This window comes from Cornus florida, unplaced genomic scaffold (genome assembly GCF_030987335.1).
Source record: "Cornus florida cultivar Cherokee Brave unplaced genomic scaffold, ASM3098733v1 CherokeeBrave_3.0.0_Hap2_Chr01, whole genome shotgun sequence".
NCBI classification, from domain to species: Eukaryota; Viridiplantae; Streptophyta; class Magnoliopsida; order Cornales; family Cornaceae; genus Cornus; species Cornus florida.
Window position 1 is genome coordinate 102,909,628 of NW_026775571.1, and position 144,179 is coordinate 103,053,806.

The window sequence follows — 144,179 nt, forward strand, 5'->3', positions numbered from 1 at the left end:
AAATAATTCAATGCAATTAAAAGAATTTTTTTTTTTTTTAAAAAATACCGAGACTATCCTTTTAAAAATCAGGGGTATTACATAACCTTCATCCTCCTTATATACGAAATGCAAACCATCTAATGTAGCTTTAAGAAACAACTTAGACTGTCACAACCTAATTCCCACACTTCCCGGAACGTGATATAAAATCATTGCCTCGTTCTAAGAAGAACTCCATCCGATTCCTGAACCCCTGAAGAGTTCATTTATCTACCTCCTTTAAAGGTAACCCAAAAGGTTAACTATCTACACCAACCCTATAAGTATCGTTCACTATTTTATTAGCGAACAACATCACCCTCGCGCGATCCTTTATTGACAAGATTCAATACCCTCTTTCTGGGGTATGCTACACTTTTCTCCACTAGAATCCTCTTGGGACTCCTATTCCCCGTTTGTCTCCTTTATGAGAACAACTGCAATCGTGTTGGTCCCTTTATGCGGTGACCTCAAACACACTCCTAAATTCTTCATTGGCCTATACCTCTAAAAGTAATGCCAACCGGAACTAAACCTTTGATCCCGAGTTCTGCTTCTGATAAAGAACTTGATAACATACTCCTTTACTCCTTTGGGTCTGTATCGCTGTTGCTGCGGACCCCATCCTCCTTCTAGTGTCAACCATTCTATACTTATAGAATATAATTGACATCAGCTGCTCCTCCTAACGAACCGTAAAAGAGTACAATGAATCCTAACATAGCTTTAAGTTTTAAGAGACGCAACGCGGAAGACTTCTAACGAAAGACACTCCTATGGACACTAGAACCTGGAGTGCTCTGATACCAACTGTGATACCCCTCGCTTCTAGAACCACGGGTGATCAAGTCCGGGCACAAATCCAAAGGATACCAGACAATCAATATGTAAACAAGCAGGAATAAAACGGAATTAAGAATAAAATAATGATATGCTGAAAAGAATTCTAATTGTAAAACCTCCAAAAATAAAAGCTTTAATATAAATTAACTTTCCAATCCGTACAACTCGGGAATCCAACTAGTGGACCCCTAATAATCTCAACTGATAAAACTTTACAGAATAAAATCCAAAACTAAAACCAGAAAGAAAAATCCTATTTAGTCGGAAAAGTGAATGACTGTATCTGCATCACCACGAACAAGCTCTAAACCTGTTATAGACGATCACCTGAAAAATAAGGGTGGGTCAGGCCCACATGCAAGTTCCATGCCACTACAATCCATACATAAACCCGATACGCAGATACATCCTAGATACCTCAACAATAACTAAGATAGTCCATATAGATATAAGTACACACTATAGGACGTTCACCAGCCCACATAATCCGTCTCAACCCGAGTAGAACAACCAAGGAAACATCATCAGGCCTGGTTATCAATCCTAGGCGATATACGCACCCTAACCATGATCAGGAGACTCAAGCTCGTATCACGGCACTTAAGTATATATTTAAATCTCTTCCTAATACAAAAAAGTAAAGCAATCATCCATTATGTCATTCAACTATTTTAGTTGACAGGACATGCATCCATGTAGGAGTTAACTGTTTGAGTTAATCCATTCCATATGTATGAAAGGGGTAGGACTTAGTTTTTTTTTTTATCTAATCCATCCCTAATATGTCACCGTCCCATACCGGTACATATAATACAAATGATTCATCAATGATGCACACATGTTTGAACATCAAATCCATCCGGAAACCAATACAATAGAAATCAGATATTGATAAGATCCTATCATGCATCCGGTATATGTTTATAATCATAGATCCTCCTTTTAAAATTGTTAAAATAAGAATCAACAATTTAAACCATCCATTTCCATGTAATTGACAGAACCAAAATTAAGACAGTTCAGCAATTATCCTCCATAACATAATATAATGAATATCAGAATTTTAAACTGCACATTATACTAGAATTCCAAATCAACACATTCATACTAGTTCGTTTTAAATGTTAAAATGATGTCTAGCATTTACATCCTCCCAAATCCTTTACGGCATGCAAATTTATAATTAAATCTCATGGCATCTATGTAATTCCCCATTATAAATTCTGTGTCAGATATAATGACACTCCAAATTTTAAGTACATCATATGAAACTTCAAAAGTATTTTATACCAATTTCATTTAATTTGCTAACACGAAACTAGCAACTAACCTTCCACTACTCCCGACAATATACAACTTATTAGATACGAGTACATGACGTCATAACCAACATTCCTGGAACTGAACTATGCTAAATATATCATTGATATAAATTCTAACAATAATTACAATGACAGTCCAAATTAAGTTGTCAAAACAACTTAGCAAAACAAGCATTCCTCCTTCCTTGACAGTAGACCTATTATAGGCTTATGTTTTATGACATGCATTTAGGATTAGCACCTTAGCATAAACCAACTGTTTGAAAGCTTTATCAAGTTAATTTTAATCATTTAAAACCCCCCATCATTTTCCATTAATTACCTTTAAGCCCCTGAACTTCAGAAAAATTACAGAAAACACCCGTAGGGGTTTTTTTTCCCATAGGAGCCGGCTCCCCTTTATTAGAGCCGGCTCTCCCTCATGGAGAGCCGGCTCTCTCTTCATGGGAGCCGGCTCCCACCATTTAGGAGCCGGCTCTCACCCCTGAGAGCCCCTCTCTGCTTCACTGCTTCACTGCTTCGTCTTTGCTTCCAGCAGAAGTTCCAACTGTTTGTCCTAAGTTTCTTAAGGATTTTTAAAGGTTCAATTTAAGCCCTAATACTCCTATAAACTCCCTTGATTCTACTGCCAATTGTTCTATAAAAATCCAAACAATTACAGGGCAGTTTATGCAGAAACACCCATGGTTCCAATTTCAAAAACGCAGAACTAATTACAGAAATACTCTAACCTTCATATAATCCATTTTAAAAGTTTAATTAACTTCCTAACCATCCTAGAAACTCTTTACATTCCATTCCAAATTAATTTACAGAGGTTTAACTCCAGCTCACAACAGTTTATACAAACGAAGCAACTTCAGTTACAGAACGTGAAACAGAGTTACACAGATTACAATTTAGTTTGTCATGCATACATATCTGTTTTAAAGTTTACTTAACTTCTTAACCATCCTAGCAACTCCTCACATTCCATTATGAATTAATTTACAAGAGTTTAACACATAATCCTCACCGTTTATGCAAAGAAACAAGCTTCAGTTATTTCAAAGGTTCCTCAATTACAGTCCGGCAAACATGCATCAATTATTAGTTTTAAAACTTTAATTAATCCCCTGGAGACTATTTAGAATGCACAGAACACAAGTTTACAGGAAGGAGATAGAATGAAACTTGCCTATGAGATTTTTAATTAAAACCTCTACGCCGTCTCTACGTTTCAGAACTCCCCAGATTGTTTTCCTCCTTTGATAAACCTTCTATTCCTCTGTTGCTTCTTGACTTACCCACGAGCAACTCCTCTGCTCGTCCTCTATCCTTCCTCCATTAGCCTCACAGATTCTCTCAAGAACCCTCTCTGTTTTCCTCTCAAAATACTATTCCGTGAATAGGGTTTTGTTTTTGTTTCTCCAACCCTAGCAGACCATACAGTTTTATATATATAGGCTATTATTTAACCTATGTTTAATTCAATTAAATTTACAAGTCGGCTACACCATGAATAAATGAAACCCTAACTCAAATTAAAATAACCCTAAAATATAAACCATATAAGCCATAAACAAGACACGTCAGTTAAAACCAATTAAATTAAAATAAATAAATAATTAATTTAAAACACCAATTCAATTAAACAATTAATTAAAAACCAATAAACAATTAAAATAAATCAATTAATCTAAAACAAATAATTCACACTTAATCAATTAAACAAACCAATTCACTATATAACAATTAAGAAAACAAAACACATAAGTCACATAATTAAAATTAAAAAAAATGCAATAAAAATCAAAATTAAATCTCCATTTTATCCTTTTGAAAACTAGGGGTATTATGCAAAATGAAATCCCCATTTTATCCCTTTTGAAAACTAGGGGTATTACTTTAAGTTCAGTGGGAGTCATTTTGTTTTTCTTGTCCTATATGTTGATGATATTTTGCAAAGTAGCAATGACATTCATGTGATACATGATATTAAGAATTTTATATAAAGTTTTGACATGAAGGACATGGGTATGCAAAGTATGTCATTGGCTTTAGAATCCACATAGATCATGCTACTGAAATATTTGGATTTTCTTCAAAAGGCTTATATTAATTAAGTATATGAAAAATTTTAACGGTGACCAAGCGTAGTAAGCCCATTGACATAGAGTTCATTTTCAAGCATGAGAAAGTTAAGGTTTAAGTGATTTTAAGATTTTTCCCATATTGTTACAGAAAGATTGTTACATGTCCTCTCACTAAAGGTCTTCAGCCAAAGATAATAAAGTATTTATAAAGCACGTGATTCGGATAGGTGTTCGAGAGTCATTATGTTATGATGTCTTGTATTTCTTTTATATATGCTACATTGCAGTTAGTTTCTTTACGCCTTGTGATGACAGTTATTTTTCCTCCAGTTTACGCCTTATGGTGACAGTTATTTGCATCCAAAATAAAGTTATGATGCATAATTATTATTATCTTGATATATATGGTTTATGTACGTGCCATGATGTTTGCCTGGAGTGATATTTCACTCATGAGGTTGTTTGGGTTAGATGTGAGATTGGCACCACATCAATAAATCCAAAATAATTATTAAAGGTTGTCTGAGAGTGATAATTCACTCATACGGTTGTTTGAGCTAGATATGAGATTGACACCATATCAGTAAATCCAAATATAAGATTTGTCTGGGAGTGGTATTTCACTCATGAGGTTGTTTGGATTAGATGCGAGATTGACACCACATTGGTAAATCCAAACATAAATATTAAATTTTGCCTGTGGGAGTTTTTTCACACTCCATGAGGATAGCTTGGGCTAGATATGGGATTAGCTCCATATCTGTAAACCTTCACACTGAACAGAAGGTTGGCGGTTTGTTGTAATATGTTCAGGTGACATACCGCGATGGTATGAAGTAGGATGGATAGCTTGGGCTAGATATGGGATTGGCTCCATATCGGTAAACCCTCACACTGAACAGAAGGTTGGCGGTTTGCTGTAATATGTTTAGGTGACATACCGCGATGATATGAAGCAGGACGGATAGTGAGGTGTGCGTTTAGATCCCATGCAGTTTGCACATCTCATGAAATACAGTAAAACCACTATATTTGCTTGAATCCTAGATGGAATCAGTTTTGAGACCATGGAACTGTTTAGACTAATATATTACTTGTCTACGCATTCACAATCCACTATTGAGGAAATTTATGGAGGAGAGTGTTCTAAAGTTTTCAATTCATCAATTTCGATAATTGTGTTTTCTAAATAAAAATGAGTGGCCACTCGACTTTTATAAAGTGTTGTTGCAATCCATAGTGTCATTTTATAAAACTTAGGGTGCATGGACCAAGTGAGAGATTGTTGGAATTTTTATATATATATTTAAATAATAAAAATTATTTTATGGTCCTATGCACTACGCTTTCTAAAATAGGATTGCAATGTGATTATTGATACTTGATGGATTAGGTTGTACTTTCCAATTTGGTAGTCTAATTGGGAATATAGTTTTATACCGTTGGATTGTGGTTTTCCAACTTATTTGGTGTGATTTAATTCTAACCATTAATATCTAAGTTTTCATGATAGGAAGGGAAACTTAGGTATACTTGTTTGTAGAGAAGCCGTCCCCCCTGTTGTTGTTATAAATAAGGGTTTTAAACCAATCGTATCGACAACTTTCAGAAGGGGGTAAAGCGCTCTAATTTTTCAGATATCTTTAATTCTCAAAGGTATTACAAGATTTAATCATCAATCAGGTATGATATTAAAACCTCTCTTTAATTTATGATCAATTTTGATTTCTACATTTATTTATTTTTTAAACCCAACAATTGATATCAGAGCTAGGTTAGGGTTTGTAAAAATCAAAATATGTAATTAATTGTAATATACTTGATTTCTACATGAAATATTGAAATAAACCCAACATAACTACCTTGGATTCATTATTTTTGACATTAGACCCGCGGGCGTGTAATAGAAAGAAGAAGTAATTTGTTGTCTTTCCCAAAGCATCATACATTTGTTAATCATGGACAAAATACTATGCCAAAAAAATTAAAAATTAAAACAGGTTTGTTTTTCAGCTTCAGTCTTCTCCCCCTCATCAAATCATGCACTTGGCTGTTTCAGCATTTTGAGAGTTTAAAGATGTTTCACATCTTCAACCGGTCATGCCTTCCTCATCTGTTCCTTCTCTTTCTCTTATTTGGCAGCCTCCAGCTTTCGGTAGTATTAAATGCAATATGGATGCAGCTTTCATTTCCCACAAAGGTTGGGCAGGCGGTGGTCTTGTGTTTCGTGATCACAGTGGTGCTGTTTTGCGTGTGGTTGTGCTTAATGTCTTGAGAGTGATTCTCTAATTCTTTGTGATGCTGTGAGGAAGTTGCGTCCTTGTCCTGCTGCCATTTTTGCTTTGGTTTTGATATTCAACAGCTTTTGGATGCTTTTTCTTGGATTCATGAAGCTAACACGCTGGCTCATGCTATTGCTAAAGTTTCATATGCGAATTTGGCGGGCAGCCTTGTCTTTCATGGCTTGCCTAGTTTTTTGGTTTAAGTGTTTGCCGCGCAACAGAGATTATGTTATTTCTTTCTCTGATTGTGTCTTTGGCTTGTATGTTTGCATTGTTAAAATATATATATATATATATAAAAATTGGCCTCTTTATTATCTCCATCACTTTCTATGTGTACGTCTCGTTTTGGATAAGGATTTGGTGTACTTTATTTATATGCTCAGCTCATTGAAATTTTTGTACACTGCATCTTCATTCACCTGTGTTTTTAAATAAACTCCACTGTCCCACACATTCTTCTTTATTATTGTTTGTCGTGTAAGAAAAAAATGCTCCCAACAAAATTTCCTCACATGTACTCGAGCCCTCAATTATTTTACTTGTATATTATATATTATATAGTGGATCAAAATATTGTATACATTTAGAGCTAATTTGTTTGGACGTAAATTATATATATATTTTATATTTGGTTGTCCTAAAATATTTATGAAATAAAAAATTAAAATTTAACAAAAATAATTTATTTATTAATTTTCGACAAGTTATTTTACATGTCTCGTCAGATGGACTCGATCTCAACCATCTGACTCGATCTCAACCTCGACGTAGACTTTTGCCAAACACTAACAAAGTAAAAATAAAAAAATATTTTACCTAAAATAAAAAATATATATTTTTTAAAAAGAATATTTTACGTCGAAACAAATGGAACCTATTCAAATTTCAAAAATAGAAAAAAGAAAATATGTTTGATTAAAAAAATAATAAATAATAATAATAATATAATAATAATAGGATTAGACTACACCAGCCGTACCCTACACCACACATTAATTAGGACTCCAACTTATCCTCCAAATATATATTTTTGTATTTAAATAAATTATCATAATTATAAATGAAAATGGACCTGGTTACTTATTGAAGTTAAATGTTTATTTACTTAGGCCCCACTTGAATTTTTTTTTTTTTTAAAATAAAATGATAAAAATTCTCTTAAAATAGTATATGATGACAATTTGAAATAATTGTAGCGTGAGTGGTTTTTGAAATTAGTTATGTCATTTAATTTATTAATAAAAGTAAAGTGTAAGCGGAGGAGAAAAATAGAATTATTATCATACCCTAATTCCAAATTAGTAAAAGAAGCAATAAGACTGATGAATTTAAATAATTTTTTGTGAATCCAATGGATCATATGTAAGAAAAGGTTGAGAAAATCCCCTTCCCTAAATTTTCAACAAAAAAAGGACAAGATTAACCAATTGGTATTGAATTATTGGACATTCATGGTTTCAAAATCAGTAAAAGAATCAATAAGACAGACCTTAATTTAATTAATTTTCTATTGATCAAATGGATCATATATGTTAGATAAGGTAGAGACAATCCTCTTGCCTAATTTTTCAAAAATAGGGACAACTGGACAAGAACCAATCAGTTTTGAATAATTGGACATTCATGGTTTTAAAATCAGTAAAAAAAACAATAAGACTCGTGAATTTAACTAATTATCTGTGAATCAAATGGATCATATGTTAAATAAGGTAGAGAAAATCATTTTACCTGATTTTTCAACAAAAAAGACAATAACCAATCAGTATTATTGAATAATTGGATATTCATGGTTTCAAAATCAATATATATATCACTATATATATATATATATTAGTTTCATATGGGATTCACTGACTGTGGATTTAATTACCACTTTATATCTTCCAAACCAAATAATCAGTAACCTTAATTTATAATTTCATTATATTATTATGAAACTTTGGGCTATGTCACTTTCTTTATTTATTTTTTCTGTTGTGGGTAAAAAGAAAGTTTGGGTTATGTCATGAAGTCCATGTCCTTAGCAGAATGATGATCGACTTTTATATTGAAATGAAGAATAATAATTTGTGGGCTAATGATGATGAAGCAAGAGGTGAAAATATGGGACAAATTAAGGGTTTTAATTTTTCTTTCTTCCATGTTAGTAGCAGGGGTAGACTCAGAAACATAAGAAGGGGTGGCATTTGTAAATTTTTTAATAATTATCAACCGGTCAATGGTCCAGTGATACAAAATTCCTACTTTTTAAATGAAAGTTAGGGTTTAAGTCTCAGCATATATAAGTGCGTAAGTGCAACTAAAAAAAAAAATTAATAATTTCAGTCAGAACAAGTGTGATTTTATAGATATGCATATCAAAATCCTAAAAATATTAGGGTATAATAGTAAAAAAAAAAATAAAAATAAAAAATTCTACAATAGATTCGTGCCTTATCAGTAGCATAGTTATGTTATGGAGGACTTTTCTGAATTTAGTCAAAGCCATGAGGTCAAGGGCGCGGATGTAGGGTGAGCTTACAAAAAAAAAAAAAAATTTACTATACTAATTCTAGCCCAACGAAAAAAAATATATATTAATAGTATTAGCCCAACTAAAAAATAAAAATATTAATAGTATTAGTCCACCCCAAAATTAGCTTAGCCAATCAAACTTAAGTCAATTCAGCCACCATACTAAAATAAAGGCCCAAGCCAAATAAGCCTAGGGCCGGCCTGGCCCAAGGTGACAAAGGCGGTTTATCTAGGGTCTCAAAATTTATAGGCCCATGGATGATGGGCCACAAGAAAAAAAAATAAAAAAATTAAATAAAAATAAATAAAAAAAACGGAGTATATTTTTAGGGCAAATCATTTCAACCTCCCCAATCGCCTCCTTCTCTATTCTCGTTCTCAACTCTGAACTTGCCTTTTCTGTCTCTCTCTCCAGTTAACATGACTGATATTTTGTAAATTGATTAAATTAAATATGATATTTAAAATTACATGGGTGTTATTGTTATAAAAAAAATCGTTGACGTGCATTTGAGTGACATTGACCAAAATTTCAGGGATGTCATTGCAATTTACCCAAATATATATATATATATATATATTTTAGCTGTGTAAGTTGAGCCTTTCATAGGCTTCTAAAACGTTAAAACTGAAAAAGCAAAGACAAAGAATCAAACCAATGAGAATAGCTTAGGGCCTGTTTGGGGGATGCTCCATCTTGTTCTATGCCCTTCCCTACAGTGCAAATGGACACTATTGAGGACACTAACTTGTTTGGTATGGGCTGTATTGTGTCCAACAGTGCTAGAACAATTTCTGTTTTTGGGCTAATTTTCGGAACAAAAAAATCATGTTCCAAAGTGTTCCCAAATTTCAGCCGGCCCACTATTGACTGTAGAAAGGAGAACAACAGCCCAAAGTGCAGGAATTCTGAGAACACATATTTAAGAATCGGTGGAACATTGCCCTAATTGTGAACTTGCCTCCATCTCTATTCTCGTTCTCAACTGTGAACTTGCCCTAATTTCTGAAAAAACACTCTGACTTGCCTTCTCTCTCTCTGCAACTGCAAGCTACAAAATCTACAAGAATCAGAAGTTCGAAACCTACCTCCATCTCTATTCTTGTTCTCAATTCTGAAGTTGCCCCCTCTCTCTCTGCAATTGCAAACTACAAAATCTAGCAGATCTGTGACCTTGCCCCCCTCTCTTTCTTTCAAGAACTATCTCAGCTCTGTGTTTTCTGGCGAACCCCACCTCTAAGTTTTCCGGCGAACCCAAAGCTTCGGCGTGTAGATCTGTCACTCCGGCTTGCTCTTGTGCGCTCTCGTCTGCCATTTCCGACGAATCCCACATCTGGATTTTATTTACTGAATTTTTGTTTGATCCAAATTCTTGAATCTCTTGCAATTTTTTCACCTGTTATATATATATATATATATATATATATATATAATCTAAAATTTTAAAAAAATTGTTAGATAATATAATATATGACTTATTATTATATAATATAATATATGATAAAATTTGTTTTTCTATATATATATATATATATATATCAAAATAGCTTGAATCCTCATTTTTTATATTTGTCTATCTGAAATTTAAAAAATTTAAATTTAAATGGAGAAAGAAAATAATTGTGACTTATTATTAGATAATATAATATATGATTAAATTTGTTTTTTTATTTTTAGTAAAAAGGTACTGAAGAAGCAAATTTTTTATTTACAGGTTTTTATTGGTAATTTTTTAATAAAAAAACCCAACACTCGTACTAATTTCATGCAATGAAATTTATTGGTAATATTTACAAGTTTTTATTGATAATTTTTTAACAAAGGAAACCCAACAATTTTTTTTGATAACTTATAGTTTTGGAATTTGTCACTTAAAAAAATATATATATATTTTATGATTTGTTTATTCTTCCAAACATGTTTTGTTCTTCTATTTCTTAAAACAATATACATTACCAAACATGTTTTACCATGTTTTTGTTCCAAAATTCTCAAAGCAAATTTGGAACACCAAACATGTTTTGTTCTCATTTCAGAACATCACACTATAAAATACTTATTCTATTTTAAATTAGAGCAGTATATTACATCACACTACACTTTCCAAACCGGCCCTTAAGCTTGGGCAAAAGAAGCCCTCTCTCTCAACCGTCACCTCCTGACTGATTTTGTAGATCTGGTATAGATATATGATATACTACTCTGCAAGCAAGTCATTGTAGAGAGAGAAACATATCTGGAGCGCAAAATTGTACAACTGCGAACCAAGTATTACAGTATATATTTATAACTGACCGTATATGATATAAGTACTATCACATATATACTATAGGAAGGTTCTCATGCGATTTAAAATAATAAAATTTTTAACTAATCAAAAATTAATTAGTCAATTACACTCTATTACCTTATCAGACTTAACTAAGTTAATAATGTTAACTTTAATAGTCAATTTACCATAGTTTGAGTAAATCTAAATTTTGAGACCTTTTATTATTTCCGTGGCATGATTAAGCAAAATCGGCTTTCTATTTGAGATTTCATTATTAGAGGTTTTGCTTATCCACGAACCCTAAAAAATTTGTATCCTTTGAAACCTAAAAAAAAAGTTATTTACGAAGTGTGGAATAATGGGTCGAAGAAAAAAATTAAGAGAGCAAAAAAATAAAAAATAAATAAAGAGCAACAGTCAAGCCATCAAAGCGAAAAAAAATTAAGAGAACAAAAAAATAAAAAATAAATAAATCAAAGTGCTAAAAGAAAAGAGAGAGAGAAAGAGTTTCTTGGATCATAGTGGTGAAGATGGTGGCTGGATAGAAAAGATTAAAGAGGAGAGAGATTGAATAAAGGTATTAGCTAATTATGGTAAATTTACTATTAAAGTTAATATTATTAACTATGATTAAGTATAATAAGGTAATAAAGTGTAATTGACTAATTGAGTTTTGGTCAGTTGAAAAGTTCTGTGTTTTGGACTGCATGAAAGTCTTCATATATATATATATGTGTGTGTGTGTGTTTATTTGTAACTTTGTATTTAGAGAGATGGGTAAAACTTAAAAGGAATGGTCCATTTAGTTGTTGACAACCAAAATTAGGATTTCACTCAGTTATTAAATGTGCTTTAATTAAATTAAAAGGGGTGCAACACTCATTAAGGCTCAATTTGGTATAGGAAATGAGGAAAAAGAAAAGAAAGAAAATGGAAGAAAATAAAAAGATTTGTTTGGTATAAAATATTGGATGGAAAGGGAAAGGAATGGAAGGGTTTGGAAAGAAAGACTATAGCATAAATAGTAATTTTTGTTATCCTCTCAAAAATGAAAGAAAAGGGTAGGAAAGCTACTATTTTTAATGAAATTTTGTTAATACCAAATTTGTCCTTATATTTATAAGAAAAAAATTCTATGCAAAAAGGTATGATTGTAAATTTATTATATTAATTTCCTTCTCTCTTTTTTCCCAAACATGATTATTATCATTTTCTTTCTTTTATTTTATTAATCAACCAAACACAAGTCACAACGAGTAATTAATATTATCTTCTCATTTCCTTTCTTTTCTTTTCCCTCCTAACTAATGTTATTAATTTTTTTCTTTTCCATTATACCAAACATACCCTAAGTCAAACTAGGGTTTAATTGGGTTTTTTATTTATTTATTATTTATTATTTATTTTTATTTTTTGCCCTTTACTTTTCGAGAAGAAAAAAAACTAGAATTTAATATTCAACAAATTCTTTTGGTTAATTTGCTACATCTTAAGAAACTTAAATGGGTATATCTTTGATCAAATAAAATTACCAGATCTCTCTACTACACTCTACAGCCAATAAAAACCCAGTTAGGGTTCACAAAGGTTCGTGCACAAAGTTACACACATAAACATAGTACTATATAATCAAGTACATTTACATCAAGGGAATATCGATTTTCTTGAATGTCTTTAATGCACATTTTTCAAATAGAAGAAAAATAAAGAAAAAGATTGTTTAAATAAATATGGTTATCAATTATTCACCACTCTTTTTCTTCTCTATTTGAATCAAAAAAATTAATTTATATGTGTGTATATATATATAAACATAGTAATAATATATATATATATATATATATCTATTTTTTGGTGAAAAATAACATAGTAATAATATGTTATAGCAAGGATTGCAACACACTATTTTTTTTTTTATTATTTATTAGATTTGAAAATTTAAAAGTAAGATTAAAAATTTTGAACTTGCCCCCTAACTGCCATTTCCCCACCACCAGTTTCATTTCCCTCCATCAGTCACCGATTGCTCCTTAACATACGAGAAGAATGATGACGGGTGAAATTTACCCAAAAAAAATAACACAGTAATCGAGAAGAGAGAGAGGGAGTGTCGACGGCTTAGTGTCGACAACTTGGTATTAAAATGAACAAAAAAAAAAAAAAGAGTTAAAGAGATTAGGGTAGAGAAAGAAACTTAATAATAAGGTTAGTTTCGTCAATTAATAGGATTGATATTTTATAAATTAATTGAATTTAATATGACATTTGAAGGATTGTCATTGTTAAAAAAATTATTGTCACATATTTGAGTGGTATTGATCGAAATTTTAAGGGTGTTATTGTAATTTATCCAAATATTTTTATCTTTTTAGCTGTGACAGTTGAGCCTTTCACAGAGCTTCTGAAGCACTGAAAAAGCAACGGCAGAGAATCAAACCAATGAATACTGGCTGGCAGTGCAAATGTTGATTGCTAGCCTCTGACGTGGCTAATTACACTAATTTGCTGGTAAAAGTTGACCGTATGGTGATAGCTATTTGTTATTTTATTAATTTTTGCAGTCAAGATCCATTGTGTTTTTATTAACAAAAAGGCAACAAACAAACAGGTGAAGCTTTGGACCCACTTTGGGCTAGCAACCAGCCTGTTAACTGTGGCGGTCTAGCAAAATGTGCTGGGCCACCATTAGCTAGCACCACACCTTCTCCTACTATCGCAATACTAACTCATTTGCTAGCAAAAAATCTATCCATACCGGTTGCTCTTAGCTTGGTCAAAATAAGCCCTCCCTCTAAAGTCTAAACCGTCACCTCCTGACTGATTTTGTAGATCTGGTATAGATATATGATATATCTATGCAAGCAAGTCATTGTAGAGAGAGAAACATATCTGGAGCACAAAATTGTACAACAGCGAACCAAGACTGAATATTACAGTATAGAACTATAACTGACCGTATATGATATACGGAGTATCATATATCTATATATATATATATGTATGCATATTTGTAACTTTGTATTTAGAGAGATGGGTAAAAAGGAATGGATCATTTAGTTGTTGACAACCAAAATTAGGATTTCACTCGGTTATTAAATGTGTTTTAATTAAATTAAAAGGGGTCCAACACCCATTAAGTCAAACTAGGTTTTAATTAGGTTTTTTTTATAAAAAAACTAGAATTTAATATTCAACAAATTCTTTTGGTTAATTTGCTACGGTACATCTTAAGAAACTTAAATGGGTATATCTTTGATCAAATAAAATTACCAGATATCTCACCTACACTCCACAGGCAATGAAAACCCAGTTAGGGTTCACAAAGGTTCGTACACACAGTATAAGTATGTGTATATCTTTCACTGACACAATGACACATGTAAAGTAGATTTCAGAAGATTTTATATCACAGTGAAAGATTTCTTCAAATCCAGAGTGGCGCGCAGGGATATATTTTGGGAGTTGCACCATAGCCCTCTCATTATTCATTAGGTTATTGGATAGGACCACATTAAAGTAGTCTCGCCTCCATCTCTTTTCTCGTTCTCAACTCTGAACTTACCCCCCCCCTCTCTCTCTCTCTCTCTCTCTCTCTCTCTCTCTGGAACTGCAAACTAGAAAATCTACAAGAATCAGAAGTTCAAAACCCATATATTTGAATTTATATATCTGTCTGCAAGAATCAAAAGTTGAAAACCTATTACCTATATCAAAACCCATATAGGCATGTCATTTCAGATTGTTTAAAAAATCAAAACTCATATCTTTCAGTTTCCATTGCCCACCGTTCCAGTTCGGGTTCGCAAGCTTCAGCCGCTGTCTCTCAACTCGCAAGCTTGCCCCCCCTCTCTCTCTGCAACTGCTAACTTGTATGTATGGGTTTTGTTTTAATTTTTTTTTTTTTTTTTTTCTAAATTAACTAATCAAGATCTGTAATTCTTGTTTTGCAAACTAAATCCTATTTGGTGAAATTTTTTATGATCTTTATATATATATATATATATTATATATATATATATTTACAATATAAAGTAACAAAATTTGCATTGTGTTTTGAGGTAATCACCGTAATCTACATTTTATTTCAGCAAAACAATTTTTTTTTTCTTCTAGAAATTCTGGTTCTGTTTTTTTTTTTTTTTGTCAATTATGTCTACAAGAAAGAATCTGGGCATGAAAAGAGAAAAAAAAAAAACGAATCTGAATTGTATTAGAAATCTGCACTGAAACAATTTTTATCAACATGCCAAGCTTTTAGAAGATGAAAATCTTTTCAGAACTAAAAAAAAATCATAACAAGAACTTTGACAAGCAAAAGTACTTAATATAGGGTAAAGCTCTAAAGTTAATTCTTGAAAATTAAAATAGTTACAAAAAGCATGCTTTTGAGTGAATTCCATAGTGTTGGAGGGTGCTTGCCATGAACTGCCTCCCACTCTGCTTCCACTAGTAGATTCTCAAATAGGATTAGTAAATTGGTCAAAAGAAATAAATTGTTGCTGAGTGGTGAATTGTTCATAAATGAATTGGTAATTTTTTTTATTAATTACCCAAATAGGATTTTCTATGCCTTAATCAGTCAATTGTCTAAAGAAACATTGTTAATTAACAAAAATGGAATTAAACAACACTTGATTTTGGTTGATATATTTTGATTTAGTCCACCCCATTGAGAAATCCTGGATCCCCGCCCTTGATAATACTAATAATGTTTTGTTTATGTGTAATGCACGAAGGATATCTATATTTTTATTTTGCAAATTTTGGTTTTTGATTTTCTTTTGTTATTAGAATGCAGAATATCATGATATTGATTTGTTAATTTTGAAAATTATTCTAAAAATTATTCTTAAACTGATGTATTGTACTTTGTTATTGGATCAATTTAACATCTGAGCCGAGTATAACATTTGCTAATCATACTTGTTCGTAATCACACCTCCCTCTGTAGATAGGTGTCTAACATTTTGACTGAAAGCATAGTTGGGTTGGGATGATATATATAGTACTTAGATGGTGGTATTTTAATTGTTATGATTGAGATTGTGAAACCTCTTTCTTCTCACAACTCAAGTATTTTCATATTTTAAGGTTAGCGTCAGGCCTTAACATTTAGTGAAACATGCCTCCTCAGTTATCAGGTAACAAACTCTTTACTTTTTCTAAAATCTTAATCGGCATTTTTAGCTATTGGTTAGCTTTATTTATTCATGTTTTACATAATGAATTTTTTTTTTCCCTACATATGTATATATAATATTGTTATGATGTGATGCTTGAACATTAATGAAAATTAAAAACTTGGATGTTTAGTTTTTAATTTCAGAATATATGTTTTACAAGTTTATTAATGCTTTTAAAATTTTTGTCTTTTGTCCTGATAATATAGGTCTCTTTTTTAAAAGAAGATAGTTGATTGGAAATGGGTGGAGTAGGGAAAAAGGAAATAGGTATGTTTCTTTTGCCGAGCCGTTAGTTTTAAAATGACCAATTATGATAGGAAGTCACTCTTCAGTTTATCTTAATCAAAAGTATTTCTATGCAACAGGATTACGTAAATGCGCTCCTCAATTGATACAAGTTTTGTCACATCTGCTCAACTGTGTACATATTTCTATCCTGATAAATGTTCATGTGGATAATATCCTAATGAATGTTCATATGGATGATGACGATTCTGAGGCTGAACTTCAGAAGAAGATATCTTCAGTCGAGCAGATGTGCCGTAGTTGTATCCATCAAAGCAATTCGTTTCTCCTCAGACTCTTTCGCAATGGCGTTGCCCCTTTCACACGTCTCCCGATTGTGAAAACGTATCTTGCACTGTTTGAACTTGCGACTCAAGTCTCAAATCATCCTATAGAACATTCATGGCAGTTTTTGTTATACTCGGAATCATCTGGTGACACCCACGTAATCCTTGAATTGCGGGTTTCCAAAGCTCTACGTAATTACTTGACATGAGGATAAATATGCTCATTTAGGATTTTTATCATCTAGATGATGATTCTATGACTATGTCTAGTGATGACGACTGAAGTAATTATATGATGTTAATTACTTCTGTTATATGTTTAATGAACCCAATTGTTTACATACTATTTGAAAACACTTAGAATTTTAGTTTTATGACATACTATGGAGCATAGTGTCTAATTTTTTTAGTTACAAAGTTTACGAAGTTCGGGAAATGTGTAATATGGTTCATCCACTTGGATTCTTCTTTTATATATATATATATATATTTTTTTTTATATCTCTAAATCCTAATTTTATTTGTGAAAAAGAAGAAGACTATGCAATTTTAATTTAACTTTATTAATTTGACCATTCACAGGCTTCTAATGTTGAAACTGAAATAGTAGAGACTGAAAGAGAGAGTCCACTAATAAGAATTTAAATGAGTTCTTTGAGCGCCTTGACTAATACTTCTATATAGACAACTTTTAACCAACAGGGTTGTGAGCCTTGACTAATACTTCTATAGGCAACTTTGAACCGAAAGGGTTGTAAGCTTTTGACTTCTTTCATGCATGGCAGCAGTGTACCATAATAAAATGGGAAGCTCTGATGCACTCAAAGTTACAAATAATAACAAAGTTACAAAGACAATAACTTAAGCCTTGCACGAGGCCTATGACAATGATGATATTTTATTTAAATTATAAACGAACAATGAAGAACGGCACCATAGCTTTTCATATTCCAACTCCATAACTATTGTATGTGACGTCCCATTTCATTTGAGAAAAAGTTGTTGCACCGAGTGTGTGCTATAATTTAAAACTAGTGTTAAGAGGATACAAAACATACGTGCAGTGCTAGGCGTATCTTGATTACAGAGCAATTAGCCTTCGGATCAAGAGAGGCTTAATATAAATAACATTAATTAGTTTTGCATAATTACATTTATTCGAATCCATTTCTCTCAAACTTTGAGAGAAGTAAAAAATAGAAATCGGGATGTTGAAGTCAATAATAAGAAAGAGAACATTTAAGTTAAACAAACCTAATTATGACCTTTTCTCATGCCGTCTGCAGTCTTAAGTCTATTGTCTAAAGTCTAATGATAGGTCGACACAGCTACAAAAAAAAACTAAAAATGAAAAGAATAAATAACATTAATTAGTTTTGCATAATTACATTTATTCGAATCCATTTCTCTCAAATTTTGAGAGACGTAAAAAAATAGAAATTGGGATGTTGAAGACAATAATAAGAAAGAGAACATTTAAGTTAAACAAACCTAATTATGACATTTTCTCATGCCGTCTGCAGTCTTAAGGCAATTATCTAAAGTCTAATGATAGGTCAATACAGCTACAAAAAAAACTAAAAATGAAAAGAATAAAATTGTTTTTGTTTTGTGATCGATACATGTATAATGTATAATGTATAATATATATATATAGATATAGATATACAAGAGATCTAGAGAAAAAGGAGAAAATTGAACTAATGTCGATCTCATCATGTTTAATAAAAATGATTAATTTTTTTTTCCTTTTTTATTAAACATTTTTATAAAATGACATTTACAACAAAAATATATAAAATTATTTACCAAGATCAACTAAAATAACAAGAACACAACACCAACAAGAACAAGAGAGAGGTGTGCGCCACCCTCTAGCTTTGAGTTTCTTCAGCCTTCCAGCGGATGGAGAAACACAACGCCAGTCTCTAGTAGCAAGAACCAGAATGTCAACACAATTGTTTTAATTTTCTTAATACGATGAACAAAAAAGTAGTGCTGCCATTCTAGTCCTTGCTACTCGAATTCAAAACCCTATTAAGTTTCCGCCACTCAACAAAAAATTGTACTATTGCTTCTGATTTTACCTTATTATTTACATTTCTTATACTCTCAACTGCGACAAACATGTCTTTAATTTTATAATAAAGAAACCCTAGCACGAGAAAATCTAACATGATAAGAAAATTCATCGAAAGATATATATATATATATATATATATATATATATATAGCTTTATCTAGGGTAGTCTCAGTTAAATCCCAAATTATTATATCATTTCTTACTATCTCTACCACATTAACTTTGACATTCATCTTCTCCTAATATTATCCTCAATGTGAACTTTATTCAAACCATTTTAATCAATTTTCTCTCATTTTATGTTGGATTGTGCTCCTCCGACCATAAATGTAATATTTCTTATTTTATCCTTTATAGTTTTTTTTTAGGTTAAAGGGTAAGCTTGTATTAAGAAGTGGAAAGAATGTACAAGGTGGTCCAAATTGGACAAAACAACAAACTGCCAAGGCAGCTAAACAAAAGAAGCTTCACGCCTCAGCCAAACAACATATCACAGTTGTGGCAAAACAATACTATCACAGTGAACAAACAAACCACACTACAAAACAATACTCCCACCCCACTTGCACTAATCTTCCTGTAGTAAACTAGAAGGGGCAACCAACATGTGCAGACTGTACATAATCAACAGCAAGGTTCTGAGGACTGGCAAAGCATCAATGCAAATCTTCTGCAGATCTCCAACATGCATTTATCCTCAAATCAGCAGCACCTTAGAGGGAAGAAACATGAAGTAAAACAACCACAAGCACGGCCATTGGTGATAACTGAAAACCCATAAGTGCAGGACCTCATAACCCAACTATCAAACAGACAACTCAAGTAAAACTAGTGACAGAATACAACTTCTTTGGAGCAGTCATTTGACAGTTCAATCTGTGAGCAGCCAAGTTTGACATACTGCATAAGCACAGCCATCCAAAAACATTTTTTGTGGTCCTCAAAAGAACTTTTCTGGTTTATCTCCACACTAGTCTTTAGAACCAAAGAAGCAAGTTTAGCTCTGATGCAGCTTTTGATGAGATTGATGGTGTGATGCACATTTGAGGGTTTGTTCCTGAAGGCCCTTGCATTCCTTTCCTGCCAAATGAAGTTTACAGCTGCTGAGAGCAAGAGTTTGTGTAAAGTGAAGTGTGTTCTGTTCCAGTTGCTTGAACACCAATGCTTAAGGTCCCTCCAATAGTCAGGTCTAATGTAGTACCCTGCAACATGTTGTACAAAATCCCAAACTGCACTACTAAATTTGCACTTGAAGAAAATATGATCAATGGATTCCCAGTCAGAAAGACACAAATAGCAAGCATTGGTGTAGTGTTTGTGCAGCATTGGTTTTGTGTCAAAGGTGTAAAGTCTCTCCTTCATTGCATGCCAAGTGATGTGGCTGTGCTTAGGGATATTGTGCTTGAACCAAAGGAGCTTGAACCAAACAAAGGACTGTGAGGGGTAACTGATATACTCCATAGTGTGTTTATGAGAGAAACCATTGGATAGATTTGATAACTATTCAATGGAGTCAGGGACTGAGGGTGATGGTTGCAAGTTGTGGAGCTATGAAGTAAAAGAATTAGAGAGGAAAAAAGGTATTTGTTGAAGGGAAGCTGGCACTGTCCACTGGGAATTGGAAATTAGGCTAACAACTTCACATTTGTGTCAAGTTGAAGAATTTCCATCTTAGATAGACCCAGCTGGGAACACAATGGACCATTTGGGAGCCAATAATCAATCCACATCATAGTATCAGTTCCAGCTCCAATTCTATGCTTGATTAACCCCCTAGCCATATCCCTCTGCTTCAGAAGCTTTCTCCAGAACCCAGAACTAAGGGAAGTTGGTTTAATAGTCCAAAAACTCTTGGCTTTGATTAAATGACAGTAGGACCAATCAACAGGCTACTTTTTCTTTAACAATCTTCCATATGTGCTTGAGGCATGAAACCCTATTAGCTAATTCAATACAGTCAAAACCAAGACCTCCATTTGCTTTAGGTTTACAGATGGAATGTAACGACCCAAATCCACTGATCCGGATCATTAAACGGGTCTTTACCCGACCCAGAATCATCCAAGGCTAAAACGTTTATTTTACATTAAATTTATATTTTAAAGTCCAACAAGGACAAGATAGTCATTTGCACAATTCTAATGGTTTGAGACTCCAAGGGTATAATAGTCATTTACTCGTGTCACATAATAAATAGGGTAAGGTTTGGGGCAATATAGTCTTTTCTGTGGTTAAAATATAATTATTGTATTTTATTGGGTCATAATGTAATTATAATTGGGGAAACTAAATAAAAATGTGTGAAATAGGAACCGGTCGATGTGTGGGAAACTATACGTTAACTAGTTAGTGACGTGTACAGTGGAAAAGATCAAGATACCGGTCGACGTACAGGAGGCTACACGTCGACTGGTTAAAGACGTGTATAGTGGAAATGCTCACTGTCAAGATACTGATCGACGTATCATTCGGCCGACGTATGGCATTTCACATCGACTGGTTTTGGTTTATCCATATTCAATCACCACTCTCCAAAGAAAACCGAGATACACCGATAACCAACAACCCATACCACTACACTCACGTACATGTTTAAATTCATTTCAACCCCTAATACAATAACAACAACCACATTGTTAACATAATTTACCACACGTTACTTAAAATATACAAAAGGATTTAGTGTGATTAAAAGTTAATTACATTTCCCGAATGGCCATACACCAAAATGAATCTAAATACATCACATATTGCAAAATAATACATTTTGAATTAACATTATACAAAATTAAGCCCAAATACAAAAGATAGCAATAAGAGAAATTTTCCTACTCTAAGCTAAGGCCGGGGTGGATTGTCGTCCGCTACTTCATTTTCGTGTCCTGAAAAGTGTTAAATATAAAAGGGGTGAGCAAAATTGCTCAGTAAGTAATGCCTAAGACACACCTCTTGTAACCCCGTGAATCCAAACAGTGAATAGAACAATAAAGAGCGGGGTCAGACTAAACCGGGAAAAATACAATATCAATTCCAAGTTCAAAACAAACAATTGCCATGCTATGAATGCAATGCCATGCATGTCACTCCCCATTTTCAAAAAACATTCATCGCTTCACAAACTGTTAATATAACCCGTCTTTTGGTGACTCCGCAGAGACACGAGAGAAGGATTGGTCACTGTCCCTAACCCTTGGTACCCCCGCGGCGTCATTTTGGGTCAAATAGCTCAACCACGCTAGGGCGATCTCCCTAATTTCATCTAGGTTACATTAACATACCGGCCCTTTGGTGACTCCGCGCGGCAATCGGGTTTTCTCAAAATCACTTTAATCAAAACATTTCCCCAAAAATCCCTTTTTCATTTATTCCAAATCATCTTCCTCCATTCATACCCCTTGGTATGCATGTATGTCTCATGCTTTCAATGTTATCGCAATAAGGGATTTTATACAACACAGATAAGCATGTTTTTACAAGAATTCTAAGAAATTTACACATGCTTTCATATACCACTTCTAACGACTTTACAACATAGTAGGCATAGAAAAATCAACACTTAGACAAGGAAATTAACACATAAACATGTTTTTCATATAATTCAATTAACACATATGATCTTAAACTTCATATACAACATTTACATCATCTTCAAGACAATTAACTCAAAATTAAACATGTTTTACAATAATTAATGAGAGATAACTCACAAAGGAACAAGAAAAACATGAATTAGGAACCCCTACCTCAAGTTAGATGAAAATCCCCAATTTATACCCTAGATTTCAAAAATCTTAGGATGCACCAAAGCTGAAATTGCTTACGTCAATTCGAAGATCTCGCCGCGCTCTCCGTTTTGTCACAAACGGCACCCAAAAATACCAAGTATTGCAAGAGAAATCAAGATCGGAAGTTTGGAACCCAAAAGAAAGAAAAAAGAAACATCTAGAATGGGGGAGAGAGAGTCCAGCGGGAGTAAGAGGAAAAGGGGGAAGAAATGAGACCAAGACTGTCTCTTTGTCTCTCATAAAACACTAATGTGAGCCACACTAATTTTTCCTTTTTATTTTCCCTTTTCTTTTGTTTTCAATTTATACCACATACACACATAAATACACATTTAATTCACAATTACTTAGAATACATTAAATAAAATTAATATAATGCAAATGGATCCAACTAAAGCCCTCGTACTCGACAATTCCGGTAGTGGGTCCCACACGGGACTGTCCGACCCGAAAAGCTAAAAAATGCAAAAATGATCACCCTAGCAGTTCAAAGAGTTCTGGACTCAATGAAATGCCCTAAACAACTCTCAGACACAACCGGCACACTCCACAGTGTCCGGTACGCAAAACGGCAAAAGACTAGAATGCCCTTGCAAAGACAAAAATTCCAAAAAAAATTGAAAAATGGTGAAATTCATAAACATCACATGGCAGACAAAGCCACCTTAGCACCACTCTTCTTTAATTCCACCCCTGACCAAAAAAATCTACACAAGATTTGATTGATTTGCTCAATGATTTTCATAGATAAATGCTTGTGACCAATAAGTTTGAATTGAATGGAGTATGGATTTGATCAACAAAGCTCTTCCTGCATAAGAAAGGAATTTTGATGTCCAAGATGATATTCTGGCTGTGATTTTTTGAATCAGTGACTGGCAATCTGTGGCACTAATTGCAGTAGAGGTCAAAGGTAATCCAAGGTAAGTAATTGGAAGGGCACCAGCACCAAATTGTAAAAGTGAGAGGATGTCTGCTTTGGTGTGATTGTCAACACCAGAGAAGAAGGGTTGGCTCTTTGAACAACTGATTGAAGGACCAGAAATCTGAAGGAACTTGACTAGGGCAGTATGCAGTATATTGACAGAGGCAAGGTTTCCAAAAGAGAAAAGTAAAAGATCATCAACAAAAGCAAGGTGTGTAATTGAGAGTTTACTGCATCTCCAATGGAACTTGAAGCTTGGATTGGATGTTACAGCATTGGCAAGGGAAAGTGATAAGACTTCCATTGCTAGGACAAAAAGCAATGGTGAGATGGGGTCACCCTTTCTAACCCCTCTTTTCCCTTTGAAGAAGCCAAAAAGTTCCCCATTTGCTTACCACACACATTCATCTCAACATCCCTAATGACAGAATTAGAACAAACTGTCAAAATATGCTGAATCAATTATAAGAAAATTTTCCGTACGTGTTTATGTCAAAATTGGTTATGAGAGGCATTAGATCACCCAGAATCCCACTTTCAGGAGTTCCCTAATTTGTTTTCCTATATATAAATATACAATTATATACACACACATCCTTAGGGGAAAGAAACAACATATTACCATTTGTTTGATCAAGTACAAATAAGGCAATAATTATTAAGCAATTTTACCATTACAGTATACATATTAACAAATATTATTTTCAAGGATAAAAACGCCAAACAAAGAAAAGCACCTACTTTGTTTGGTTACGAAAATGGGTGATAATTTAAGTGGAAGCATGTAAAAAAGAAAAGATTTCTCCCTTTCTCACACTTATTCAAACATATTCAATAAAAATGGTTGAATCTTCTTTGTCATACGTTCTCATAAGATCGATGATATTTACAAAAAAAAAAAAAAAAAAAAAAAAATCTAAAAATTATATAAACTAAGCATGAAAGAGAAAGAAACAAAAAAGTAGATAAATAAAAAATAAAAATCTCCCACCTCACACTGGGTCTCCTTTTCCACGAAGAATTGCTTGATTATTGAGAGGGCCAGGGGTTGTACGAGATGCTAGAGTTTTATTTATTCGATGACAACAATGGGAAACATAAACTAATAAAGAAATGAAGTTAAAGATATATAATTAGCCTAAAATCTACGCTAGGGAAACATAAAAAAGATAAAAGCTTAAATTTCTGTTATTTTGCTTTAGGGTTTAGCCCCAAGTATGGAAATAAAAGCCTTTATCCCAACTTGTAATGAAATGAAATCCCACTACTTTACCTATTATATATATATACACTCCCTGTGATGTGCTTTAAGGTTTATCCGATAGGTTTGGTGCATACACATATATATAAATATATGTTAGTTCCATATGGGACACACTGATTGTGGAGTTAATTACCACGATAGATATATATATATATATATATATATATATAGATATATATTAGTTCCAAATGGGATTTTCTTATTTAAAAATTACCCTGATTAATTTCATTATATTATTATGAGACTTTCGGCTCTGTCTATTTATTTATTTTTTATTATTTTTTATTTTCCTGTTGTGGGTAAAAAGAAAGTTTGGGTTATGTCATGTACTCCATGTCCTTCATGGAATGATGAGTTTTATTTTGAAATGAAGAATAATAATTTGTGGGGTTAAATGCTTAATGACGATGAAACAAGAGGTGAAAGTATGGGACAAATTAAGGATTTAAATTTTTCTCCTTAACTTTTATATGTGAGGTACCATATCGTTTGAGAAAAAATTGTTGCAGTGTATGTGCTATATTTTAAATTTGTGAATATTATTAAGATGATACAAAACGTAGTATAATAGAATAACATGTAGTACTGTAAGGCGTTTCTTAATTACATAAGAAGTCTTTGGATCAAGAGAGCCTAGAGAGGCTTAATATAAATAACATTAATTAATTTTGCATAATTACATTTAGAATCCATTTCTCTCAAACTTCGAGATGTAAAAAATAGAAATTGGAATGTTGAAAACAAGAACAAGTAAGAGAACACTTAAGTTAAACAAACCTAATATGAGCTTTTCTCACGCCATTTGCAGTCTTAGGCAATTGTCTGAATGGTCTAAACTCTAAAGTCTAATGATATATAGGTCGACACAGATTCAAAAAAAAACTAAAAATCAAAATTGTTTTCGTGATGCAGGTAATATATATATAAATGATTCTTTTTTTTTTTTTTTCTTATTAAATATATTTATAAGATGGCATTTAAGAAAAATATCAAAAACTATTTTACCAAGATGGACCAAAATAACAAGAACATGCACAACACAACAGCAACCAGAACAAGAGGTGTGCGCCTCCCTCTAGCTTTGAGTTTCTTCAACCTTCCTTCCATGTAGAATATGACGATATTGGGGATGGAGAAACAAACGTGCCCTAATGCAACCAAAATCATGATCAGGTCGACAATGCATGTCTTCTGCAACACAACGCCAATCTCTAATAGAGAGAACAAGAACGGTTGGATAATTTTTGTCATACATTCTCATAAGATCCATGATATTTACAAGAAAAAACATCTAAAAATTATATAAACAAGTATGAAACAGAAAAAAAAAAAAAAAAATTTATATAAATAAAAAATAAAAATTTCCCACCTCTTGCTGGTCTCTTGTTCCAGAGAAGAATTGCTTGATCAATGAGAGGGCCGGGGGGGTTGTAGGAGATGCTTGAGTTTTATTTATTCGATGACAACAATGGGAATAAGAATCACTCCATTGACAAGAATTGAATCCTATATATAAAATCATTCTATTATGTTTGGGAGCACATAATCGGTACCATATATGGATTTAGGATTGGAGGTTCAAAATTTGTCTTAATTTTTTTCCAATCCCAAATTCAAAGTTGCTGATTCAGTGCGCCAAACACAAGTTTTTGTTCATAATCGGATTATTCTCGTTAATGGAGTGATTCTTATTCTCATTTGTCTTCAAATTTCTTGTGCTGATTGCAGGCTCCAGGCTCCTGTATTGCCTATGTTCTCAAGTGCCGCCTCCGGACCCCTCTCCAATTTATAAGAATAAAAGAAAGCAAAGTAAATTAAGCTAAAGATCGATAACCCTAAAATACAGTTAGGATAAGGAAAGACGATAAGCTTAAAAGATGGGATAAGGTTAAAAGATAAGCTAATTAAAATTATATTATTTTGCTTTAGGGTTAATTTATATCCATATAAACGTATGCCACAAGCATTAAAGTTCTCTTGCCCAATATGAGGACACTAGGGAGATAAAGAAAATAGGAATTATGTAAATCATAATAATGCATTTCCCGAATCTAAAAAGAGAGATGCAGTGGTTTTGTAATTTTTGGAAAGAAGATAGGAATTTATCACATTTTTTTGTGCATACAATATAAAAGAATTCCAACCCGTGAATTAAAAATTTTCCAATTTTTTTTTTTAATGTTAACTATTATTTCTTTTACACCTGCACAAACATCTTGTGGAAGAAGATGTTCAATTAAAACAAAAGGTTCAATTAAAAGGACAAAAAAAAAAAAAAAAAAAAAAACAAAATCCTCACCAGACTACCCACATTGGGTAGGCATAATACACGTCTTCACTGAGATCATAAAACTAATTCCTATATTCCAAAAAAATGGTTTGTAAACTATGTATAATAAATCTAATCCCTATATTCCCAAAAAAATTATTTTATAATTTTTTTTTTGATAATATGGCTGGTAGTGCTAATATTAATTTTGAAAACTAAAAATATATTCCCAAAAAAATATTATAATTATTATTTTTTATATAATTACCTTTTAATGACTGGTATTGTTAATAATAATTTTGAAAATTAAAAATAAGCAGAACTAGAGGTTCACAGTTTCTTTTGCCCATTTACATTTAAAAGTAAATAATATCTATTATATTAATTCAAGATTGATCGATCGAGAAAAAGGAAAAAAATACATGGATGATTAATATATATATATATATATATATATATATTTGTCGGTCATTCTAAAATTATATACAAATCTCCATTATCAAACAAGAAGGAAGAGAAACTAAAGTATTGTGTTTGCTTGAAATTTTGAGAGAGAAAATATGTGTGTTTACTATGAAAAATTTACCTGTTAAAAATCTCTCTTTACAGCTTTTGTTCTTTATCTCGCTTTCAATTTCTTCAACCTTCTATCCTCACAAACATGGTGATGACTTTTCGTCTCTTAGAAACCAAGGAAGCTTTACCCATCCTTCTTCAATTGAAGATTGATGAAGCTGTACGTACGTCGCACTTATAGGATCTCATAATATAAGTAAAATCAGAATATATATATATCTATATGTGCATGAATGGAATTCACAACTGATTTTACTTATATTATGATCTCCTAGAAGTGCCACTTACGGAAGCTATTCACATTCACAAACAAGGGCAAACATCTTTACCCACTACATGGGTATTTATAATATATGTAACCCTAACCCTAACCCTAACCCTAACCCTAACCCCATGTGAGAAAAGATAAAGATAAGCTTAAAATCCGTAAAGATAAAGATAAAAATAAAGATAAACTTCAAATTCATTTATTTTGCTTCAGGGTTTATATATATCTATACTCGGAGTACTAATGCCCCGAGTAAGTTTTTATTTTAAATTATATATATACACAGGGCGGAGGGGGGCCAAATATTTATGACACTAAACTATGGTTATTAATATTGATTTTTTATATAAAAATTACAGTTAGTCCTAATAATTTTTTAAAAATTTTCAATTTAGGGGTCAAATATTTATGGCACTAAATTATAGTTATTAATAGTGATTTTTTATATAAAAATTAAAGTTAGTCCTAATAAATTTTTAAAAATTTTCTACTTATGGTCAGTAAATTACCTTTAATATTAGAAGTGATTTGCAAATTAGACCTCTTGCTTTAAAAGAATCAAATTTAATAAAGAAAACTATTAATTATTATGTAATCCTTACCACGACAATGATAGACACTCGACAACTCAACTCTCTCTCCATTTTTCTACCTGTAGTACAATAGTAATTATAGACATGCTTTAACAATAGGACAATATTAACCAACTCATTCGTTGAAATATATATATGTGGTCGGGTGATCCTATGTCATCACAGATGCACAGATGATCTAAAATTATCAAATCAAGAAATTAATAAATAAGAAAAATAGTGACGGTGGCTGAATTTATTCTTAAAAGAAAAAAAAAAAAAAAAAAGATTTACCTATTCATTAGTTCAACATTAGCTGTCTGTAGTGATCACCAAATCATCGGTGAGTAGGTAATAAATGGCTGGGTACATATTTATCTCTATTATTCTTTTGACTTTTTCTGATTTTATAATTAAAAGGCAGCAATTAAAATCAATCCAAATTCACTTAACTCATATTATATTCAAATCGTGTTGGCGAATTATACCACCCCAGTCCAGAACCCACTTTCAAGAGTTCTTTAATTTGTTTTTCCATCCTCATATGAATGGGCCTATAAATGATTGCAAGGGCCCTTCATTTTCTTAGAGATGGGAGTCATTTTAATGGCCCATTGTGGTGGTGTCCTGCTCTCTGTACTGGGTTTTGTTAATTGTCAAGACATTCATCGGTCGGAATAAAATTAGGGCAATTAAATTCATAATCAATGGTTAGACCCTTCCATGAACGCATTATTTCAAGTATTTCCCTATTGCAAATAACATATACATGTACAACAATTTAAAAAATGTTACTTCTGTCTTTTATAAAATTTTAAAACTCACATTGCGTTTTGTAAGTTATCATCCTTAGATTTGAGAATGAGTGATAAAAAAAATTGAACAAATGCATTTTAGGTGTGAGACATTGTGAAAATTAGGCTGCATATCGTTCAAGTTGGACCGACTTGAGAATATTTTGAAATGAAATCATTTTTAGAAGTTCCATAAGAATTGGAACCAAATCAAACCAATAGAACCGAAACCGAACTAAGCCAAATCGAGAGAACAGTTTGGTACAGTTCAGTTTCACGGTTTTAGGCTTTTTTATAATTCAATCTAATATATATATATATAATTAACCATCTATGAAATATATAATATAATTTTTTATTATATATAATTAAGTGGTTAAAGACTAATCTTATTGTTCTATTATTTATATAATACAAAATATATAAATATATATACAATTTATTCGGTTAATTTAATCGAATCTTGTAAAATCTCAAATTGTAACCGAACCGTTTATACACGGTTCTATATTTTTTGAACCTTAATCAAACCAAACCGTGAAAAAATTAAACCAAATCTTCCGATTTGATTTGGTCCTGTTCGATTTATCAATTCAACTAAATTTTTTTTTTGTGCAGCCTGACCTAAAAACTAATATCAGTTTGCAATTTGATGACCTCTGCTATCACGAAAGTGTAATTACATTATATTATTTAATTATTCTGACTAATACATTCCAAGATGTTCATGTCATCATATTAAAGTTTTAAACGTAAAATATAATTTTTTTAAAATCATATGAAAGTATTAAACAAGTACAAGACTTGATTTTCTTATCTATGTATAATGTATTGATAATGATATATATAGATGCTTATACATAATTTCCGCAAAAAAATTTCAACACACTTTTATGTGTCCCCCTAAAACTTTAAAAAAATAATAATAAATAAAATTAAAAATCAACTTTTACATTTTGTTACCACAACACATTTATTTACACTAGGAAAAAGTCACGTGCGTTGCACGTGGTGAATATTTTATAACTTATCGAACTTTTCTTTTTATATATTTTTTAATTGTTTATAATTTTCATTGTATGATATTGTCATATATTAAATTAATTCATATCAGCAATGTTTAGAAAATAAAAATCGTCACCTCAAAAAAAAACAAAATAAGGTTTTCCATTGATGGATCAATCATCTAAGTATGATATATTTAGAAAATCCGATGTATTAGAATTTTATAAAAAATAGATTTATTAGGTAATTTGTAATTTGAATTTTATTAGGTAATTTGAAAATGGTGATTAATTTTATCAGGTAATTTTTAAAATTTTATAGAAACTATTTTCATAAACCCTACCGATAAAAACTCTTTTTATATCAATTAATACATATTATATATGAATTAATAAAAAATTTATAATTTTATAGAAACTCTTTTTATAAAACTCTTTTTATTTAAATTAATAATATTCTTTTATATATATTTTGTGTTAGAGTTTTACAAAAATGCTTTTAATAATAGTATAGATTTTTTTATACTAATTAATAAATATTTTATAATTTTATAGAAACTTTTTTTATAAAAATTATTTTTGTAATTTGAATTTTATTAGGTAATTTAAAAAGGTGATATTTTTTTATATTTTGTGTTAGAGTTTTATAGAAACTCTTTTAATAATAGTATAGATATATTAGGTATTTTTTAATTTGAATTTTATTAGGTAATTTAAAAGTGGTGATTGATTTTATTTGCTAAAATTTAGAGTTTTATAGAAACTCTTTCTATAAAAACTCTTTTCTATTAATTAATAATTATTTTATAGTTTTATAGAAACACTTTTTATAAAAACTATTTTTGTAATTTAAATTTTATTAGGTAATTTGTTTTTATATTTTGTGTTAGAGTTTTATATAAATTAGATTTATTAGTAATTTGAATTTTTTTAGGTAATTTGAAAATGGTAATTGATTTTATTTGGTAATTTTTAGAGTTTTATAGAAACTATTTTTAAAAAAACTCTTTTATAGTTTATATTAAAAAATATTTTATATTAATTAATAAATATTTTATAATTTTATAGAAACTCTTTTTATAAAAAATATTTTTATATTAATTAATAAATATTTTTTTTTGTAATTTGTGTTAGAGTTTTATAGAAACTCTTTTAATAATAGTATAGATTTTTTTTACACTAATTAATAAATATTTCATTTATAGAAACTCTTTTTATAAAAACTCTTTTTGCAATTTGAATTTTATTAGGTAATTTGTAATTTAATTTTATTAGGTAATTTGAAAGTGGAGATATTTGTTTGTATTTTGTGTTAGAGTTTTATAGAAACTCTTTTAATAATAGTATAGATTTATTAGGTAATTTTTAATTTGTAATTTGAATTTTATTAGGTAATTTGAAAGTGGTGATTGATTTTATTAGGTAATTTTTAGAGTTTTATAGAAACTCTTTTCATAAAAACTCTTTTTATATTAATTAATAAATATTTTTTTATAATTTTTAGAGTTTTATAGAAACTCTTTTTATAAAAACTATTTTTGTAATTTGAATTTTATCAGGCAATTTGTAATTTTTATTGAATTTTATTAGATAATTTGAAAGTGGTGATTGTTTCATTAGGCAAATTTTAGAATTTTATAGAAATTCTTTTTATAAAACTATTTTTATATTAGTTATTAAATATTTTTTTATATTTTGTGTTACCGTTTTATTGAAACTCTTTTAATAATAGTATAGATTTATTAGGTAATTTGTAATTTGAATTTTGTTATGTAATTTGAAAGTTGTGATTTACTTTATTTGGTAATTTTTAGAGTTTTATGAAATCTATTTTTATATTAATTCATAAATAACTCTTTTTATATAAACTATTTTTATATTAATTAATAAATATTATAAAACTCTTAAAAACTATTTTTATATTAATTAATAATATAATAATTATTTTTTTTATATTTTGTGTTTTATAGATACTCTTTTAATAATAGTATAGATATAGATTTATTAGGTAATTTGTATATTAGGTAATTTGAAAGTGGTGATTAATTTTTTTAGGTAATTTTTAGAGTTTTATAAAAACTATTTTTATATTAATTCATAAATAACTCTTTTTATAAAAACTATTTTTATATTAATTAATAAATATTATAAAAATATTTTATATTAATTAATAAATATTTTTTTATATATTTTGTTGTTACATTCTTATACAAACTCTTTTAATAATAGTATAGATTTATTAGGTAATTTGTAATTTGAATTTTATTAGGTAATTTGAAATTGGTAATTTATTTTATTAGGTAATTTTTTTAAAAAAAAGAAATTGATAAATAGGTAATTTGAATTTTAAATTTTATATCAATTAATAAATTATTTTTATAATAATAAATAAATACTAAAATAGTGAAAAACTTTACACATTTAATAATAATATAGATATAGATATATATAGATATATTTTGTGTTAAGAGTTTTATAGAATATCTTTTAATAATAATATAGATTTTTTATACTAATTAATAAATATTTTATAGTTTTATAGTAATATAAATTTATTAGGTAATTTGTAATTAGGTAATTTGAAAGTGAAATGGCACCTACAGCATATTCACAACAAAGTGGTAAATGGTAATAGCATGTGCAAAATTCACATTATATGGAAGAATGGCAATCCATATTCTGGATTGTCAAAATTACCCAAACGCGACTCCAAATTCTCCTTCCAAGTACGAGCCACAACTATGTGGATTTTGAAGCAATTCGGCTTCTCGGGGAATTTTGAATGACTTTTCCCTGCTGTATTCTTCCTAGGGTTAGTTGACTTCGTGTGGATGGCGTAGATCGGCTCCATTAAATTCAGCAGTTTATTTCCAGTCAGTACATGCCTCACTTGTTTAGGTATTTTGGAACTAAGATATTGTCGACATTGCTCCTAAGAAATAGTATCAACTCATCCGCGACACAGTGACATCAAAACATGTCTTCAAGCAGACATAGCATAGACAGCACTGAAATGGAACCAATAGGTTAAGACACCACCAACCAATTGATAGAGGATGTAACTTTACAATTTAGAGGAAGTTCTCGATCGAAAGTTCCTGAACTACTTAGCTAAGTTTTAGCTCAGTTCCCGCTAGCTTCAATCGAACTCCCTGCCATCCCAGTAATAATGGAAGAGCGTTCTCTCTCCATATTAGCATAAAGTGCTTTTTGTTTCGATAGAAAGCTCTTAATTAAGATTTCACAGGTGAAGCATGCCTGTTTTGACCGATGTCAAAATGACTTTCATTAATAATAACATAGAATGCTTTCGAGAAATTCCACCTTCAAGGAAAAGCCCATCACAGATGATTTGATATTGGGAATTCTTACTTTCGGTCTCCTTTTCTCCTTCCACCATACCTCTATTTATAAGCTTGATGACATGTACTCATTAATTTGTATTAAAGTTTTATAGAAACTTTTAAGTATATCTTTGTCATAGAGTTTTATTAAAAATAAAATAGGTAATTTGTATTAGAGTTTTATATAAATTATTTTAGTTTCTTTAAATATATATTAATAATACTTGTATAATTAGATTTTCTTTTATTAAAAAAACTCATAATAAATAGATAAATATGTAATTTGGGAGTTTTATATATGTAATTTGTGTTAGAATTTTATAGAAACTCTTTAAATATATCTTTGTCTAATGTGATAGAGTTTTATTGAAAATAAAATAAATAATTTGTTGTAGAGTTTTATATAAATATAACTTTGCACATTTAATAATAATATAGTTATTCTTGTCTAATTAGATTTTATTTTATTTTATAGAAACTTTTTTAAAAATAGTATAAATTTATTAGGTAATTTGTAATTTGAATTTTATTATGTAATTTGAATTTTATTAACTAATTTTTAGAGTTTTATATCAATTAATAAATATTTTTTATATTAATAAATAAATACTAAAATACTGAAACACATTTAATAATATTATAGATATACACATAACACATGAAACATATCCATTATATTAATTCGACAGAGAAAAAAAGAAAAATAGGTTGATATAACCCAAGTTTAATAAAAATGATTGATTTTTTATTTTTTTATTTATTTTTGTCTTACAGGAATATATATAACATTGTATATCTATCTAGTGTGATAAGAGACAAGCAGCAAGAATACCAATTTCTTCAACCTTCCATCAAACATGATGATGTGGCACTTTTTGTCTCTTGGAAACAGAGAAAGCTTTCTTCAATCGAAGAATATTTAAAATTATACACAGATCTCCATTGATAAGGAAGAGAACCTAAAAGTGTAATATAAAACAAAGTAACAAATCACCACCTTCTTCAATGGAGTCTTGGATTTCTTTTCTCGGGAAACAAACATAACTGTCCTAATGCAACGAACATCATCAATTAGAACGTACGGCTCTTGTGCCACGATCGAACGATTGCTAGATTAATGAGAAGAATGCGATTAGATCGATGACAGCAACGGGAATAGGAATCACTCAATCCAGAAGGATGCATGCGAACATGCAATTGATCTTGAAGACCGGGTTGTTGGCATTCTTCTGAATGGAGTGATTCTTATTCCATTCTTGTTCAGATTCGCATATATTCTTCCAAGATATATACAACCACCACACACACACACACACACACACACACACACATATATATACATACTTGACTTGTTTGAAAGCTCCTAGTAACGCATAATTAATACAGGTAAAATCAGAAGCAACAGTTGTTTGTGCTAATTGCATGAATTACCAACAACCATTGCTGCTGATTTTACCAATATCGATCATGCAAGTGCCGGCTACCTACGGAAGAAAGCTATCAAAATTCACAAACTAACATATACGTACTGTATATGTCTCTCCTCTATGTATAATATATTAATAAGTAATAAAGAAATATAACCTAAAGATAACTCTAAAATCCAGCATAAGAAGACTTAAAAGTTAAGCTAAAATTCGGTTATTTTGCTTTAGGTTATATATATATATATATATCCATATATGTATGCCGCAAATATGGATGCATGTAAGCCTTTATGCATACTTGTTATGGAATGAAATCCCATGTACTACGTACTTACCAATTAAATATGTATACATACATTCATACATATATATATATATATATATATATATATATATATATATCTCCCGATAGGTTTGGTATATGTTCGTTCCATATGGGGGAATCACTGAATGTGGGGTTAATTACCACATAACTTTCGAACTAATATCCACTAACCTTAATTTATTATAATTTCACTTCAAAAATTACCTGATTAATTTCATTGTATGATTATGCGAAACTAAGCAATTCTCAAACCAATTCCCATCTCCATCCCTTCATCCATTTCCTTCACAGAATAATGAGTTTGATACGGGAGAAATTATTGCATATTCTCGTGACACAATAACAAATGTTGACATGTGTAAGCAATAAGCTTATGTAATTTTTTTTTTTTTTTTTTTTAATGTATCACATGATTGAGCGGATCAATGGTCGTGAGACCATGCAATAATTTTTCAAGATATAGAGGACTTTTTTGAATGGAATCAAAACCATGACAATGATAATACTTTATCTTAAAATCATAAAACGATGTCTTAAAGGTTAGATCTATTTGACTGCGTTTATAATCGTAGAGACAATATAATGACTGCTTTTGACCACACATCATTTTCTTTTATCTAACTATAAACAATGAAGAGTTTATTAGGGTCAAATTAAGAAATGGGGTTAAATTCCATTGTCTATGTTTGTCACTCAAAGAAAACAGACCCTGTGATCACTCTGCAAAACAGAGTGTGAACAGGGCACTGAGTGTTGTACCAGATGCATAAGAAATATTCTTCAGTCGGGCCACCAAATTGTTTTTAAACTGTTGGGCTTGTTGGGCCGGCCCTAGCCATTCTTTGGGCCTTAGGGCTTTCTTTTGTTGATTGTATCTATTTGGTCTCCAAGTGAACCTCTAGAATATATCAGGGTTAGTTGGGCCTTTTCTCCTTCCCTTATAATGAAAAGTTCAAAACACATGTACAAATGAGTTCATATCAACATGGTCCAATTAAGATATAAAGACTGGCACATATCTTGATGCGTTGAGATATAAGGCTACGGGATATTAATAAATGGTGCAGAACTGTACAGAGCTAGGAGAAAAGTAAAAAAAATAAAAATAAATAACTGAGTGAGTGAGTTCATGCTATAGCTTTAACAATTGTCAAATTATGATGGAATTGGCCTAGGTGATATGATTTTTCCTCTTCAAAAAGGAAATTGAAAGTTTGAATCCTATTAGGAGCCATGTTGTGAGTGTGTGCGCGTTTACTTAAACTTTCAGATAAAAAGAAAGAACAGACAAGTTTCGTTGAACCAATTAGAAAGAAAAATCTAATTTTTACGTCAAAATTGTTTACTATGTCAGAAAATTCAGTTTTTACATGGAAGAAGTTGAACTAATCGTTAGTGCATTCATATGATATTTGATATTTTTTACATACACGTACACCTATTGAAACAAGTTGAACTAATCCAGAGTGCATTCATATGATATTTATTACAGTTAATTTATATCCGAATTTGAAATTTTTTATACCGACAAATTTAAAGTCAACCTCTAGATATGAAATTAAACAAGCCCATCAGTCACATTTACATTCACATTCACTTGAGTCACATTCTGAAATTTATTGTGCATCTGCCAATAATCTTATTATGTTAGCATCTGATTGAGATTGAGGTCATTGATATTAATTATGGTTGAATAATCTAAAAAAGAAGGCGGAAATTTAGATTTTATATTGCAACTTGTAACCTGTAAGATGTAGGAAGCATCATGTATAATAAAATTTGAGTAGGCCACGTTAAGAACTATGGAATGACTAAAGTTGAGAGGGTTATGTGAAATGATGACCATTATATGCCTACCACAATTGGCAGTTTGTCAAAGACACCTAACTCTGCGTTGGATTTGAAATTGATCGGCCAAAAAAGACGATATTATTATAATCCTACTTTACAACTACCACAGATTTGTTCTTATTATGGTTAGATTCTCTAGATAATCTTCACATCTGCCAATTTTATTATTATTATTTTTATTTTTATTTTTATTTTTATTTTTATTTGTTAATCTAATCCATTATAAATTTGTGCAGAATTTACAACATGCACTAAACTTGTAGCCGTTTTATATGAGTCATGTTCTGTAATGAAATACTTCAAAAAGGCAAAGATAATTAGGAATGTCAATTTTTACCGCCCCGTCGGGCCCCGTCCCGTCCTGCCCCATTAATAACGAATATGGTAACATTTTTTATACCGTTGAGGTGGCCATGGATACAAATTTTGTACCCGTCGAGGGTCACGGGGCAGGTAAAGGTTCAGTATACATATCCTAGGGGCCCCGTCCCGTCCCGTCCCGCCCCGCATATAACTATATATATATATATATATATATATATATATATATATTAATAAGTTATTTTAGCGGCTTACCCAATTACCCATCTCTTACAATCCTAATTTGGGATGTAAACTTGGTATTAAATTTGCTTTTGTTTTGGTTATGGTGGAAGTTGAAGTTTAGAACTTCTTGTGATTTGGTTGTATTAAACTTTTATTTTTGTTTATTATGTTTTTTGAATTATGTTATGTGCATGTTATTTTTTTATTTTTGTTGGGATACATAATTTTATTTATGTTGTGGCATTCCTAGGCTTTGCACATTTAAATAGCATGAGTTTAAGTTCCAAAAAGTGGGAGAAAAAAATTTGTTAGCAGGGCGGGCACAGGGGCACAGTATTTCCTAACGGAACAGGGCTAAATATGAAAATCCAACCCGTTGCGAATCTCGGAACGGGCATGGACTTGATAAAAATTAAAAGGGGCGGGGCGAAATTTAGGTCACTCCAAACCCGCCCTGTTGCCATCCCTAAAGATAATGATTGGTTTCAAGCAATTGGTGCCAAGCATTTAAGACAAAAATATGGGAGGCAAAGTTGCCCTTTACTATTTGATAAGAAATATATTAGGATTTTATTTTCGTTTTTAAAGTAAATGACAAGTGTATCTAAATGAATGATTTTTTTATTATTATTGCTTAAAATAAAACAAAATATAGATTTAAGTATAATATGTATTTTTATTGTTATGCCTGATGTAGAGGAAAATAATGTGATTTTAAATATTCAAATATTTAAAATAATATTTCAATTATAACAACAATAACTTGTCATTTTTTGAATAAATACAAACCTCTTGTGTTTTTCTATTTCAAATTCAATGTAAGGATTTAAATCTTTCTTCACGTTGGTCTTTTTGATCCATCTCTTGGGGGAAAACAAAAAAACAATAAATGGTTTTATTATCTGACAACAGAATGTTAACTGCCATAGTCTATAGATGCACAGTTTACTTATATGCCAATAAGGATTTAACACGAGTAGACATAATCATTGTTATATTTTATTTTATTCTTTTCATTTTATTAATTTGAATATCTAATAAATAATTTTTTTAAAAATTCATTTTTCTGAAAAATGTGAAAACAATATACTTCTAATATGATAAAAGTAGTTTTTTTTTTTTCTTTTTATTTTTTATAAACATATTTAGAATCTGTCTTTCGATTAGGGATGGCAATGAAGTGATTTGGGGTGGAGAATGCCGTCTCCATTCTCATTATCGTCTAAAATCGTTTATTAAATAAGACGTGGTGGGAATGTGTTTTATAAAAGTATTTTTGTAATTATATTACGAATTTTAAGGAAAATAAATAATTAAACAAAATTTCTTACTATAGTAATAATTTTTTTTTTTTCCTCTTATGTGGATAAAAATAAGATTCAACTTCTCTCAAGTGCAACTCGAAACTTAATATTATTGTTATAAAAATATCAAAATAATACATAAAAGTTCTCAGATAACAAAAATACAAAATGATATTCAGTAATTGGAAAATAATAAATTAGGATTTGCTTAATATACATCTAAAATTATTGAATATAAAGTAAAAGATAAGGACAAAATTATAATTTACTATTGTAAATAGGGGTGGGGCTTTCCGTATCCCTGCCCCCAAAACTATGTGAGTTTTCAATCATAAATTGCATCCCCATCTTCAAAACTATTTAATCATCCACGTAATTGTTTTAAACAACACAAGGCAGACGCAACTCGCAAGCAATCGACAAAACGGGATATTTTGCCATATACTTCTGATGTTGTTACGTTGGATATTCTAATTGACTGTAATTGGATTTCTTGATCTAATCTATTTGTCAGCAACAACTAAAAAATAAATAAATAAAAGTAGTCTAGATAAAAAATAAAAAAGTAAAAACAATATTCAAAAGTGTTGCATGAAACAAATTTTCCCCCATCATTTAACTTAAAACTTTTTACAATTGGGAACTCTTTTATTACATATTTAATTTTGTACACTGTTTTGTTGTACATGTGCATCGAGAATGCAATATAATTTCAATGAAGATATAACACTCAAGTAATATATTTAATTTGTTTGTTTTTGGAGACACAGCTGTGTTACAAGAGATTCGGGAGATAAGTTCTTAAAGTCTCGTTTTTAAATCGTACTCATAACTTAAATAGTACATGTGTTATGGGATCGATACTCATACTTTAAAAAGTTTATCAAGTTTCCTTTGACTCACATCCAAGGTCTAAGTTGCCTAACTCAAACAGAATTTGTCCTCACATATCGTGTGAGGAAAGTTCACTGATTAAAAAAAAAATGAAGAGTCATCCCAAAAAACAGAAGCAGCAGTATTTAATTCGTTTGCCTTGAAAAATAATCCACAATCAAGTTGTCATTAATCTAAGTTGATTTGAATTATTTGGGTGTGATGAAACGTCATTCCTAAGAAAAATTAATATCATAAGTATTATTTTATAATTACCTCTTTCTTTTTCTCCAAATTTCATGGTTGGTTAGTTTTTACATTTTAAAAAACCAAGGTTGGAGTGAGTAACTTGGATTCATTATTTTTGACATTAAACCCGTGTGCGTGCAATAGAAAGAAGAAGTAATTTGTTCTCTTTTTCAAAAGCATCATTGATTGGTAAAACTTAAGAGCATCACACATATGTTAGTCATGGACAAAATACTATGCATAGTCGTGCATAATTTGTGTAGTTGTTCAATTGTATCTGGTTTTTGTTTTGTCCCTCCAATTTTTTCAGTTGAATGTGATGGATTTATATATATAATATAATAAAATAAAATAAAAAGTAAAGTAGAAAATTCAAGTTATGTAGTGGGCATATGTGTGATTATTTATCTAAAAAAAAAAATAGGATTAATTTTAGTGACACCCCTCTAGATTTGGCCAAATGTCACATTAAAACAACTTTCGAAAATTATTATTACTTAGGTTTAATTTTATTTTTTTGTCACTAACACTGTTAAAAATATACGAAAAGACATTTTTACCCATAATTTTTTAATTATATTTATTCTAAAATATCAAGTAACTAAAATAACCATTTTACCCTCATTTAATCACATAACAATCTGCAAGTGAATCAATGCAACAAGTAACAGACAATGAATCAATCCATTTTGCACAAATTCATAAGTTTCCCAACCCAATTTAATCACCTGGGCATGGTGCATAAAAACCAAGGCCGTGGTGGTGGTTATGGTGGAAGGGACGCCTATGAAAGAATAGTCCATGGTGGTGGTTGATAAAAATGGGTTTTCTAAATCTAGGTTCCTTTTCACAGTTATATGTTCAAATCTATCATTGATACTCACAAATTAGGGTTATATTATATATATATATATATAGGTCTTATATATATGTTGTATAATATATACGTATGTAATCACAATTCTTAGGAGGCGATGTTGTCTTCTCTCTGTCATGGACGCTGCCACCTCTCATGGTCTCACCCTGTTGTAATTATAGACAACAACACTTGGTTTTTGTAACAATTTGTATTGTTGCGACTGCCTAGCTGGTTAGCCTCATTCATTTTCCTTTTATTTTTGGTTGCTGTAATTCTAAGAGCAAATGGAGATGAAAAGAGATCTATATATATATATATATATACTTAGTAAGAGAAGAACATATATAATCAGTGATAGAAGGGGAGGGGGGATTCAATTTTTGGGCATTTTGGTGTTCTATGGGGGTAATTAAGTAATTTTATACGTGAAATAATCTTTTTGCAAGTCAACACAAAGTTAAAAAGGTAATAATGTTATTTTACATACAAAAATCACTCTAACATCGCAAAAAAGTAACATTTGGAGCAAGTGAAAAACGGATTAACCATTTATGATACAATTGATAGCAATTTTTGAAATTTTATTTTAAAGTGATAATTGGTCAAATCAGAGAGGGTGCAACTAAAATTAATCCAAAAATATACTCTGACATCGCAAAAAAGTAACGTTTGGGGCGAGTAAAAAACGGATCAACCATTTATGATACAAGTGAAAGCAGTTTTTGAAATTTTATTTTAAGATGATAATTGGTCAAATCAGAGAGGGTGCGACTAAAATTAATCCAAATATATACATATATATATATAGAAAAGAAAAGAAAAAACCTTTTAAAAAAACAATGTTTGATATTGGAAAGGAATGAGAAGTAGAAGTAGAGGAGAAAAAAACATACATCCGTGAGAGAAAGAAACAGCATATTACTTTTTGTTTGACCAAATAGTAAATAAAGGAAATTACTATTTAGGCAATCTTTTTACCATTCCCTTCTTTGCATACTAGTATCATACAAACGAAGGGAATAGTAAAAAGACCTACTTTTAAATCATTCAAACGTGAAACAATGACTCAACGAGAGAGACCTACTTTTTGCACCTAGAATTTGGTGGACTATGAATTAAATCTTTCCCTTACCTTTGTTTTTTGTTTTTCCTTCTTTTCAAACCATACTTTATTCATCCTTTATTTTTTTATATTTCATCTATTTTTCTTATTTATACCATTCCCAAAGCAATTCTAATAAAGAATAAAAACAACGAGAATTAAAATTTTAACCTATAGAACATGTGATTCTTAATCAATACTCAACTATCACATTTTTTTGTCTTTCTTGTCAAAGAGAAATAATTTTATTAATAAATCAAATAGAAGCTATAATACTTCAAAAACGTCCAACGTTACACATGACCGGGTTAGCTCATTAGGGGCAATTGTCCTGAATTTTTCTTCTTCTGTTTTTAGGCATTTTGATATATATATATACACATAAAATTACATTATTACCCCCACTGAAATTACTAAGTACTATAAAATTTCACAATTCTTATTATCATGAGATAACACTTTGTCACCTAATGATTGACAATACAGTACTGACTCTGTTCGATTCTTCAGAGCAACTGATTTTCTAAACCTTTACCGTTCATTTAAGAGAAAAAATAAAAGGGAAAGTGCAGAAAATACTCTTTACCTCCCCCCCCCCGGCACTTAAAAAAGTATACAAAAAATATCTCTTTTTCACATTGTGTAAAAATACCTCTCTTGACAAAATTAGCGATGTAATATCTCGTTTGCCCTTTAATCCTTCCGAAAATGGCAAAGGGGTATATATGTTACTAATCTTATAATACAGGGATATTATGTGCACATTACTTTTCTTTTTCTTTTTTTTCGAAACTTTTTTATCTATGAATATCTTTACACTTTTTTTTTTTTTTTTTGAAACTTTGAGAATTTGTAAAACAAGGATTTGAATTTGTTGATATTTCAGTTTAGTATTTTCTACTATTTTTATTTTATTATATTTTTTTTCGTACCAACATTGTTAAATAGAAATAAATAAATAAAATTCTCAATATTAGTGTGCACTGATTTTCAGAGTTTGGAGCATATTTGCTTTCTATAGTTTGCACTTTATTTTCGTTTTTTTATTTTTTATTTTTATCTTTACTTTACTTTTATACTTTTATTTTTATGTGTACTTGTCCATTACCAACATACTCCAATAGTGTCATTTTCAGTCATTTTATAAAATTATATATTTTATAAAATGATTTAATAAAGGTAACTTTGTCAACTTATGGTTTAAAATTATTAGAGTGATCTATTTACACAAAAATGAAACTTTATGGGTTTTTTTTGCCCGTCCTCCAATAGTATCATTTTTCATCATTTTATAAAATTATTTATTTGGGTAAAGTACAGAAACACCCCCTGAGGTTTGGGGTAAGGACAAAGAGAGGAAAGTTTGCCTATTTTGGGACAAAGACACCCTCTGAGATTTGATAGAGCTACTAAAGACACCCCAATGATAATGAATTGACATTTTTAACCCTCTGACTTTTATATTGACCAAATTGACTGTTGAAATGACCTTTCTACCCTCAAATTCATACCCATTTCTTTCCTTCTCTCCTTTTTGTTCTCTTCCTCCTCTTACTTGAAGGTATTTTGGACAACAAATACCTTCAAGTACGTACGTGGATAACCAATATGCATTGAACCCATTTGCATAGTAAAAACTACCATTCAACATAAGCTGTACTCCTCTGCTTCCAATGAACCCATCATTTGTTTTTACTTGGAGAAATATCCTCAAGAAAAGAACCAAGAAAACCAAACTCCAAAGCTTCATCTCTCTCTCTCTCTTTCTCTCTCTCTCCTCCTTTCTCTCTCTAAAGGCGGATTTCTCTCTCTAAATAAACTCAATATGAGAATACATCTCTCCTAATATAGGAAGCAAGCTCTCTATCTTGCAATAAAGGAGTTCATAAAGTTTGTGATTGTAAATTTAGTTGTCGAAACAAATGTATTAAATAATGAAATCCCCACCTTCCTTTTTTATAGGTTAAGAAATAGTTGCATGCTTTATTCATTAATTAATGTATTCATGTTATTTGCATTCTATTTTTTTTTTTTTTTTTTTTTTTTTTTTTTTTTTTTTTTTTTTTTTTTTTACCCTTTTTTAAAAAGAGTACTAACCAATTAGGACCTATTTGGTTAAGGGTTTTTTTTTTTTTTTTTTAATTGAGTTTTTAAAATATTACCAACCAAACAAATTTGTATTTTTTTTATTCTTTTAAAATAGAAATTATTTTCGAAAAATTAAACCAAATAAATGGTATACATTTCAAAGAAAATTGTACCGCTTTTATGCTAATATATGCTTATTTCAAATATTAAAAATTAAAACAAGACCTTATTTTATTTTTTAAAGGTAAAACAAGACCTTATTGTAGATTGGAAAGGCAGCAATATTTATTTGGCAAGTGCCTTCAAGTAGTCACCCATGTACGTACTTGAAGGTATTTGTTGTCCAAAAATACCTTAAGGAAGAGAATAGAGAGGAGAAAAGGAAGAAATGGATATGGGTTTGAGGGTAGAAAGGTTATTTCAAGAATCAATTTGGTCAATACAAAAGTTAGAGGGTTAAAAATGTCAACTCATTATCATTGGGGTGTGTTTGGTAGCTGTATCAAATTTCAGAGGTGTATTTGTCCCAAAATAAGTAAACTTTTCTTTCCTTGTCCTTACCTCAAACTTAAGGGGGTGTTTTTGTACTTTACCCTATTTATTTTTATATATTTTATAAAATGGTTCAGTTAGAGTATTTTAGGTTTAAATTTGTGATAGGACTTATTTTTACCAAATTGAAACTTTAGAGATATTTTTTTTACACGTGAAATTTGTGACATGCATACTTTAGGGGTGTGTGATGCACTTGACTCAAAAAAAAAAAAAAAAAAAAAAAAAAAAAAAAAAAAAAAAAAAAAAACTCTCAGGAAAAATATGAGAGTGAAATTACCATGCTGCTATAGAATAGAACTCCAACATCAGTTACGAGATTCAACGTCAGGTGTTGTACTAAACCCGTCGGCTGGTGTTGGACTAGACCCGTCGGCTGCCGAAACAATATTCTTTTCGTCTAATTCAAATATAAATTGGCCTCTTTATTATCCCCATCACTTTCTACACGCAACGTACGCCGTCTCATTTTCGATAAGGATTTGGTGTACTTTATTTATATGCTCAGCTCATTGAAATTCATTGCATCCTCGTTCACTTTATGTTTTTAAATAAACTATACTGTCCCAGACATTCTTCTTTGTTATTGTCTGCCGTGTTAGAAAAAATGGTCCCAAAAAAATATTCTCACCTGAACTCGAGTCCTTAATTATTTTTCTTGTATATTGTATACTATATACTAGATTAGAATATGAGAGCCTAAACTCACGTCACTCGCTAAAAAAATGACAAATTTTACAATTTTACACAAGGCCGTATTTAGTAAACTAAAGTAGAGTCTTTTTTATATATATATATATATATTTTTTATTTTTTATGCTAATATGGATTAATAAAAATACGACACGTGTCAAAATATTTTTAAAATAATTAATAAAAATTGTTTAGATTTTTTTTGCGAATCATTCAAGAAATCTTTTTTAATTCAAACATAATAAATTAACCACAATTGTAAAACTATAATTAAATCATACATTTAGTAAACTAAAGTAGAGGGTTTTTTTTTTTTTTTTTTTGTAAGACTATAATTAAATCATACATTTAGACTACGCCAGCCTTACCCTACACCACACATTAGGACTCCAACTTATCCTCCAAATGTATATCATTGCATTTATATAAATTATCAAAATTATAAATTCTCACAGATCCAAAGCTTCCTACTTAGATCCTCATAAGTCCGTGAGAGACAGATTTCCATAGGGAAAAAAACCAGAGAACCAAAGCCTCCAGTTAAAAAAAAAAAAAAAAGAAAAAAAAGAAAAAAAAAACATGACGTCTGTTGTTTGATCTGATTTTGCTGTAAAAATCTCTCTCACCCACTTTTGTGGTTTAATCAAATCTTGGAGAGGGAGAGGGAGAGGGAGAGAGAGTCTGATACCCCTCGATTCTAAAGTCACGGGTGAACAAGTCTGAGCACAGAATATAAGGGATATCAAACAATTAATATTTAAACAAGCATTGAAATACAAAATAAATTAAAAATAAATAGATAAGCTGAAAAGAAAACTAAATAATAATTAAAAATCCCATATTAAAGTTCTCCAATCCTCTAATACCAGTAATTAATTAAAACTACAACTCGGGAATCCATATTGTGGACCCCTAATAATATCCTAACTGAAATAACTGAACTGAAATAAAACTAATAATTAAACCATGAAGAAGAGTCCTACGTAGAGTTGGAAGAGTAAATGACTGTCTCTGCTTGGCACGAACAATCTCTAAGACTGAAACTGACGAACACCTGAAAAATAATGGTGGGTCAGGCCTACAAATAAGTTATAATCTACTACATCCCAAGTAGAGACCCGATACACGTACACATCCTAATTAATTCAACAATAACTAAATAGTCCATACGTAGATATATACATACTAAAGGAACCTCACTAGAGTATAGAGTTGTCTCAACCTGAATAGTAGGCAACATGCAAAACGCACATATAGTGGGCATGAGTACCTAGACCTACCAGGGTGCACAACTACATTATATCTAACTACACATCCCTGGCAATATACGCACCCTAACCACTGATCCTGAGACTCAAGCTCATATCATGGCGTATAATTATATATATAAAATCCGTCCTATCCAACCATCAAAGTAAATTATCCAAATATTATTTTAATAATATATCATCCAACTATTCCGTTGACCTGACACGAATAAGTAGGACTTAACACTATGGTTAATCCGTTCCCTTATCCAAAAATAGGTAGGACTTAACTTTTAAGTTAATCCGTCCCTAATATGCCCCCATCCCATAATGGTGCATTAATCCACATCATAACCAAAGAGAAGTTTCCAATCCAAAGATAATGTAAATAATATTTACATATAAACATTATATTAATCATATACACATTCTTTGCATTTACTTGAGCAAAAATATCAATTTTAAGCATCATGCATTTAATTTTTCATTACAAGAAATTAAAATGCATCTCAACTAAATTGTATATCTCCATATTTTGATTAAGTTAATTTAAATCTAAGCAATAGATTAAAATAATTTAATCCAGCAATATCTAATTAATTTATTATTTTAAAATTAATTAAATTCCATCCTTAACATGTAATCTTATATCATGCATACCAATTTAAATTAAATAAATATTTAATTCAAATCCATTAATCAATACTAACAAATATTAATTTAATATTCTAACATTAAATAGATTACTATTAAAAATATTTAATGCAAAAACTATTTAATCAAAACAAAATAAATTAATCATAATACCAATCATTATATCCATAATGGTACCAATCATTATATTATGGCATTATATAACAATCTATTTTTTTTTTTTTTTAAAGGAATTGTCAATGACTTCCTCGATCGGCATGCCCAATTCATTAGAAACCAATTCCAAACACAGTTTTACGAATTGCTAAAATTAGATTCATGCCACTTTCTAGCTTGCCTCGTTCGACGTGCGTAACTTGTAAAAAAACACACTAATTGGACCTTACTCATGTGCATACAAACTGATGCATGGGAAAATAAAATAAATCAAATTAAAACCAAATTTAATTCATGCTAACACAAGTCATGTAAAAAAAATAAAATAAATTAAATTAAAACCAAGGCCACCAACAGTGTAGGCAAAAAAATTAAAACCCATTCTTAAAACCCATAAACTAAAATTTCAAAATAAATCTATGTAATTAGATCCAATTAATTTATTTAAAGAACCTAGAATTAATCTAGCATGCATAGAGTATGAATTAAAGGAGAAGAGAAGAATTAAAACTTGCCTTTAGGGATTTGATAAAAGCCCTAGCCTCCTTCTTCCTTTTTCTCTTCCTTCCTCTTCTTTCTTTCTCTCTCTAAACTATAGTACGTGATATATTTTCTAATCTCTTTCACAACTCTATAGTTATATATTTTATAGGTAACTAAAATAACCCTAATCCTTTTTCCATTCCAAGACAAACTAAAATAAAATAAAATAAAATATAAATACTAAAAAGGTGACTTAAATATATGTTACGTATAATCTATGTGTACTCCTTTTTATATATAATATATAAATATATATCAGATTATTATTTAAGGACTTTCTTTATCTATATATATATATATATATATATATATATATATATATATATATATATATATATATATATATATATTAAATATATATATACATGGGTAATTATCCGTACCCATTAAACCCCTTATCCAAGTAGTCCATATCAGTCCAATTGATTGGTCAATTACTACTATCCCTATCCAATTTCTTAAAAATATAAAACTAAATAAATAAATAAAAATAAAAATAAAACAATTAAATTCCTAAATAAATACACATCATCACATACAATTCAATTTAAACAAATAATTAAATTAACACATTTAAACAAATAATTAAATCAATTAAACCAATAAACAATTAGCCAATAAATCAACTAAATAATTAAACGCAATTAAAATAATTTTAAAAAAATTACCGAAACTATCCTTTTAAAATTAGGGGTATTACATTCTTCCCCCCTAATAAAAGGAATTCCGTCCTCGGAATTCGCCCTTACCTTCTTCCATTATATCTGGAAACTGTGAGCGAATGACATCCTCTTGTTCCCAAGTAGACTCAGCCTCATTATGGTGACTCCATTGGACCCGTACTAACGATATGACTTTATTACGAAGAACATGATCCTTACGGTCTATAATGCGACACGGTGGCTCCACATATGTTTCATCCGGTTGCAACTCAATCTCACCCACATCTATGTGCTGATACCTATCCTTATCGCGCAAAAATTTCCGCAACATGGAAACATGAAACACGTTGTGGACGCGATCCAAATGATCCGGAAGTGCCAACCGATAAGCGACAGCTCCAACGCGATCCGTGATCATGAATGGACCGACAAACCGTGGTGACAACTTACCTTTCTTCCCAAAGCGCATGACACCTTTCAGAGGCGACACTTTGAGTAGAACCTGATCTCTAATCCTAAACTCCAAAGCACGAGTACGCCGATCAGCATAACTCTTCTGCCTATTCTGGGCAGTGCGTATGCTATCCCTAATAAGAGCAATTTTCTCAGAAGTATCCTTAATGAACTCAGGACCCAAAAATTTACTCTCGCCAACCTCCATTCAACAAACAGGAGATCTACATAGTCGGCTATATAATGCCTCAAACGGTGCCATACCAATAGTCTTCTGAAAGCTATTGTTATATGCGAACTCCACAAGTGGCAAATACTCCTCCCAATGGCCCTTAAAGTCAAGGACACAAGAAGAAAGCATATCCTCCATTATCTGATTAACCCTCTCGGTCTGTCCATCAGTCTAGGGATGATAAGCAGTACTAAGATGCAACTCTGTGCCCAAAGTCTGCTGAAAACTCTTCCAAAACCCTGATACAAAGCTCGAATCCTTATCCGATATAATAGATAGCGGAATGCCATGCAACTTCACAATCTCTGTAATGTAAAGTCTCGCTAACTGTTCCGAAGTGTAATCAGTGCGAATAGGTAAGAAATGAGCTGATTTGGTTAACCTATCAATGATGACCCAAATAGAATTGTGATTCTTGAACGAATTAGGCAATCCCTCCACAAAATCCATAGAAATGTTCTCCCATTTCCACTCTGGTATCGGCAGTGGCTGTAGAGCTCCCGGCGGCCTCTGATGATCAATCTTGACCATCTGACAAGTACTACACCGTGAGACAAATAAAGCAATGTCCCTCTTCATACCTGCCCACCAAAACTGTCGCTTCATATCCTGATACATTTTGTCACCTCCTGAATTAACCGAAAACTCAGAGTGGTGAGTCTCAGTCATCACATCCTTCCTCAACTCATCAGCAGAAGGTACCACTAACCGTCCCTTGTACCTCAAACCTCCATCAGCCCCAACATAGTAGAATGGAACCTCTCTGGAAGCTATCTCTGCAACTTTATCAATGCACTGCCGATCTGTGAGTTATGCCTTCAAAACTTTTTGAATGATAGAGGGTGTAACTATCATGCAAGTAAGGAAAACATCCGACAATTCATCCACCCTCTTCAACGCATTCCACTCAGTAGTGAATAGAGCGGAAATACTACTAACAGGTCGACGACTGAGTGCATCCGCCACCACATTCACTTTCCCTGGATGATACTGTATAGAAAAATGATAGTCTTTCACAAACTCCAACCACCTGCGCTGTCTCATATTCAGCTCCCGCTGAGTGAACAAATACTGTAGACTCTTGTGATCGCTGAATAATCTGAAGGACTCACCCAACAGATAATGCTTCCAAATACGTAAGGCAAAAACCATAGCTGCCAACTCCAAATCATGCGTTGGATAATTAAGCTCGTGAGGCTTAAGCTTCCGAGATCCATACGAAATCGGTCGCTCCTCCTGCATCAAAACACATTCAAGACCCTGCAACGAAGCATCTGTGTACACAAGATACTCTATCCCGCTCTGTGGGGTAGACAAAACTGGTGCAGAAGTCAACTTAGTCTTCAGCTCATCAAAAGCTTTCTGACAATGTTCATTCCACATGAACCGTACACCCTTTTTAGTCAAATGAGTGAGTGGTCCCGCTATCTTTGAAAACCCCTGGATGAACCTCCTGTAATATCATGTCAAACCGAGAAAACTCCGAATCTCGGTAGGTGATGTAGGCTGTCCCCACTCAACCACCGCTGAAACCTTGATTGGATCCACCGCTATTCCCCTTTTTGACACCACGTGACCCAGAAATTTCACTTCCCGCTGCCAAAATTCACATTTCTCAAACTTGGCATACAACTGGTGCTCACGAAGCGTCTGTAAGACTATCCAAAGATGTCTAACATGATTGTCCTTTGACCTCGAGTAAATCAAAATGTCATCTATGAAGACAATGACAAATTGATCCAAGTAAGCTCTGAAGACTTTGTTCATTAAATCCATGAAAACCGCTGGTGCATTAGTCAACCAGAACGGCATCACCCGAAACTCATAAGATCTATATATAGTGAGAAACGCTGTCCTCGGAACATCCTGCTCCCGAACCCGAAGTTGATGATATCTAGACAGCAGATCAATCTTAGAGAAATAAGTAACTCCTTTCAACTGATCAAACTAGTCATCAGTCCTGGGCAAAGGATACTTGTTACGAATAGTAACCTTGTTCAACTCCCTGTAATCTATACACAAGCGGAGTGAACCATTATTCTTTTTCACAAATAAAACCGGTGCTCCCCAGGGTGAAATACTCCTGCGAATGATACCCTGGCTGAGTAGCTGCTGAATCTGATCCCTCAGCTCGCGCATCTCCACTGGTGCCATCCTAAACGGTGCCCTAACAATAGGCGTAGTGCCTGGAGCTAAGTCTATCACAAAGTCGATCTCGCGATTAGGCGGTAACCCTGGAATCTCCTGAAATACATCCGGGTTATCCTGTACAATTAGTATGTTATCCAATAATATAGTAGTCCCCTCTTCCATATGAAACAAATAGGTGCTAGTGACCCCCTTAGAATGCGGCATAGCGATGACGTACATGTCCTGACCAGGAATGGTGAAAACAACTGACCTATCATAACAATCAACTTGGGCATGGTAATGCGATAACCAATCCATCCCAAGTATCACGTCATAATTGTGCATGTCTAGGACCAATAGATTGGCTAGAAATCTGAGTCTACCAATATCTAGTGTCACAGGCCCATCACTCTCATATAAAATGGCTGTATCGCCCAATGGTGTAGAAATACCCTGAGGTTTAGTGCATACCCTCGTCCTCATCCCAGATAAAGCAACAAAAGTCTTAGCTACAAATGAGTGTGTAGCACCCATGTCAAATAAAACACGTCCATGCAAACCATGAATAGGAAACTTACCCTCAACAACCTGAGGTGCCCAAATATCCTGTGGCATGGGGTTGTACACCCTGCCATAGTGCAACTGCTGCTGCACCTGTCCCTGAGACTGCGGCAGTGCTGGTAAAGCCGGGAAGGTCTGTCCCTGAATGCGCAAAATCTGTGGAGCGGGTAAAGGTAATGGTGCCCTCTATCCCTGTTGCACATGTTGACCCTGTCCTGCTCTAGGACACTGCCTGGAAGTATGACCATACTCTCCACAAGTGTAACAACTCCCCTGGAAAGTACCAAATGGCCTCCTCTGTCGGTTAGCCAGTTGCTGACCCTGTCCTGCCTGTGGTCCTCCATTCTGCTGCCTCTGAATAGGTGCCCCATTCTGCTGAGCATCTGAACCACCTTTGTGCTTCTTCTAAGGCTGATGTCCCTGGAATTTGCCCCTGTCATTCTGTCGGTATCCGTTCCCATTCCCTTTCTCAGCTGACTGATTAACAGAGTCTCGATCACCCCGCTTCTCACCCTTAGCCTGTCTGAAGTCCACTGTCAACTGATACTGTTGTAGAACGGTGTCTACCACCTGAGCATATGTAGTATAAGCTGGACTACCTGTAATAGCTCTCTTGATAGACCACATCAGTTCCTTAACGAAACTGTTGCGCTTCTTCTTTTCTGTATCCACCTCCTCCGGTGCAAAAAGAGATAAGCGCGTGAACTGCTGCTCATACTCTGCCACTGTCATGTTCCCCTGTTGCAGATTAAGAAACTCAGTCTTCATGGCTGCCTTGACTGCATAATGTAATACCCCTAATTTTAAAAGGATAGTCTCGGTAATTTTTTTAAAATTATTTTAATTGCATTTAATTATTTAGTTAATTTATTGGCTAATTGTTTATTGGTTTAATTGATTTAATTATTTGTTTAAATGTGTTAATTTAATTATTTGTTTAAATTGAACTGTATGTGATGATGTGTATTTATTTAGGAATTTAATTATTTTATTTTTATTTTTATTTTATTTATTTAGTTTTATATTTTTAAGGAATTGGATAGGGATAGTAATAATTGACCAATCAATTGGACTGACATGGACTACTTGGATAAGGAGTTTAATGGGTACGGATAATTACCCATGTATATGTATATTTAATAAATAAATAAATATATATATATAAAGAAAGTCCTTAAATAATAATTTGATATATATTTATATATTATATATAAAAAGGAGTACACATAGATTATACGTAACATATATTTAAGTTACCTTTTTAGTATTTAAATTTTATTTTATTTTATTTTTATTTTATTTTAGTTTGTCTTGGAATGAAAAAAGGATTAGGGTTATTTTAGTTGCCTATAAAGATATAACTATAGAGTTGTGAAAGAGGTTAGAAAATATATCACGTACTATAGTTTAGAGAGAGAAAGAAAGAAGAGGAAGGAAGAGAAAAAGGAAGAAGGAGGCTAGGGCTTTTATCAAATCCTTAAAGACAAGTTTTAATTCTTCTCTTCTTCTTTGATTCATACTCTATGCATGCTAGATTAATTCTAGGTTCTTTAAATAAATTAATTGGATCTAATTACATAGATTTATTTTGAAATTTTAGTTTATGGGTTTTAAGAATGGGTTTTAATTTTTTTGCCTACACTGTTGGTAGCCTTGGTTTTAATTTAATTTATTTTATTTTTTTTACATGACTTGTGTTAGCATGAATTAAATTTAGTTTTAATTTGATTTATTTTATTTTCCCATGCATCAGTTTGTATGTACACGAGTAAGGTCCAATTAGTGTGTTTTTTTACAAGTTACGCACGCCGAACGAGGCAAGCTAGAAAGTGGCATGAATCTAATTTTAGCAATTCGTAAAACTGTGTTTAGAATTGGTTTCTAATGAATTGGGCATGCCGATCGAGGAAGTCATTGACAATTCCTTTTAAAAAAAAAAAACAGATTGTTATATAATGCCATGATATAATGATTGGTATTATGATTAATTTATTTTGTTTTGATTAAATAGTTTTGCATTAAATATTTTTAATAGTAATCTATTTAATGTTAGAATATTAAATTAATATTTGTTAGTATTGATTAATGAATTTGAATTAAATATTTATTTAATTTAAATTGGTATGCATGATATAAGTTTACATGTTAAGGATGTAATTTAATTAATTTTAAAATAATAAATTAATTAGATATTGTTGGATTAAATTATTTTAATCTATTGCTTAGATTTAAATTAATTTAATCAAAATATGGAGATGTACAATTTAGTTGAGATGCATTTTAATTTCTTGTAATGAAAAATTAAATGCATGATGCTTAGAATTGATATTTTTGCTCAAGTAAATGCAAAGAATGTGTATATGATTAATATAATGTTTATATGTAAATATTATTTACATTATCTTTGGATTGGAAACTTCTCTCTGGTTATGATGTGGATTAATGCACCATTATGGGATGGGGGCATATTAGGGACGAATTAATTTAAAAGTTAAGTTCTACCTATTTTTGGATAAGGGAACGAATTAACCATAGTATTAAGTCCTACTTATTTGGGTCAGGTCAACGGAATAGTTGGATGACATATTATTAAAATAATATTTGGATAATTTACTTTGATGGTTGGATATGACGGATTATATATATATAATTATACGCCATTATATGAGCTTGAGTCTCAGGATTAGTGGTTAGGGTGCGTATATTACCAGGGATGTATAGCTAGATATAATATAGTTGGGTACCCTGGTAGGTCTAGGTACTCATGCCCACTATATGTGCATTTTGCATGTTGCCTACTATTCAGGTTGAGACAACTCTATAGTTTAGTGAGGTTCCTTTAGTATGTATATATCTACGTATGGACTATTTAGTTATTGTTGAATTAATTAGGATGTGTACGTGTATCGGGTCTCTGTTTGGGATGTAGTAGATTATAACTTATTTGTGGGCTTGACCCACCATTATTTTTCAGGTGTTCGTCAGTTTCAGTCTTAGAGATTGTTCATGTCAAGCAGAGACAGTCATTCACTCTTCCGACTCTACGTATGACTCTTCTTCATGGTTTAATTATTAGTTTTATTTCAGTTCAGTTATTTCAGTTAGGATATTATTAGGGGTCCACAATATAGATTCTCGAGTTGTGGTTTTAATTAATTACTGGTATCAGAGAATTGGAGAACTTTAATATGGGATTTTTAATTATTATTTAGTTTTCTTTTCAGCTTATCTATTTATTTTTAATTCATCTTGTATTTCAATGCTTGTTTAAATATTCATTGTTTGATATCCCTTGTATTCTGTGCTCGGATTTAATTACCCGTGACTCTAGAATCGAAGGGTATCACAGAGAGTGTTGTTTAGAAGCCGTAAGTTAAACGTGCTGATTACTTATTGAAGTACTAGTGAAATGTTTATTTACTTATGCCCTACTTGAATTTTTTATAAAATAAAATGATAAAAATTCTCTTGAAATATTGTATGATGACAATTTGAAATAATTGTAGTTTGAGTGGTTTCTGAAATTAGTTATGTCATTTAATTTATTAATAAAAGTAAAGTAAGTGTAAGGGGAGGAGAAAAATAGAATTAATGTCATACCCTAGTTCAAAATTAGTAAAAGGAGAAATAAGACTAATGAATTTAACTAATTTTTTGTGAATCAAATGTATGTAAGAAAAGGTTGAGAAAATCCTCTTCCCTAAGTTTTCAACAAAAAAAAACAAAGGACAAGATTAACTAATGGGTATTGAATTATTGGACATTCATGGTTTCAAAATCAGTAAAAGAATCAATAAGACAGACCTTACTTTAACTAATTTTCTGTTAGTCAAATGTATCATATCATATGTTAGATAAAGGCAGAGACAATTCTCTTGCCTAATTTTTCAAAAATAGGGACAACTGGACAAGAACCAATCAGTATTGAATTATTGGACATTCATGGTTTCAAAATCAGTAAAAGAAACAATAAGACAAATGTTAATCAAATATATCATATGTTAGATTAGGTAGGGACAATCCTCTTGTCTAATTTTTAAAAAATAGGGACAACTGGACAAGAACCCATCAGTATTGAATTATTAGACATTCATGATTTCAAAATCAGTAACAATCAAATGGATCATATGAATTTAACTAATTATGTGTGAATCAAATGGATCATATGTTAAATAAGGTAGAGAAAATCATTTTACCTGATTTTTCAACGAAAAGGACAATAACCAATCAGTATTATTGAATAATTGAACATTCACGGTGATTTCATACATGAAAGGTCAAATGTAACAAAGTCCATGAATTTAGTCCCACACACCATATCGCATACACATATGACAAATATAATATTACCTATATAGCACATGTATATATATATCATTTAATTTATTTCTGTTCTAGTCTTCTGCATGGTTCATATTATCAAAGTCGTCACTATATTGCATGGTCTTCTCATTCTCATGAGCTGAATTGGAAAGAAAAAGATGTGTGACTCATCCACAACCGTGGTAGATGTTATGATGATTTTATTATTGTAGAATCTGAGTTGCGTAACTAAATCTATCTTCAATTCATTTGAATTTTAAAACCATGATTAACGTAATATAAATTTATTAATCTCTATAACAAGAATAATCAACTTAATAATAAATTGATAATATATAACTCATAAAAAAGTCAATTTAGGGAGAGAATTTTTTTAAAGTCCAGCACCACTACCGACCAAGATTCTAAATGTCAGCGATTGAACGCTAAATGAGCTAAATAATAATATATTACTTGTTGAATGTTACAAGAGCAGTTAATTGTTTATATTGTTTTTTTAACATTAATTGTTTATATTGTGGTGTACCTGTTTCAGTTTGATTTGATTTGATTTAAGAAATAAATTACAATCATCTTGATCCTAACAATTTAAAAAAAAAATAGAAATCGAATTGGTGCAACCATTTAAATCAAATCAATCGGAACCATATAAAAATTGTTTTGATCGGTTTAAATTATTATTATTATTATTATTATTATTATTATTATTTTGATAATTTTAATCATATTAATGACTTGGGAAAAAAAAATGAATTTGTAATATGTCACACAATAAAACACAAATCATTGACCATTTTTAACAATATAAACATTTGGTAAAAAGTAGTGTGAGAATAAAATTCATTCCTAATAGAGAATGGAATTAAAATCTTTTCTTCTATGTTTCATTAAGAAAACCATGAATGAAGAAAACTTAGTCTCAAAATATTAAGGGTTAAAATTATAAAACCCTTGCTACTTTTAAAATTTGATAATAAAAACTTTAATTGTTTTATAAAATTCTTATATTTTTAAAAAGTGATCACAATGCTCCAATTCGTATTATTTAATATTAAATTAAAAATTAAAAATTATTTTGTAAGATTATAAAAATACCTTTTAATCTTCTAATTCACACTCTCTTTGAAAATTCTCACCCCTCTCACTTTCAAAAATAATTTTTGTAATTTTAAAAAATAATTTTTAATTTTTAATTTATTATTAAATTGTAAAGTTAAATTTTTTTTTATTTTATAGCCCGGTTAATGAGTCAAAAGTGTATGGACTTTCTGAACCAAATTGAGTTTTTATAATCAAAATTTGAAAATAGTGAAAGTTTTATAATTTTAAATTAAAAATTAATTAATTAGTTGCAATAATTTAAGTTACATAAAATAGAAATGGGAACAAAACGGGAACGGAGCGCGAAAGGCACAAAATTAAGTCGCAAATAATAGTGATGGGAATGAACACACCTGCGAAAGATGAAAGTAAAAGTGCATTCGTGTGAGCATATTCCTTGAAAAGTTAGTGGAGTAATCTTAGTCGGAAAGCTCCAAACACAAAAGGGTACATTGTGAATCGCCTCAGTTGTGTAGAGAGAACCCTAGAACAAGATGGACCGATTCTTTACATTGTGTTATGTGGATTTCTTGTTTTTGGGCTGTTGTTCTCCATTCTACAGTGAATAGTGGGCCGACCATAATTTGGGAACACTTTGGAACATGATTTTTTGGTTCCGGAAATTGTTCCAAAAACTGAAATTGTTTTAGCACTGTTGGACACAATATAGCCCATACCAAACAAGTTGGTGTCCTCAATAGTGTCCATTTGCACTACAAAAAAGGGCATAGAACAAGATAGAGCATGCCCCAAAGAGGCCTTGAGGGATCCAGAAAAAGTTAGGTGGAGTGACCTTACCGTACAAATATCAGGTACCACCCTTCTTCACCAACCTACCTGTGATTTCTTCGGCTGCCCGACTCTTGGAATAAAAGACCTAAAAGCCCTTTTAGGACCCTCCAAAAGCTCCCAAACACTACCTAGAAAAGTCCTTAGTTCCCTAATCACCCTTCAGTTTTCAAACATGACTGTTGGCACGTGAGACTTGGTCAATGTGTTTGATCACACACTTACTACAGCTTCTGCTTTAAACATTTTACAGTGGGCTCATAGTTTTCTCTCTCTATCAGCTTCTTACATCGTCAGCTCATCTTCACGAAAAACCAGAACCAACTACGAACAGATTGGTTTCATTCTAACCTTTTTACATATATATTTTCATCGCAATCTTGGTCATGCCCTCCGGAAACGCCGTCGTTTTCTGCGCTCTTGCATTGAGTTGCTTCGCTTCATTGATTTCTGCTCAGCCAAAGTTGCCTCAAGACGAAGGTACATCAATTTGTCTATTTCTATTACTCTATATGATGATGCGTGATGTTTGGATGCCAAGAAAGTGTGGGAGAAGTGGTATATTGGATCTGTCATTATCTGTTTCTACTTCCCCGAGCCTTTCACGTTCTGTTTGGGTAAGTTGAGTTAGGTTATCGTGGAAAACCGAAACAATAAGGCTCAAAGGCATCTTTCTCCGATTTTCTCCATAACCAAACACAAGATTGAGGTTGGGGTTTCAGTTTTATTATTATTATTTTTAATTCCAAACACAGGTTGGATAACACATAACCAAACTGTGAGAGGCACGAGTTTATGATGTTTAATTATTTATAATTATGAAATCTAAGTTAAAGTTTAAGTTGCTCTCGTCAATTACTGATTTTTCTTCAATTTGCTGTGAGGCCTCGCCTGTTTATTGCCTTGGAACCACTCGATTCTAATTAAAGCTTGTGGAGTTTTGGATGGGTTAAGTGCATCTGGGTCACCAATTGTAATGCTTGGTTATGAGTAATTTTGTTATCAAGTTTGGTTTTTGTATCGTCAACTCTGCCAATTAGTTCCTCCTTTTATTTATTTATTTATTTATTATTATTATTTTTTATCCTTTTACAGAATTTTATCTGTTAATTGCTCTATTGACTAAGATGTTAAAACCAGGTTTCCGATGCTCACATTTTTTCTATACACTCACAAAGTCTAGATTTCAAAACTTCAAGCACTAACCTGTAATCTAGTGGCTGCAGTTGTTGCACATTTATATCTCAATTTGAATTGCAATTTGCATATTTAATATGTTCATGATAACCATTTTTTCGTGTTCTATCTCCTATGCGTCTAAGATGGTGTTTTTTATTATATATTTTTATATTTTCTTCTTAGCTTTTCATTGAAATCGGACACTAGATACATTTTTATTCTTGTACAAGTCTATGAGGATTTCTTGTTTTTTCTGCTGATCAAAAAACTTTACATTGGAATTTAGTAATATAATTAGTGAATGCATCTCATACTGTAGATACAAGTGAATGTACACAAAATTCGAATATGGTTTTTGATTGGTACAAAATAATTGAAACCTATGTTTATTAGTGTTTGCATGCTCCAAAATAAATTAGAGAGAAAGTCAATTATTGTATGATACACTTGCACCTTCATTCTCTGCACTTACTGCAAATGTATTCTTCTATACAACTGATTCGTGTCTGTGTAAAGGATGTCGTAAATATGTTCCGAATTGAGCATCCAAGTTAAGATTCTTTCCAGTAACTGGATTGGACCAGCAATACTTCTGGGTCCTGCTGCAGAGGCCGGGTTCTACTTGATTTTGTTGACCATCATGTAGCAGATGAGGACTCCAGGCTGATTGAGGATCATTACGGTCATAACTTTGTTTAGGTTGGGCTTTGCCAAATTTCAATCAGGCCACTAATATTGTGTATTTTATAACTGAATTGGTTGATTTCATTTGTCCTAGAACCAGCCACCTAGTTTTATAAGATTATTTTGGGTTGGCTGTCCATATTCTGCATGGCAGATCATTCTACTATTTGCAACAAATAATGTCACTTCATAATTATTATTAACATAAAAAAGTTCAAATGAATATTTCGTATGATGTGCTCGAGTACATGCTTATATTAGGCCACTCTAGAACGATTGATACTTATAGAAATATAAGTACATCTCATTCTTGATTGATAGATAAACGCATTATAGTGATGGAAGTAGTTCTTAGGTTCCATAAAGTTTTCAATGGACTTCAAGTTGTAGAAGCTAAAGCACTTTCAGTTCAACTGCATGTGATAATACAGTTTTTTGATTTGTGGAGTGGCAAGATATGGAAAAGATAGGTAGAAAAGATCAGTGAAAGTTGCTTAAGATGGTTTGATTCAGTTGAGTGCATTGGTATTTCGCAAATCATCTACTTTTAATAAATATAAGTCCTGAATTATTTGTGAACTTCCATTTGCATTTTAAATAATGTTAAGTGCAGCTCATCCCTCCTTCCTTTCTCATTACTCTTGATATGCCTTTGAAGATGCAAGGAATTCATTTCCATTTTTTCTCTCTGGAATTCTTACACTTCAACAGAATCATCCCCATCTCTATCCATTACTTCCCATATTTATAGGTACTTACAAACACTAATGGATTGCTAGATCTGGGCTCGTTCCTCTGTGGGTTTTGGTCATCTTTAATGGGCTATTCGCGTTCGGCCCATATGGCAGTATTTCACTATGGGCTGGACCCAGCTGCTCGGACCGGATGCCATGTTCGCGGGTCATATCCGGCCCATGTCACTTCTGGCTTCCTCAACTGCCCCCATAATTACTCCCTATTTAATTAGGGGGTAATTATCAAAGGCGTCTCATCATGACGTTGACGGCTCGAGAAACTCTTATGAGGAAATGGGTGGTCGGATCCGGAATCAATGTTCCGGGATTCGATAAACTTCTCGCCTCCCTGACGCTTCGGCCCTCGGGTCCACTTCGCCTTTATAAGGCTCTAGAATGCCACTTCATGCCTTTTTACCGTCTCCATCTCTCTCCATCATCAGTCAAATCTCTCGCTCATCTTTTTAGAACAGTGCTAAATTTCCTCCGGTGAAATTCTTCAAGAGTCATTCTTCCAGCGATCTTGCAGTGCTCTTTGCTGCTTTCTACCCCAGAGGTTAGTCTTGTTCCTTTTTACTTTCGGTAGACTTCTTTTTACTCTTTTAGATCCTTCATTCGCTTTCACCATGGTTGTAGATCTGGATGTTCTTCGTATGAGACTTAGACTTCCTGACGACATCCAAGTTAGGGTTTGCCCTAGAGATGTTAATATTATGACCGGTGCCGGCCTTCTTCCCGGCGAGGTTTTATTTACTAACCTTCAACTAAATGTCGTTAGGTTCCCTCTGCATCCCTTTTTTAACTATGTTTTCAATAGACTGGGGATATCCCCTCTGCAGGTAAACCCAAATTTCCTTAGAATCATATCCGTTATGTTACTACTGATTCGTGACAGAGGTCTGGATCTTGACCTCATAGATCTTCTTCTTTGCTATAAGGTCAGTAAGATCCGAGCTGAAGAGCCATTCTACCACCTCTACCCGATCGACAAGATGTCCATTTGTAAGGATACAATCAAATCTGAAAAGAGTTGGAGGGATAACATTGTGGGTATTAGTGGGGCCTGGTCTTCGCCGGCTGCAGAGGGTTACCCAATCCCGAGCGCCTTTGGCGTCTGTTCTGTCTCCTCGTATAAGAAATTCAAATCTCATAAAAACGATTGTCCCTGCGAAACATGTGTTCCTCGCTTTTGTACTTTCTTATGTCGCTCCTTAGGCATACTTTGTGATGACTTGAGCTACAGTGTTTGCAGGGATAGGAGTAATTACTTGAAGCAATACGTTCTGAACGATATTCTTTCTTGCTCAGATCTCCTCACTTCAGACAATCTTCTATCGCTCTCATCCCTCGGCTATACAATGAGCAGGCTTCAGATTCCTTCTTTTGGTAGGAGGAAAAATCCTCCTCCAGCCACTACTGCTGCTGGAGCAACCTCCTCTCCGGCATCAGCCTCTTCTTCAGCCACCATCTCTGACACTATCTCGAGTGTGGTGGCTATTGATCCTGCTACCAACCCGAGCACATCTCCTCAGATCACTACTACCCCTGCTGCTGCTGGGGGTGTTCGGGACAAAGAGCGAGGCAAAAGACCTCATCCTGACGGTGGAGTCAGCCTCGAGGAGGAATCTCTTACAAGGAGGACCCGAGTTTCTGGGCCGAGCGCTCTCTTGCATCGCCCAGTCAGAGCTCCTGCCCCCTCCGGGCCTGTTGCAGCTGCTGCCTATGCTTCTGCTTCAGCTTCTGCCTCTGCTTCTACTCCTGTTTTACCACCATGGGCTCCTCGATACACCCGAACGGATGGGACGTTCGTGAAGCCGAACGAGACCATGTTCAAGGATGGCCAGACCGCCATGGCGTACTATAGGAGCATGTGGACTCCAAAAGACCTTGAGGCAGCGAAGGGTCTGTCACAAAAGGATGTGTTCAGCCGCTTTCCCCAATCTGCCATGGAGGTGACTTTTATTTTTTAACTCATGAATCTTCTCATAATATTTGCTCTTGCCTTCATCCGACCAGGCGATCGATTTAACCAGTATTCATGCATATCTATGCAGACTTTGTTCGGTATGATGGCTATGCAGAAACAGGTGGAAATGGGGAACGCCAGGGCCCGTAAATTCTCTGATAGCCTGAATGTGGCTAATAAGGAAAACGATATTCTTGCCAACAAAAACACCGAGATATTGGCTCGGCTTGAAAAAGCTGAAAAAGAGAGAGATGCTCTGAAGAAGGAAACCGACTCTCTTCAGGATGAAAAAGATGCCCTTCAGCTTGAGAAGAGTGTCTGGCAGACTGAGCGTGATTCAGTCAGAAATGAAAAGGCAGAGCTCCAGCGCCTTCTGGCTGACGAGCAGTCTGCTCGGATGGCGTTTGAGAAAAGAGCTCTGGACGAGCGCAACGCTCTGATCGACATCATTAGCAGAGTGAATGGTGGCATGTTGGCTCTTCATGCTCGGTTTTCAAGAGTTGGAGCTCTTAGATATGCTCAGGGATTCAGAGATGGTTTTTCCGACCGAGTTCTGGCTGAGGGACAGACCAGTTCAACTCCGGATGAAATTGATAAAGATCTGGGGATCGACCCTCTGGGGGTCTATGTTGACCCAGAATCCACCGCAGCCGAGCACCTATTTGATGAGTGTCAGGAGATTGCTTCCTCCAGGATCACTACATCTCCTTCTACCGTTCAGCCTCTAATCGCTCTTCCTTCGTCAACTATGGTATCTCCCATAGTCACTGCTGATGTTGGGCCCCAGCTGAACGACTCTGTTATTCATCTCGATTCCCCACCTCGTGAGGGTGAGATGGCTAATGGGAACGAGGAGGCGAGTCAGCACAACCAGGAAGCTGACGGTACTGAGGCAGCTAGCTAGGGCTCTTCAGATCCCTCAATTTCATACTTTTTTTGTAGTTATATGATTTGAATGCTTCACTTTTTGTAACTTCAAAGCTTATTATGAATGAGACGATAAGACTTTTTGTACTATGCTTTGTTCAAACCCACTTTCAATACTTTTTCATATTGATTTTGCCGTGTGAGTGAGTGCCTGGCGCTCGGCCTGAATGCCACACGCCACTTGGCTTTTTTATTTTTAGCAAGTGTTTGGCGTTCGGCTCATGGTGCCGGCTGCCACTTATCTTGTATAAATGCCTGGCGCTTGGCTAGAATGCCACTTGCCACTTGGCTTTTTTATTTTTAGCAAGTGTTTGGCGTTCGGCTCATGGTGCCAACTGCCACTTATCTTGCATAAGTGCCTGGCGCTCGGCTAGAATGCCACTTGCCACTTGGCTTTTTTATTTTTAGCAAGTGTTTGGCGTTCAGCTCATGGTGCCAGCTGCCACTTATCTTGCATAAGTGCCTGGCGCTCGACTAGAATGCCACTTGCCACTTGGCTTTTTTATTTTTAGCAAATGTTTGGCGTTCGGCTCATGGTGTCAACTGCCACTTATCTTGCATAAGTGCCTGGCGCTCGGCTAGAATGCCACTTGCCACTTGGCTTTTTTATTTTTAGCAAGTGTTTGGCGTTCGGCTCATGGTGCCAGCTGCCACTTATCTTGCTTAAGTGCCTGACGCTCGGCTAGAATGCCACTTGCCACTTGGCTTTTTTATTTTTAGTAAGTGTTTGGCGTTCGGCTCATGGTGCCAGCTGCCACTTATCTTGCTTAAGTGCCTGGCGCTCGGCTAGAATGCCGCTTGCCACTTGGCTTTTTTATTTTTAGCAAGTGTTTGGCGTTCGGCTCATGGTGCCAGCTGCCACTTATCTTGCATAAGTGCCTAGCGCTCGGCTAGAATGCCACTTGCCACTTTGCTTTTTTATTTTTTCATCCATTTTTTTTAACATCTTGAAAAGGAAAGCTATTTTTATAAATCTCAGGAATTTGCACGTTCATACGTACTTGATTGAAAACAAACAACATCCGATAAAACTGAAACTTAGCTTTTATTGATAGTACCTCTTCAGAGACGTAGCATTCCAGGGCTTGTTGACCAACCTTCCTGCCATGGTTTCTAATGTATATGCCCCCTTCCCTATGACTTCTGCAATTCTGTATGGGCCTTCCCAGGGTGGCATCATTTTTTTGACTATTCCCACCTTTCTTTTCAGAACCAGATCGCCAGGGGCAAAATCTCTGTATTTCACTCTTTTGTTGTGACTATTCGCCAATACTTGCTGGTATGATGCAAGCCTTATTGCTGCAGCGTCCCTCTTTTCGTCTATCATATCGAGGTTCAATCTTAACATTCTGTCGTTCTGACTTTGACTCCATGTTAAGCTTCTGATAGTTGGGACCAAGTGCTCAACCGGTATAACCGCCTCGGTACCATACGCCATTGCAAACGGGCTCTCCCCAGTCGGCCGCCTTGGGGTGGTTCTGTAAGCCCATAGGACGTTCGGGAGTTCATCCAACCACTTCCCTTTATGGTCCTCCAGCTTCTTCTTAATGCAGGAGAAAATTGTTCTGTTTGTAATTTTTGCTTATCCATTGGCCTGGGGATGACTTACTGCAGCCAACTTTTGATTAATTCCATACTCCTCCAGCAGCTCTCTTACTTGCTTGCTGTCGAGGTTCGTGCCATTATCCATGACTATTGACCTTGGAACGCCGAAACGGCAGATAATATGGCTCCAAATAAATCGTCTCACATGAGTTTGAGTCACGCTCGGATATGGTTCTGCTTCCACCCACTTAGTAAAGTAATCCGTGGCCAGTAGCACATACTTGTTCTAAGCTCTCGCAGTTGGTAGAGGACCGACAACATCCATCCCCCATTGCGTGAAAGGCCATGGTGAGGCCATTACGTGCAATTCCTCAGGTGATTGGTGGATCAATGGTCCATACCGTTGGCATTTATCGCACCTTCGAGAGAACTCCTCCGCATCTCTTGACATGTTCGGCCAGAAATACCCTTGTGTCATTGCTTTGTGCGTTAACGATCTTCCCCCAGAATGATTTCCACATATGCCTTCATGAATAGCTCGCAACACCTGCCGAGCCTCTGTGGGGGTGACACACTTCAGGTATGGGCCAGAGTAGGATCTTCTGTACAGCTGGTTATGTACTATGGCGTACTTTGCAGCATTCTTTTTGATTTTCCTAGCTTCATCTCTTTGCATAGGCAGAACGCCATCTCGAATATAAGTGATGATGGGGTCAATCCAACTCGGTTCATACGGTATGACATTGACTTGCCAAGGTTCAGAGTCTAAAGGTTCTTTAAAAATAGATGGCTGGGTCAATATTCCTACTGGAATCACCCTCGCCAATGTCTCGCCAGAGCTCGAAGCACTACATGCTAACCGATCTGCATCTGCGTTATGTTCTCTCGGTAACTGTATGAATTCGATCTTTGCAAAGTCCTTGGCTTTATGCAGAACGGCAGAACGATATGCCTCCATCGTGTCATCCTTGGTCGCGTACTCACCATTTACCTGCCGAACAATTAACCGCGAGTCACTATAAACAGTCAAACTTCTGACCTGTAGCTCTCTAGCCAACTTTAACCCATTCAGCAATGCCTCGTATTCCGCTTCATTATTGGTGGCTCGGAACTCAAGTCTGAGTGCTTGACTCAAAGAAGTACCCTCTGGGGTTTGCAGTTTAACCCCAATTCCTGCCCCCATCTGATTAGAGGAGCCATCCACATAAAGTTTCCAAGAGCCGCATCTAAGGTCTTCTTCCATATCCTCAGAGTCACATTCTAGCAGGAAATCGGCTACCGCTTGTCCTTTGACAGCCGTTCTCGGCTCATACGTTATGTCAAATGAGCTTAACTCTATGGCCCATTTTGTCATTCTGCCCGAGAGTTCTGGCTTGTGCATAAGCACTCTGATTGGAAAAGTTGTTAGGACAGCTATAGGGTGGGATTCGAAATAATGCCTCAACTTTCTTTTTGCGTTTACGAGTGAGAGTATCACCCGTTCGGCCTTCGAGTACCTTCGTTCTGCCTCGGTCATTGTCTTACTGACATAAAACACCGGGTGTTGCACCCTTTCCTTGCAACGAATCAGAACGGCACTTGTCGCAACACTAGATACTCCGAGATATAGATATAATTTCTCTTCTGGATCCGGGGCTGACAGGACTGGTGGATTCTGCATATATTCCTTCAAATGGGTTAATACTTGTCGTTGTTCATCCCCCCAGACCTGTCTTCCATGACTCCGAATCGTGTCAAAGAACGGCTTGCAGCGGTCTGACAATTTAGAAATGAATCGACTTAATGCAGCTATTCGTCCTGTGAGGGCTTGCACTTCTTTGATCGTCTTTGGCTCGGCATTCTTAATCAAAGCCTCTGCTTGAGCAGGGCTAGCTTCAATGCCTCTGCGATTGACCACGTGTCCCAAAAATTGACCGGAACTCACACCGAACGAGCACTTGGTTGGATTGAGCCTCATCCCGTATCGCCTCAGCACATCAAGTACATCTTGCAGATGTTTCAGATGATCATCCTTCTTCCTACTCTTTACCACCATATCATCAATATAGGCTTCCACAATCTTTCCTATTTGATCCTTGAAAATTTTGCTAACAAGCCTTTGATAAGTTGCTCCCGCGTTTTTCAGTCCGAAAGGCATAACTTTGTAACAGTATGTCCCTCGCTCGGTAACAAAAGAAGTTTTTTCTTCATCTGCCGGGTCCATAGGGATCTGATTATAACCTGAATAAGCGTCCAGAAAGGTTAAACGCTCATACCCGGTGGTGGCATCCACCATTTGATCAATCTTAGGCAGCGGGAAGCTATCCTTCGGACAGGCTTTGTTCAAATTGGTGAAATCAATGCATACTCGCCATTTCCCATTCTTCTTCTGCACGACAACGACGTTGGACAACCAATCAGGATAGTGCACTTCTCTGATGAATCCCGCATCGAGCAGCCTATCAACCTCCTCGGCTATGATCTGGTTACGTTCTGGAGCAAACCTTCGTTGCTTCTGCTTTACTGGTTTGAAATTGGGATTGATATTCAAGGAATGACAGGATACGGAGGGATTAATTCCAGGCATGTCTAGGCGACTCCATGCAAATACATCGGCATTGTGAGACAAGAAGTCAATTAGCTCCTGCTGCTCTTCCCTGGTCAGTCTTGCTCCTACTCTGGTAGTTTGCTCTGGCTTGGACTGATTGATCTGCACATCCAGAAGGGGCTCTTCAGTCAAGTCAACTGGCTCCTCCACCCTATTCTGCTTGGGTGGAGGTTCCTGTAATTGCTATCTTGGGCTCGCCGAACGGATGGGCGCCTTCCCTTTCCCAGCATATTTTAATGTGACGGAATAACACTCTTTGGCTGCAACCTGATCCCCATGAATGTCTATCACCTTATTTCCATCGGGTCCGAGGCACCTCATGACCTGATGCAGAGTTGAGGGCACACCTTGGACTCTGTGAATCCATCCTCTTCCCATCAGGAGATTGTACGAGGGGTGAATCTCCACAACCACAAAAGTTTCCATAAGAGCTCGTTCTGCAGCTTGAACTTCTACTTCCACTATACCGATGGGCTCCACCCTCTTACCATCAAATCCTAACAGGGGATTTCCAGTGGGCTTGAGCCTCTCTGGCTTAATCTCGAGCCGATCAAATGTGTCCCTTGGCATGACATTCGCACTACTTCCGGGATCGATCAGAACTCTGCGCACCAGGCAGTTCGCCACTGTCAAGCTGACTACCAACGGATCTTCATGGGGGATTTGAACACGCAGCAGGTCTGTCCTGTCGAACTTTATCTGTATCGATGTGATCTGTTGGTGCAGAGTATTCGCACTGCTGGCCCTTTTCTTCATCTGCGCCTGCCGTAGGCGCGTTCGGAGTAGCTCATCTGAGTCTTCGCTAGGCTCGGGTCGACCGTGAATAGCATTGATTATACGAACTGGCTGTGAATTGTGGGAGCTTTGCTTCTGACTTCTTTTTACTTGTTCCATCGGTCGGTTCTGCTCTATCGCCGAGCCTTGGACATAACTCGCGAACTCCCCTCTAGCTATCAACATCTCCACTTGCCTTCTCAAATTCCTGCATTCGTTAGTCTGATGACCGAAATCGGAATGGAAAGCACAATGTTTAGTCTGATCCCTCTGTTCGAGGGGTTGCCTAATTGGCAGTGGTGGATAAAACTTATCTTTGTTCTCCTGATATAGCCTCGCCAGAGTGACCTTCAACTGAGTGATTAGCTCTTCCTCCCTGCACCTCTTTTCTGCCTTCCAGGAGGTCTGACGTTGCGGCTGAGCTTGCTTTTGCCTGATCTTTGCCTTGGACTTTTCCTCGGTCGACACGACCGACGCTGTCCGAGCATTGGCTGCCTCCTCTTCTTCCAGGCGCACAAAGCCATCGGCCCTTTCATTGAGTTCATCCATAGTCGTCGGCGTGTTCACTACCAGACTGGTATGGAACGGAGTGCCACGTGTCATGGCCAACTTGAAGGCTTGAACCGCTATAGAAGGGTGGCACTCAATCACCATACTCTTAGCGAGGTTAAACCTGGTGAGAAAAGCCTGGAGACGTTCATCTTTGTGCTGTTTCACTGTAAATAGGCTCGAGATGTCCTTCGGCGGACGCTTGTTCCCATAGTACTGGCTTATGAACCGATCGCACAGGTTTCGGAAGCTATCAATCGAGCCCCTAGGCAAGTTCTTGAACCAGCTAAGCACCGGTCTGGCTAGACTTGTAGGGAAACATTTGCACATTAAAGAGTCGTTCTCCGTATTCAGAGCCATCTTCAACTGGATATGGTATACATGATCGATCGGATCAGTTGTTCCGTCAAACAGAATAAAGACTGGCATGGCAAACTTCCTTGGATGCGGAGCATTCAGGATCTCATCAGTAAATGGTGAATCAACTGTCCGAGCCGCGGATCGGAGTGCTTCATTCTCTCTCTGGAGCCCAGCGGTAGCTCTATGAGGTCAAAGATCCAGACCTCTGTCACGAATCAGTAGTAACATAACGGATATGATTCTAAGGAAATTTGGGTTTACCTGCAGAGGGGATATCCCCAGTCTATTGAAAACATAGTTAAAAAAGGGATGCAGAGGGAACCTAACGACATTTAGTTGAAGGTTAGTAAATAAAACCTTGCCGGGAAGAAGGCCGGCACCGGTCATAATATTAACATCTCTAGGGCAAACCCTAACTTGGATGTCGTCAGGAAGTCTAAGTCTCATACGAAGAACATCCAGATCTACAACCATGGTGAAAGCGAATGAAGGATCTAAAAGAGTAAAAAGAAGTCTACCGAAAGTAAAAAGGAACAAGACTAACCTCTGGGGTAGAAAGCAGCAAAGAGCACTGCAAGATCGCTGGAAGAATGACTCTTGAAGAATTTCACCGGAGGAAATTTAGCACTGTTCTAAAAAGATGAGCGAGAGATTTGACTGATGATGGAGAGAGATGGAGACGGTAAAAAGGCATGAAGTGGCATTCTAGAGCCTTATAAAGGCGAAGTGGACCCGAGGGCCGAAGCGTCAGGGAGGCGAGAAGTTTATCGAATCCCGGAACATTGATTCCGGATCCGACCGCCCATTTCCCCATAAGAGTTTCTCGAGCCGTCAACGTCATGATGAGACGCCTTTGATAATTACCCCCTAATTAAATAGGGAGTAATTATGGGGGCAGTTGAGGAAGCCAGAAGTGACATGGGCCGGATATGACCCGCGAACATGGCATCCGGTCCGAGCAGCTGGGTCCAGCCCATAGTGAAATGCTGCCATATGGGCCGAACGCGAATAGCCCATTAAAGATGACCAAAACCCACAGAGGAACGGGCCCAGATCTAGCAATCCATTAGTGTTTGTAAGTACCTATAAATATGGGAAGTAAAGGATAGAGATGGGGATGATTCTGTTGAAGTGTAAGAATTCCAGAGAGAAAAAATGGAAATGAATTCCTTGCATCTTCAGCCTTGTTTCTCCCACGCCCCAATCTCATAGTGCATTTTAGTTCCAATCTATACCTGAAATCATTGATGTATTATGTTGTTTCCAGTAACTTTTTGAAGGAAATGGATGTGGAGAAATTTTTACTTCATTTTTCCATAAATGTTAACTTCCAATTGTCCTGGTGTTGAGTTATACTATAGCCCCTGTTCAACATGCTGTATCTATTATTGTTCACTCAAGTTCTTGTTTTTGCGAAAAGTTCTAATCACATGTTAAAATCAATGCATTTAAAAAATATTAGGACTAGTCTATTGGAGTGGTGGACTGTGAAGTTAGCTACCTACATCCTAAGATTGGAAATGCTAAGTAAGGTAACATGAAGCTGTTTATATCTATTGAAGGAGCTGCTCAGAACTAGCCAGCTTATATCGAGTCTAACCAGCTTGAGGACTATAATGAAGGATTTTTTATCCAATTGGACGAGTTTGAAAGATGGTTAAAATTTGAAAATCTATGAAATTTTGCTATTTTTTCCTTGCATCTAATAATATCCTTGAAACATAATTTTCCTCTCCATTGAGTTATTTAAGTTCACATCATACAACATAGATTCATTATTTGATGCCAATTTCTTTCATGTGTGTCATTTAGTGTATGTGCTTCAGCAAATTCTCACTACAATGGGTGCAACATATTTGAAGTTCAACGCTGATTCTTGCCAACTTGAAATGGTGGCTGGGACACAGGCACCTAGTGGTTCTGAACGCAATGTTGAATGTGATTGCCAGTATGAGAACAACACCGTTTGTCACGTCGTAAGCATGTATAGATTCTTCATCTTATTACTGAATATGTTGCTTTAACTTTTCTATGCAATCATGGTACATATGATTCTGTAACTCCTGTATCTCCTGACGTGTTTTTAGATATTTTGAACACCATCCAAACCACTTTAAATTAAGAAATGAAGTGGTAAAATATAATGCAATTGGAAGGTAACAGTCGTAGTTAAAATCGAGAACCTGGATAAACGTAGTTACTTTCTCTCTCCACCCTACTCCTCACCTTTTTCTGTCTTTGTATGACTCCCTCTTTCTTTTTTATTCTTCTTACTCTGTCATTTCTTTTTTCTGTTTATCACATCCCAGAAGTTAAGACAAGCTCTATGTTCCAAGAGAAACCTCTAAAACAACCTTAAAGGTTATTGTTACTGCAAAAATAAATAAAGAATATTTAAAGGGAAGATTTCTATAACATATAAGCATAGGTTCTATAATTGTTTTTGGCCTAACAATTGAACAAAAATTATCATGTTTGCAGTGCGCTTAAGAAATATAGTCTTCCTGGTGTGCTTCCACCTGAACTGGTGAATCTTCCTTATATCCAAAAAATGTAAGAGCCTTCGCAAGTGCCAGTTGTCATGTTAGAATTTGAACTGCAGCAGTTTCTTATATGGTACCCTAGTTACGAAATAAAATTCTAGTATACTGATTCTTGTTCCATCTTTATCTCATTTGTAGTGATTTTGCTTATAATTACCTTAATGGTACCATACCACGTGAGTGGGCTTCATTACAATTGAATTCAATGTAAGCTTTATGTTTTTCCTCTTTGTGAAGAAGTCAGTATTCATAAGTTTCTCATTTCGTAAATTCGGTCATGCAATTGTTGATGTAGCTCTGTTCTCGCCAACCGCTTATCAGGGGAAATCCCAAAAGAGTTGGGAAATTTTACCAATCTCACATACCTGTAAGTCATCAGCTTTGGTTTATCCAATTTCTTTTTGGACTGTCATGGTGATAGAAGTCTATGAACTGAGTAGATCTTTTATCTCATTTGTGTTCTTGTTTCTTTTGAAACTGAAATAGTCGGGTGTCTTCCTTTTTTTTAATAGGTAAGACACACTCGGTCCCAGTTGGGACTTGAATCCTCAACCTCCTTTTTGGGAGGGGGAGGAGATACCACTCAAGCTAATGTTTCGTAGAACATGTTATCTTTCCTCCATGCATTCAGTGTATTGTAAAATAATTTGAATATTGTATTCCTATTCTGCTCTTTTAGTAATATTGAAGGAGATTTTTAATCAGGAGCCTTGAAGCAAATCAATTTTCTGGGACTGTTCCTCCTGAGCTTGGAAAATTACTTAACTTGGAAACTTTGTAAGTCATCTCGCTTTTTTCTTCTTCTTATGGTTTAATCCCTGAATTAAGTTTGTGAGAAATGGAAAACATTTAACTTTTGGTTTTGCAACATAATATTTGAATGAAGGATGTTGTCCTCCAATCACTTGACGGGAAAGCTACCAGTGGAATTTTCTGGGCTAAGAAATTTAACCGATTTGTAAGCTTCTGTAACATTTTCTTTGATTTCTTACAGTAATTTCAATAGTGTCAGTTCAGCACCATTCTCTTACACAATGCAGTAGGATAAACGATAACAACTTCAATGGAACAATACCGGATTTTATACAGAACTGGAAAAAACTTCAAAGATTGTAAGCTACTTGTCTACCCAAAAGTGTCTTTTGAGAATTTAGCACAAGCACATAGGTTTTGCATCATCTTTTTTAAAATTTAATTCACATTTGCTTCAATGAAGAGAAATGCATGGAAGTGGACTGGAGGGACCCATTCCTTCGAACATATCTCTTCTGGACAAGTTAACTGAATTGTGAGTATCGATCCTCCTCATGCTTTGTTTTATTTTGCTCATCAATTGTTTAATCTACTGTTGAAGGGATCTATCTGCTTATTGTGGTATCTCTTTAAACAGGAGGATTAGTGACATAAATGGGATGAATCAGGGATTTCCCAATCTGAGCAACACTGAAGGCTTAGTACGACTGTATGTAGACTGATATATGTTACTGATATTTTTAGGCATACGTTGGATAAAATGCCAGTCTTCATTGTGATTAATTTTATGGATTAGGGTTCTGAGAAACTGCAACATTTCTGGAGAAGTCCCCCCATACATTTGGATAATGAAGAACCTGCAAATGTTGTAAGTAGAACCTGTAAATTTTTGGTGTTTGAATTTTATTTATTGGGTTTCATCATTTTCGTCAATGTATAGTTTGACTACATGTCTATAATGATTACTTTGGCTAAATATAATAGGAATATCTACATTATATTTTCCTTAAATCGGTCTCTCAATTGCTCGGTTGAGTACCTAAACCTTCAACTTGCTTCAAAGGAGCTCCAATGTTGCTTTTGTCAATTCTTTTGAACTGCAAAAACTTTTGCCAGTTAACTAGCCTCTTGTGAAAATGTAGTTTTCTTTTTTCATTTTCCCGAGGTGAGGTGGGCTGGGGTTGAGGGCATCTTAGTGTGGGAGTGAAGTTAAAAATCAGGCCAATTAAATGGTTTCCCAAGATGGTAAAAAATGAATCAAGTGAGGCCTCGATAGAAAAATGCATTAATGAAATAATTCAATGTTGAATTCTAGTAGCTGATGCAAGGCACATGCAGTTACCTGCACTAAACCTGTACAGTGCATAAAATAGTAAGTAATACTTCTAACATGTTTTTGTTTAACGCAAACTACTCCGACTTCCTTGAGGTTTGGACTGATAACCTGTAGATGGAACTTTTGAAATTTTTGGTCAACGTCCCTGTGATTTTGTTGACTCTCTGACCTCCCCTAAAGAAGTTTTTGTAAAATGTCTATTTTGTCCTTTGTTTTGATAAAAAAAAATACTTTATATCTGAGGATACCAAAGGCGGCATGGGCCGTATCTAACCCACATGATGAAGAATGGGCCAGGCAAATGACCTGGGCCCAAATCAAGCTTTTTGTGAGGCGAGCCCAATGCTGAAGAGTGAAGCTGAAGGCCTGAAAGGTGAATGGATCCATTGATACAAAAGCCTCGATGATAAGCCCAATGGAGGAAATGAGTGAAGGATCTTCTAGAACATTGTAAATAATCTATAAATAGGAGAAAAATGAAGGAAAAAGGGAATCGAAATATTGGAGGTGTAATGAAACTCTGTCAATTTAGAGAGAGAAAATTTCTTGCATCTTCAATTGGCGCCTTCTGTGGGAAACGATGAGAGTTCATTGATGATTCACTCGGATTGATTTGATCTAGTAGTGTAGTGCGTGAAGATGAAGCCTGGTCGTTGAAGGCGGAATCAAGATCGGCGAAATCGTGATCGGAGAAGTTGGCGTTCAATCTACGCAGTTCTGATTTGTGCTTGCTTTGGAGAGCTGTGCGGTTGAAAGTTGCTGATATTGTTGAATTTGGCAAGTTCGTCGCCGGAGCAACTCAGATCTGGTTCATCGCGATCAAAATTCAGCTGAGCTAGAATCCAGATCTAGATCTGGAGCGTCAACATTGGCAAAATTCAGATCTGATCAGAAATTTGCGGTTGATGACTTTGCTACGATCCGGAATGATGATCGGAGAAGGGAGTTTGAATCCAGTGGAGAATAACCTGCAGATGAAGCTTGATGAACTGATGAACATGATCGAGACACTAAGAAAAGAAAATGCAGAGCTGAGAGCTGGAATGGAACGCCGAGAGGTTCCGGTTGTGCCGCGACCGCCTCCAGTGGGTGAAAGAGGCGTGCGACCTAATGACGCACATCAAGGTGAGCAAGAAGGAGATAACTACGTCAATCTCCACCGCGAGGAGGTTAGGATGGAGAATTTACCGCCAAACGCTCGTCGAGCTGAGGATGGAGAAGGATCTGTACATCTCGATCCACATCGTGAGCATATCCGGCGGGACGAAAATACAGCTTTCAATCCGCAACAGGAAAGGCACAACCACGAACAAGATATGGAGTTTGATTGTCACAAGATTAACTCGCCGTGGCAAAGAAAGTTCACTGAGGAAAGGTCGTTCGATCCACCTTATCGGCCTTCAATGGCCACATATGATTATAGGAGTTCGGAAAGAAGATCGACAGATCAAAGAGTTGTCACGAGGTTTGAAAGAGAGAATGAGGCCCTCCATTCGGCAGCACGGACAGTTGATTCGCCATTTATTGACGAGATCCTGAATGCTCCAAGCCCGAGGAAGTTTTCCATGCCTGTTTTCATTCTGTTCGACGGAATGACCGATTCAATTGATCATATATATCACATTCAGTTGAAGATGGCACTGAACGCAGAGAATGATTCATTGATGTGCAAATGTTTTCCTACAAGTTTAGCTGGACCGGCGCTTAACTGGTTTAAGAACCTACCGAGGGGCTCAGCGGACAGCTTCCGTAGCTTGTGTGATCGGTTCATAAGCCAATACTATGGGAATAAGCGCCCGGCAAAAGATATCTCTAGCTTGTTCACCATGAAACAACATGACGATGAACGTCTCTAAGCTTTTCTTACCAGGTTTAACCTAGCCAAGAGCATGGTGATAGAGTGCCATCCTTCCACAGCGGTTCAGGCGTTCAAGTTAGCTATGACCCGAGGGACATCGTTTCATACCAGTCTGGTGGTGAACACGCCGAAGACAATGGACGAGCTAAATGAGAGAGCTGATGGTTTCGTGCGCCTGGAAGAGGAAGAAGCAGCTAATGCTAGGAAGACATTTATCATCTCCACGGAAGAGAAGTCCAAAGAGAAGATACGGCAGAAGCAAGTTCCTACGCAGCATCAGACCTCCTGGAAGGCAGAGAAGAGACCTAGGGAGGATGACTTGGTTACTCCTGACCAGTGGTGTGCTGATACGCTGTGCCGAGGGTAAGCAATTCCCTGTTTTCTATGTGAGCAAAACGTTGACCGAGCTAGAGAGAAGGTACTCGACGGCCGAACGAGTGATCTTGTCCTTGGTAAACGCAAAAAGGAATCTCAGGCATTACTTCAAGTCTCATCCTATAGTCGTCCTGACAACATTTCCTATAAGGGTGATCCTGCATAAGCCCGATTTGTCCGGACGAATGACGAAGTGGGCAATAGAGCTTAGTTCTTTTGACATAACTTATGAGCCCCGAACGGCTGTTAAAGGGCAAGCTGTGGCTGATTTCTTACTGGAATGTGATGTGGATGAGCCAGATGAATGCCTTGAAGAGTCTTCATGGAAGTTCTTCGTTGATGGCTCCTCAAATCAGATGGGGGCAGGAATCGGATCAAGTTACAAACACCAGAAGGCACTACGCTGAACCAAGCGATCAGGCTTGAGTTCAGAGCAACCAACAATAAAGCAGAGTATGAAGCGCTGCTGGCTGGCTTAAGGTTGGCCAAGGAGCTAAAGGTCAAAAGTTTAGTTTCCTTCAGTGATTCGCAGTTAATAATTCGGTAAGTGACTGGAGAGTATGGAACAAAGGATGAGACAATAGAGGCATACCGTTCTGCCGCTATGCAAGAAATTTGAAACTTCGATCAGGTCAGGTTCATTCAATTGCCGAGGGAGCATAATGAAGATGCTGATCGGTTGGCCTGTAGTGCGTCAAGTTCAGGTGAAACATTGGTAAGGGTGATTCCAATCGGGGTGCTATGCCAACCTTCTATCCTTGAGGAACCGTCAAGTTCGGATCCCTGGCAAGTGAATGTTATACCATATGAACTGAGTTGAATAGATCCAATCATTACGTATATATGGGATGGTGTTTTACCCGAACAGAGGGATAAAGCAAGAAGGATCAGATCGAATGCCGCAAAGTATGCTATAGTGCACAACCAACTTTACAGGAGGTCTTATTTAGGACCATACTTAAAATGTGTAACCCCTGCAGAAGCTCAGCAAATACTGCGGACTATCCATGAAAGGGTCTGTGCCAATCATTCAGGGTGAAGGTCTCTAGCACACAAGGCGATGACACATGGTTACTTTTGGCCGAACATGGCACGAGACGCAGAGGAATTTTCGCGAAGGTGCAATAAGTGTCATGGACCACTTATCCACCAACCACCAGAAGATTTGCACATAATGGCCAAACCATGGCCTTTCGCACAATGGGGGATGGATGTGGTTGGCCCGTTATCGACCGCCAGATCGCAAAATAAGTACGTTCTGCTTGCAACAGAGTACTTTACCAAATGGGTGGATGCAGAACCGTATTTCAGTGTAACTCAGACCCATGTGAGACGCTTCATATGGAACAATATCATTTGCCGATTTAGTGTGCCGAGGTCAGTCATCATGGATAATGGGACTAACCTTGATAGCAAGCAGGTGAGGGAGTTGCTGAACGAATATGGAATTAATCAAAAGTTAGCGGCGGTCAGCCACCCACAGGCGAATGGTCAGGCTGAAATCACAAACAGAACGATCTTTGCTTGTATAAAGAAGAAGCTTGAAGAAGAGAAAGGGAAGTGGTTGGATGAACTCTCGAACGTTCTGTGGGCGTATAGAACGACTCCAAGATGACCGAACGGAGAAAGCCCATTCGCCATGGCGTATGGTACTGAGGCAGTAATACCGGTAGAACACCAAGTTCCTACCATTCGGAGTTTAGCGTGGAATCAGGAGCAGAATGATCATATGTTGAAATTCAACCTCAACTTGATTGAAGAGAAGAGGAATGCTGCAGCAATAAGGCTCGCATCATATCAACAAACGCTCATGAACAGTCACAACAGAAAGGTGAGGCATAGGGGTTTTGCACCTGGTGATTTGGTTCTGAAAAGGAAAGTTGGTATTATTAAGAAAATGGTGTCACCATGGGAAGGACCGTATAGAGTTGCAGAGGTTATCGGAAAGGGGCCATATGTCTTAGAGTCCATGGCTGGAAGGCTGGTAAACAAGCCTTGGAATGTTACTTCATTGAAAAGGTATTATCAAAAAAAATTGAGTTTCAGTTTAACCAATGTCCACCTTCAATTGTATACCTGCAAAAGAGCAAAACTTTGAAAGATTTATAAAAAAGTATCATCTTCTTCTAAACAAGGTGACTGAGTATAAGCAAAGTAAGTGGCAACTGGCACCACGAGCCGAACGCCAAACACTTGCTAAAAAATAATATATATAAAAAAAGCCAAGTGGCATTATAGCCGAGCCCCAGGCACTTAAGCAAAGTAAGTAGCTATTGGCACCACGAGCCGAACGCCAAACACTTGCTAAAAAATAATAAATAAAAAAAAAGCAAGTGGCAAGTGGCATTCTGGCCGAGCGCCAGACACTTAAGCAAAGTAAGTGGCAACTGGCACCACGAGCCGAACACCAAACACTAGCTAAAAAATAATGAAAAAAAGCCAAGTGGCAAGTAGCATTCTAGCCGAACGCCAGGCAGGCACCTAAGCAAGATAAGTGGCAACTGGCACCACGAGCCGAGCGCCAGACACCTACTAAAAATAATGAAAAAGACATACCTCAGACTTCTCGAGGTTGCTAGATATCTGGAGGGGCCAATGGGTGGGGGCTTAGGCTAGAGACTTCTGGAGGGTGACCCCACTTTGCGTTTGGTGGAGTCTTTGGAAAGAGCGGAACAGAAGATCTTTTGATGGGAAGGAGTCCTCTATTGGAGAGCTGAAATTTTCTATTATTTGTACCCTTTTTTGTTGGGGTTGGGGGAGGGATTATTCTTCTTTAGAGGACATTGTGGACTTTTTGGGTTCTTTGAGTTCATAGATTCTTTTTGTGTATATCTCGGGACGCGTTCCCCTTTTGAACGCTTTCTAACACATTTTATTTATCAAAAAAAAAAAAAAAATGAGCCGAAGGCCACACACTTGTGTTAAACAAAAACTATTATTAAGTACTACCAAGTGATGCAGAGATTCAGATCAGATATAGCCAAAAAGTTTCCTTTCATTCATTATAAGCTGAAAGATTACAAAGAGATACATAAGGTGGGTACAATCAAGTTCTATCTGTCTCCTTGTTCACTTGCTCACCCTCGGCAACCTCCCCAGAATGGTTAATATTCCCCTCCCCGTCATTGGTAAGCTCACCCTCGGCAACCTCCCCAGGATGGTTAGTATTCCCCTCCCCGTCATTGGTAATGACATTCCTGTGAGGGGGGGAGTCAAGCTGAATCACCACTTCATCCTGCTGAGTTTCACCTTCAGTGGCAGTTATAAGGGGAACCACAGTAGAGAGAAGAGGTATGTCTAAAGGCTGAGCGGAAGGAGGAACAGGGATAACTCCAGATGAGGCAATCCCATCACATTCTTCAAAAATGTGTTCGGCAGGAGTGGGCTCTGGATCAGCATAGACTCCTGGAGGGTTAATTCCCAGCTCCTTGTCAACATCATCCGGGCCTGTGCCTGAGATTGTCTGACCCTCAGCTGGAAGGTGATCGTTGAAACCTTCTCGGTATCCTTCGGCATACTTGAGGGCCCCAGCGCTGGAGAAACGACTGTGCAGAGCCATCATTTCTCCATTGACCCTGCCGATGACACCGAGCAGGGCATTACGCTCATCCAGAGCCCTCTTTTCAAAGGTCATACGCTCTGCTTGTTCATCATGAAGCAGGCGCTGAAGATTGTCTCTTTCGGCCTTGAGCGCTTCACGCTCGGTCTGCCAGACGCTCTTCTTGATCAGAAGGGCGTCTTTTTCGTCTTGAAGGGAGTCTGTTTCCTTCTTCAGACCATCCCTTTCCTTCTCAGCCTTATCCAGCTGCACCATGAGTTCAGCATTTTTGGTGCTGATGATTTTGTTCTCTTTGTGACCCACTTCAACGTCTTTGGCGAACTTTCGCACCTTAACATTGGCAGTCTCGACCTGCTTCTACATGGCCATCATACCAAACAAAATCTGCAAAACATAAAGGCATACTAGATGAATTATAATATAAAGGCAATTCAAATGCAATAAGAAGGAGGGCAGGGAATTACCTCCATGGCTGCAAAGGGAAAACAGCTGAAGACCTCCTTCTGGGACAAAGATTTGGCGACCTCAATGTCTTTAGGAGACCACATGTTCTTGTAATAGACCATGGCCGCTGGGCCTTCCCTGAACATGGTCTCGCTCGGCTTCACTACCGAGCCGTCAGCACGGACAAATTTGGGGTCCACGGAGCCTCACTAGTGGAGGAGCCGGTTGCAGTGCCGGACCCAGAAGGAGCAGTTGGCCTAGCTGGAGGGGGGATAGGCAAACCTGGCCCGGAGGTCCGCATCCTCCTTGATAGGAGAACATTGTCAGGGCTACCTTCACTCTCAGGTTGAGGCCTTTTTCCCCGTTCTTTATCCTGAACGGATGCAATGGGGGCAGTGGTATTCCGAGTTTGAAGGGCGGGGTTCCGGTTGACAGGTAGAGCGGTGGCCATCGGGCAAACAGTCAACACGTTCGGGGTAGTGCTCACCACGTTCGGGCTAGTGCTATGTGGTGGCAGATGACGATGCCGAAGCTGGAGAAGAAGAAGCCGCAGGAGCAGCATTGACCCTGGGAGGATCCTTCCTCCTGCTGAAGGATGGAATCCGAAGCTGGCTCATTGTGGTGCCGAGGAGTGATATATCACTTAAATTCTCGGATGTGAGGAGTTCCGAACAGGAAGGGATGTCGTTTAGAACGAAGTCCTTCAGGTAATTGGTCCTATCCCTGTAAATGTTATAACTAAGTTCGTTATCCTGCGGGATACCCAAAAAATTACAAAGAAACGAACAGAATCGAGGAATGCAAGTTTCACAAGGGTAGTCTGTCTTATGAGTTTTGAATTTCTTATACAAAGACACGGAGCATTTGCCGAAGGCGGTAGGGATAGGATAGTCCTTGGCAGCCAGAGCAAACCAATTACCCCGAACGCCAACAATACCTTTTTTCCAACCCTTTTCGGAATTAAGCTTGTCTGTACAGATGGATTTCTTTTCAAGAGGGTAAAGATGGTAATATGCATCCTCTAGCCGGATTTTGCTGACCTTGTAACAGAGGAGAAGATCAATCAAGTCAAGATCGAGGCCTCTGTCACGATTCAGAAGCAACAAAACGGATAGAACCCTAAAGAAATTGGGGTTAACTTGGAGAGGAGAAAGTTTTAACCTATTGAACACATAGCAGAAGAAAGGGTGAAGGGGGAATCTAATAATGTTGAGGTGATGAAGGGAAAACAAGACTTCGCCGGGAAGAAGACCGGCACCAGTTCTGACAGTAACGTCTTTGGGACATTCTCTAAGGTGAATATCGGAAGGGAGATGGAGCTTCATACGCAGAATATCCAGATCTATAGGCATGATGCTGACGATTATGATCTTTGGGGGAAAATGTGTAAATACTTTAAGAAGAGGAAGAAACAGAACTAACCTTGAAAAGATGAAGATCAGCAAGGGATATTGCAAAAGAATGGAGAAGAATCTTTCACTGAACTCGCCGAAGAGTACCTAACTTGACAAGAAAAATCTGAGTTGCCTTGAGAGAACGAATTGAGATCGATTGACAATGATTTGTGAGGGGTACGACAAGGGAAGATGAGGAAATGAAGGAATGGTATATAAAGGGGAAGTGGTCCCACTAACCAAGACGTCAGGGAGTTAAGGCGATTCAAATTTTAAAGACATTAATTCCGAGACCGACCACTCGATGCCCCACGTGATCGTCTCGAGCTGTCGAATCATCATTAGCCGTTAAGTCATCATTAGGTCTACTGATAATCACACCCTAATTAATAAGGGAGTGATTATGGGGGCAGTTGAGGATACCAAAGGCGGCATGGGCCGGATCTAACCCACATGATGAAGAATGGGCTAGGCAAATGACCTGGGCCCAAATCAAGCTTTTTGTGAGGCGAGCCCAATGCCGAAGAGTGAAGCTGAAGGCCTGAAAGGTGAATGGATCCATTGATACAAAAGCCTCGATGATAAGCCCAATGGAGGAAATGAGTGAAGGATCTTCTAGAACATTGTAAACAATTTATAAATAGGAGAAAAATGAAGGAAAAAGGGGATCGAAATATTGGAGGTGTAATGAAACTTTGTCAATTTAGAGAGAGAATTTCTTACATCTTCAATATCCTTGTTCATCCTTCTAAAATTACATGTATGACACTTTTATCAATTTTTTATTATTTATTATTATTATTTTTTTTTTATTATTTTTTTAAATGAGAACAATTTTTCTGACATTGTTGACAGTCACCAGCACTGCTGCTGATCAACTCCATCTTCTCATTCCTCTTATACCTCTATAATTATTACTGGCTTAGTGCTACGTCTCCTCCACCAATTTTCTCTCTCCTCTCTCCTTCCTTCACTATTTTTTTTATTTCTCTCATCTCTTTTCTCCATCTCATACTGCTCCTCTCCATCCCTCCAACGTCCTCCTCTCTCTCTTTCTCTCAAATCAATCCACTTTTATTCCTTCTCTCTTTAAAACCCCGAAAGATAATAAGAAAGAGAAGGAAAAAAAAGGGAGAGAAAAAGGGAAGAACATAGATAAATTAGTAGCGAATAATGTAGATAGAGAAAAAAGTGGATTTCCTTTTCCAATCAAAATTTGAGTTTTGTTTTTGACTATTTCTACCCCTTTATTCAATCAGCCAATTGGAAGGCAAGTTGATACCTGAAACAATAGCAGACTCTACTAAAATTCCTCCATTACTTCAGTATCTCTTTATATATGTATATATCTATACATATGCATACTCCATATAACAATTTTTTAATATACAAGGTGTTTGGCAATTAATGGTAGATGCTGAATTGGAATAAAAATCAAAAGGCTCTACCATCAACTCAACTCAACAAAATCATTTCTACATCCTTCTATCTATCAAAATATAGGTTAAGGTTTTGATTTTGATATTTCTTAAAGAAACAGACTTATGTTTGATGAATATGCAAGTCAAAGAGAATAGATTTATGGGGCGTACAGCTCAGGTCTACTTGAACACAAAGATGGACAGCCACGGGAACATGAGGTTTTCGGCAGATAGTGATACAAGATTATGAATGGAAGGAGTTGTCTAATAGCTTGGTTATTCTTCAAGAAAATGTTGTTCCTGCCGTAGAGGAAGAATGAGGCTTTTTCATGACATAGGTGATGATGGAGAAGGAACCGGTTTGGAGAGAAATAGTGCGAGAGAAGAGAAAGGAGGTGGTGCTGGTTGAATGAGGTGATAGTGGTGGAGGTGATGGTTTAGAGAGAGAAGTAGTGGAGAGATAGATAGATAGAGGGCGTGTGTGTTTGGCAGGTGACTGGTGGGTGTGGCGGTGTTGGTTTAGAATGTCGAAATGTGAACAGAGGGAAAGAGCAAGGGAGAAAAGAGATTGGGGTATTTTGGTCTTTTGATCATATTGATATTTTCTAATTTTTTTCTTCTAATATGTTCTAATATAATGAGGATAAATTGTAAGTGTGCATAAACATTAGGGCTGCTTGACCTGCTAACTCTTACAAGGGATATCAAGAGTTATTTTTCCTAAAAACTTTTATCTATGGGTTATTAGTCCAAAATTAATTCATCAATTTCTTTTAAACTAAAGAACTTCAAACTTTTCATATTATGTAAATTTGCTAATATTTTGTTGTGGACAACAGATTGTTGGAACAATTTATCTATTGTAACAGGAAAAATTGTATTCATCTACCATAAAGAAGCTAATTTTGTATTCAAGCGAAAAAAAACATTTCCAGGTTTTTTGGAATAACACATGCCACAATATAGAGGAATTGGTTCTCTTCTCTTTGAAGTGGAGGCTTAAAGTATGGTTTCTAGTAATGTCATACCAGACGTTTTATAGTTTTATGTGGTTAATTGGATTGACAAAGGCAATTGTGGTCCACAAATCTATGTAACATTTTTAGAGGTGGTTGATTTCTCTAGAAGTGGTCCAAACCATTTCCTGGATTTCTAGTTGGCAAATTTTTATTTGAATTTTTGGTGAAGAGGCTGGCGCTCTCTTTCGGATATTTAGTAGAATATAATATGCGATCTTGGTTCACTCCTGTGCATCTGAATAACTGGTTTTCATCTCCATTTCTCTTTTTCTTTTCTTCAGAAGTTCTGTTCCTCAATCTTGTACATCCAGTCTTTCTTCTAGAGTGTTTTCATTAAATACACTTCACTGGTAAATACACTCATGAATTATTCTAACTGATTTTCTTTTTCTTGTATTTCTTGTCTTGTGTTTTGGATAGGGATGTTAGTTTTAACAGGTTAACCGGTGAAATTCCAAATGACATAAACACAAGAACCTTAAAGTTCGTGTAAGTATGACACCCAAAATTTAGGTTGCATTTGATCATGTTATTGTGTTGAACTTTCATTTTACGAGTCTAAAACTTGCTAACAAATTGTTATGAAACAATCCTTTGGCTTCATATTAAAGCTACCAACAATATTCGCGATTGATTGTTTCTGTTAGTTCCATGAAATGCTACCAACTGCATTGCTACAATGCCATCATGTTCCGGAGTTCCTATATTGCGTTCTAACTATATCATGTTGCTTTGAGCAGGTTTTTAAGTGGCAACATGTTAAGCGGAGATATACCCAACTCAATCTTGAAGGAGGGAAGTAATATGTACGTTTATTAGCTGGGATTCCCCAGATGTGTTTTTGTGGGAGTAGGATTATATGGTAATGTTATTGTGATCCACTTTTTGCTGCATGCACATCATTGTCATCCTGAATGACAGTGGAGTCCTGTGTGCAAAAGTTGAGCACAAATAAGGCTGCCTGTATTTGTGTTTGGCTTTTGCTGATCTGTTTTAATCTTGATATTCTTAGATCTCAGTGCTCATTATATTTACTTTCATCTTTTAAAGCTCATGAATGCTTATTATTGCATGTGAAGACACAATGCATTGAAAAGTTCTATATATTAACAAAGGGAAGCCAATTTTCATAATTTGTTGACGTGTTAACCTTTTACTTCGTACATACAATTTCTTTCTAGTTAATAACAGTTTGACCAGTTCGCTTTTGAATCCTTACATTTTTTACCTTGAATTTTCCCTGCTCATGGTGATTAAAAAGGATTAAAAAACTATACAGGACTAAAAAGAATCTATGTGTAGCTTTTTTTAAGTATTGCCTTCAGGTTAATCTATAAACAGAAGCAATCCAGTTGTTTTATTTACCTGAGTTTTTTATGCAGGAACATTGACGTGGCCATTTTAGAATAATCAAGGCCTTTAAATTGTGAAATGTTGAGATGAAGGATTGTTTAATTTGTTTTTCTTTTCCTCTTATGATTTTGGGATTCTAAAGTGAAGAATGATGAAGTTCATAATTTAGTGAACCCGAATACCCTTAGTTAGGTTGTCCAAGTGGAAAGCTAATAGACTTGCAATCCCATAGGGGTTGCCTTGGTGAATGTAACCACTAATGTGATCAAGTTACTGTGGTGCACCCTTGGTGGGCCAGGTGGTTAGCACACTCTCAACCTCAGTCTCAGAGGCTTGAGTCCCCTTGTTACAGGAAAATAAAAAAAACAAAAAACTGAGATGTATTGAATTCATACCAGTGCATCTCACAACAATTTCAGTAATTTTGTTCTGCATATTTAAATTACAGTTCCGGGGTTATAACAATTAAGTTTTGAAAAAATATTTTATTTCTACATGAAATTAGAGCATTTTAAGATTTAAGGGTCTTCGGTAAGTCGTGTCTTCCACTTCTGGTGTTGGGAATACTTCAATGCATATTTCATTTATGCCTTCATCCTATATGAGTTGATCTTTTAGTCTCAGAATCTGATATATTATTATATTTTAGTAAGAAAAAACACGCAGATGAAAGATAAATCATGCAAATGAGGGATGAGCCATTCTTCACAAGGACAATCATGAATATACATTGGAAGAAATAGAAACTTCATTAACGAGAAACACTGTCCTGCATCACACAACTTGAGCGCAAGATGTCCCCAAATGTTGTAGAATTGTTGACCTCTTTTTGCCAACTCATTTGCTTCTAAATTGTCTTCTCTGGCTACAATTATAAACTCTGCTTCAATTATCTTTCTTTCTTTCTTTCTTTTTATTTTTTATTTTTTCTTGAAGTTAAAGCAAACACACACACCCATCATCCACAACCTAGTGAGACTCGAACTCTCAACCCCCCCATTTAGGGAGGAGAGATCATACCATCTGGCTAGAAGCCCATTGGTAAACTCTGCTTCCGTTGATGGTATTGTACAAAATATAGATGAATTATAAGTAGAAAAATCAATCAAACCCGTATAATAGCGAAAGACTTCAACTAATTTGAGTAAAATCATCATTCATTATGCATTATTCCAGCTAATTTAGGAAAACAAAGATGCTCAGCTATTCCACTCAATCAAAAAGCTACATCAATAATAAAGCTTGGTTTTAAGTTTCACTCTTAATTTATTTGTCCATTACATTCTTTCACTCTTCATTTGTGGTTTCAACTTGCACCGACTTACTCGTCCTGTAGTGGCTCCACTGGTTTTCCTTTACATGTTTAAACCATTTTAGTCACATGTCAACTTCTGGCGCTCCTCACTCAGTTTCTAATATTATCCTTTTAGTTTTTCCAGTATTTACATGTCAGCGTCCTTCTCTAATATATCACTTATATGAAAAATTTAGCATTTGGATTGCCTATTAGTTGTACCTTATGGCACACAACTGGTCACATTGTTATGCCGTGAAGTTTCCCTTCAGGGAACTGTAACTCCATTTCAGAGTGCCAATTCTCCCCCATTTTCCCTCGGAAATGATCCAAAGGTGTGCTTGAATTGGTCTCGTTAAGGTATAATTTTCACTTGCCATTCAATTCCGACGACCAATCTTGAGCTGCATTAGCTGTTTGGTTTCTTCTTTCACGAGGAAGAAGTTATTTTTTATTTTATTTTTTTTTTCCTACGTTTTTTGCAGGGAGAAGATTCAATCCTCTCTTACTCCTAATTTTTTCTTCACAATTGGCACCGATCCAGTGAACTTGCTGATTCTTTGATTGTTAATTAGCTGCAATACTCATTATTACTGCATTTTCATGGTGGTGATAATTTGATGATCTATTTGGTTTTCAAAGCATAATTTTTTCATATTCATAAAAATTAAACAGATAATCCCAATATATATCTCTTTTATTTTGATACTTCCAAAAATTGAATATCTTACTCATGCATGGGATATCTTTTATTCTGATACTTCCAAAAATTGAATTTTTTTTTTTTCCTCTGGATAATAAAGCAAATATATTGATGATTAACGAATTATATTGGGCCCAAGAGAGGCCCAAGGGAAACATTTACAGAGCAAGAAGAAAACAAGCACAGGCTCAACTAGACTAGGGAGCCCAACCAGGATTCAAAGACCTAGAACCAAACTGATGAGGATAGCCGTTGCTAACAACGAAGGCCGTTAGGAATGGATATCCCTACAAAAATTCCGGTGTCAAGGATGAGTTCAACCACAGTGAGGCATCAGTGAGCTGCCTCAGTCTACGAATCTGGAGGCATCGGTGGTGGTCGATTTGCAGCTTGGGGATAGGACCATTCAATTGCTAACTGTGAGAAGTCTCCTCTGTGACGGGATCGTAGTGCTTCAGCAGTGGAGTTGCAGATTTGTTTCAGTACGGAGGATTGTGAGGAGGTGGAATTCCTGAAAACCCTGTTATTCCTTTCTTGCCACACGTGATACACTATGGAAGCTAAGGAAAGTTGAGACACTGCAGTTCTAGAGTTGGTTTGATTCCAGTGGTGAGCCGCCCAATTGACAAAATGGGGCCAATTGTTGCTTCTTGTGTAGAATCGCATTTGTCCTGAATGAACCTCCAAAGTGGGGAAACAAATTCACAGTCAAAGAAAAGGTGAGTGTGTGTTTCAGGTTTCGAAGAACAAAGGTGGCATACATTGTCAGAGTCAAGGTAAGACATGCATTTAGAATCAAGGGTGGGGAGCTTGGATTGGACCGCGATTGATAGAATCATTTTCTGCTTAGGAATGGCTAAGGAGTTCCAGACGAGCTTGGACCATGGAACTGGGTTGCATGGTTGGGATATGGCTGTTATGGTGTGTTTTAGGCTGTACTTCCCTGTAGGACCTGCTGTCCAAGTGATTGTGTCTAGAGTGGAGTGATTAGGAGGGTGTGGAAGGTTATTAAGGTCCGAAATTGTAGAGGAGAGGAGAGGGGGAAAAGACCAAGTGTTGCCTAAGATGAAATCACTCACCATTGCTGTTGGTGAGACCTCAGTTGCGTGGATGGTGGAAATGGGGTAGTGCTGTGATAATGGCCCTCTGTCAAGCCAGAAGTCATACCATAGATGCGTAGATGCACCATTGCCAATCTTGTGCTTGATCAGTCTTCTAGCAAGTGGTCGAAGCTGTAGGATCTTCCTCCAGCTCCATGAGCAGGAATGTGGGATTTTGAGTGTCCAGAAGCATTGGTCTTTGATTAGGTATGTCCTGCACCAGTGAATCCAAACCCTTTGATTGCTTTCAACTGTCAGTTCCCAAATATGTTTGAGGATTGCCGCAATATTTGCAACTTCAAGATTGGGGAGGCCTAAGCCACCATCAGTGATAGGTTTGCATACATTGCACCATTTGACTCTTGCTTCTGTTTTCTTAAGCTCAGGGCCAATCCAGAGAAACCTTCTAAGTAGGACAGATAGATCATTGATCACTTTTTTGGGTAGTATGAAGATGCTGGGCCAGTACAATTGGGTTGATAAGAGTACAGATTTAATGAGTACAAGTCTACCAGCATAAGATAGACTTCTAGAGGACCAATGGTTGATTCTAGCTGTGATTTTTTCAAGCAACAGGTTGCAATCTGCAGCCTTGAGGCAGGTAGAGATGAGAGGGACTCCAAGATGTTTAATGGGAAGTGATCCAATCTGGACCCCAAGAAAATTGGAAAAGAGGAGTTCATTTGTGTGGTCTATGCCAGAGAGAAAAACTGAGCTCTTTGTAGGGTTGATGGTGAGGCCAGATAGTGAGGAGAAGAGGTCAAGGGCTGATTTGATGGTGGAGATGGATGTGATATCAGCATGGCAAAAAAGAAGTAGATCATCAGCAAATGTGAGATGAGTGATTCCCACCTCTTTGCATCTCCAATGATATTTAAATCTGGGGACTTGAGAGATAAACCTTTTGATGATCCCTGATAGAACTTCCATAGAGATAACAAACAGTGTGGGGGACAATGGATCTCCCTGTCTAAGCCCTTTAATACTATTGAAGTGACCATGGAACTCTCCATTGATGGCAATGGTGAAAGAAGGTGTTGTGATACAGGCTTTGATGCCTCGACAAACAATCTTTTTGATAGGAACGAAAAGAACAATTGATAATTGATTAACTACAACTATTAAATTGAATTCCTTAGGCATTTTTTAACCCCATTACACATAATGGTTATATTATCACATTTTACATTATATTTTGATGCACAAGTTGAAGCTAAGTTACTTGATTGACTAACATTTAGTTGTGGTTTAAAAATTTCTTAGAAACATCATTCATTCGTTCTGGCTTCAAACTAATTATACTCATATCATTACAGACACCATCTCTTACTTTTCTGGTTTTAATATAATTAAAATTCTATTTATATCACTGTAATTATAAAGATGCTGACAGCTAATGTTAATAATTGCTTGCAGTGATCTTTCCTACAATGACTTTACATGGCAAGGTCCTGAGCAACCCACTTGTCAAGCAAACATGTTAGAATACATCGTTATATCTTTTTGTCCTTTACGCATCGCAATTAAATGGAATTCTTGTGGTGATGATAATTGTACTGTCTTTTCTCATCTTACCAGGAATCTATACATAAACTTGTTTAAAAGCTCTTCAGCAGAACACCCCTTGTAAGATGTTTTGTCTTGCTTTCTTAAAGTTCTACAGTTAAGTTTTATATTTCACAATCATAGGAGAAAAAAGTTCCAATTTTCAGGTTGTTCAATTTCCTATTTGGTGACTTACGAAAAAAAAAAAAAAAAACCCTATTTAGTGTACTTTTGATGCTAATCATCCTTGTATTCATTCTGTAACAGAAAGAGTATTCTTCCATGTACAAAGGATTTCAACTGTCCACGATGTAAGTATTTCTTTGGAGTACCAATATTGTGCACTACCTTAAAATCCTTTTTATTTATACAGAAGTTCAATATAAGTTTTCCTTTAACTATAATCTAATTTTGTGGAGCAACCTTATTTTTGCAAAGTCTATTAAACCTACCAATTTGTTAATAGACTGCACTAGCAGACCTGTTAAAATAACTAAGATTGCAAGACCAGTAAAGGTGGATTTCAAATTTCTTTTTTGATAAGGTGGAATTCACTTGGCCCATGTTTCTGATTTTATCAACCGGACACACACACATACACATATATATATGTATCTTTTGATTTTAGGATTGGAGCTGGGTGGACAAAATGGAGGCAAGCTAGTGGTATCCTTTGTGACAAACGAATACCAAATAAATTAAAAGAAAAATTCTATAGAATGGTTATTAGGCCGACAATATTGTATGGAGCGAAGTGTTGGGTGTTGAAAAAGACACAAATACAATGCATTCATGTAGCAGAAATGAGATTGCTCTGTTGGATGATAGGAATCTGATGAAGAACCAGGCATGGCCCTAGAGTTTGAATTGCACACGACTCTCATCTATGCATGGAGGAGAGGCAAGGACAGATAGATTTTATAGTTTTCCTATATATTGAAGGAACTACAATAAATCTGGGGTAGTTTTGCAATATTTCCTTTTAATTATTACTAGGCTTAGGTTTACCTATAAATAAGGTATGCTGCCTTCCAGCTTTGTTGAAACCGAGCACACCTATTTCCCAACTTAAGCATAGGTGTGGCTATATGTTTCACTATGGCTCATGGCAGCCATTGTTGACTTGTTTATGTCTGCTGCAGCTGTTTTGGACATTAGGGTCTTTGTATTGCCTATATATAGATGGGCATATGTATTGTGTTAGTAGTTTTTGATGAATATTGAATATTGAGCATTGAATTGCAGATTTCATCTCCCTCAGATTCTTCCCTCTCTTCCCTTTCTTCTTCTCACACTCTCTCTCTTCTGGATTCTACTTCTCACTCTACTTCACTCTTACTACTCTCTTCTACATCTGGTTCTACATCACTTCTCTCTTCCCAGTCTACTTGTGTTCTACATCATTTGGTATCAAAGCTTTTGTGTCCTACATCAGAATCACTAGAAGAGACGTGATAAATAATGAACATGTGAGGGGAAAATTAGGTATAGCGCCTATAAATGATAAAATTTGGGAAAGTAGATTGAAGTGGTATGGTCATATTCAACAGCGTACACTTGATGATGCACCTATTAAAAGAGGAAGAGTTATTTGTTTAGGTGAGCGATAAAGAGGCTGACCAAAGCTTATGTGGGATGAAGTAAATTAAAAATGACTTAAAAACTTAAATTTAAGAGAAGACAGCATGTATGATAGGAAAGAATTCATGTGGCCGACCCCATCCATATGGGATAAGGGCAAGGATGATGATTTTGATTTTATGAAGCTGGTTGTAGTTTGTTCATTCTCTAATATAAGATAGCAGTCTCATTTTTTGATTTTCTAGCATAAAATCATTTAGATCAGAAAATTTCCTAATTAGAAATCTGAAAAGTCATCAATATTAGCATTAGTAATTATTCTAATGAGGATTAAAAAATCGGAAGTTAAAAGCTCAATGTAATAGTCATGGTGTCCTTTAAAGGAATCAATTTATGATGAGTATCAATTTGCCTTGTACCAATATATTTTTCTGTTATTTAGCTTCTTATGTAGAATGTAGTGAATGAGCTTCATAAATTATTTTGCTCAATTTTTTCTGTTGCAGATGGGTGCTCTTTGCATGTTAATTGTGGTGGCAATGATCTGCGTAATCGTACTGTTTTGTATGAAGGAGATGCACAGGTTGAAGGTGGTACTGCAAAATATTTTATAAACAGTAATAGTTACTGGGGATTTAGCAGTACTGGGGACTTCATGGATGATGATAATTACCAAAATACACGTTATACTGAAGATGTGGCATCAACAAACATCTCCGAATTTTATAGGACCGCACGTCGTTCTCCTCTTTCACTTACTTATTTCTGTTATTGCTTAGAAAATGGGGATTACACTGTTAGTCTGCACTTTGCGGAAATACAGTTCACAGATAACAATACATTTAGTAGTCTTGGGCGCCGAATATTTGATATTTATATTCAGGTAATTAGTTTTATCAATGAACATATATATTTCTATTAAGCCACAAAATTCCTTAACTGAACCTCTTTGTCTCTCAGGAAAAATTAGTTTGGAAGGATTTCAATATTAAAGACGAGGGTCATGGGGCTCTAAGGCCAGTGGTAAAACAATCTAATGCTAGTGTGACAAATAATATGTTAGAGATCCGATTTTATTGGACTGGGAAGGGGACTACACGCATTCCTGATAGAGGAGTTTATGGCCCTCTTGTATCAGCTATTTCGGTTGATCCGAGTAAGTAATTCACGTGTCTTCTTTATTGTAACTAACTATTCTAATATACATATATGTATACCATGTCTGATTTGAATTACATGTGTACAGTTTTTTTTTTTTAATCGCAGAAGACATGAAAATGTGTTAAATTATCCATGCATAATCATATATACTAATGAATCGTTGTGTGGGTCGACATAACATAAGTTGTACTATTATTGTGGCCAATTGAATTATTAATTTGAAAGGCATAAAAGGTTCATTTAATGATGGATAAAAAACGGAAATAAACCATACTATCAAGATTTATCATGCCAAATAACTTGTGAGTTAGTAGTGAATATAGGTGAATAACGGCTCAAAGGTTTAAGGAAAATATTGTTTCATATCTTAAGCCCCCTAATTCCAGATTAGTAAACTAGAAGGAATGGTTATTGTTGATGCTGCAATTTTTTATGTAGCAGTCACTTGTCACTAGTCATGTGCCACATGTACAAGAATGTCAACATCACATGTGCCACATGTACAAGAATGTCAACATCACATGCCACTTGTAAACTGCGAACACAGTTACCCACGCTGACCTTAGGTTATGGACCTTGTGGTTTAATTCAGTTTTGTATACTAGGTATCTTTAAACCTTCAATAATTTGAATTCCTCTAGGATGGATTCACAGCCAATTTTTTACAATGTTCAGTGATCCATTATTACTTATCATATTTATGTTCATATTGGTCATGATTAAAGTTCTTTTCTTTTTTAAAAAAAGTCACATCTACTTTACTGGAAAATTGAGAGAAGAACATAGAAGATCCGCATATGGAAATCCATCAACATTTTAATAGATCCCATTTTTATTCTTAAATATTAATGGACAATCTCAATCTTAATCTCAAAAATCATCATCATCTTTTACATTTTTACATCTTCTTGATTGAGCCTCTTTTGTGGCCCTTTAGTGAGTATGCTTATTTATCGAAAAGAAAAGAAAGAAGGGAAAAGGAAAAGATAACAAACATGATGCATATACTTGACATAAAATTAGAAATACTTGAAGTTTTTACATCTTTAAATAAGTAGATATCCTTAATGCAAATTTTGAGAAAAAAAATAGATTAGAGTTTCACATAAAACAAAATACACCCATTAAGTAAATCTCTAATCAAATTCATAATTCCTATCTTTTATCCAACACTAAACTATTGTATCCGATGACGTGGGAGTATAGGAATATCTAGATCACAACTGAAGTAATTCGGTAAGTTCAGATAAATTTACAAATTATACTCATTTTACATTTTGGCTATCTCATTCAAGCCGCAACCACAATAGGAGGTTTCAAGAATCCACTTTTTATCTTCGTCGTGGTTTCAATGATAACAATTTAGAGGTGTTCCTTTGAATGTTTTAAGATTGATCAGATTGCTGTGTATTCTTCCTGATATCATAATATGGTTGATTATGTGAAGTGTCTGCCTATAGGGTAAATCCAGTTCAGTTATGATGGGTGATTTATTGGAAACCTTGGTATGAAGGCATCCTTAGAGATGCTATTTGGAGAGCTGTCATTTTTAGCTGGCACTTACTTTGCTATTAAAGCAGAAATGGTGAGGAAGTCTCATCTATGGATATACTCGACATTTCTTGGTAGAGGTTGACTTGAAGATGGGGTTAGTTTGGGTGAAAACTTGGTCCCTTTGCTCTTGGAGAGATGGTCATTTTCTAAGAGAGATTGTTGGAAGAGGGAAACTGGTGGTTTTTTAGGTTCCAAATCATTATTGGAACTAGTGGTTTTGTGGATTTATAAAGCATCTTTTTCTTTCTCTAGCACATCTTGAACTAATGATTAGAGAAAATTCATTAACTTGGATTTCTGAAGAGGGGAAGAGAAGGGAAAGAGCTGTGCACAAACTAATACAATGGATTGTGTGTGCGCGTGGATCCATGTTCTTCCATCATGCATTCATGTCTAAATTGATCCTCAAAAACAAATGTTCTCTATGTAAAATCTGGTGAATCTATGTTTGCTTTGTTTTTGGCTGTGTTCATGTCTTCTGTTTTCTCATTAGCATACTTGTTTGGTTTTGTTTATTTGGGCAGCTTTCAAAACTTGTTCAGCTGGTGGTGGCAAAAAGAACGTAGCTATTTATGCTACTGTTGGAGTCGTAGCATTTTGTATTATTTTCGTAATATTCATTGTCCTTTGGTGGAAAGGCTGTTTCAAAGGTGGGAAAGGAAGAGGAAAAGGTAAGCACTGTACCAAATGCTAAGCAATAGCTTTGAATGAAAGAGAATAAAACTATGTGCGCGCTTACTCTTGATTTAGTTCCATTTGTCAGTAATATATCCACAATATTTTCAAAGAAATCGTATTGAAGGTCTCCAGATAAAAAAAAAAAAAAAAAAAATCTCTTATTTTGGTTCTTGGTTGTTTGAAGAATGTGCTCCTTTATATAAATACTGTAATCAATCCCGTTACAAAATTATCTGAGATCAAAATTATCTGAGATGCAATAAAATGAGAATTCTGTAGTGAGGTTGTTATACTGGCTTTTATAGTATATGTGAACCAGGCCCCTCCACCCTGCTGCAATAAAAAGGAAAAAAGAAGGAGAAAAAAAAAATCATGGTGCAGAAAGATAATATAATGAAAACAGGCCTGTATCCTTCCTGCAAATAGAATCAGATATCAAATATGATTTAAACTGAGATTTGTTGTTTTTTTAAAATTTTAATGTATGTCGTACAAAGGAAAAGCATTGTAGGCTCATGATCTATTTTCTCCTCAATCAGATTTTGAAGGGCTAGAGTTGCAAACGGTTTCATTTACTTTAAAACAGATTCAGACTGCCACTAACAACTTCGATTCTGTGAACAAGATTGGAGAAGGTGGTTTTGGTCCTGTTTACAAGGTATCTAGCTACCCATTTCTGATATCATCTTTGGTTTTAAATTATATGCAAGGATTTTAAGTAAAAACTGGAATGCAGGGTCTTTTACCTGATGGTACCATAATTGCAGTGAAGCAGCTCTCCTCTAAATCTAGACAAGGAAATCGTGAATTTTTAAACGAGATAGGCATGATTTCTTGTTTGCAACACCCAAATCTTGTTAAGCTTCACGGATGTTGTATTGAAAAGGATCAATTATTGCTGGTATATGAGTACATGGAAAACAACAACCTGGCCCGTGCTTTGTTTGGTAAATGCGTTTTTCTATTTGGTGACTGTATTTTCTATGCTACTAGTAAGCTATGCTTTTGTAATTGTCATTTGATTTTCTGTAGCAATATTTTGTCATTTGATTTGCTGTAACAATATTTTAAGTGTTTGATGATGTTTTAGCTTCAGAGAACAGTCAATTAATACTGGATTGGCCAACAAGGCTTAAGATCTGTGTTGGGATCGCTAGAGGTTTAGCTTTTCTCCATGAAGAGTCAAGATTCAAGATTGTTCACAGAGACATTAAAGCTACTAATGTGCTGCTTGATAGAGACCTCAACCCTAAAATATCTGACTTTGGATTAGCCAAGCTTTATGAAGATGAGGAGAAGACCCACATTAGCACTCGAATTGCTGGTACCATGTCAGTCACCTTGTTCTTGTTCTCTTCTTATATGTGTCCTCAACATTCATAGCCTTCAGTATAAATATCTTTTGGTGTTGAATTACATTGCAATATTGTCTTGCAGAGGATATATGGCACCGGAGTATGCATTATGGGGTTACCTGAGCTACAAGGCAGACGTTTACAGCTTTGGAATTGTAGTTTTGGAAATTGTTAGTGGAAAGAACAACAACAATTACATGCCAAGTAACAATTGCATTTGTCTTTTAGATTGGGTACTCAAGAACTCTTATCTCTGTTCATTTCATATTTTCATTTCTTCTAAATATTATTATTTTTCCAAGAAACTGTTGCACAAAAGCTTGGGCTATTAAAACTGAGAATGCAGGTTTCAGACTTTCAGTCTAAGGACACCCATTTTATTATTATTACTATTATTATTATTATTTTTTTTGGATTATATCTGCACTGAGTCTCTCTCAGAAATCCACATTGATAAGACTCGAACTATTAATGCCCAATTTATTCTTCTTTTATGCCAGTAGAAAGGCTAGCATGAACTTCACACTGTGAACATTGAAATCTTGCTAACTGGTTATTTCCTTTGAAGTCTTCCGAAACTGAAAAAAAAGAATTTATGTTGTAGGCTTGTCGCTTACAACAAAATGGAAACCTATTGGAGCTTGTCGATCAGAAGTTGAGGTCTCAAGTCAACAAAGAAGAAGCAGAAACAATGGTCAAAGTAGGACTCTTGTGCACAAATGCTTCTCCTTCACTTCGACCTACAATGACCGAGGTCGTGAACATGCTTGAAGGACAAATGAGCATTCCAGAGGTGATACCAGATGCAAATACGTATAATGATGATTTGAGGTTTAAAGCCATGAGAGACTTTCATCGAGAAAAGCAAAGCCAAAGTTTCAGTGGCAGCCAAACCCAAAATTCAACAACTGTTCGAAAGGAGATAGGCTCTTCCTCTACTTCTACTGATGAAATTTACCCAAGTACAGTATCTTACTGATAATGCTTGATGATATTCTTCGATGGCATACCTACCTTGTGCAGCTCTCCTTCTCCTTGCATTGGATGAAAGATACTGCAGCTCCTTCTCCAGGTGCATCCTTAAGTTGTACTGTATTTTATTTATTGGGTTCTATTCAACAAGGTTGCAGCATTACATGTTGTACATTATTTTAAATTTTAGATTTACATTAGGGGAGGAGTATTATGTGGAATAGGGTTCTCTCTTTCTTTTCTTTTTTTTTGGTAAGTGGGTTCTTTATTCTTTCTAGGTGAGAATTTGCTGTATTTAGTCTCAGAATTTTGTCACACCAAATATACAGAATTTAGAATGCTTTTTGGATATTGCATAGTGATGTTATTTCGACAAAACTTCATCTTGTGTGTCACTTGGCTTACAATTTACAAGCCACACAAAACAAGACAACAAAATATGATAACAAGGGTTGGACACTTGAGGTGCTCCAAACACTCCTAAAAACATGATATTTGAGATCATATGAAAATTAGTTGGATTTCTCGGGGGATTTTATTTCAAATCCTTTTCGATTCCTTTACATTTTCTAAATCAAATTCCTGAAAGGATTTGATTCCAAAACGGTGCTACATTCCATGGAACCGACCGACAATCCAATTGAGCAGAAACAATTGGCTAGGGTTTTGTTGAACATATTGGATGCTGATTGTTGTCATTGTCTAGTGAGCTTGAGTAGCTTGTTCTTGGAGCCAAAGGTCTTGCCTGAGTATGGCTTTGGTGGCTGAGTGTATGTAAGAGTGGACATTGACAAGAACGTCACCCCAAATTTCAAGGGTCTCTTGAGATTTTCATTAAGGCCTAGTTTGGTGCGGTGGAATGGAATGCAAAGAAAGTGGAATGGAATGGTTCCATTCTTGTATTTGGTGTCCAATTTTAAACTTGGAATCGTCATTCTCCACCATTCTTGGAGAATGGTCATTTCATCAAAATCATTCCACCTGTTCACAAAAGGTGTTCACAAAAGGAATGACCATTCCATTCCAACTTTAGAAAAATACAAACAAAAAAAATATTAAAAAATAAAATCTAACAAATTACAAACCCACGCATCACCATCTCCTCCATCAAATAAACCGTCGGCATCATCACATCCTCTGTCAAACCCACCGCCGGCATCATCACCTCTATCAAACCCACTGCCGGCAACATCATCACCTCTATCAAACCCACCGCCGGCATCATCACCTCCTCCATCAAACCGCCGGCGTCATCATCTCCTCCATCAAACTCACCACCGGCAACATCATCTCCTCCATCAAACCCACCGTCGGCATCATCACCTCCTCCATCAAACCGCCGACGTTATCATCTCCTCCATCAAACTCACCACCGGCATCATCATCTCCTCCATCAAACCCACCACCTGATCTTGAACTTCAAAGTGATGGACCAAGACACAATAAAAAATCAAAAGTAGATCTGAAGCTTTTTTGTTTTTTGGTAAGTTAAAAAAAATAAATAAAATAAAATAAAAAAAGAAGATCTGAAACTTTTTCGTGACACTTTCCAAATCTGTTTACATAAGCTTTTTCATTCATTTTGTGAAAGAATTGCTGAAACCATTCTTTTCAAATCAAATCCGTCCTCACCCGATTGCACTTAAGTTTGTAAATCGAATCACCATTCTTTCCAAATCGGATCACCATTCTTTCCATCGCTTTTTCTCGCCCCAATCTCCAATACCTCACTTGCCTAGTTTCTACTTTCTCTCTACTTTCTCTCTTTATCTATTGCCCCAATTTCATTCTTACATACCTATTTCTATCCACTGGATTGGAAAAAATTTGATGTTAATTTTTTAGTTAATTTTTTTTTTTATCAATGATAAAGATAATTTGGAGAAAACAATATAAATGATGAATAAGGTAAAACATTATAAATTTAATCCATTTTTATTTTTAGTCCAACCAAACAAATAAATGGAAATTATTATTTTACTTTTATACATTCCATTCTATGTTTGTAATCAAACAAGAGAATGGGAATCATAATTCCCACTCTATTCCATTTTCATTCCATTCCCACCTCTATTCCCATTCCATTCCAATTCATTCCACCACACCAAACTAGCTCTAAGAGATTGCAAAAGAACTCTCCATTTTTGTTAGATAAGATAAAGGTCTGTATATACTTCCAAGCTATCATGCATAAAGGGCCCCCTAAAGCATATTAACCAACCCAGACAGTCTTTTACCTGTCAAGTAACGTTGTTACACAATAAAGTAAACCAGACCAGATGGAATAGTTCATGCAGATGTGACCAAAGTCACAGTTGCAGAGCGGGAGGGAATGTGAGTGGGCGAGAGCGTGAAAGCGATAAAATTTAAGTTACACATAGTGAGTCCGAAACAAGAGTGTGATCGGAGCCCGAGAGTGACACCCATTTAAAAAAATTATGTCATTGTTGATAATGCTAAATCAATACTAATACAAAAATCAAGCATAACTTCTAAAAGTATGTTATTATTATTATTATTATTTTTACGAAAGTTGAAGCAAACAGACACTCCCACTCATGAGGTCCTTTGCAATTCTTTCATCACTTCTTATGGTCATTAAAATAATAATAATCCGTATTTTGCCATCTTATTATTACACAGATTTTGTTACTCTAACCATTTGCAAGTTGAACAGTGAGAGAGATTCAATTATAATAAGTGTATGATAATAAGAATAGCATTACACTCGGTCATCCAAGGAGATCAAAAGTTAGGATCATGCTTATAAGAAATCACACACTAAACATTTTAACACTCAAGTAATCAAACGTCTCTGATTCAAATCATTCAAAATGTCTTTCTTGATATAAAAATCTAAAAAAAAATTACGTCCAATAGGATTTGAACCAATACCAAAGGTTTAGAAGACCTCTACACTATCCATTAGACAGAGATTAGAAATACATTGTTTCTCTGTAGGATGGAGGAACAATACGAAGAAACTACTGCATTTTTTTTTTCTATCTATGCAACTCTCTAGGCTACCTTGTTCTCACCATTGTTTCATTACTGAGGAGCAAAATCGATTCGATGGAGATCCTGGGCACATGTGAAGGAAGAACCATTTCGTGTTACTTAGGATGAATCAAACAACGTCTGAGTGTCACTTGAGCTCTGGAGTTGCAGCTCATCATACTTGCCTCTGAGAGCTTCGAACCTTGATTCATCACCATAGATATTTGGATCTGCGACTAAATTCTGAACCTTGAGACGACCCTCAAGCATGCTTACTACTGCAGACATGGTAGGCCTGAGTGCTGGAGATGGATTAGTGCATAATAGTGCTACTTGTATCATTCTTAATGCCTCTTCTTTGTTGAAAGTGGAACCCAGTTTTGGATCCACTAACTCCATTAGATTTCCTTTTTGTTTTAAAACGAAGGCCTGAAATAAAAAGAGAAGCCAGTAAAATACCTCTAATAAATGTACCAAGCATGACTCATACAAACGATATCTATAATTGAATGAATAGGTAAACAAAGAAATTATTTTGATTTTCTGCCCTTTTTGAACTGCAAAAATTCAGATATCAGCAATTCTTTTCATTTCAGTGTAGAGTGATCTCAAAATCAATATTTAGAACCATGCAAAGCAAACGAACTGGTTTTTAAAACTGTTAATCAAATGCATTCAAAGAAGTAACCGATATTCTTACCCAATCAAGAAGACAGACATAATTCTCACCGAGACGATGCAACAATCTCCAATGCAACAACTCCAAAACTATAGACATCTGCTTTGTAGGTCAAGTAACCCCATAATGCATATTCTGGTGCCATGTCCCCTCTGCACAACAAAGATTGTTCTGTTAGCTTCTATTTTACTATTATGAGGTTTTATGTACAACAAATATGACAATTAAAGTGGGACACACCACCATATACTTCTACCGGCAGTTGGAAAATCATTCATGAAATTTATAAGGCTATCAAAATATGGTGAAAAGTTCATTAATTCATATATCATTCACATGTGATACCCTCCATTATAAAGCAGAGCTCCCTTCCTCCGTCAAAGCTACCATGGGTTAGCTAAGCATTTATTCAGGCAATTTTGCATGCTGACTATCAAGATATAGATGACCACCACCGATTGTTCAACATTTTTGTATGAAAATCATTCAAGAATGTCAATTTATAAAGCAAACAACCTTTTCACAAGTATGGTTGCAGTGCTAATGCAGAAACCTAAAGTAAACTTGTTTATCTGAAAAGATTTTGAAAGCTTCCCTATTTTGGTTACTTTTTGGACAGCAACACAACCATGTAATTTCAACCAACACCATTCATGCATCATTCATGTTCTCACATAGGTCACTCAGACATGAAATAATATAATTGATGCACAGTTCTAAGATGCACAGTTCTAAGAAAATGCAACTGTGTTAAAGAGTATTCTTGAAGGAAAGAGTGAATCGGAAACTCACATGGTTCCAGCAATTCTGGTGCTAATGTGGGTGTTCTCCTCTTCGTCAAGCTTGGCCAAACCAAAGTCGGATATTTTAGGGTTAAGATCCTATCAAGCAGTACATTGGTAGCCTTGATGTCTCTATGAACCATTTTCAGTGTAGATTCCTCATGGAGGAAAGATATGCTTTTTGCGATGCCAATACAAATGCTTTGCCTTGAAGGCCAGTCCAATTTCAATTACCCTTCCTTTGGACGTGCTCTTAACATTGATAGTACAATCAAAAGAATTCTACTGTGTTGATTGTTGGTAAATAGTAGTCATATTGTTTGGTTACTTATTCTTGTTCTGTCTAATTAACATAGCATGCATGACAAAATAAAAACATCTACTTACCAAACAAAGCACTGGCGAGGCTATTATTCTCCATGTATTCATATACCAATAATAATTGTTGACGTTCAGTACAACATCCATACAATCTTACAACATTAGGGTGCTGTAAACCAGAGATCATGCCTATTTCATTCACGAATTCACGATTTCCTTGCTTTGATTTGGAAGAAAGTTGCTTAACTGCAATTACAGTACCATCCAGTAGTATACCCTGCAATGTTCTCCAAATGTCATAACCAAAGAAACAAAACGCTTAAACAAGCAAAAAAATACAAGAAAAGAAAAGGGCTCAATATATACCTTGTAGACAGATCCAAAACCACCTTCTCCTATCTTGTTTGCAATATCAAAGTTGTTAGTGGCGGCTTTAATTTGTCTAAAGGTAAATAATCCAGTTTGCAAGTCTAATCCTCTCAAATCTGTCGAAGAACAAGGTTAAGAAGTTGAATTGCATCTTACAAAGTAGTAATTTTGCTTTTAGCTGAATATACAAGTGCGTCTGGATTAAAAGGGCAAAATTTTGAAAGGACAGGATCAAGATATGCATTTAGAAACAGCTCATGTCTTGTTTGATTGCAGAAAAGTTGTACGAAAGAAAAAATATCTGTAACCAACAGCACTACAGAAACCTAAACCTATTGTATATTTGTCTTAGTAATCAAATAGAGAAGGAATTATTCAGAACACAACTTGAATTTTCACAACTTGAATTTTCAACTTGAGTTGGCAAGTTACATATCATCAGAAATAGAAAAAGAACCATCTACCATTCCTTTCCCTCAGAATTTGACACAGGCATTTTAGGATCCTCGAAACACTAGTAATCAGTAAAGCTCAGGTTCAAGTGGACAAGAGAAATTAGCGTGAGTTGTATGCAGTGGAATATTTAGAAAGTTCTGATTATTTTAAAAACAGATCTTGGGTTTTTCTAACTTTCTTTATTTTAGCAATTAATAAATTAATATCATGCAATATAAAATAAAGCAAAGTAAAGTTAGAGATGACAGCAGAATTTTTTGCGTGGAAATTCCAATTGATAAAATACGTCAACTGTTTGAGTGGAAAAATCTCGTGAACTGTGCAGTCCAAAGTAAACCGATCCACTATGCTTGAAACAAAGTATATTGAATTTTGACTCTGGCTCACACCCTATCGTTCTACCAAACACCAATTGCTGACAATCCTCTGGTTTTGCGACTCCTCGTCCAACAGTAACTTGACCTCCGGCTTATGCTTGATCTTTGTAGAAGAGTAGCAGGTAGATCAGACAACACTCCTCGAATGCTCCAACCATTTCAAAGTGTGATCGCTTTTACTTTTGTTCTTTAACTACTGGATTTAATGTAGAAGTAAATCTGCTTTTGTCTGATCGATGTAGATGCAACTGTATGATCACGAACAAGATTCGAACAACACAATACTAAAATCACTATGTGAATATGTGTGTGTTCTAGAAAGACAAATAGAAAAATTTATAAGATTTTCTGAGACAAAAATCTTTTTATGGCTTTTAAGAGTAATAAATTGATAATGCAAAAACCGTGAATAAACCTATGTATATGACAAGGTTTATATAGAATTTAGAATGTCTTAGTCCCTTTGAAAATATGAAAAAATTCGTGCATAGGATTTGGTACAATTCTAGACCAACTAGGAAACAATTCTAAAATAGGAAACTGAAAGCTGTATTGTGAACAGGACTCCTTGAACCAGTTCAGAGGGGCTGAACCGGTTCAAGTCTGGTAGTTGGATTTTCGAATTCAAACTTGAAGCCTTGAACCGGTTCAGAGGAGCTGAACCGGTTCAAGTTGGCCAGAACTTGAAATATGGTTATTTTAAGCCTGAAACACTGTATATGGTAAGTCTGAATGGTATACCAAGTGTAGAATATCCTAACCTGTTTAGAATTCTTCTTAATGTGTTGTTCTTACCTTTTTCTTCGTATGATCTTCAATTATGGTAAGTTGAACAACTTTCTAATTCCGTAGTCGCCGTCGATCTTGATAACTTGCATTACAAGTAACTTGAATTACAACTCGACTTGGACTTGTTTTGTTTATGATAATTGTGACGCCTTGAAAATTCTAATAAAATGATCTGATACCATTTTGTCACGACCTGAAAATTCTAATAAAATTTTCGATTTATACAAATCCAAATACATCAAAATACACCCATTATCATAAAAAAATGCCCTCTTTTATACAAAGTCAATTTCCTCAAATACACACAAAATTCTCCAAATAAATAAATAAATCCTGCAACGCCAACTCTTCCACCTAAGCCCGAATCTAGCAATCCCCGTTCATCTTCGATACCTGAAACTGGAGGGTAGTGAGACGAGAAGTCCCAGCAGGAAAAACCATAACAAGAATTTCATAGAGATTTAATAAAACAGCTTCACAAAATATACATATTTAGGTGAATATATAAACAAAATACATATGCATTTAATTAAAACAGTTAATATAATCATTTAAAACAAAATCACCCCAAGCCATTTAAGGTATAGAGAACCTTACACTAAAAAAGATTTTCCTCACTAGATCATCAAAACCTCAAACCTCCGACCTCCTCTGTAACTCTCGGCTCACTCTCTGTCCCTCCTCACTCCAGGCCATCTCTGGAATCTCTCTAATTTTCCTTCTATCTTTGCATTCACTCAATCCACACACATATGAAATATATAAGGCAAATCTACCGACCTCACACAAATAACAGCCAACAAACTCACGTGCGTACAAATAATTTTGGCCCAAAAAGTCTTCTGATGGACCCCACTAAATCATTACATTATCTTTTCAATTCCTTTCATTTCATATACTCTCCATCAGAACCCACGTGAAGGCAAAACAATTTTGCCCAAAAAGTCATCCAGTGGGCCCCGCGAATCCTCACAATTGTTTTCTCAATTCCCACTCTTGGTAGGCAGCTACCCATTTGCTTTGCTTCTTTCCTCCCATCTGACATAGGATATATATATATATATAACAAAAATCAATTCAAACCCATTCATCATCTTTAGGTGGGACCCGCGCCAAACCACTTTGCCATTTATTTCTTTTCTTTTCCTTCGGCCAACCACTTGCTCCATTACTTTCTTATTACATATTATATATAATATGCAACACAAATACCAATTCCAATAAAATGAAACACTAATCTTCAATTGCAGTCGCCAATTAAAATAAAACAAAAAAATCAATCTTGACAACTATTGTAATACCACTAGTTTTCAAAAGGATAAAATAGGAATTTAATTTTGATTTTTATTGCATTTTTATTTAATTATTTGACTTATGTGTTTTGGTTTTTTAATTGATTAATGGTGAATTTATTTTATTATTTGCTTAATTAATTAAGGGTGTATTTATTTTAATTTAATTGTTTAATTCAATTTGTTTTAATTTAATTGTTATTTGATTATTGATGTTTTAATTGATGTGTATTTGGTAGCTTATATTTGGTAAATTATATTTGGTAGCTTATATAATTTGTTTGTGTCGTAAGGTTTTATTGTTTTGTGTAATTAGGTCGCCGTCTTATATTAGGTTTTAATTAAAGCTTATAAATATACGGTTATAATCAGACTTAAAATTAGGATGCCTATATATATATATTCTTATACGTCTGCTAGGGTTGGAAAAAAACCCTATTCACGTAATCGTGTCTTGAGAGGAAAAAACAGAGAATGTCTTGAGAGTTAAACAGAGGGGAAAGGGATTTGTAAAGGGGAGTTGCTCTTGGGTTGAACCAAGAAGCAACACAGGAAGAGAACAGTGGTCAGAGAAGGGGAAACAGTCTTGGGGTTGCTGGAACTTAGAGACGGTGGTTCAGGTTTCAAACCAAAACCTAAAGGCAAGTTTCATTCTATCTCCTTCCTGTAAACTTGTGTTCTGTGCATTCGAAATAGACTCCAGGAATCTAATTAAACTTTTAAAACGGACGTTTATGCATTTTAGATTAGGAGGTAATCTGTTTTACGTTCTTGCAACTTAAATTGTTGTTTTTGCATAAACTGTTCAGTTGTGATTTAAGTTTTTTTGTCAATTAATTCACACTGGAATATGAGGAGTTTCTAGGATTATAAGAACTAAAATTGAACCCTAGGAATGTTAAAAAGACTTGGGACAGAGGGTTAAACTTCGCCGGAAGTGCAGACGACAACCGGACGAAGCAGAGATGAAGAAGGAAGGCAGAGATGGGCTCTTAGGGGGGAGAACCGGCTCCCTAATGGAGGGAGCCGGCTCCCATGAAGAGAGAGTTAGCTCTCCATGAGGGAGAGCCATCTCTGGAAGTTGTAGAGCCGGCTCCCTTAAATAAAAACCCCTACGGGGTGTTTTCGGGTAATTTTTTGATTCCAGGGGCTTCAATGGAGTTTCTGGAAAGTTATGGGAGGTTGGAAATGTTTAAAATTAACATTTTAGAACCTTAAAACAGTTAGTATAGGTTGGTGTGCTATTTGTAGGAGACATCATGAAATACAAATGTATAACGGGCATGCTATCAAGAAAGGAGGAAGGTTTATTTTGCTAAGTTTGTTTTAGCAACTTAAAAGGACTGATATTAAATTATTCATGGGATGTTATATGAAAGATATATATAATTTAATGAAGGCCAGAAAGGTTGGTTTAGGTTACAGTTATAGACATCATGAGCTTTAGATATTAAGTTGCATTTTGTCAGGAGTTAAGGAGGTTTTACTTGCGAGTTGTGTTTTAATCAATTTAAATGGATTAATATAAAACAATGTTGGGATTTCATATAATGTGCAGTTTAGACTTTCGAGTGTCATTATACCATGCACCGGTTTTGTAATTGGGATTGGATGAACATCATGGGATTGAAATGTTAATTTACATGCCACCCAGGATTAAGGAGAATTTAATTACTAATTTTTGTTTTAGTAACTTAAATGAACTAGTATGGAAAAGGATTGTTTGGGAATGCTAGCATAATATGCTCAGGTTTTAATTATGATAATCATGTTACATGCTATGGATGTTAATTGATGAATTATTTTAATTTATGTTCTGTCAATTATGCGGATATGGATAGTTTGAATTGTTTGTTATTACTTAGCAATTTAAACGGATGTTCTATGATTATTATCATATACTGGATGCATGATAGGATCTTATCTAAATATGATTTCTAATATGTTGGTTTCTGGATGTACTTGATATGCATCTGAGTGTGCATGATTTATGGATCATATACATTATATGCACCGGTATGGGACAGTGGCATATCAAGGACGGATTAGATCAAAACGCTAAATCTTACCCGTTCATACATACGGAATGGATTAACTAAAATAGTTAAATCCTACATGGATGCATGTCCTGTCAACTAAAACAATTGAACGACATAACGAATGTTTGTTTTTTTTTTTTTTTTTTTCTGTATTAGGAAGAATTTATATATATACTTATGGTACTATGATATGAGCTTGAGTCTCAGGATCATGGTTAGGGTGCGTATATCACAAAGGATGGGTAACTGGATATTGCTGATGTTCCCTGACAGGAGATGTACATGGCCACTGGAAAATGTGATTTACATGTTTCCTTCTATGGAGGTTGAACTACACTATAGACTAGTGAGCATCCTATAGTGTGTATCTATATATATATGGATTATTTTAGTTATTGCTGAATTGTCTAGGATTTATCTGTGTATCGGGTTTATGTATGGATTGTAGTAGGATAGAACTTGCACATGGGCCTGACCCACTCTTAGTTTTCAGGTGTTCGTCAGTACTAGGCTTAGAGCTTGATCGTGATGAAGCAGACACAGTCACTCACTCTTCCGATTACATAAGATTTTTTTTTTCTTTTTATAGTTTGGATATCAGTTATATAATGTATTTTCGTTTGGGATTATTAGGGGTCCACCGGATGGATTCCCGAGTTATACGAATTTGAAGGTTTAAAATTTATTCTACTTTTGTTTGGAGGATTTTCGGATTTAGAATTCTTTTCAGCTTATTAATTTATTCTTATTTTATTTTGTATTCCTGCTTGTTTACATATTAATTGTCTGATATCCCTCGGATATGTGCTCGGACTTGATCACCCGTGGCTCTAGAATCGAGCGGTATCACAGTTGGTATCAGAGAACTCCAGGTTCTAGTGTCCTTAGGAGTGTCTTTCGTTATATAACTTTCGCGTTGCGTCTCTTAAAACTTAGAGCCATGTTAGGATTCGTTGTACTCTTTTTACGGTTTGTTAGGAGGAGCAGCTGATGTCAATTATATTTCATAATTATGGAATGGTTGGCACTAGGAGGAGGATGGGGTCTAAGGCGACAGCGATTCAGACCCAAAGGAGTAAAGGAGTACGTTATTGAGTTCTTTGTCAGAAGCAGAACTTGGGATCGAAGGTTTAGTTCTGATTGGCGCTACTTTTAAAAGTATAAGCCAATGAAGGATTTAGGAGTGTGTTTTAAGGTCACCATATAATGGGACCAACACGATTTCAGTTGTTCTGACAAACGAGGAATAGGAGTCCGAAGAGGATTCTAGTGGAGGAGATTTCAACATACCCAAGAAAGAGGGTATTGAATCTTGAAAATCAAGGATCGCGCGAGGGTGATGTGGTTCGCTAATAGTATAGTGAACGAAACTTGTAGAGATGGTGTGGATTGACCTACATATAGTTAACCTTTCGTATTACCTTTAAAAGAGGTAGATAAAGGGAACTCTTCAGGAGTTTAGGATCGGATGGAGTTCTTATCGGAACGCAGTAATGATTTTATATCACGTTCCGGGGAGTATGGGAATTAGGTTGTGACGGTCTAAGTTGCTTTATTAAGCTACATTAGACGGTTTACATTCCGCGTATAAGGAGGATGAGGGTTAAGCCTTTGGAATTTGCTGAGGCAAATGGATTTTGTTTTGAGCTATGGTTTGAGCTTATGTTTCGAGATTAGATGATTCCCTCCGAAACTATAAAAAGGAGATTGTGAACCAATCAGGCAAAGTTGATTTCTAAAATAGATTTTCTTTGCTAGGAGGAACGATGTTTTACGTAGGATTATATTGTGTTTTTATTGTGTATGCATTATGTGTTTCATTTTCGTTAACTATTCAGGATCGGGGAATACGGTTTAGTTGGGGACACAAGTGTGTGATCAGCCAACTACCATTTTGGAGGAATAACGTTAGTTACACTAGGATTTTGAGCATGTGGTCATACGATTTGTTAAGTATACCTACATTTAGCCAATCTAATAAACCTAGACTTGCGTGGTTATAGTAGGTTTTCAAGATAGGATAAGTAAACTAGCAGTTCGAGTCAAATGATATAGATTCATTTGATATACTATAACACCACGATGGTTTATCGGAGATACTGACTTTGCTGAACATCTTCTTGGAAATTTTAAAGGTTGTTCCCAAGTCAGCAGGTGGATTTAGTACTTGCTTAAGTACTTTATTGGAACGGTACCGACTGAGGATGGTAGACGGACTAACTATTCATCAGTCTATTCTTAAATCAAGAATTTGATTCATGAGGGGGTGTCATTGGGAGGAGTCGTCGGAGTTGCATATCAAGGAGGAAGCAAGTCTCTTCATTGGCACAAATAATATGGGAATTTTTTTTTTTAGGTCATAGTTCGCAACAAATGGTTGCTGCCCGAAAATTAGTGACTATTTGGAGGATAGAAAGTTTCCGTATTCTTTTGAAGTTCGATAGGGAGTCTAATAGACACTTACTTGTGTTAGAGAAGTAGGATGTTAAAGACTTAAAGGTGGGGTCGAACATTTAAATATGGAAGCTGGTGTTACTAGACTAATGATACTTTCGTTAGATAAATTGGAAGGAGGATGTAAGGACTGAGGTTCACAACTCTTAGTTCTTTATTGGTCCTGGAGGAAACATAATGCTTCACACAGGGAAGCAGATGTCTGGAGGGCAGGTAGGAGGAGGGACACAGTGATTTTGTCTCAAAGTCTGATATCTAGTAGATAATCTAGATGGACCGTCAGAGATCATTGGATTCTTGCAGCCACTTCTTATACTAGAGCGGGAATGACAGAATAGTTCCCACGGATTTAGTTGAGAAATTTCTGATTCTACACAAGGGTCAGGATTTTGGTTGGGATACTGCTTGATTGATAAAATAAAACCAGCTTCATTTTGTCTATTTTAGGACTGAAAAGATATCAGTTCATACGAATAGCACGGATCACGAGACGACTTAGATGGATAGATGTGGTGATTCACATTTTGCATTAAGTTTCGTCCAGTAGAAGTAGTAGGAAGAATGATGCTCTTAGCAAACTGATATGGTAAATGAACCTTCGGTGGTTATTGCAAAATCAGTTAAGGTTTAGCATGTGAAAAAAAAAAAATGACACTTATTATTGCTAAGGTAATTAGGAAGGTCAACTTAGATTATCGGAGCTGACACTAGAGGAGGTAGTACCTTACTCAGATGAGCTTAGGGTTCTGAAGAAGGATGAGTAGTTGGTCTTTATGATGCTAGGAAGGTTGGAGTGACAGAGCTGTAAATTTAATAACTTTTACGGTACAGTCAAATGGTTATAAGTTGCATCACGACATACCAAGTTCATTTTGGGGAACTGGTACAGGTAGAGACATGTATATCACTTTCTCCAAATGTATCACCTATTAGCAAGGTGGAAAATGGATACTTAGATATTAGTGGAGGTTTTAGCCACTTCTTATCTCAAAATGGGAGTTGGACTAATCAGGAGGGGATGGTTGGTAGAACTTACCGACATTGGTTAGAATTTTAATTCCATATGGTTTACGAGTAGTGGATAGAGCAAGTTCGCTTGTGGACACTAATTCTGGTAGTGTTTACTTTGGCGTTTGGTATCAATTCTACATTGCACTGATAACGGAGTTATAACATGTGCTTATTTCGTTTAGTCAATTAACAGTGCTATGTCAAAGGAATTTTTTGAAGGTGTTGGAGTAACAATTATGCTTCGCATCTCTAGACGGGAAATTTGATCGCGATATTATATTTGATCATGGCGAATTAAAAGTGTTACTTTGTTTTTCAGTTATTTTCTGTGCTATTGATGGCACCAGGAGGTTAGTGTGACAACATTTGGGGTTTTGGCTATTACATAGTGCAGATTTCTCACTCGTTGGTCAGGCATGGAAGCGAGGTTATCTAATAAGATCTTGCCTTTATTTAAGGATCCATCGGAGAAAAATGCTCTCTTTCGTAATGATTGCGCGAGGTTTGGAGGCGACAGTCGGGTTTTGTAGATAGTTGAACTCGTACATAAGGGTTTTCTATTAGGAAATTGTTATTTGGGAGGACTTCCGTATAGGAAACAATGTGTTTTGGAGGAAGGTCAGTTTTACGTATTGCACTGACTTTTCACGGATTTTGGTTATCGATTTAGACAGTAGCCTATTGCTTAGCGTTACCAATTAGTTAGTACTTGATGCATAGGACTTTTATGCGTCTATTTTGTGAAACTTGGAGGAATAGGGATCGTTACCCTTCACTAAATATTGGGTAAGATTGGATGGTTGCTGGATACAACCTAAGGGTTGTACATTTATGGTATTTCTTTAGCATAGAAACCTGGTTATTGTTGGATGTGCTGGAATTTGGTGGAGCTCATATAAAAAGGCTGTGCCACACGAAAATGGAAATGAATTCTGAAAAGACATTAATTCAAAGTTTCGTGAATTCCGAGGACGGAATTCCTTTTGTTAGGGGGGAAAAATGTAATACCCCTGGTTTTCAAAAAGATAAAATGGGAATTTAATTTTAATTTTTATTGCATTTTTATTTAATTATTTGACTTATGTGTTTTGGTTTCTTAATTGATTAATGGTGAATTTATTTTATTATTTGCTTAATTGATTAAGGGTGTATTTATTTTAATTTAATTGCTTAATTGAATTTGTTTTAATTTAATTGTTATTTGATTATTGACGTTTTAATTGACGTGTATTTGGTAGCTTATATTTGGTAGATTATATTTGGTAGCTTATATAATTTGTTTGTGTCGTATGGTTTTATTGTTTTGTGTAATTAGGTCATAGTCTTATATTAGGTTTTAATTAAAGCTTATAAATATATGGTTATAATCAGATTTAAGATTGGGATGCCTATATATATATTCTTATACGTCTGCTAGGGTTGGAAAAAAAACCTATTCACGTAATCGTGTCTTGAGAGGAAAAAATAGAGAATGTCTTGAGAGTTAAACAGAGGGGCAAGGGATTTGTAAAGGGGAGTTGCTCGTGGGTTGATCTAAGAAGCAACACAGGAAAAGAACAGTGGTCAGAGAAGGGGAAACAGTCTTGGGGTTGCTGGAACTCAGAGACGGTGGTTTAGGTTTCAAACCGAAACCTAAAGGCAAGTTTCATTTTATCTCCTTCCTATAAACCTGTTTTCTGTGCATTCTAAATAGACTCTAGGAATCTAATTAAACTTTTAAAACAGACATTTATGCATGTTAGATTAGGAGGTAATCTGTTTTACGTTCTTGCAACTTAAACTGTTGTTTTTGCATAAACTGTTCGGTTGTGATTTAAGCTTTTTGTCAATTAATTCACACTGGAATATAAGGAGTTTCTAGGACTATAAGAACTAAAATTGAACCCTAGGAATGTTAAAAAGACTTGGGAAAGAGGGTTGAACTTCGCCGGAAGTGCAGACGACTACCGAACGAAGTAGAGACGAAGAAAGAAGGCAGAGAGGGGCTCTTAGGGGGGAGAGCCGGCTCCCATGAAGAGAAAGCTGGCTCTCCATGAGGGAGAGCCGGCTCTGGTAGTTGTAGAGCCGGCTCCCATGGTGGGGGAGCCGGCTCTCTTGAATAAAAACCCCTACGGGGTGTTTTCGGGTAATTTTCTGATTCTAGGGGCTTCAATGGTGTTTCTGGAAAGTTATGGGAGGTTGGAAATGTTTAAAATTAACATTTTAGACCCTTAAAATAGTTAGTATTGGTTGGTGTGCTATTTGTAGGAGACATCATGAAATACAAATGTATAACGGGCATGCTGTCAAGGAAGGAGGAAGGTTTATTTTGCTAAGTTTGTTTTAGAAACTTAAAAGGACTGATAATAAATTATTCATGGGATGTTATATGAAAGATATATATAATTTAATAAAGGCCAGAAAGGTTGGTTTAGGTTACAGTTATAGACATCATGAGCTTTAGATACTAAGTTGCATTCTGTCTGGAGTTAAGGAGGTTTTACTTGCGAGTTGTGTTTAATCAATTTAAATGGATTAATATAAAACATTGTTGGGGTTTCATATAATGTGCAGTTTAGACTTTCGAGTGTCATTATACCATGCACCGGTTTTGTAATTGGGATTGGATGAACATCATGGGATTGAAATGTTAATTTACATGCCACCCAGGATTGAGGAGAATTTAATTACTAATTTTTGTTTTAGTAACTTAAATGAACTAGTATGGAAAAGGATTGTTTGGGAATTCTAGCATAATGTGCTCAGGTTTTAATTATGATAATCATGTTACATGCTATGGATGTTAATTGATGAATTGTTTTAATTTATGTTCTGTCAATTATGCGGATATGGATAGTTTGAATTGTTTGTTATTACTTAGCAATTTAAACGGATGTTCTATGATTATTATCATATACTGGATGCATGATAGGATCTTATCTAAATATGATTTCTAATATGTTGGTTTCTGGATGTACTTGATATGCATCTGAGTGTGCATGATTTATGGATCATATACATTATATGCACCGGTATGGGACGGTGGCATATCAAGGACGGATTAGATCAAAACGCTAAATCCTACCCGTTCATACATACGGAATGGATTAACTAAAATAGTTAAATCCTACATGGATGCATGTCCTGTCAACTAAAACAATTGAACGACATAACGAATGTTTGTTTGTTTTTTTTTTTTTTTCTGTATTAGGAAGAATTTATATATATACTTATAGTACTATGATATGAGCTTGAGTCTCAAGATCATGGTTAGGGTGCGTATATCACAAAGGATGGGTAACTGGATATTGCTGATGTTCCCTGACAGGAGATGTACATGGCCACTGGAAAATGTGATTTACATGTTTCCTTCTATGGAGGTTGAACTACACTATAGGCTAGTGAGCATCCTATAGTGTGTATCTATATATATATGGATTATTTTAGTTATTGCCGAACTGTCTAGGTTGTATCTGTGTATCGGGTTTATGTATGGATTGTAGTAGGATAGAACTTGCACATGGGCCTGACCCACTCTTAGTTTTCAGGTGTTCGTCAGTACTAGGCTTAGAGCTTGATCGTGATGAAGCAGATACAGTCACTCACTCTTCCGATTACATAAGATTTTTTTTTTTCTTTTTATAGTTTGGATATCAGTTATATAATGTATTTTCGTTTGGGATTATTAGGGGTCCACCGGATGGATTCCCGAGTTGTACGGATTGAAGGTTTAAAATTTATTAAACTTTTGTTTGGAGGATTTTTGGATTTAGAATTCTTTTCAGCTTATTAATTTATTCTTATTTCATTTTGTATTCCTGCTTGTTTACATATTGATTGTCTGATATCCGTCGGATCTGTACTCGGACTTGATCACTTGTGGCTCTAAAATCGAGGGGTATCACAACTATAAATCTTGAAATAAATATAAATTAAAATTCTAAAAATCCGAATTGTCACAATAATTGCCAAATACAAAATAATATCTCACAAATTCCCCTTTTGGCAATTTCGTAACAAAATCCTAAAAACAATTTGAATAATCTTCGCAAAGCAGAAAAGAAAATTACAAATTTGTTTAAAGGTAAAACACGGAATATCACTGTTCTCTTCTCTTCCTGGATATACGGCTTGACCTAAATTCCTGCACAATATGAAGCAACAACTACCAGTGAAGTTTAATTAAAAAAAAATTATAAAAACTCCCCCTTAAGTAAATATCCAAGCATGTCATTAAAGCGTATACCAAGAATATCAAAAAATAATGACCTTGTTAACAAGTGTATGATGTCATGATATATGATGAATAAACACAAAAGTCAACATTATTATCTTCTCAACCACTATGTTAGAAAAACATCATCTTTAGTCGTCTCCACTATCCTCCTCATCTTCCTCATCCTCATCCCCATCTGAGTAGTCATCTTCATCCTCAGCTCTCAGAGACGAATCTGGAGGTGCATGCCTGTAAACATCTTCATCTGGAGCCCCTTGCTGCTGTCCTCTCATTTGATTCATCATAGCTTGAGATCTCTAATCTCAACCATCATTCTGTCAAACATAGATGTCTAATGTTGCAGAATATGAGAGTACATGATGTTTGCATCTGCTCTTGTGAAGTTCCCTTTGGGAGGAAATAACTGTGAAATCTCTGGAGCTTGTGACGACCCTTCATCAACCCCTCGCCTGGCCTTTCTTGCATTCATCCTAGCAGATTGTGACTTTTTCAAGGAATGAGGTTCCAATTCAGTCATTATAGGCTGATGATATGCTCTTGGAGGAATCTAAATATTCTTCTTTTTAAAGATTTCCATGATAATCATCAGAAAAGGAGAAGAATACTTTCGCGAGTTCTTTTTGTAATGAGCTATCATTAGCTGCATAATGGATGGTGTAAGCTGAATAGTCTCATTAATGACACGAACTTGTGCTCGCTCAAGATTAATCTCATATTTCTTTCTAAAATAGCCAAGATTCGCCATTGCAAACAAATTGAAGAACGTTGCTTCATCTGTTAGGAATCGAGCTGGAATACTGTCTTGATTTATAGAAGAGTTTGGTACACAAATCTTTGGAACAATCTGGGAAAAATTTGGACCCGTGATTGTCAAAGACAGAGTATGTTTTGTCAACTGATGACTGTCTGGACGGTCTAGGATAGCTTCAATATCCTTTTCATCCATAATGTAATCTTTTCTTAAAAGAGATACGATGAACTATGAATCTTTTACTTCTCGAATATTTGCATAGAAATAACGCACCATATCCGGACAGTAAGTACTTTTTCCAAGCTTAGTAAAAAAAAACCATTTGTTTTCTTTGATGTAATTCATTAGCTTTTGTCCTGCTGTGTCTTAAAGCTTTTGAAGATTAATGTTCTTTTCAGACTTGATAGGACCATCCATGTAGACCGAGAGATAAGCTTGCCAAGCATTGGCATTGTAGAAGTGTGACTCTTCAAATTCAATTCGTTTAGTGCTTGAAATGGACGGATACCTTATAGGAGCATTTCTTGAAGCATGTGTATCACCTTGAGGTTCTTGAATGGTTATACTTGTTCGGGGTCTCTTGGGAGGTCTAGGTTGTGCAACACCTTTGCCTTTAGCTTCGTTAGACAATTTTGAAGCCATGTTCTTTACAAAAATTTTCACTTTGAAGCTTGCAAACTCTCTTGGGAATTTAGATTAAACACTTGGTGTGCAACCCCAAAAGTGATATATAATTAGCTTGTTTTGATCTTCAATCTTCCCCAAAATCAACCAACAATGTTGATTACAACTCAAATATCACCTTAGAAGTTTCAATCTCTTCAATCAACCTAAAAGATTAACCAATCCTCTAAGTTCAATCCCAAACTCCACAATTTTCTATCAAACCCATTTTTGAATTTCAAATTTTCACACAACCATCAATTTTTGTCTTTAATTTTCATGTTTATCATGTAATGATCAAGTATACTCCATGAATGAATGCCAAAAATATGATATGAATTATATGGTTGATGTGTATATATGTATGTGTATGAATTATGGAGTGAAGGGAGCAACTAAGTACATAGAGGTAAAGAAAATAGGCAAACAATGAAGCAACAAATAGGTATAAAAACCCCAAGATCGTGGCCTTGAACCGGTTCAAGAAGGCTAAACCGGTTCAAGAAGGGCAGTCCCCTTTTTGGCTTACAGCCTTGAATCGGTTCAACAAGGGTAGTCTTGAACACAATGTATTTTTGAAAAAAAATCTTTTTCAAAATTTTTCCAGAAAACATTCCAAGACATGGTGATTAAAAAATCAACAAAAGAAAAATCTAAAAACCTAAAAATCAAAATCTTTGTGAATTTTTTTTAGACTTTTCAAATTTTTTTTTCTTTGTTTTTTTTTTTTAAAAAAATAAATTAATACAAATCATCAATCATTAAAATTATCCAGTCAACACACGATTTAAACTCCTTTCATAGAATTTTAAAAATATCTCATAGAACAAATATATGACTCCACACAGACTTTTCAAATACTTTCAAATCTCAGAAAGTAATCATAACATGAAATCAAACTTGCAAATTTTACTGAAAATTTAAAAATTAATCTAGCAAGTTCATGTGTGTGTGTGAAATCCAATCCAATGCATATTCAGTTGAATTTCAATAGATCATTGTTTAAACCTTATTGATCAAAAAACATCAAGATAAAATTGTTTTGAGCAAATTTTTTTTCTAAACTAAGTGGCTTTTACTTTAAAGAGTAGTTATCAATTCCCCAACTCAACTTATCTCCTCTTTTAGCTTCAATTCACAGTCTAATGGGAGTTTTCGATCAAATCTCAATAGGTAGCCTTTTTCTTTGCAAATTATTAAGCAACTTTTAATTTTAATTTTATTTTATTTTATTTTTTTATTTAATTTAATTTTTTTATTTTTTATTTAAGCTCCTATTTTTTCAAATAATAACCTTTATAACTTTTGCGAACAATAAACCCTAGTCAACATATCAAAAGATTTTTAACCAAATTTGTCAGAGATGGACTGGTGCATAAAAGTTTATGAACTTAAGAGATTCAATTCTAAAAGTCTCCTAATCAATGTAAATCATCTTTCATTGTATAGATTACAGACCAATAATCTATTTTTATTCAAATTATCATGTGTTTCAATTTGCATTCAAAGATTGATCATAAATTTCTTAACAGGATTTCACATGTATATCATGAAGATTATGATAAAAAATTCAAAACCCTAACCAAACCCTAACAAATGATCCAATGATAGCAAAGATTTTCTTTTAAACACAAGCCATGATCACTTTTTTTTTTTTTTTTTTTTTTGTTATCCTAGGATTCAGTTTGAAGGTGAAGTCCTTTTGGAATTTAGTTCTATGGACTCAATAGACACAAAATTGATCAAATCAGTCTTTTTGATTCACACAGTCTTGATTCTCACTTCCTGAAATTCTCTTTCATTTTTTACCTCTTTCTTCGGAAAATTTTCAACTTTAGAAAACTTAGGTGACATAAAATTCTTTTTCTTTTTAGAAAACACCTTTTTCTTAGCTTGAACATTTTGAGAATGAATCTTCGAAGACTTTCTTTTTAGAAAACACATTTTTTTTAGCTTGAACATTTTGAGAATGAATCTTCGAAGACTTTTTTTTTTTCCTTTGAAAACATGAGTGATACTTATGTCCAGTCTTACCACAGAAAGTGTAATGCAATAGTTTAGGCATATAAGATATATCAGAATGCAATGAACCAGACAAACATGGGTTAGGCATATCAGCAGGTTTAATAAAAATTGTTTTACCTTGACCTGGATGAACCTCTAACAAATCCTAACCCAGTTTTATCATTCACATCCTTTCCCATGTTGATTAACTTATTCAAAAAGTTTTGACTCATATTGAATCATTTCAGCTTATCTTTTTTAGATTTAAATTCAATTTCAAGCTAATCATTTTTTAAAGCAAGACATTTCTTCAATGAGTTAGCAATACTTACCTTATCCTCAAGAATGATGATCTTCTCCTCAAGCTCAGTGATGACATAATTGCTTTCAAAATCTTTCCTCTTGCCTTCATCAATTTGTTTCCTTAGATCTTTATTCTCTCATTTTGCTTGGATAAGCTACTTTGTTAACTTATTGATTGCCTGTTTGACTTCTATGGTTTCTTTGACCATCTTCTTCAATCTTTCATCGTCTTTTTTAGCCTCTTACACCTGTTCATCATGAACTTCATTGTCTTCATTATCTAAAATATCAGAGTCAGATAAAGTAACGACGTGAGAACCTCTTTCAAGAAAAGAGACATAAGTAAAGCGACATAAGAAAAATCATTGGTATCATCATGAGGAGAATCATTATCACTTAAAGCAGAATTTTCAAACATAGAAACTTTCATTGATTTTCCTTTATTCCTATCATTTTGTTTTTTCCTAGGACTATGACAAATATTGGATGCGTGACCTTTGCCACCATAATTCCAGCAAGTGAATTCAGTTTCTTTTGATTCTTCTACTTACTTTTCATTAAACCTAAATTTTGACGTCTTGTCAAAATTTTGAGGATTGGCTATGCTGTCATTCTTTCTCCTCTGTTGTCTTTACAATATCAGAGTTATCATCCACAAAATTCTCAACCTGTGTTGATTTTAAAGCAAGATTTTTCTCCTTCTAATTTAAATCGAAGTTCTACATTGTAAAGGTTTTCAATGAACCTACAACCTCGTCAACTTTACAGAAGTTAAATCCCAATGTTCAGTGATGGTTCAACTCTAATCTGAAATCTTTTAGGTAACGACCTTAAGATTTTCTCACAGATTTTCTTATCACTAACCCTTTATCCTAAGTGACGCAGTTTAGAAATTATTTCAAGAAGACTAGAATAAAAATCAGGAAAAGATTTATCTTCTTTCATCACGATGTTCCTAAAGTTATGGGAAAATATCTGAATTTTGGATAACTTCACTTTTGAAGTTCCTTCATGAGTAACCAGTAAAATATCCCAAGCTTCTTTAGTAGTTTTACAATCAGAAATTCTAACATATTCAGATGGAACAACAGAATTAATAATTGCATATAAAGCTTTGCCATTAACATCATTACGCTCAGTTTCAACAGCAGTAAAAGCAAAAGCATCTTTTAACTCTTTAATTTCTTTACCATCCATAGTTTTATCTACTGTAGGTGGTGTATAGCCATTTTCAACTATTGCCCAAGTTTTACCACCTGAATTTTGCAAATGGGCTCTCATATTTGATTTCCAAAAATTGTAATTATCTCCTTCAAATAAAGGACCACGTTGATTAGAACCATCTTCTTTCAACGCATAAGACATGATTTTAAAACAATTTATGAAATCAATCAAAACTTTCTACAAGGATCAACTCAATGTGTAGAGATTGACTCTAATACCAATTTGTGAGTTGTACGCAACGGAATATTTAGAAAGTTTTGATTATTTTAAAAACAGATCTTGTGTTTTTTAACCTTTTTTATTTTACAATTAATAAATTAATATCATGCAATATAAAATAAAGCAAAGTAAAGTTAGAGATGAAAGTAGGATTTTTTGCGAGGAAACCCCAGTTGATAAAATACGTTAACTGTTTGTGTGGGAAAAACCTCGTGGATTGTGCAGTCCAAAGTAAACCGATCCACTATGCTTAAAATAAAGTACACTGAACTTTGATTTTGGCTCACACCCTATTGTTTTACCAAACACCAATTGCTGACAATTCTCTAACTTTGCGACTCCCCATCCAACAGTAACTTGACCTCAGACTTGAGCTTGATCTTTGTAGAAGAGTAGTCGGTAGATCAGACAACACTCCGGCCTCGAATGCTCCAACCCTTTCAAAGTGTGATCGCTTTTACTTCTGTTCTTCAACTTCTGGATTTGATGTAGAAGTAGATCTGTTTTTGTTTGATCGATGTAGATGCAACTGTATGATCACAATCATAATTCGAACAACACAATACTAAAATCACTATGTGAATATGTGTGTGTTCTAGAAAGATAAATAGAAAAATCTATAAGATTTTTTGAGACAAATATCTTTCTAAGGCTTTTAAGAATAATAAATTGACTGTGCAAAAGTCGTGAATAAACCTATGTGTATGACAAGGTTTATATAGAGTTTAAAATGTCCTAGTCCTTCTAAAAATATGGAAAAATTCATTCATAAGATTTGGTACAATTCTAGACCAACTAGGAAATAATTCTGAAACAGGAAACTTAAAGTTGTATTGTGAACAAGACTCTTTAAACCGGTTTAGAGGGGCTGAACCGGTTCAAGTTTGGCAGTTGGATTTTCAAATCCAAACTTGAAGCATTGAACCGGTTCAGAGGGGCTGAACCGATTAAAGTTGGCCAGAACTTGAAAGATGGTTCTTTTAAGCCTTAAACACTGTATACGGTAAGTCTGAACGGTATATCAAATGTAGAATGTCCTAACCTGTTTAAAATTCTTCCTAATGTGTTATTCTTACATTTTTCTTCGAATGATCTTCAATTATGGTAAGTTGAACAACTTTCCAATTCCGTAGTCCCGTCGATCTTGATAACTTGCATTACAAGTAACTTGAATTACAACCCGACTTGGACTTGTTTTGTTTAAGATAATTGTCAAATACAAAATAATATCTCACAATTAGAACATACTCTCTCTTCGAATAATAATTCTTTTCGGGAAAAAATAAATTAATTTTCTACTTTGGATAAAATTGTGAACTCCCTAATTTGGATGATGGTTGCAGCCTACAAATAATATGTGAGTTCATTTGGTATCATACTTTAAATTGAGTAGCCAAATCGGCATCTGTATTAAAAGACTCGTAAGAACTATTATAATCTATCCTACAGTGTTTCGAGGTCATCTCAATAGAATAGATGTTGAAAAGTTCTGGTCATCCATTCCAAATCAAACTTCATGCAGTAGATTACACCACCTTGTTCCCTTGAGTTTCTGCTCCCAAAAACACCATTTTTTTAGAGCTTAAAAGCCCTTTTAGGATCCTCCAAAAGCCCCCAGACACTACCTAGAAAAGTCCTTAGTTCCCTTATCACCCTTCAGTTTTCAAACACGACTGTTTGCACTTAAGACATTCTTTACAAAAAGGTAGAGAGCCATTCAAAAGTGTCGGCCATAATATATTTCCCTTGTTTTTCTTGGATGCCATTTCACTCTCTATCAAAGTGATCATTATGTTTATTATTTTAATTCTCTATTTTGTTCTTACACTCAAAAATGTTCTTGTGTATATGATACATGAAAAAAAATAAAAATAAAAAAAGATTGTTAATTATAATATTATTGTTGATTTAATTCTTAGAGGCTACAAATAATAAATTAATTGACATCTGATGGATGACACATCACAAGTCCAACTTTTCTCTCTTACAAAGTTTGGTATTGTCACAAGTATCTATGATCAATTAATATTTTTTTTCCCACAATGGATGCGAAGATTTGACTTCTAAACTTAAATAACACATAGAATTGTGATTTATTTAGCAAGTTGTTTTAACCATTTTTTTATTTTATAATAATACTATACTATAGTATGATATGGCTAACGTGTAACTAATATCCATATTGGACATCAATATATTTAATGTTATGGTCTTTAAAACAAAAAAAATAAAAATAAAAATAAAAACTAGGCAACAAGCCACAATGTTTGAACATCTAAAGTAAATGTATATTCAAATAACTACTGAAAGGTTAAAGGAGTTGTGGTGGCTCAAATAAAAAAGGGTGTCTAAAATTCATTGCTTTCAGTGTCTTAATACCGGAAGGTAAACAAATATCTTTATTTATAATAGGGTAAAGTGCATTAAATCCCCCTGAACTATTGGGGTATGTGCAAGAAATTCCCCTGAATTATAAAAATTGCAAAAAAATCATCTGAATTATTGGGATATGTGCAAGAAACCCCCCTGAACTATAAAAGTTTCAAAAAACTCCCCTGAACTATTGGGGTATGTGCAAAAAAACTCCATGAACTATATATTTTTTTTGTAGTTTACCCCATCCACGCGAATTGATTGACTTAAAGGGACAATGAAGCCGAGGAATTTGTTGCTGGGATCGGTAGGTCTCCTGTTATAGCTCAATCATAACCGTTGCACCACTAGCCAGATCCGTCGGCCATATATATCACACTTCTCTGCACCGTTGCGTCAGCCCATCGCCGTCACCGCTTTGCCCGCCATTCAGCTCACCTTGCTCGCCGGTCCATTCCACCGTCCATTCCAATCTTGCCGGCCCATTCCGCCATCTCCATAGCCGAGCACATCGCCGTCCATGTTTCGAGCACACAGCCATCCACAGTTCACCACCGAGCTCCCTTGAGCTCACCACCGCCTCCATAGTTCACGGCGGAGTCAACCAAGCTCTCATCATAGCCGAGTCCTCCGCGTACAAGCCGCCATCATCCAAGACCGAGTCATCCCGCCAACCTCGGATTTCTTTGGTCTCTTCTCTCTCTCTCTAGCTCTCAGTTTTGGGTTGTGTTGGGTGAAAGGCATCTTTTGGTAGAAAAAAAAATAAAAAGTGTATAAGTTAAAACGACGCAGTGTATGTGTTATAAGAGTAAACTGGTCTTTCAAAATTTTCGGTACCGGAAGCTGATGTCATGGGGGTAAATTGCAACAAAATCATAGTTCAGGGTTTTTTTTTTTGTAGTTTAAGGGAGTTTCTTGCAAATGACCAATAATTTAAGGGGATAAATTGCAACAAAATTATAGTTCAGGGAAATTTTTTGTAGTTCAGGGGGATTTCTTACAAATGACCAATAGTTCAGGGTTTAATGCACTTTACCCTTGATTTTTAGTGGTCATCAGCCCACTGTTTGGAAAAAGAGGTGGATGTTCATGTGTGATGGATGGCTGGAGAATGATAATTCTATGGGGTGCATTGGTCTGGCTGCCTTTATTTGCTGGTCCATTTGGAAGTGGTTTATAAGCATCCGCGCTGGGATCCTTTTGACGATGCTCAACGTGCTCTCTTTGCCTTTCAGGAGTTTTTGGAGGTGTCACGGCAACATTCGCTGTTAATTTATGAATTATGCTCTGCTGTGATGAATTTTATTGCATATCTTAGGTTTTAAAGATTCTATCCACAACACGAACACAATGTGTTTGATCACACACTGACTACAGCTTCTACTTTAAACATTTTACAGTGGTCTCTCTCTGTCAACTTCTTAGATCGTCAGTTCATCTTCACACCCGTATCAGAAAAACCAGAACCAACTACGAACAGATTGGTTTCATTCTGACCTTTTTACATATATATTTTCATCGCAATCTTGGTCATGCCCTCCGGAAACGCCGTCGTTTTCTGCGTTCTTGCATTGAGTTGCTTCGCTTCATTGATTTCTGCTCAACCAAAGTTGCCTCAAGACGAAGGTACATCAATTTGTCTATTTCTATTACTCTATATGATGATGCGTGATGTTTGGATGCCAAGAAAGTGTGGGAGAAGTGGTATATTGGATCTGTCATTAGCTGTTTCTACTTCCCTGATCCTTTCACGTTCTGTTTGGGTCAGTTGAGTTGGGTTATCGTTGAAAACCTAAACAATAAGGCTCAAAGGCATCTTTCTCCGATTTTACTCCATAACCAAACACAGGATTTAGGTTGGGGTTTCAGTTTTATTATTATTATTATTTTTAATTCCAAACGCAGGATGCATAACACATAACCAAACTGTGAGAGGCACATGAGTTTATGATGTTTAATTGTTTATAATTATGAAATCTAAGTTAAAATTTAAGTTGATTTGGTCAATTATTAATTTTACTTCAATTTACTGCGAGGCCTCGCCTGTTGATTGCCTTGGAACTACTCGATTCTAATTAAAGCTTGTGGAGTTTTGGATGGGTTAAGGGCATCTGGGTCACCAGTTGTAATGCTTGGTCATGAGTAATTTTGGTTTTTGTATTGTCAACTCTGCCAATTAGTTCCTCCTTTTATTTATTTATTATTTTTATTTTTTATCCTTTTACAGAATTTTGTCTGTTAATTGCTTTATTGACTAAGATGTTAAAACCAGGTTTCCGATGCTCACATTTTTTCTATACACTCACAAAGTCTAGATTTCAAAACTTCAAGCACTAGCCTGTAATCTAGTGGCTGCAGTTGTTGCACATTTATATCTCAATTTGAATTGCAATTTGAATATTTAATATGTTCATGATAACCATTTTTTTGTGTTCTATCTCTTATGCATCTAAGATGGTGTTTTTTTATTATATATTTTTATATTTTCTTCTTAGCTTTTCATGGAAATCTGACAGTAGGTACATTTTTATTCTTGTACAAGTCTATGAGGATTTCTTGTTCGTTCTGCTGACCAAAAAACTTTACATTGGAATTTAGTAATATAATTAGTGAATGCATCTCATTACACAAAATTTGAATATGGTTTTTGATTAGTACAAAATAATTGAAACCTATGTTTATTAGTGTATGTATGCTCCAAATAAATTAGAGAGAGAGTCAATTATTGTAAGATCCATTTGCACCTTTATTCTCTACTCTTACTGCAAAAGTCTTCTTCTATACAACTGACTCGTGTATGTGTAAAGGATGTCGTAAATATGTTCTGAATTGAGCATCCAAGTTAAGATTCTTTCCAGTAACTGGATTGGACCAGCAATACTTCTGGGTCCTGCTGCAGAGGCCGGGTTCTACCTGATTTTGTTGACCATCATGTAGCAGAAGAGGACTCCAGGCTGATTGAGGATCATTATGGTCATAACTTTGTTTAGGTTGGGCTTTGCCAAATTTCAATCAGGCCACTAATATTGTGTATTTTATAACTGAATTGGTGGATTTCATATGTCCTAGAACCAGCCACCTAGTTTTATAAGATTATTTTGGGTTGGCTGTCCATATTCTGCACAGCAGATCATTCTACTATTTGCAACAAATAATAGCAGTTCATAATTATTATTAACATAAAAAAGTTCAAATGAATATACTTCCGTATGATGTGCATGAGTACATGCTTATATTAGGCCACTCTAGAACGATTGATACTTATAGAAATATAAGTACATCTCATTCTTGATTGATAGATAAACGCATTATTGTGATAGAAGTAGTTGCTCAGGTTCCATAAAGTTTTCAATGGACTTCAATTTGTAGAAGCTAAAGCACTTTCAGTTCAACTGCATGTGATAATACAGTTTTTGATTTGTGGAGTGGCAAGATATGGAAAAGATGTAGAAAAGATGAGTGAAAGTTGTTTAAGATGGTTTGATTCAGTTGAGTGCATTGGTATTTCGCAAATTATATACTTTTAATGAATATAAGTCCTGAATTATTTGTGAACTTCCATTTGCATTTTGAATAATGTTAAGTACAGCTCATCCCTCCTTCCTTTCTCATTACTCTTGATATGCCTTGTTTCTCCCTCACCCCAATCTCTTAGTACATTTTAGTTCCAATCTATTCCTGAAATCATTGATGTATTGTGTTGTTTCCAGTAACTTTTTGAAGGAAATGGATGTGGTGAATTTTTACTTCATTTTTCCATAAAATGTTAACTTCCAATTGTCCTGGGGTCGAGTTATACTATAGCCCTGTTCAACATGCTGTATCTATTATTGTTCACACAAGTTCTTGTTTTTGCGAAAAGTTCTAATCACATGTTAAAATCAATGCATTTAAAAAATATTAGGACTAGTCTATTGGAGTGGTGGACTGTGAAGTTAGCTACATACGTCCTAAGATTGGAAATGCTAAGTAAGGTAACATGAAGCTGGTTATATCTATTGAAGGAGCTGCTCAGAACTAGCAGCTTATATTGAGTCTAACCAAAGCTTGAGGACTATAATGAAGGTTTTTTTTTATCCAATTGGACGAGTTTGAAAGATGGTTATGATTTGAAAATCTATGAAATTTTGCTATTTTTTTTCCTTGCATCTAATAATATCCTTGAAACATAATTTTCCTCTCCATTGAGTTATTTAAGTTCACATCATACAACATAGATTCATTATTTGAAGCCAATTTCTTTCGTGTGTGTCATTTAGTGTATGCACTTCAGCAAATTCTAACTACAATGGGTGCAACATATTTGAAGTTCAATGCTGATTCTTGCCAACTTGAAATGGTGGCTGGGAGACAGGCACCTAGTGGTTCTGAATGCAATGTTGAATGTGATTGCCAGTTTGAGAACAACACCGTTTGTCACGTCGTAAGCATGTATAGATTCTTGATCTTATTACTGAATATGTTGCTTTAACTTTTCTATGCAATCACGGTGCATGTGATTCTGTATCTCCTGACGTGTTTTTAGATATTTTGAACACTATCCAAACCACTTTAAATTAAGAAATGAATTGGTAAAATATAATGCAATTGGAAGGTAACAGTTGTAGTTAAAATCAAGAACCTGGATAAACGTAGTTACTTTCTCTCTCCACCCTACTCCTCACCTTATTCTGTCTTTGTATGACTCCCTCTTTCTTTTTTTATTCTTCTTACTCTGTCATTTCTTTCTTTCTGTTTAGCACATCCCAAAAGTTAAGACAGGCTCTATGTTCCAAGAGAAACCTCTAATACAACCTTAAAGGATGTTGTTACTGCGAAAATAAATAAAGAAGATTTAAAGGGAAGATTTCTATGGCATATGAGCATAGGTTCTATTATTATTTTTGGCTTAACAATTGAAAAAAAATTATCATGTTTGCAGTGTGCTTAAGAAATATAGTCTTCCTGGCGTGCTTCCACCTGAACTGGTGAATCTTCCTTATCTCCAAACAATGTAAGAGCCTTCGCAAATGCCAGTGTCATGTTAGAATTTGAACTGTAGCAGTTTTTTATACAGTACCCTAGATATGAAATAAAATTCTACTATACTGATTCTTGTTCCATCCTTATCTCATTTGTAGTGATTTTGCGTATAATTACCTTAATGGTACCATACCACGTGAGTGGGCTTCATTACATTTGAATACAATGTAAGCTTTATCTTTTTTCCTCTTTGTGAAGAAGTCAGTATTCATAAGTTTCTCATTTTGTAAATTTGGTCATTGAATTGTTGATGTAGCTCTGTTCTCGCGAACCGCTTATCAGGGGAAATCCCAAAAGAGTTGGGAACTTTTTCCAATCTCACATACCTGTAAGTCATCAGCTTTGGTTTATCCAATTTCTTTTTGGACTGTCATGGTGATAGAAGTCTATAAACTGAGTAGATCTTTTATCTCATTTGTGTTCTTGTTTCTTTCTTTTCTTTTTTTTTTTTTTTTTTTTTTCTTCCATAGTTGGTATTCACACACACATGCCTCCACTGAGGCTTGAACCCTTGACCTCCCTTTGGGAAGTTAGGGCCTGATACCGCTAAGCCACCGACCCGTTGGTTGTTCTTGTTTCTTTTGAAACTGAAATAGTAGGGTGTCTTCCTTTTTTCGATAGGTAAGACACTTAGTCCCAGTTGGGACTTGAATCCTCAACCTCCTTTTTGGAGGTAGAGGAGATACCACTCAAGCTAATGCTTCATGGAAGATGTTATCTTTGATACCCCTAAGATTCTAGAGCCACGGGTGATCAAGTCCGAGCACAGATCCGAGGGATACCAAACAATTAATACATAAACGAACACAGATTACAAAATAGATTTACGAAATAAATATTAAAGCTGGAAATAATACTAAATTTAAAATCCTCCAAATGATAAAGATTAATAAAAACCCAAATCTCCAAAATAGATACAACTCGGGAATCCATCTAGTGGACCCCTAAAATCCAAACTGAAATAATCAGCTGAAGACAAAATCCTAATCTAGAATATAAAATGAAATCCTACATTATCGGAGGAGTGAGTGTCTGTATCTGCTCTGCACGTCCAACCTCTAGCCCTGGAACTGACAACACCTGAAAAATAAAGGAGTGGGTCAGGCCCACATGCAAGTCCTATTCTACTATGATCTAATTAGAAACCCGATACGCAGATACATCCTAGATAGCTCAACAATATCTAAAGTAGTCCATATAAATATAATTACACACTATAGGACGCTCACTAGTCCAAGTGGTACGTCTCATCCTGAGTAGAGATACCATGCAAATCGCACATACTGTGGTCATGTGTATCTAGACCTACCAGGGAACAGAAACCACCGTCCAGTTATCCATCCTAGACGATATACGCACCCTAACCATGGTCCTGAGACTCAAGCTCATACCATGGCACCATAACATAACTATATAAAGTCCGTTCAAGGTGTGTCATTCAAAAGGTTTATTGACCTGACACCAACTTATAAGTAGGACTTAACATTTTGCAGTTAATCCATCTTATTTCAAAATAGGTAGGACTTAGTGTTTGAACTAATCCATCCCCAATATGCCACCGTCCCATACCGGTGCATATACATACCTCCATATAATAAAATTGATTAAACAGTATTAAGCAATTCATCAATTATACTCCACACTATGCATCAATATAAATTAATACATATATATTAGTATTAGGCATTAAATATAGGGCCTAAAAATAACATTCCAATAATGTAAACTGCTAAAATAATCTAAGCATTTACATTCTCCAACTTGTCCATAAATTGATGCAGTTAAATAGCAAACATATATCAATTTTTAATCCAAACAAAGCATAGGTAATTTCAGGTAAATCACTATACTTATAACTCCATTTAAATATGATTCACAATTTTAAATCATAAATTAAAACAATATCCAATTTACAGTAATAAATTTCTTAACCATAACAGTGCACAACCTACAGGTTTTTCCCCAAGTTCACCCCACTCCATTCCTTAATCAAATTATGAATAGATGTTTCCCTATTGTTTTTTATTGGTTTACAACATTCCTACACATGATTTAAAATAGTTTAAACCAAGTAGAAATACCCTGCACCGACCAAACAGACCCTAAAAATACATAACTGTGTGTTTCAGAGGAAGAAAAGGCTCAGAAAAATTTAGAGCCTTCTCCAAAATATGGGAGCCGGCTCCCCACCCTTGGGAGCCGGCTCTAAGGCCTTGGGAGCCGGCTTCCTACATGTGGGAGCCGGCTCTTGCATTGTGGGAGGCGGCTCCCTCCTTTGGGAGCTGTCTCTCTCACCCCTAAGAGCCGTCTCCTCGTCTCTGCTTCGTTTTCCTCGACTCCGGCGTGTTCCACGACCTCTGTATTTGTTTCAATACTTGCTCTAAGGTTTAATTAGTGTCCTACAACAGTTATAAAGCATTGACATGCATCAAAGACATCAATTAAACAAAGCTTAAACTTAAACGAAGCATGCATCAATTAACCGAACTGAAAGAACTTGTAATACAGTTTAATTCCAACAAAGCTATTTCAGTTTACCCAGGCCTCTGTAAATCTTTTACTACGTGTTCTATTATTCCATCAATGTCCCAGACTAATTTTTAAGACATCAATATGCATCAAGGTTCTCAATTAAACATACTTTAAACACAACAACGGTATGAACCAGTTAACAGAGATTACAGAAATTCGCATATCAATTTAATTCAATGGAACTAAAAATATTTCAAACATGCAATAAAGACTTGTTTTAGCATCCATTAAAGCCCTGGAGTCTACCTAGGCATGCGCAGAACACGAGTTAAAGGGAAAGAGCTAGAACAAGACTTGCCTCCGATTTCAATTCAGAAACCTTTAAACCTCCGTCTCTAGCAACTCCGGCGACCTTAGTTGTTTTTTACTGACCTTCGTTGCTCCTAATTCAATCCACGAGTATGCATCAACACCTCCTCCTTGGTTCAGCCCTTGACTCTAAGCCAACCCGAACCTTTCTTTCTCTGTTCTCTCTCTGTTCTCTCTCTGTTCTCACAACTCTCTGTAGGACTCTGTTACGTGAATAGGGTTAACCAAAACCCTTGGCAGACCTATACTTATATATTTATAGGTTTTAATTGAAACCATAATTTAAATCCTACACCAACCCTAAGTCGGCTACGTTCAAACATAAAACCCTAGAATCCATCCACTACCTAAGTCGGTTAGCATTTTTAAATTTATACGTGCATGTACAAGAGAAATACAATTTAATAGTTAATGCAAGAAAATAACTTTAGACAATCAATTAAAGAAAAACAAATACACAATTAATTGAATTAAAATAAAATAAATCAAATAAGCAAATAAATGAAATTTAAACACCCAACTAACACATTTAAATCAAATAATTTAACAATTAATGCAAATACACACTTAATCAATTTAAAAATGCAAAATAAACAGTTAATTAAATACCAAACCTATCCTTTTGAATTTAGGGGTATTACATTATCTTTCCTCCATGCATTCAGTGTATTGTAAAATAACTTGAATATTGTATTCCTGTTCTGCTCTTTTAGTAATATTGAATGAGATTTATAACCAGGAGCCTTGAAGCAAATCAATTTTCTGGGACTGTTCCTCCTGAGCTTGGAAAATTAATTAACTTGGACACTTTGTAAGTCATCTCGCTTTATTCTTCTTCTTTTGGTTTAATCCCTGAATTAAGTTTGTGAGAGATGGAAAACATTTAACTTTTGCTTTTGCAACATAATATTTGAATCAAGGATGTTGTCCTCCAATCACTTGACGGGAAAGCTACCAATGGAATTTTCTGGGCTAAGAAATTTAACCGATTTGTAAGTTTCTGTAACATTTTCTTTGATTTCTTACAGTAATTTCAATAGTGTCAGTTCAGCACCATTCTCTTACACAATGCAGTAGGATAAACGATAACAACTTCAATGGAACAATACCGGATTTTATACAGAACTGGAAAAAACTTCAAAGATTGTAAGCTACTTATCTATCCAAAAGTGTCTTTTGAGAATTTAGCACAAGCACATAGGTTTTGCATCATCTTTTTTAAAATTTAATTCACATTTACATCAATGAAGAGAAATGCATGCAAGTGGACTGGAGGGACCCATTCCTTCGAGCATATCTCTTCTGGACAAGTTAACTGAATTGTGAGTATAGATCCTCCTCATGCTTTGTTTTATTTTGCTCATCAATTGCTTGATCTACTGTTGAAGGGATCTATCTGCTTTTTGTGCTATCTCTTTAAACAGAAGGATTAGTGACATAAATGGGATGAATCAGGGATTTCCCAATCTGAGCAACGCTGAAGGCTTAGTAAGACTGTATGTAGACTGATATATGTTACTGATATTTATAGGCATACATTGGATAAAATGCCGTACAGTCTTCATCGTGATTAATTTTATGGATTAGGGTTCTGAGAAACTGCAACATTTCCGGAGAAGTCCCCCCATACATTTGGATAATGAAGAACCTGCAAATGTTGTAAGTAGAACCTGTTAATTTTTGGTGTTTGAATTTTATTTATTGGGTTTCAGCATTTTCGTCAATGTGTAATTGACTACATTTCTACAGTGATACAGTGATTACTTTGGTTGAATATAATAGGAATATCTACATTATATTTTCCTTAACTCGGTCTCTCAATTGATCGGTTGAGTACCTAAACCTTCAACTTGCTTCAAAGGAGGTCCAATGTTGCTTTTGTCAATTCTTTTGAACTGCAAAAACTTTTGCTAGTTAACTAGCCTCTTGTGAAAATGTAGTTTTCTTTTTTCATATTCCCGAGGTGAGGTGGGCTGGGGTTTGAGGGCATCTTAATGTGGAAGTGAAGTTAAACATCAGGCCAATTAATAGGTTTCCCAAGATGGGAAAAAATGAATCAAGTGAGGCCTAGATAGAAAAATGCATTATCAAATAATTTGATGTCGAATTCCAGTAGCTGATGCAAGGCACATGCAATTACCTGCACTAAACCTGTACAGTGCATAAAATATTAAGTAATTCTTCTAACATGTTTTTGTTTAACGTAAACTACTCTGACCTCCCTGAGGTTTGGACTGATAACCTGTGGATGGAACTTTTGAAATTTTTGGTGAACCTCCCTGCGGTTTTATTGACTCTCTGACCTCCCCTAAAGAAGTTTTTGTAAAATGTCTATTTTGCCCTTTGTTTTGATAAAAAAAGACTTTATATCCTTGTTCATCCTTCTAAAATTACATGTATGACCCTTTTATAAATTTTTTTAAAATGAGAACAATTTTTCCGATATTGTTCACAGTCAGCAGCACTGCTGCTGATCAACTCCATCTTCTCATTCCTCTTGTACCTCTATAATTGTTACTGCTACCTCTCCTCCAATTTTCTCTTTCTTCTCTCCTTCCTTCACTAATTTTTTTTTTTCTCTCTTTTCTCTTTTCTCCATCTCATACTGCTCCTCTCCATCCCTCCAACCTCCTCCTCTCTCTCTTTCTCTCAAATCAATCAACTTTTATTCCTTCTCTCTGTAAAACCCCGATAGATAAAGAGAAAGAGAAGGAAAAAAGGGACTTTAGAGAGAAAAAGGGAAGAACATAGATAAATTAGTAGCGAATAATGTAGATAGAGAAAAAACTGGATTTTCTTTTCCAATCAAAATTTGAGTTTTGTTTTTGACTATTTCTACCCCTTTATTCAATCAGCCAATTGGAAGGCAAGTTGATACCTGAAACAATAGCGGACTGTGCTGAAATTCCTCCATTACTTCAGTATCTCTTTATATATGTATCTATCTATACATATGCATACTTGGATATAACAATTTTTTAATATACAAGGTGTTTGGCAATTAATGGTAGAGGCTGAATTGGAATAAAAATCAAAAGGCTCTACCATCAACTCAACTCAACAAAATCATTTCTAGATCCCTCTATCTATCAAAATATAGGTTAAGGTTTTGATTTTGATATTTCTTAAAGAAGCAAACTTATGTTTGATGAATATGCAAGTCAAAGAAAATAGATTTATGGGGTGTACAGCTCAGGTCTACTTGAACACAAAGATGGACAGCTACGGGAACATGAGGTTTTCGGCAGATAGTGATACAAGATTATGAATGGAAGGAGTTGTCTAACAGCTTGGTTATTCTTCAAGAAAATGTTGTTCTGGCCATAGAGGAAGAATGAGGCTTTTTTCATGACATAGGTGATGATGGAGAAGGAACCGGTTTAGAGAGAAATAATGCGAGAGAAGAGAAAGGAGGTAGTGCTGGTTGAATGAGGTGGTAGTGGTGGGGGCGATGGCTTAGAGGGAGAAGTAATGGAGAGATAGATAGATATAGGGCGTGTGTGATTTGGCGGGTGACTGGTGGGTGTGGCAGTGTTGGTTTAGAATGTGGAAATGTGAACAGAGGGAAAGAGCTAGATAGAAAAGAGATTGGGGTATTTTGGTCATATTGATATTTTATATTTTTTATCTTCTAATATGTTCTAATATAATGAAGATAAATTGTAAATGTGCATAAACAATAGGGCTGCTTGACATGCTAACTCTAACAAGGGGTGTCAAGAGTTATTTTCCCCTAAAACTTTTGTCTATTGGTTATTAGTCCAAAATTAATTCATCAATTTCTTTTAAACTAAAGAACTTCAAACTTTTCATATTATCTAAAATTTCTAATATTTTGTTGTGGACAACAGATTGTTGGAACAATTTATCCATTGTAACAGGAAAAATTGTATTCATCTACCATAAAGAAGCTAATTTTGTATTCAAGCAAAAAAAAACATTTCCAGGTTTTTTGGAATAACACATGCCACAATATAGAGGAATTGGTTCTCTTCTCTTTGAAGTCGAGGCTTAAAGTATGGTTTCTAGTAATGTCATAACAGATGTTTTATAGTTTTTATGTGGTTAATTGGATTGACAAAGGCAATTGTGGTCCACAAATCTATGTTACATTTTTAGAAGTGGTTGATTTCTCAAGAAGTGGTCCAAACCATTTCCTGGATTTCTAGTTGGCAAATTTTTATTTGAATTTTTGGTGAAGAGGGTGGTGTTCTCTTTCAGAGATTTAGTAGAATATAATATGCGATCTCCCATGCATCTGAATAACTGGTTTTCGTCTCCATTTCTCTTTTTATTTTCTTCAGAAGTTCTGTTCCTCAATCTTGTACATTCAGTCTCTCTTCTAGAGTGTAAATGCACTTGACTGGTAAATACACTCATGAATTATTCTAACTGATTCTCTTTTCCTTGTATTTCTTGTCTTGTGATTTGGATAGGGATGTTAGTTTTAACAGGTTAACTGGTGAAATTCCAAATGACATAAACACAAGAACCTTAAAGTTCGTGTAAGTTTGACACTCAATATTTAGGCTGCATTTGATCATGTTATTGTGATGAACTTTCATTTTGCGAGTCTAAAACTTGCTAACAAATTGTTATGAAACAATCCTTCGGCTTCATATTAAAGCTACCAACGGTTTTCGCGATTGATTGTTTCTGTTAGTTCCATGAAATGCTACCAACTGCATTGCTACAATGCCATCATGTTCCGGAGTTCCTATATTGCGTGCTAACTATATCATGTTGCTTTGAGCAGGTTTTTAAGTGGCAACATGTTAAGCGGAGATATACCTGCCTCAATCTTGAAGGAGGGAAGTAATATGTACGTTTATTAGCTGGGATTCCCTAGATGTGTTTTTGTGAGAGTAGGATTATATGGTAATGTTATTGTGATCCACTTTTTTCTGCATGCACATCATTGTCATCCTGAATGACAGTGGAGTCCTGTGTGCAAAAGTTGAGCACATATAGGGCTGCCTGTATATGTGGTTGACTTTTGCTGATCTGTTTTAATCTTGATATTCTTAGATCTCAGTGCTCATTATATTTACTATCATCTTTTAAAGCTCATGAATGCTTATTATTGCATGTGAAGACACAATGCATTGAAAATTTTATATATTAACAAAGGGAAGCCAATTTTCATAATTTGTTGACATGTTAACCTTTTACTTCGTACATACATTCTTTCTAGTTAATAACAGTTTGACCAGTTGACTTTTGATTCCTTACATTTTTTACCTTGAATTTTCCCTGCTCATGGTGATTAAAAAGGATTAAAAAACTATACAGGAAGTTACTTTATTTCGTTGTAAGGACTAAAAAGAATCTAGGTGTAGCTGTTTTTTAGTATTGCCTTTAGGTTAATCTATAAACAGAAGCATTCCAGTTATTTTATTTACCTCAGTTTTTTATGCAGGAACATTGACCTGGCCATTTTAGAATAATCTAGGCCTTTAAGTTGTAAAATGTTGAGATGAAGGATTGTTCAATTTGTTTTTCTTTTCCTTATGATTTTGAGATTCTAAAGTGAAGAATGATGTTCATAATTTAGTGAACCCGAATACCCTTAGTTAAGTTGTCCAAGTGGAAAGCTAATAGACTTGCAATCCCATAGGGGCTTGGTGAATGTAACCACTAATGTGATCAAGTTACTGAGGTGCACCCTTGGTGATCCTGGTGGTTATCACACTCTCAACGTCAGTCTCAGAGGCTCGAGTCCCCTTGTTACAGGAAGAGAAAAAAATAAATTACTGAGATGTATTGACTTCATACCAGTGCATCTCACAACAATTTCAGTAATTTTGTTCTCCATATTTAAATTACAGTTCCGGGGTTATAACAATTAAGTTTTGAAAAAAATATTTTATTTCTACATGAAATTAGAGCATTTTAAGATTTAAGGGTCTTCGGCAAGTCGCGTCTTCCACTTCTGGTGTTAGGAATACTTCAATGCATATTTCATTTATGTCTTCACCCAATATGAGATTATGAGTTGATCTTTTAGTCTCAAAATCTGATATATTATTATATTTTAGTAAGAAAAAACACATCGATGAAAGATAAATCATGCAAATGAGGGATGAGCCATTCTTCCCAAGGACAATCATGAATATACATTGGAAGAAATAGAAACTTCATTAACGAGAAACACTGTCCTTCTGCATCACACAACTTGAGCGTAAGATGTCCCCAAATGTTGTAGAATTGTTGACCTCTTTTTGCCAACTCATTTGCTTCTAAATTGTCCTCTCTGGCTACAATTATAAACTCTGCTTCAATTATCTTTCTTTCTTTTTTTTTTTTTTGGAAGTTAAAGCAAACACACGCACCCATCATCCACAACCTAGTGAGACTCGAACTCTCAACCTCCCCATTTGGGGAGGAGAGATCATACCATCTGGCTAAAAGCCCTTTGGTAAACTCTGCTTCCGTTGATGGTATTGTACAAAATTTAGATGAATTATAAGTAGAAAAATCAATCAAACCCGTATAATAGCGAAAGACTTCAACTAATTTGTGTAAAATCATCATTCATTATGCATTCTTCCAACTAATTTAGGAAAACAAAGATGCTCAGCTATTCTGCTGAATCAAAAAGCATATATATTAAAGCATGGTTTTAAGTTTCACTCTTAATTTATTTGTCCATTACATTCTTTCACTCTTCATTTGTGGTTTCAACTTGCACCGACTTACTCTTGTCCTGTAATGGCTCCACTGGTTTTCCTTTACATGTTTAATCCATTTCAGTCACGTGTCAGCTTCTGGCTCTCCTCACTCAGTTTCTAATATTATCCTTTTAGTTTTCCCAGTATTTACATTTTAGAGTCCTTCTCTAATATACCACTTATATGAAAAATTTAGCATCTGGATTGCCTATTAGTTGTACCTTATGGCACACAACTGGTCAAATTGTTATGCCGTAAAGATTCCCTTCAGGGAACTGTAACTCCATTTCAGAGTGCCAATTCGCCCCCATTTTCACTTGGAAATGATCCAAGTTGTTCTTGAATGGGTTTTGTTGAGGTATAATTTTCAGTTGCTGTTCAATTCCGACAACCATTCTTGTGCTGCATTAGCTGTTTGGTTTTTTTCTTTCACGAGGAAGAAGTCTTGTTTTTTTTTTTTTCCTACGTTTTTTGCAGGGAGAAGATTCAATCCTCTCTTACTCCTAGTTTTTTCGTCACCATTGGCACCGATCCAGGGAAATTGCTGATTCTTTGATTGTTAATTAGCTGCAATACTCATTATTACTGCATTTTCATGGTGGTGATAATTTGATGATCTATTTGGTTTTCATAGCATAATTTTTTCATATTCATAAAAATTAAACAGATAATCCCAATATATATCTCTTTTATTTTATTACTTCCAAAAATTGAATATCTTACTCATGCATGGGATATCTTTTATTCTGATACTTCCAAAAATTGAATGTGTTACTCATGCATATCCCAATACATGTTGATGCCTCGACAAACAATCTTTCTGATAAGAATGAAAAGAACAATTGATAATTGATTAATTACAACTATTAAATTGAATTCCTTAGGGATTTTTTAAACCCATAACACATAATGGTTATATTATCACATTTTACATTTTATTTTGATGCGCAAGGTGAAGCTAAATTACTTGATTGACTAACATTTAGTTGTGGTTTAAAAATTTCTTAGAAACAGCATTTCTTCGTTCTGGCTTCAAACTAATTATACTCGTATCATTACAGACACTATCTCTTACTTTTCTGGTTTTAAGATAATTAAATTTCTATTTATATCACTGTAACTATAAATATGCTGACAATTAATGTTAATAATTGCTTGCAGTGATCTTTCCTACAATAACTTTACATGGCAAGGTCCTGAGCAACCCTCTTGTCAAGAAAACATGTCAGAATACATCGTTATATCTTTTCTCCTTTATGCATCCCAATTAAATGGAATTCTTGTGGTGATGATAATTGTGCTGTCTTTTCTCATCTTACCAGGAATCTATACATAAACTTGTTTAAAAGCTCTTCAGCAGAACACCCCTTGTAAGATGTTTTGTCTTGCTTTCCTAAAGTTCTACACTTAAGTTTTATATTTTACAATCATAGGAGAAAAAAGTTTCAATTTTAAGGTTGTTCAATTTCCTATTTAGTGACTTATGAAAAAAAATAAAAAATATCCTATTTAGTGTACTTTTGATGCTAATCATTCTTGTATTCATTCTGTAACAGAAAGAGTATTCTTCCATGTACAAAGGATTTCAACTGTCCACGATGTAAGTATTTCTTTGGAGTACCAATATTGTGCACTACCTTAAAATCCTTTTTATTTATACAGAAGTTCAATATAACTTTTCCTTTAACCATAATCTAATTTTGTGGAGCAACCTTATTTTTACAAAGTCTATTCAACCTACCAATTTGTTAATAGAGACAACTGCACTAGCAGACCTGTTAAAATAACTAAGATTGCAAGACCAGTAAAGGTGGATTTCAAATTTCTTTTTTGATAAGGTGGAATTCACTTAGCCCATGTTTCTGCTTTTATCAACCGGACATACATACATACATATATATATGTATCTTTTGATTTTAGGATTGGAGCTGGGTGGACAAAATGGAGGCAAGCTAATGGTGTCCTTTGTGACAAACGAATACCAAATAAATTAAAAGAAAAATTCTATGGAACGGTTATTAGGCCGACAATATTGTATGGAACGAAGTGTTGGGTGTTGAAAAAGAGACAAATACAATGCATTCATGTAGCAGAAATGAGATTGCTATGTCGGATGATAGGAATCTGATGAAGAACCAGGCGTGGCTCGAGAGTTTGAATTACACATGACTCTCATCTATGCATGGAGGAGAGTCAAGGACAGATAGATTTTATAGTTTTCCTATATATTGTGGGAACTATAATAAATCTTGGGTAGTTTTGCAATATTTCCTTTTAATTATTACTAGGCTTAGGTTTGCCTTTAAATAAGGTATGCTGCCCTGCAGCTGTGTTGAAACTGAGCACACCTATTTCCCAACTTTAAGCATAGGTGTGGCGATATGTTTCACTATTGCTTATGGCAACCCTTGTTGACTTGTTTATGTCTGCAGCAGTTGTTTTGGACATTAGGGTCTTTGTATTGCCTATATATAGATGGGCATATGTATTGTCTTAGTAGTTTTTGATGAATATTGAATATTGAGCACTGAATTGCAGATTTCATCTCCCTCAGATTCTTCCTCTCTCGTCTCTTCTCATCTCTTCTTCACTCTCTCTTCTGGATTCTACTTCTCACTCTACTTCACTCTCACTACTCTCTTCTACATCTGGTTCTGCTTCAGTTCTCTCTTCCCAGTCTACTTGTGTCCTACATCATTTGGTATCAAATATTTTGTGTCCTACATCAATTTGGTATCAGAGCAAAGGATCCATAGCATTCTGTTTACAACAACTCAAACCCATTTAAACTCCCACACAACCCCTAACCACTGCCAATCATCACCATGTCATTTGATTTCCTCAAATCAGCCCCATCCCCGCCACCAAAATCCTAACCCCGCTGCGTCACTCACAGAAATCCATCCCTAACACCAAACAACACCCACGCAACCAAAATGCAAAACCACACCACCGCTGTCTTGCCCTCCATGAGCCCCAATATCGGCAACCCGAACAGTCCCTAACTGCTGTCAGTAACAAAACCACCACTAAAATCCCAAACCGCTGCTTCACTTCACGGAAAACCTATCATCCCGTAACCAGCCTCTGCAACAAGCAACAAAACACAACACAGAAGTCATCCTTGTTAAACCAAATACCCAATCAGCCAAACAAAACCCAACCCACCACCGCAAAACCCATCTGTCGCAAACTCCAAAACAACACCCAAACTGCCACCGATCACCACAAACCAAGCACACCTTAGCCTTCATCATTAAGACTTACCAACACAAAACCCACAAAGAAGACTTAACAAACAAAAGAAAAAAAAAAAAGAAGCAAAAGATCCAAGTTTCAGATTAGCAAGCCTTTAACCCATTCACTGTTTCTCGCACTCCAACTCACCACCCAAGCAACACCTAACTGAAAACCATTTCACCCACGCAAGAACCTTCAAACAACTCAGAACCGTACCCACTGTCATTCCCATAAGCCCCAAACACCGTCACTCCATCAGTACTCATTATACTTCCATGGGAATTGGAAATAGGCTTCTTCAATGGGGGTTGAAGAAGCCTATTTCCAATGTAGCCTATTTCCTCTATCTGGGAATTACACTTCCATGGGAATTACACCACCAGATCTTCCGTATAATGATGAACAGATGATGGATCTTTCAAAAATCTATCTGAGAGATTTAGTCTATCTTATAGCAAGAAGGTCAGAATTCTCAACACATTTGCAGAAGTCAAGTCATATTTGATAATGCTAGATTTGGAATGTGATGAGTTGATTGTCAGGATGTTCCAGCACTTTTAAAAAAGAAATAAGGGATTATCATGGGGTCAGTATCTTTAAATCGATGGAGACTATAATGACTCATGTACTAGAGAAAAGTGATTTTGTTTTGCAGGAGCTAGTTGACACTCTTCTAGCTAGTGAAACTACAGCTAATGTGGAGGCTCGAATAGTAGGTGAGCTAGTACTCAAGAACTGTGCATTGATTCTTCAACCTTACTTTCAGTGATGGACCAAGGAGAGCAGTTTGATTACATCTCCAAATCCGGAAGCATCAAATGAGAAAACTTCAAATAAGACTAAAGATAACATGCAGGAGTTATCCTCTCCTAGCGAGTTGTCTTCTGCTACGGATGTTCATCATATTGATTTTTTGTTGGGGATAAAGTTACAGGCGACTACAACTACTGCATTGGGGAGCAGTATATAGGGAAATTTCTTGTTGAAAAGAAAACGCTTTATCTTGTTGCGGTACTTGAGCCTAGAAATTCCAAGTTCATTGTTGGATGCATTCTATGGGGTCAATACTTTTGTTTTAACTCTTCGGAGAAGAGTTCTTCTCAACCAGGAGGGAAAGATGAAGAACCAGGCATGGCCGGAGAGTTTGAATTGCACATGACTCTTATCTATGCATGGAGGAGAGGCAAGGACAGATAGATTTTATAGAAAAGTAACTTGGTGAAATTGGCGTACTCAATTTGAGAGCTTGACTATCATTATATACAAGAGGAAAATTACAAATATGGAAAGAGAATAAAATCAAATTAGAATAAAAATAAAATCCCTAAATATTAGCCTATATTGAAGACCCAATAAATCTGCCACAATCATTGAGTCAACTTATGGATATGATTTCCAACACTCCCCCTCAAGCTGGAGCAAATATGTTAACCAAGCCCAGCTTGACTATAGAAGACTGGAGAAGAGAAGGCCCAACAGACTTTGTGAACACATCTGCAGTCTGTTCTGAAGAGGGAACAAAAATAGGATTAATGATACCTGATCGAACCTTCTCTCGAATAAAGTGAATGTCTACCTCAATATGTTTCGATCTTTCATGTAAAACAGAATCGGAAGCAAGCATAATGGCTGATTTATTGTCACAAAACAGCCTTGAAGAACCTTTCTTTGCAAGACCCAACTCTCCCAAAATTGATTGAAGCCAAAGGAGCTCACAAGTACCTTGAGCCATAGCTCGGTATTCAGCTTCAGCAGAGGATCTAGAGACAACAGCTTGCTTCTTACTCTTCCATGATATGAGATGATTACCATAGAAAGTACAGAAGCCAGAGGTAGATCGTCTATCTGTCTTACATCCAGCATAGTCTGCATCAGTAAAGCATGAGAGTCCAGACTGATTTCCTTAGGCATAGAACAGACCAAGACCAGGGCACGACTTAAGATACCTCAAAATATGGTAGACTGCATCCATAGGAGTTGAGCGAGGGGCATGCATGAATTGACTAACCACACTAATAGCAAATGTCAAATCGGGCCTTGTGTTAGTCAAATAGATAAGACGACCTACTAAACGTTGATACACGGATGGATCTGAAAGTAATTCCCCTGACTCAACAGAGAGTTTGAGATTGGGGTCCATAGGAGTGGAAGCGGGTCGACACCCAAGCATGCCAGTATCTTGAAGAAGATCCAAAACATATTTCCTTTGAGTTAAAGAAATTCCACGACGTGATCTAGCAACCTCAATTCCAAGAAAATATCGAAGAGGACCTAAGTCCTTCACATCAAAGGACTTATGAAGATGAAGTTTCGCCTGAGCAATCCCTGAAGCATCATCACCTGTGATAATGATATCGTCCACATATACCAATAACATAATGCAACGACCATCAGAGCGACGTCGAATAAAGCAAGTATGGTCTGAGTGGCAGTGCACAAAGCCCATGGATAGAACAACATCGCTGAAACAACTGAACCAAGCTCTAGGAGATTGCTTCAGACCATAAAGAGACTTCCGCTACCTACAAACTTTCCCAGCATACTCCCCCTCAGCCCGAAATCCAGGGGGTGGATCCATATATATAGTCTCAAGTAAGTCTCCATTAAGAAATGCATTCTTGACATCCAACTGATGCAGAGGCCAAGAATGGGTAGCAGATAAGGAAATAAGCAGTCGCACAGACGTCAACTTTGCCATAGGAGCAAAGGTAGCACTAAAATCTTTGCCCGGAATCTGAGTAAAGCCTTTTGCCACCAACCGAGCTTTATACCGATCAATAGAACCATCAACTAAGTACTTCACATTAAGACCCATTTGCAGCCAACCGTTTTCTCCCCAGCAGGTAAAGCAACAAGTTCCCATGTATTATTATGTTGTAAAGCATCCATTTCTGTTGTCATGGTAGACACCCAATTGGGATCCTGGAGGGCCTCTGACACGGATCGAGGAATAGAAACGGTCCCAATCTTGCCCAGGAAGGATTTATATGCACCTGAAAGATCATCATAGGAGACATACTGGGAAATAGGGTGGTTAGTGCTACTAGAAAAACCATACCAATTAGGAGGGTGACGATCACGGGTAGGATAA

The 144,179-nt window shown here is 35.1% G+C and overlaps 2 protein-coding genes and 1 pseudogene across 8 annotated transcripts in view; 2 read left to right on the plus strand and 1 right to left on the minus strand.

The window, feature by feature from the left end:
• Nucleotides 1-58,972: 58,972 nt before the first annotated feature.
• Nucleotides 58,973-98,344, plus strand: LOC132310395 (probable LRR receptor-like serine/threonine-protein kinase RFK1). 3 transcript variants are annotated; one of them, XM_059808579.1, is made up of 25 exons: nucleotides 59,102-59,172; nucleotides 60,388-60,570; nucleotides 71,810-71,981; nucleotides 72,479-72,550; nucleotides 72,679-72,747; nucleotides 72,836-72,907; nucleotides 73,246-73,317; nucleotides 73,427-73,498; nucleotides 73,581-73,652; nucleotides 73,757-73,828; nucleotides 73,931-74,002; nucleotides 74,090-74,161; nucleotides 85,120-85,188; nucleotides 85,440-85,505; nucleotides 90,566-90,628; nucleotides 90,728-90,775; nucleotides 90,962-91,005; nucleotides 92,782-93,158; nucleotides 93,236-93,431; nucleotides 95,515-95,661; nucleotides 96,208-96,326; nucleotides 96,405-96,615; nucleotides 96,759-96,999; nucleotides 97,106-97,256; nucleotides 97,628-98,344. In XM_059808579.1, exons 3-25 carry the CDS (start codon nucleotides 71,839-71,841, stop codon nucleotides 98,000-98,002), a joined length of 2,895 nt encoding a protein of 964 aa, XP_059664562.1. In that variant the 5' UTR covers nucleotides 59,102-59,172; nucleotides 60,388-60,570; nucleotides 71,810-71,838; the 3' UTR covers nucleotides 98,003-98,344. The 3 variants fall into 3 exon arrangements, 2 of the variants coding, with proteins under 2 accessions (XP_059664557.1, XP_059664562.1); XR_009482604.1 differs by lacking the exon at nucleotides 60,388-60,570 and having other exon boundaries at nucleotides 58,973-59,172; nucleotides 96,759-96,992; nucleotides 97,628-97,761; XM_059808574.1 differs by lacking the exon at nucleotides 60,388-60,570 and having other exon boundaries at nucleotides 58,975-59,172.
• Nucleotides 98,345-100,985: 2,641 nt separating this feature from the next.
• Nucleotides 100,986-103,272, minus strand: LOC132279331 (probable LRR receptor-like serine/threonine-protein kinase At1g53440; annotated as a pseudogene).
• A 21,119-nt stretch (nucleotides 103,273-124,391) lies between these two features.
• LOC132310444 (probable LRR receptor-like serine/threonine-protein kinase RFK1) overlaps nucleotides 124,392-144,179 on the plus strand; it is a 35,728-nt gene continuing 15,940 nt past the window's right edge. The window contains exons 1-17 of one of the 5 annotated variants that reach the window (XR_009482610.1): nucleotides 124,392-124,561; nucleotides 124,715-124,940; nucleotides 127,574-127,745; nucleotides 128,236-128,307; nucleotides 128,435-128,503; nucleotides 128,593-128,664; nucleotides 131,917-131,988; nucleotides 132,098-132,169; nucleotides 132,252-132,323; nucleotides 132,428-132,499; nucleotides 132,602-132,673; nucleotides 132,765-132,836; nucleotides 135,614-135,682; nucleotides 135,934-135,999; nucleotides 139,010-139,072; nucleotides 139,171-139,218; nucleotides 139,405-139,448. Coding sequence is in view for 4 of the 5 variants with exons in the window: in XM_059808618.1 (XP_059664601.1) it covers nucleotides 124,847-124,940; nucleotides 127,574-127,745; nucleotides 128,236-128,307; nucleotides 128,435-128,503; nucleotides 128,593-128,664; nucleotides 131,917-131,988; nucleotides 132,098-132,169; nucleotides 132,252-132,323; nucleotides 132,428-132,499; nucleotides 132,602-132,673; nucleotides 132,765-132,836; nucleotides 135,614-135,682; nucleotides 135,934-135,999; nucleotides 139,010-139,072; nucleotides 139,171-139,218; nucleotides 139,405-139,448 (1,201 nt within the window). In the remaining variant the exon portion in view is untranslated. Of the gene's footprint in view, nucleotides 124,941-127,573; nucleotides 127,746-128,235; nucleotides 128,308-128,434; nucleotides 128,504-128,592; nucleotides 128,665-131,916; nucleotides 131,989-132,097; nucleotides 132,170-132,251; nucleotides 132,324-132,427; nucleotides 132,500-132,601; nucleotides 132,674-132,764; nucleotides 132,837-135,613; nucleotides 135,683-135,933; nucleotides 136,000-139,009; nucleotides 139,073-139,170; nucleotides 139,219-139,404; nucleotides 139,449-144,179 lie in introns of those variants that run through there. The other 4 variants (XM_059808618.1, XM_059808624.1, XM_059808632.1 and 1 more) reach the window with 4 other exon arrangements.

Bases quoted from the DNA above. Each gene is read 5' to 3' on its own strand.
- LOC132310395 (XM_059808574.1), top strand. From the start codon at position 59,079: ATGCCCTCCGGAAACGCCGTCGTTTTCTGCGCTCTTGCATTGAGTTGC. The intron at 72,908-73,245 runs GTAAGTCATCAG...ATTTTTAATCAG, and splicing joins TTTACCAATCTCACATACCT to GAGCCTTGAAGCAAATCAAT. The intron at 93,159-93,235 runs GTAATTAGTTTT...TTTGTCTCTCAG, and splicing joins TATTTGATATTTATATTCAG to GAAAAATTAGTTTGGAAGGA.